Below are 116,599 nucleotides of genomic sequence, written 5' to 3'. Positions count from 1 at the left end.
CTGTTAATCTTCATACTGCTGCTCCTGAGATGGCCAGCTCTGATAAAAGAAAGCCAATTTTTGTATTTGACTCTGAGGAAAATTGATAACATACATTTTGCATGTGTCCATGCTGTGGGCTCATTTAACAGGTTTCTATTTTTAATGTATGTTCATTTGAAATAATCATTAAGCAGAGAATCACCATGGTTAAAAGGTTTTTAGGCCTATTATCTACCAAAGGGAAAAAGTAAAGAATGTTTTCTATCAGCCATGTCTCACATATAATCAGTAAATTTTTTTTTGTAATAATACATACAACAAACTTGTTTTGAATCTGTTAATCTTAGTGACTTTATATTGATAAAAATGTTGAAGATTCAACGAGACCAAGTGCACACAGCCATTTTAACAGCTCTGTCAGGCTGCATATAGTGGTGCTTTGAGCTAAATACCAACGCCAGTATGCTAACATGTTCAAGTTAACGTGTTTCAGTAAGTAAAGCTGAGGCTGATGGTAATTACTGCTGTTTGGTCATCGCCCAAAATAATGACAAAATTCAAACCTTGTGCTAATGGTGGCGGTAGATAAGCAAAACTCTGAATCACCAAAGTGATTTAAGCTCATTCTGCAGCGAATGTGATTGTCTGTACCACATTTCATGGTAATCACTCTCCCAGGAATAAAGACATTGCACTTAAAAGCAAAACCCATGGTGATGTTAGAGGAAGATCAAATCAGAGGATCATCAAAGTCGTAGGTGTTCTTCTCTGAAGAAAATGAATATTAGCTTAAAAAAAAACATACATTTTGCCATGATATTCCAGTCAGGACAAAAGTACCCTTACCTAGAACACCACTGGTAGCACTGGACTCCTCTCATCAATATCTTGGTGATACTGTCTTATTCTTAAATTTGTTTTTAATACAAGCCCTAAGAAAAGTTTATCTCAGATTAATGACGTGTTCTTATGTTGATGAATCCTGTTGTCCTTGTTGAAAGCGTGTTCTAGTTGTTCAGGGGGAAATGTGTGATGTGAACTGTTGTGTCTGTGCTTAGCAATTTCAAAAGACCATAATGCTTTGTAAAATAATAGAAATACAACTGTAGAATTGACAAAAATGCACTAACCAGTTATTTTAAACAAATATGTTGACACTCAAGTGTGATTAAGAGTGCATTTTAGTGTGAATAGATTTTGTTCTTATCTAAGAACAAATCCCAAATAATACGACATTGTAAAAACTGTGTGAGGGGGTTTTAAAAAGAAATATCTTCTTAAGAGTGGTTGGTAAATGAAACCTAATGTTTTCCAGTAACAACTTTAATGTGTCTTTAATGTATCGGAAGATAACAGGTTTCTTAGTCTGACTCATCTCAAGTTAGTGTCATCAGTCCATCTGAACTTTCTGGAAAGTTGGCAGAAGAAAAAGAAAAAATTATCGATGTCTCAAATCGCAACTGTTATGTGAATATTAGGTATCCTGAAGGTATTACATAAGGAGAGAGTGCACTGTCTGAATTTACTAAACCAGTTTCCTTTGCAGTTTCTTGCACTTTTTGCTGATGCATCAACTTTTTTTTTATCTCTGCCAAATGTAGGAAGTCTTTTGTGTTGTTACAACTTTTTTTTTCTTTCAAATTTGTGTTCTTTCTACTCAGGTTTTCTTTTATGTTCAAATTAAAAATGCATTTGAACAAGTGAATGAGAGCACACAAATGTCAAAATGATCCAGTTCTGACAAACAGTTTAATCTATCTTAAGATAATTATGCTCAACGCCAGTTGATCTCTTGGCAACATTTTACAATGTGGTAATGATTGTGAGGTAACACACCTAAAGATATTAGTAGCCATAATTAACCTCAACTTCTGTAGTGCTTAGCATGTGAATTATGTGGTTTTAACTGAATTGGTTTTTATTTCAGTCACACTGTTCTGTATTAAAAGGACAGCAACTTTCTGAGCAGCCGTCCTCTGGGAAAACATTTGCAACAAGGTAATTTGTACAACACTACACTGGACTACCCACGTGCCCACGTTGCTCTTAACAGGCAGACATTAAGGATTTTCTGAACATTACAAATGAATTGGTCTTGTTAATTGCACTATTCAAACACACTTCCCTCAGAACTTTCTGATTTCATTGCTGTTGTGATTGCTTTGTACACATATATTCTGTATTTAAACAAATTTCTCCACTGCTTCTAAATGCATTGTGGTTATTGGTCTCAGCTTTCATTCTAATTATTAAATAACTTAATGAAAAGACAAACATACAGTAGCTGACACTATGACCTAACAGTGACTAAATTTATGTAATACACATCTCATTAAGAGTGTTTGCATATGCATTGAGAGATTTATTAAAATGAATCTACATGCCAAGCACAGTTTCCCAGACCATCAAATCCATTGTTATTTGTACATTTGTGTCACTTGTGTTTATTCAGAGAGCCCACCTCATGGTTAAATAATTAAGTATCTGCTACTGTATTGGTTAGCAGAAATTTACAAGATTTTTAGCATGGTACTCTGCCCTGATGTATGGAATACATCAGAAAAAAGTGAGTGAGATGCTCAAGTGTTACTAACAATTACTAAATACTAATTTATCTATGAATATGTACTTTTTTTGAAAGACTCACAACATAAGTCAAAAATGTATTGTGTGGTGGAACAGAAGTGAACTTTACATTCTGTATATGATGAGCCAGAGGTGCCAAAACTAACGACTTCAGAAAACAGTTGTCAGAAACAGATGAATAAAACTAAGGGGCAAAATAAATAAAACTTCCAAAAAAAACAAGAAATGTTTACATGATAAAAAAAATTGGACTGAACACACAGGATGTCAGAAAACACTAAACTTGTGAAATTTGTGAGGGGGCACAGTAGAGGTAAACAGGCCCCGCCATGTGTCTCTAACAGAAATAAAATAATTTCAGTCATGTCAGTAGTTTAATTAACTGCCATGGTTTCAAGTGCTGCCAGAATGCATATTTAAATTTTTATGCACTGCCATACTTGACTGTTGATTCATTTATTCCCTTTGATAATACACTGCCATTGATCTTGAGAGCACTTACACTATTTGATAAAGATGAATCAAACTACGTTAAAAGTTCAATCAGCATTAAGAATGAAAAACATAGCAGCATCTACCACTTCAGAATTTCAGAATTGACATGCGATGTGTTTTGAAATTTTGAGTTTCCAGTAACATTACAGCATTGTGAAAAATGCGTGTTAATTTAAATCTTGTCCATCATCAAATCAAGGACCACGCTGCTGTGTGACAGCAATGTGACTGAGCCCCACCTGTGTTTTCTGATAATTAGTTTTACACTGCAGTTCTACCAAAGTGTAGTATCTGGAAATGCTATAGTTTAAGTAACTGAAAGTAACTGACCTGTGATGAGGTGGAACACGTTGTGAAATTCTTCATGTGAATTGTAAAGTAATACACATTTTGGAGTCATAAATGTTTTAATTGCAAAAAAAGAAAAGAAAAAAAGAGTTCAAAGCTAAAGTCATGTACACAGTTCTTTTAGAACCAAAAGACCCTTTGAAAAGAGATAATTCATTTTATTTATTGTTTCTAAACAATATTAAGGTAACACACTGGTTGTTTTAAGAATGTATTGTAACTATGTCTTTATGAGCTTTAAAAAATTAAACAATTTGTATATTTCTTTGTATATTTCTTGGTTGGTATCAACTAACATGCACAATGTTCAATTAACACACACATTTGGGATCATATGACAGCAGCTACAGAGAATGTGAACTTGACATCACATCGTGTTGAATTTTGCTTTATTTTGTGAGGATAGTGCTGCCTTCTACCACAGTTTGCAAGTCACCAGCTTGTGATTTAGCAAAACTTGCACCCAACCACTGAAAAACTGGTAATGAGCTCCTATGAATCTATAACTTTTAAACATCTCTTCCCTTCTTCAGTAGATTTGAAAGATTTAAGTCACATTTTAGCCTAACAAAACAAGTATGCAGGTAACCCACGGTAACTTCTGTATCACCACAGGTAAACAAGTAACAGACCTCACAATATGCTGCCTCAATACCCCAACACGGTTTGACATAGCTTCACATTTTCTATAGGTACATTTAATGACTAAACTGACTAATCTGACATTTGACTGATAGTAATTGGCGTAAACAGTAAAACTTTATTCATACTGTTACAGTGTTAAAAAAAAACGTTTTTGGAATCTGTTTCTCCTTTATTAAACATGAAGCCTGTATTTGAAATGTACTGTTATGCAGGCCTATCACTGTAAGCATTCATGAGTTGCTGGTGACATTAAAGAATGTTTTGATGTGTTTGTTAGGGGATATTAAATGTAATTATCATAAACTATGTATGCCTATAAATATGCCTCTATTCAGAAACAATTTAAATATTTCTTAAATATTAGTACAGCCAAGGTGCTCTGTGCCAGTAGTTTTACAGTGCTCCGATTGAAGTTTCAAACTTAATATTGAGATGGTAAATGGAAAGAAGGGATTTATCATGAAATGTTTGTTTACTTCTGCAAAACCGGTGTCTGTAGAGTGCTGGCAAAAGTTTCTAGTCTTGCCTCCCAACAGGGCTTATGTGGAGAATGCATTTCACATCCCGCTTTTTCAGGTTCGCTTGTCCTACTGCCAAGCTGCTAAGCTGGATGAAAATCTTTCATGTCATGTCTATCATTTATACAGAGTTGGCTAGTGGTGAGACTTTGGGATAGGTAGGGTTTTGGGGATTCAGCGCCCTTACTTGAAGCGGCATCGTTAAGATGTTTATATTACTAATAGATTTGTTAACTCTATGTAAAGGTGAACCTACAGGTATACCAATCCTGCAGATCCCCTGATCTCTATAGAGCTTTTTTGTGACTTTTAGCTCATTGTTTTGATTTTACAGGCCACAGCTTGTTCTCATTGGTTGCATCAACCTTATTTCAAGCTACACTAGGCACTTGCAAGTGAGAAAGCTCCAATATAGTCACTGTCTATATTATTACCTGCCCAGCAACAAACAGCAGGCATTTAGCAGCTAAACAAGAAAATATATCACATTCAATTTTTATTTGTCACACACACAACAAGACACACTATGATGTGCAGTGAAATGCTTATTACAACTATTGACATAAGAATTCACATAAAAAGACACCAGTTTCTTGGAAGTGGAAAGAGAAAAAATATTGGAAATTCTATAGTTTAAAGAAAATAAAAAATAATATAACTATTATCAGTTATCAATGAACTATGCAACATCAAACTGAGGTATTTGGATTGCCAACATTAGTATAATAAATGTTCTTAAATGTGGAGGAGCCCTACTGGTAGCTGTGATAAATTCAAATAAGCTAAGCTTAACTAACTGAAACTCAGTGCTAACCTGTTAAGAAGACAGATTTTCCAACTCTCTGTCAAACCTAAAAACAGTCCGAGAGGGTAAGAGTCAAAGATTAAATAGCCTACTGATTTGTATGTGTGGGCTTCCTGTAAATTTCGATGCACTGCACAATCCAAGAAGCCCAAGCAACACGTTGTCAACAACTCTTTTTTACACTGGTCGACAACACTGGTCCCTGAACTGGCTTAGGGAAAGGCTGCTTTTAATGAAAGGGCCTGCCTGAACCACTGCAGTATGTTGTTTTATTCGGACATGATAGAGGGTACTTAGTTGGAACAGATGAAAAGGCCCACTTCAGGTGGGAGTTGAAAATTTTCTTTTTAGCTTCTGCTTAGCCGCAAGAAGGGAGGAGAGATTCCATCAAGCGAAAACCTTTGGGGGCTGCGTTCAATTCAAAGAAGCTGGCGGTACAATACGTAACCAATGTTTTAGCTGGTTCTTACCAGGGTATTACTTATTATCATGTTATTACCTTGATAATACCCCACAATTAACTTGTTATTTCCAAAATATTCTACCCAATTATTACCCTATTATTACCAAGCTGTAATGTCCTACCCAAAATTGTAAGTAGATATGCTTAGTTACATTCTAAAACAGTTTAGAGTCTGTAGAATGTGTGATCCTGAGACTTTTCCATTTATAATGGAAGACCACTGAGACTGATGTGCATTGTAATAACATCATTTAACAGCATTTCTGTTATTGAAACTAGAGTCCTGGTGGTGAGGGCATGCAATTTATAGGGATATGAGGCTAGATATTTGTATAAAGATTAGAGGGTAAGGTATGGCTTACTTGACAGTTGATAAAGAGCAGCAAAAAGGTCCAGTGTTTGAAGAAGTCACCACTTTCACTGTCAGTGAGGTACAACTATTGAACCCTGGGATTAAAGCTGTCAAAGTGTGATGTTGCTTTACATTATGACAGTGCAGCTCTTCTGACAGCATGTCAGCGCCCTTAATGCGGAACAACATAAAGACACAAACATGTGCTCATGAATATGTATCACCTGGTTATACTTACCTTGGAAATAGAACTGCCTGTGGGCGAGCTGCATGCAAAAAGAAGAAACCACTCACTTTCTTACTTGAAAGTGTTAGGAACTGTTATCACAACCACTCTGAATTCACTTGCAAATTGAATATACTGGCATTTTAGAAGACTTAGAGATCCAGTATTCACAGTATTTCAGAGTATATTTTGTTTATATGGTGCATTTTACTAAATACATTTGTGTTCAGTCAAGTTATTTACAATACATACAGTATTCACAATGTAGATAGTGTAACAAAGAGGGTGTTACGAGAGGGGCCTACAACTCGTTGTTGCCTCCACTAGTTTCTAGGTTTATCACTTGGAAACTTGAGAGTTAAACCTGAAAAATTTGATACCATTATATTGTTTATTTAAAAAGAATCATAATAAAAATAACAATTTTTCATTAATAAAAAGTAACTGAACTTAGATGTAAGTGCTTCTGCATTCTGTGTTTATAGTGTTACGAGTTTACGGTGCAGATTGTTTGCTTGTGTTTCAAATGGTTACATAAACAGAACAAATTAAGATGTGAAACAGCGTGTCTCGCAAGACTCTGCTTCGAGATTTAGCTGGAGCAAATCAAGGAACTGTGGACTGTGGGTGAGCAGATGACTCCTACAAGGCTCTGCTTTATATTGTAGTCAAAGGTGAAGCAGTCTGTGTCTGAAGCCAAATCCAGACAGTCAAAGAGACTCAAGGATTTATGACACTTTTCATGACAAGCAGCCAACCAGGTATTTGTTTATGTACTTTGTTTAATGTTTTTTTTTTCGTGTACATGCTAGGTGCTGTGTAAATTACGAATGCACTGCGTACTGTTCACAAATACACATTAATAGCCAAGCAATAAACGCCTGTTTCAAAGAACCAACCTGTGTCTGTGTCGTGGAGAGAGCTACATTAGACATAGTATGCTTTGAGGTAAACAGCATGCTATTTATGGCAAACCGATTTAAAATATATAAGGATTCACATTACAGATATCTGTAACATATTTCTGACTAGTCAAAACTGTAATTGAAAGTAACCTCAACTACATTTTGACTAGTCACAATTACAATTAAAGATATCTGTAATTCCATTGTGACTAGTCAGAATGGCTCATTGACTTGAATGGGAAAACTAGTTTAAGATATTTACAATTACAAATGATTATAACTGTAGCCATCTCTGTGATTCAGTTGTTATTATTGTATTTGCTCAGTATGAATAATATATGAACCACTCCATAGAGTTACACAGAGTGGCAGATCACCTGCAGCTACATTGAACAACATATAGCTGGAGCCGATCCCAGCTGTCTGTTCACTGCCTTTCTGACTATATCTCTACTGAGTGATTGTTTTTAACCATAATGACAATCACAAGCAGAACAACTGGAGCACAGATACGACTACAGTCACAATCACCAGCTCCACTCCAGTCTACTGCATTATATGGGCTATACTATCAAGGTCGCTAAGAACCAGAGATAACGCAAAACTATTGCAAAGGAACGCAAGAGTAGCTCTTTTGCAGTAGCAGTCACTGTGCCAATTAATTCATTAGATATCTTAAACAATGTTGGTGACGTCAGTCACATGATTTATAGATTTAAGATATCTGCAACTACATTTTGACTAGTTGCAAGTCCAATAAAGATATCTATAATGGATTTTTGACTAGTAATATCTTAATTTGAGAGGTGAAATAGATTAAAATTATAATGAAACACAGTCATCATGTCAGTTTTCTATAAATGTAAAACATTAATTAGTCAATAGAAACCAGAGACATACATTTGATTATTGATCTGTCAGATATGTAGACCATCTAAACCGACCAGCTAAAACATCTGTACAGATGTGATTTTAGTAACCCAAAAGAAATTTGTCACTTAATTGTCTAGTTTAAGACTAAAATTATATTTCCTGATAAATTTCAATTATTTTATAAATGAATTGAATTAATAAACTGAGTAAATAAAATGGGAAACGTTTCTATAAAATGTCCTGTTGTTGTTGCTGTCCCAAAAAAACAGTCACTCACTCTAATATTTTGTTGGACCGCCTTTAGCTCTGATTACAGCACAAATTCACTGTGGCATCGTCTCGATAAGCTTCCGCAATGTCAGAACATTCATTCTTGTCTAGTGTTACATACATTTTTTATTAAGATCTAGTATTGATGATGGGACAGTGGGACATTCCAAAGATTCTCAAGGGGGTTAAGGTCTGGACTCTGATGTGGCCAATTGTGTCATGCTCCCTGAACCACTCTTTAAACAATTTGTCATCTTGGAATATGCCTGTGCCATCAGGGAAGAAAACATTCATTGATGTAATAACCTGGTGATCCAGTATATTCAGGGAGACAGCTGACCTCATTCTTTGGGCACACAACAAACTGTGAAACCCCAGATCATAGCACTGCCCCCACAGTACGGTAGGCACTAGTCATGATGTGTGTACACCTTCACCCACCTCTGACGTGCCCATCACTCTGGAACAGGGTAAATCTGGACTCATCAGACCACATGACCTTCTTACAGTTCTTCACAGTCCAATCGTTTTGCTCTCTAGCAAATTGAAGCCTTTTTTTCCAATTAGCCTCACTGACAAGAGGTTTTCATAGCTGTTTAGTCCCAATCTCTTGAGTTCCCTTCTCATTGTGCAAATGGTAATGCTCTTACTTTCACTTTTAAACATAGCTGTGAGTTCAACTGTTGTTTTTCTACAATTTGATTTTACCAAACATTTCAATGATCGCTGATCATGAACATTCAAGATTTCTTCCTCGAAGGTGATGTTTTCCTACCCAATTTTAGTTCTCCTGAGTTGTTTTCTCTGCTTGATGCATGTCAATAATTTGACCCTTCTGAAACAGATTAACTTCTTTTCCACAACCACAAGATGTATCTTCAGACATGGTTGTTTAAGAAATGAGAAGATACTCACTGCATCAGTTAAGATTAAATAATTCTTGCCAACTGGAACATAATCCTCCAGCAGTAATTATCTAATGTGAGGCTCTTACCTATTTGCTTAGTTAAATTCAGGTGGTGACTTTTTTTTTGGACGGGCAGTGTATTACTACAACTAACAGAGAATAGTAAATAGAAAACTGGACCACACAAATGGGCTTACTTTATTAGCCAGGAGAGGCTGAGGTTTTCCTCTGTAAGTCTTCCTTAGAGTCAAGAACAAGGGACTTAAAATTTGGACATGAAGTACAATATGATTGTCGAAGTGTGCTTTTCAGTCAGAACTTGATGAAGCCTTCTGAATGGAAGGTGAAATGTCTTCAAGAACTTCAAGTATGTCCAGTTGCCACTGAACAGCTTTTTTTGGTATGACCTTGATGCCAAAATATCCAATCTCTGCCTTGAAAATATCCAGTGTTGTAGTTCAAGATCTAGATACATCGCCAACGTTACTAAAGTTTCTTATGGTTGGGTTCAGGCACTTACAACACAGAGTTAAGGTCAGGGAAAGATTGTGGGCTACATTAATGGACACAATTTTAACAGTCACATACAAAATTTAAACTAAATATTTCTGTAACTAAACAAACCCATACTTATGCACGACTTTAGTCTTAAACTCAAAAAAAATTCTGTTCTCTTGTACTTGTGTTTTTTCTCCCTGACTTAGATTTTGTTTGCTTGACTTGTTCCTCACTTGTAAGTCGCTTTGGATAAAAGCATCTACTAAATGTAAATGTAAATGTAAATGTAAATGTAAATGTAAATGTAAATGTAAATGTAAATGTAAATATGCAGGCATTTAATACAAACCAGAATATGTGACAATACAGCTATCGCAATTTCTGAGGAAAACATAAATGTATGTAGCAAATTTCATAGCCTGCCATCCAGTTGTTCACAACATATGCTGAGTATTTCAGCCTGAACCAGAGTGCTGCTGAACAAACTTCATAGGAGACACAGTTTCTAAAATATATTATCTTTGGTATGTGTTTTTCTTTGTGAGTCAGTTCACATAGTTTGATATGATATACTTGTGACTGGCCAGTTATATAGTGATTTCCACTGGAAATCAACACTATCCGCACTGAAGTTAATGAAAAATCTCTGTGCAGTAGCTGTTCTGGGCATACCTTCCTGAGATTACATGCCCCTATTTAATGCCTTATGCAGGCAGGTTTCCTCAGCTTGGTTACTGCAACATGGGACACATAGGCACAGTTTTTATTATCTACACAGGATGTGTTCACACCATGTTTGCTTTGTTTGGACTCTTTTGTCTTTGCTTTTTATTTAGTATAAAATTGATTTCCAAGGGGGAAAAACAACAGAAAATTTGATTATTTTGTCCTGTGATTAGGATTTTGTATCTTTTTAAATGTATTGTATAATTTTTAAAAAAACATCTCTTTTTTTAAGCAAACCAGGACTGATAGTTTCACTTCAGTATGTAATCTGTCATACTGCCAGCTAGATTTGAATAATTTATTTTCCGTCTTGGCAGCAAGATGAGCCTGAATCAATTTCATTTCAGTGTCTGTAATGTTAGTGATAAGCTGTTGGTCTATATGTTTGTTGTTGCCAACAAATTCCATGAAAAGACCAAATTAACAATGTGTTAGTCCATCTTGCAGTAGCCTCCTGCTACTGAAGAGCTACATTTATAATTGTAGCTCACAGTTTCATTTTTAAAGAGGCTGGCCTCTGTTGTTCATCGTAAATGTTACCCAAAACAAGAGGAAATAGAGCATTTGTCACTAACTATTTTTAGTGGTGGATTAATCCACATTTTTTGCTCCATTGAGTTCTTCTAGCAGCAGGATGGTGCATGGAGCTAAAGTATAATACAATTTCTGTTCACACTTCACCATAATGAAGTTTTGTGGTACACAAAATACACAGTCCCCTCTCAGAATATTGTAATGAAAAAACTAACTTGCTGTAAGCCAAAGGTAGAGAGGTCAGAGTTTCAGTTTTTATATAATGCTATGTACACCTCAATACATTAAACAATAAACTATTAACAAGCAAGAAATTTTATCAAATGATGTAAATCTGCTTTTGCTCTAAATGAGCAAAAGGTGAGGGTGAAGTAGTCCTAAAAGATTTATAAGTAAAACCATAAGTTAGTTGTTTAACATTTTGAGGTGTAAATAGCATAAAATAAAAGCTGAAATAATGAATTTTATCCAGAATCCTATCCATATATGGAACCTAAAGCTAAATGTCTATGGTGTACAGTAAACGCAAACAACTTAGCCTTTGTATTCCAGTACTTCTCAAATTGAATTATGTATTATGTGTATTATGTGTTGAACATATTGATTTGATTATAAGATTATAACATGTGTTACAATGTTACGTAAAGTAACAGCTGAGATTTGGTTGAACCTCTTAATATTCTGATTTGGGGAGTTTTTAATTAGGGCATACATGAAAATACAAAAACAACTGTATCAAAGTCATCAAATTAATTACTTCAGATTTCACATTAAAATGTTTAACATAGATCTGTTGTATCTGTTTACTCACAGTTATATACTCTGTTAAACTAGTTCACATTTGAACAAATATACCCCAATACATCACTTAGCACTGACTGGAGCAACACTTAAGTCATCAACCTTTAGACTTCATTTGTCATTTGAACATATATAGTTTTGTGCAGAAAACTGTGTGCATGCTTATCGCTGTGCAGAGACTCCTCTACTACATCTTGTGCTGGAAAATGTGTGTACTTTTTAGAACCTCTCATGAACAGGTGGACCAACAGATTTCCAGTGGCAGAAAACAACAGACAAAACAGTTCCTAAATTACAGACATACAAACTCAAACATTGCTGTCAACCATGTAATAGACTAAGCTGAAGATTGAATACAGTATCCACATTAAACCGCTTTTATGATTGCTCCTTTAGAAGTTAAAAAGCTCCTGATGTTTTTACTACAGCAAACTACTTCATTCATTGTCCATAACTTTCACAGAAGTAGTTTCCCCCAAATATCTTGTTTTCTGTAAATCCTTTATTTCACAAGCACATAAAGACTCACTTGTCAATCACCTGTGTTTGTGAGACATATTGTCTGTGTGTGTATTTATGTTTAAACAGAAACATATTTGTATATGTGACTGTGGTGATCTGGTTTTAAGTTACTATATAAGATATTATTAAACGCATAGAGGTTAGACTGACACTACCATATTTCAATGTGCTGAAAACTGCCATAACTTCTTTCCTTAAGAGCCCACCACCCCCCATATCTGCACAGTTGGGGGTCTCAAGAGGATTCATGCACTTCACGGTCTGAGCTCATTCCCTCGTAAAAACAACTTGTAAGGCACCAATGAAGTGTGACGGTAGTGGAAACCTTATAGAACACAATGTCAAACACAATACTGCCAGTAGGAACACAGGAGAATCCATCTCACATGCCTGCCCTTAGGATGCTACAGGATTTTTGCTATAGTATTGTAACTTCTTGTTTGTCACATGAAAAGTACAGTAGCACTACAGATTCTGGATACTGGTCTATATTTGGCATTTAGGGGGTCAGATGGGTATAGGTGACAGGTGACATTTATAATCAAATGTAAAGCTGTGTGTGTGCAACTTCGTTAGCAATTTCCTGTTTGTAGAAACAGTCCCTGCACACACATTTGTAACATGGTTTGCACATGGTTTGATAAAGGAGACCTCAGGATTCAATAAAGGGCCAGATTAAGATTAATCATATCCAGTAAGCCAGAGCCTATCTTTGAACAGAAACAGGAACCATAAGCAGTCTAGGCTCAACCTAACCTACAGTGTGACGGCTCAGACATGAGACCTTGAAAAGGAGCTGTGCGTTGTGTTCTCCATAGCCCCACAGGGTTTGTTGTGCCTCCTGCTGAATCCCCGACTGCTGCTTGGATTTATTAAGAAGTACCCTCAGGAGCAGATCTTATTCCAGCACAAGCAAAGCAAGCTTTAATAGAATAAATGCTCCCAAAATTGAGTGATTTGAATGCTGGTGCTGGTTGAGACTGTTTGTGGATTAGAATAAGCTTTTGAGTGAAGGTTGAGTGAACTGTCAAGGGTGTAATTTAATTGGGAATGCAGGTGGGCGAAGCCCCCCATGCTTTAGAAAGTCTATGTGTGTCTCTCTTACTTAAATAGTCACATAATCATTTCCTCACAAAAGTCTCCAGACAAAGGAAAGTTCATAAAAATACTGAATAGTATCTGTGTCTTTTTGGCATCAGTGGCTCGTTTGCCTCCCAGGTTACAGCCTAGCCTTCTTAAACAAGTTTGTTAGCCTTGCTAGCCAGTCCACTTTTGCAATGAGAAATAAAAATCAGTAAAGAAGGAAATCGGCTCATTTGACATGAACAGTGACTCGCCTGAAAAGCAGACAAGTAGCAGCCAGTAGCTGCAGGGGGTAGTGACAATAAGCCACAGTTTCCAACAGCCTGCACCAGCTATGTAAGTCACAGCAGCACTCACGCTCTGTTGGCTCTGAGCTCCATTTAATAAAGTGTTACCACATAAATATATTCAGATTCTACTCTCTCCAACAACTGTTGTTTAGCGGTGTTCCTCTATATGACAGGAGACACTGCTATGGGAACAATCTGTGTCTATGGTTTAACTTTTATATTAGACATAAAGAACATAGCACTCACCAAGAGACAAAAAAGACAGAAGCCCTGGGAGCATTCAACCAAAGTTCATTTGAAAAAAAAAAAAGATAAAAGAGGTCGCACAGCCAAATCCGCAGGAATTTTCTTGCATTTATTTCAAGCTTCTGTGTCAGCACAGGGGTGAAAAGAAATTGCACACTGAAGAAGGTGAATTGCATGCCCGTTTGTGCTACCTCCCTCTGACACGGAAGCTTGAAATAAATGCAAGAAAATTCCTGCGGATTTGGTTGTGCGGAATCTTTAATCCTTTTTTGGAAAACGTCTATCTAAATTTTTACATGAAATTCAGACAGGCTAGTCATCTTAGTAGTTTCCTGCTGTGTATCATTGAGCTGACTGATCACTGACATAATAATACTGTTAGCCTCTGATAGGTCATGTTTACTCTATTAAAAGAATCTCTCTTTTATATTAGTTAAATCTAACCAGTAACTTCACATTAGTTTGCTAACTATCAGAACTGAATAGGAACCAGTCATTTCCTATCATGGTATAAGGTGGTGCAACAGGTAAAGACATACGTGACGCCTGGAACTGCAGCCGCCTGGATCCCATGAGATTATTGCTGCCAATGCTGAAGACAGGAGCATAGTGGGTCATGTACTTTGAGTATAGTACTTCCATTGTTTTATACAGGGAATCTTAGCATTTACTGAAAATATTCCATACAACCCTCATGGATATTCATGTTAACATGACTTCTAGTGGGGCGCTTTCATTTCAAATGTGTCAGGTACATATTTCAAGCTGCAATATTCAACTTAAGTTGTTGATAATAATATAATAACAATAATAATAATTATGTTGTTGTTGTATTGTTGACACCCCACCAGTCTATCACAGTGCTGCTATATTAATTCATTTTAGCATATTGACATACAAATGCCACTGTAGTAAACAGACAATTTTCATCTTTCTCTCTTTCTTTGTCTTTCTTTTTTCAATTTATTTAAATTAATTCAGTTTATTTATATAGCACTAAATCACAATAAAAGTAATCTCAAGGCACTTTACAGTGTAAGATTTAAGACCTTACAGAATATGACTATATAATAGAACTATATATAGAATTATGTAGAAAATAAGACAGTAGTTTGGCTAACCCAGTTGGTGATGCTCGCTTCGCATCATGTCATCCCTGTCCACTGAGTCTTCCACTCTCGGAGACTAAGCAGAGGAAAATGCAGACACTGCTCTGGGCTAAAAAAAAGCTACCAGCCCTTCTCTGACCTCTCTTAAAAGATGGATTTAATGTTTTGGGGGAAACATTTCATCTGTAGCTAAAATTACAGTGACAATATGCAATTAAAATCCCAATATTGGCTTAAAAAGATTATTGCCTATAATTATCAGACCTAATACATTTGCATAATATACTTTATAACTGACAATTATGTGTAATTATGTCAATTTTGTACCATTTAGTTCTGATATTAGACAGTTTTGATCGAAGAGTCCACGACTTCAGTGTGTCACAGACAGGGAAATATTTCACTGAGTCACATTTTGATTAATGGAGCTCTTTTATTTTTTCTTTTCTCTCTCACTGTTTCTCAACAAACTAAAATAAATAAGTAAAAACCAAATGCGGCACAAAATATAAAAACTTAACCAAACTCACTTGTCTATTTAGAATGTAACACATTGAAAAAGTTGTGATTATGTAAAGCACACAAAATCTTTGCATGGCATTTAGATCCAAAAATAAACTACCACATTCTAGTAAACCAACTGGACGAGGATAATGGACAGTCACTTGTATGGAGACATAAAAAGGCTATGTGTGATTATTTTTGTCTTCTTACTCCCACGCATTAGGTTGTTACTCTACATAATGCCTACTCCAAACTTTTTATTTCAACTACTTCTAGATTTGATTGACCAGAGTAACTGACTCATGAAGGGACATGCTGCAGGTCACTTTTTTCAAATGTTGCACACACCATATGTAAATTCACAATTATGCCTTTGTGCTTAGTGAAAATCTAAAAAAAACAACACTAATCTGTCTATCTGTGCATGTTTATATTTACTGTAGGCTTAATTCTGAAGCGGGTGAAAACATTAGAAGTTTTTTCCTCCAATGAGATCCAGCCTGTGGGACGGGTCCTGCAGTTTGAACGAGTAACGTGTCAGGCCTGAGGTCAGCAGCTGCTAAGGATTTATTCCCTCTTCTGGTTCAAGCTGGTCTACTGGTGAGTTCAAGTGCTGTTGGTAGTACTGAAATACTATGTGAATAACACTGAGACTATTCTCCTTATGTTGTCACAAATACAGATAAACTATTTGAGTGGAATACGGAATTAAAAATAGCTATTAAATATGCATTTGATAAATAATTGTGTTCAATGTTCAGTGTTTGTTTGAGGTTTGCACATTCTTATTTTTGTTCCACCTACAGGTACTTGTGTTCATTTATAATGGATAACCAGAATAAATATGTTCACAAATAAACTGAAAGTCATTATTTTCCCCCGAACTGAATTATAAAATAATAAAAAGTCATAGTGTCTGTTAAAATCCCACAGAATGCTGTTTGCTCTTAACAATTGCATAATTTGAGTTACATAAATTGTATATAAAAGTTTAGATCTCGCAAAAAGGCTAATCCATAACAAACTGTATAAGGAAAAAGTCTTCTCTTTATATTACTGTTTTTTACAGTTAAATTCCAGTATAAGCTTTATTATACTCATTTGCCTTTTAGGAAAAGTAAAACACATGAAATCAACTTATTATTAGGTTTATTATAGGTTATTATTAGAAAATACCACTAATGGTTGTATATGTCAGAATTCCTGGCACAGCTTTGTTTCAGTTTGTTTTCATTGTTTGTCATTTTTAAAGCAAATGTAAGAATATACTATCCAGCACTTTTTTGCAGTGTTTTGCAGATAGTATTAGTAGTAATAATAGTGCCCTTATGAAACATTGTTTTGTTCAAAATAGGAAACAATGAAATTTCCCTTGTATTTACAAGAGAAGGCTGCACCTTTTGTTGCATTTTCGGGCGGGGTTATAGTTTACAAAGAGTCCTTGAAAGCAGCATGACAGCGTATTGTTGACTCCAGCCCCTGGCGGCCTGGACTCCACTTCCTGCCTTCCATAACTTTACTGCAGTCAGGAGGACGCACTCACAGTAAGCGACTCACCTCACCTGATGAGCACAAAGCCGTAAGTGCTTCTGTGTATTACTCCTTATTCTTGAATAATACATGTGCTACCGTTGCTCAGCTAGCTTAGTGGTAATAGGCCTAACCTCTAACGCTACATACAAACACGAAAACTCTGTAGCCTCTACACCAGCTGTGCGTTTTCTTCCCGTATGTTACTATAATGAGCTGCTTAAGACCCAAGTATGGGTTGGCTGTCCTTTGTGGCCAGGCACTGTAATTAGCAGTGCAGTCCTAACCATGAATTGCCAATGAGAATTAGCATAATGTAGCATTTAGGAGGTTTCTGCCAGACTGAAGTTCTAACTGCAAGTGAAACAGTGTGTAGATAGTTGTTGTCGTCCTGACACTGAGGAGCGGCGCTAGCTGCAGTTAGCTTGATCAACAGAGAGAGAGCGAGCGGACCAGCCGTTAGTGGCACGTGCGGGTGAGCTGGATTAAAGGCGGTGTTACTGCGAGTTGACCGCACGAGCTGTCAAAGTGAGGGAGGAGGGGCTTCAGCGGCCGCGTCACTCAACGTAACGCTGCTGTGGCGGTACAGGTCAGCAGAGAGACCAGGAAGTGACGATTCAAATGACTACACAGCAGAGAAACCCAGCTAGTTTACTCACATATTAGCCTGTAGGGTGAAATGATGCTACCCAGTGCTTTTAATGTTAATAATAGATACAAGGAAAAGTTCTGCATAAGTAGAATAATTCTGAATGTTTTCAAGTTTCAAGAGTCTCTTCTTCTTGATGCTTCCATGGTGTGAGGCAAAACGAGCACATATTGGGCAGGAGGAATGTTGTGCTGGGGAGAAATGAGTCATCCAGGAAAACGGCCCATGCTGCCTGCGTTACATTTCCCCTATAATAATTGCTGTGGTGCCTCTTGGCTGCAGCAGTGTGAGGCCTCCTCCCTGCCATCCACACTCTCTGCTTCTGTGACTTGTCTTCACTCAGGTTTTCTCCTCCCAGTTACATCTCCTGAGGGCACACTGAGTTTCTGCACAAGCCATTTCTGGCCTTAATGCATTTGACAGAATTCCTGGAACTTTTCAGTTATCACATTCTTGAAGGAGACAGACACATTACAAAGAGAAAAATACATTTTTGCCAGTAAGTTGATCATTCAAATCTATACCTTAGGTTTCCAAACGTTTCCTTTTGTGACGTCTCCTAATGAAGCAGTCTCTGGAGTTCAGCAGCACAGATTTAACAAATGTCTGATAAACAACAAAGCCACATTTATGTTACCTGACTTACTAAATCTAAGACTTATCTAATGAGGCTCAGGCTGTGGCATAGGTCATATGCACTGGAATTAGTAAAAACAGTGTCTGTAACTCCAAGTCAGCTGCATAACTAATCATAAAAACTACATTTGGTTTTGAGTTTTCAGTTCTCAGCAGAGTGAGTTCTGCTTCACCATTTAGTCAACTTTTATGTTGAAATGAAATGATATTTCCCCCTTTTACATGTCACTTTTAACAACATATGTTCTGGCTCCACTGGTCTCTTAACAGTCCAGATCTTTTTTATGATTTTGGCTTATAGTATCTTATATTTCTTGTATAGTTTATCATGTATGAGTATGTGTAATTAAACTAGGATCATTTCATGTGAAGTCTCTTTTATCTTAAAGAAACTGAGCCATTTGTGTTGTGATAATCCTGCACTTTTGGTCTTGGGGATTTATTGCTCTGGAAACAGATACAGATACAAATCCAGACTATATTCTAATATGGACAACTTGGGTATCTGTGTATTAAGAACACCGCCCTGAGCTCACATTGAGTTGGAGTTATGGAGCTCTAGTTTTTACCGGCAGCACTAACTCTTTCCAGATACATTTCTTCTGTGACTGTAGTTGAGTTATTCTGTTTCTGGGACACAGATGGCATGTTAGTGTTTTATAAATTAGGTGAAGCTGACATTACTTTCATCAAGCTCAGCTCTTCTTTTACTTTAACAGTTAACAAGTATCTGGTCACATGTCAATGTGTAACAAATGTTGATAGTTTTGTCGGCAGCAGGAGGGAAGAGTTACTGTGTTTTCACTAACCAAGTGTTCGTCCTGGAGTGGTTGTGCAAAGATATCTTTCTTAGCTTCTAATATACAACGTCTTGCCTTCAAATGCAAAATATGGTGCTTATTCTAAGCTACATCTTTGGCATCTTCAAGCCTTCAAAGATGTATTAGTGCTTTGACACACCAAGCCAAATTAAAGTACTAGAGAGAACCAAGAGTTTCATTGCCTCACGTTGCCTTTGTCTGGGCCAAAAAGTAGCACTAAAAAATTATTATTTATACCAGCTAGTGGCAGTAGTCTGTATTCATCATTTAAAAAGGGAAGGCATCAGTCACCACAGATGGTCTTCATATAAGTATCTGAAAACTATGTCGAATAAGAAGTTGTAAATGACAATGAATCTTGTGCACAGATTTCATAAGGGGCAGCCAATCAATGTGGTCTTTCTCAGAAACACAGGGAAACTGGTGTAGACATACTACAAAAGCTAGGCCAAGATGTTTACTGATTGCCCATGTGTCACATCCCTCAAAGGGAACTGGAGGCTGGATAGTAGCATGGTGGCTAGGTCACTTTAATGAAATTTGTTTTGTGGCACCTAAAAAAATGTTTTTCTGGATAGAGTGTGCATCACACAATGGGTGGATTTCCCTCATTCTTTCCTTTCATCTGTATCCCTCCCTAAAGGTACAGTGATGAAAGGAAAGCATGTGAGGAGAGAGCAACCAAGGAAACAGTTAGACACATGAGACAACCTTTTTCTCATCTGTTATCTGTGGATTAGCTGCCAGTCAAACTTTAGAGTTGGTCTAATTTAAAAAAAAAAAAGTTTCCTTTGTTGGATTGGATTGACAAGCATGTATTTATTGTTTGCATCACAGTTATTGCTATTCGGTTTGTAGATTCATTATTCCAGGTTATGGTTATACGGATTTGTACAAATGCATTATTAGCCCAAATAATTTAGGAAATATAGATTATGTAAATATATGTAAATATGACTATATTTATAACAAATTCATATTCTGCTGTCTCAGTGATGATGTTATTATTATGAAAAAAACTGCACACGATGAACAGAAAAATGTTTCTGTTGCATGAAGAAAGTCTTTCACAACTCTTTGTCACTGAGACCTAAAGATCCAGATGATGGATCTAAAAAACAGTTTTATATTGGTTTCATTTTAATGTTATCAGGCTACTTTAGTCTAAAGCTTTGCTGGTGTTGCAATGCTCCAATAGAGGCTCAGATAACTGTAGTGGTAAATGTGTCCTTTCTTCTGACCTATTGCTGTCCCCTTTTTTTCTGAAATATAACTTCATTAACAAGTGTGCAGGACACATTTCATCTGTTAGCATATCATTAAATTTGGCACCCCAAAGTAGATTTTGGATTGTTTGTGCAGGCAAATAAAAACTAATTTTTGTACTGTTTTTGAGAAGAGCATATTTAAGCAGCACCACATTAACCTCCAGATGACTCCACAGTGAAGACTTTACCTCATTAAATCTCAGACTGTGAGAATTTAACGGCTGATAAATATTAATATTGCACTCTCTGATTAATTAGATGCCCAACTTGAGTAATTAATGTGAAGTGTGCAGGTTACAACATGTTCATGCACAACCTAACAGCATTTTAACTAATAATCATTTAGCTTGACTTGTATAATTTCACTTGCGTTTACCTAAAGCACATTTTACACTTATTTGCAAACAGTCTATGTTGGAGTGCTACATGGTGGCATACAGTACAGTGCTTGTGTGGCAAACTGCCGTGGTTATGTTTTGTTGTGAATATTAATGAACTTCGTGAAATGTCAGCAGGTATGCAGAAAACTGTTTGTTAGGTTTATTTGCTGATTTCCAATTTTACTGCTGGTCTTATTTTCAGGCCTGGGACTAGTCATGACACAGCAGGAGCTGCAGGAGTTCTCGGAGAACCTGGACACGGCCCTCTCCTGGATGCAGGCCATTCAGGAGAGACTGAAGGCCAATGACAACACCCAGGGGCCCCGTGATGCCTTGGAGGCCCGACTCAGGGAGACTGAAGTCAGTTGCCTCACTTACTGCTTGATTCATCACCCACTGCTACTTACAGTCGTTCTCTCCAGAGCATAGACAGCAGCAGTTTCTGGCCTTTAAGCAGGGGATAGTTTCTGAGGATTCTTTATTCTGACCAGTACTTAATGACATTTCAGAAATAAATAAAAATAAATAATTGATTAAGTTGCGAAAAAGATACATATATAAGATATAGAACTGCAGTAAAAATGCAGTTCCTTAAGAGACCAGGTCTCAAAAGTTTGAAAGTAATAATAATAATAATGACATGTAATTGGTCTTATATTATTGTTTTGAATTTGCTGTCACCAGGGAGCTGCTATTAATATATGACTGACATTTGGAGAAAAGTGGGTTGTCAGCAACAGGGTCACAAATGGGTTAGCATGTTTTGCAGTTCCACAAGACAAAACAGAAATGTAGATATGTGTGTCATGGTCATGGTCTTGGTTTCAGAGCTGTTACACGGACGTCCTTATGTTAGATAATACTTAGTTAAGAGAGATTTAAAGAATAAAGGGTAATAAGGATGTTATTTTAGCGTAGTTTATAGTTTTGTGGTTAAACTTGTGTACATTGTTTGCTTTAAATCAGATTTACAGAAATATATTGTATGTTGTTAGAATGAAGCATGACATTAATCATATACTGATTGTGCATAATGATTCACTATATACTTCTCTACCATGTCCTCCTTAATGATCCAGAGACAGTTCAGCATTTTTTTAATTTTTTGCCTTTAATTGAGTTCTCAGACGTTTTGCATGTAACCTTTCAAGTGGAATTTCTCATACATCAATTATTGAGACTTTCATGTAGTTTTCAGGGTCATTGTTACAGCATCCACTTCAAGGACTGTCTGTTCATTGTCTTCTGTCAGAGATGGTAGGCAGGTAGCAGCACAAAAACTTTAATAGGATAAAAGCAAATGTGTTGATTTTGAGATTTTTTAACATTGATTCATGGTGTTGGAGAAAGTTACTGTTGGTCATGTCAAATTTGTTTTAATTACTCTAATTACACGCTTAGTCAGTATAGGCACATGTTGTGAATGCCTGATTTCCAGGTACAGTGTGTACACTTCTTCTGAGTACTAAAACGGATGTCCCTGTGCTCTGTTCAATTGCAGAAAATACATCAGTCTGAACATGAAGGTCGTGTGAAAATGGATATGGCATTGGTGGCAGCAGAGAACCTTCTTCAGAGTGCAGACGAAGAGCTGAGGAACCAGACCCATGCAAAGCTCAAAGATCTGAAGAGTCAGTGGGAGGAGACTTGCACCTACATCATTCACTGTCACAGGTACTGCTCATTACATACTGACTTGTAGTGTAGGTCACTTCAGCTGTACAGTGCGTGTACTCTTAGTTTATGGTGTTCCACATGTCTAGTTCCTAATGTCTAGTTTGGCCTAATGTCAGCTTTGGCTACAATCACTGTTCAGTGTGTAATTCTTCTGAAAAACTAATTTCAGTTACACCATGTATTTCTGACTTACCCTCAATATTATCCTGAACATTGTTGGCTCTTTCCGTTCTCACCTTCATGGCAGGGTCTTGCTCAGGTCCAATTTTGCAAACCCACACCCACACAGCTCAGTACCAGAATGGAACTGTTGCTCACACCAGTCTCTAAATCAAATCCACATATGATCTGACCTGTTAATACAAGGCCCACTACCCAAACCATACCCTTAGACTGATCTTACTTAAACACATGGGCTATTCTCACTTACTGTAAAACTCATCAAGGTTAATTGTAGATGTGCTAATTGACCTGTCTGAGACAGTTCTCCTAGGTTTGCAGTTGTTGTTGGTGTACTGCAAAGTGACACAGAGATTAAAGGATAAATTCTTCCTCGTTTTGTCTCACCTCACACCCAGTCGCATCGAGTGGGTGTGGCTTCACTGGAGTGAGTACCTGAAGGCTTATGAGGAGTTTGAGCTGTGGCTGATGAAGCAACAGCGCAGCCTAGACACTGGGGTGGAGTTGCAACTTGGGGTGAAGGAGAAGCTTTGGCAGGTGGACCAGCAAAGAGTGATGGTGAGTGATGTCCATGGCCAAGCAACACTGTTGGAGAGGCTGCTGGATGAAGCTGCTGCGCTGCACAACAGAACCCAGGACCCCAGTGTGGACTCCCAAGCACAAGAGAGGCTGCGAGAAGCCTATAACAATGTGAGGGACAGAGCTGAGGTGAGATGCTTACTTGCATTGTTTGACTCTGAGATGATTTGACTATAGTCTGTAGATAAATAAATTTAAACTTTGTACATACAGTACTTGTTTAGAAAGTGCAAATATGCTCAGAGTCACAAGGGCTGTGTAAAAGGTGCAGCGATGACATTGTATCCTTAAATCTTCCATCTGGCAGTTTTCTAAAATTTGAGAGGTCTTTGAATAGTTTTGTTTTGTTTAACACTCCATAACCCATAACATAACATATTCAAATCTGAGAATGATCCTTTTTTTCTGATATTTTAATTATAACATAACATTATATAATATTATTAATAATTATATAATAATTTCTGATAGTATTCTGTAGAAAAACATTTTTTAATTATCTACTTGCAGTTTTTATGCAAGGTGAATCCATCTATTTAGATGTCGCCATAAATAAAACTCATGAGAGCAAAATGTCATGAATCTTTTTTTTTTTCTTTCTTTTTTCCCCAAAAGCTTTGAGCATGGATAACAGCTGTAATACTCAAGTACCTCACAGCTTAGCTTAAACTTATGAGCCATTTACAGTGCACATGTTTGGACAGAGCCACGCTTTCATCCTGTAACTCTTCCTCTATGCTAATACAACAGTTTGTGGCTTTTGTTAGCATGCAAACAGGTCAGCTGGTGGAATGCACATAGAAAAATGTTTTAGAAACCAAAAGCAGAGGGGCAGAGAAGTCAAGGAAATAAGAAGAACTAAAGAAATAGAGAAAGAAAATGAAATTAAACTGTTAAATGGATGTAGCATGCATCTTCTTGAGTAAAACCAAAAAGGATTATTTTGTTTGAATGAGGAACCACTTCTATGTAACAGGAAGCACAGTAAGAAACCACCAAAGTCACACGCGCTGATACACACATTTACACCCCTGCACACATGTATACGGTAAATACTGTTGGCAAAGCTGTAGAGTATGTTTTGTAGAGGATCAAAGGGAACAGAAATTGGGGCCTTGTGGTCAAATTGCTGAACTGATTTTGCAGGGGAGATGGAGTGTGTGTGTTTGTGTGTGGGGGGCTATCATTGTGAGGACCAAGATAACCTTTGGAGTGAGGACATTTGTGCAAAGTGAGGACATTTTAGCTGATCCTGACAATGAAAAGGGGCTTTAAAGAGCAATTGTGAGCTTAGGACTAGGTTTTAGGGTTAGGGTTAGTATAAAGTTTAGGGTGGGGCAGTTAGTTGTGATGGTTAGGGTAAGATGGTACATTGTGATTCATTAAAAATTGATACAGAGTAGATGGCCTAGGGGGAACTGGGAATGCGTTTTGTCAATGAGTGTCCTCACAATGACTGCCATACAAAAATATGTGTCTGGGTCTCTGATTGTCTGTGTGTCTATAACTGAACTGTCGGTTTGTGTGAATGTGTCCACAAATCAGTGAGCCCTTAATTAGTATTATAAACAATAAGAAGCTTTTCTAACTTGAATCCTTGTTTGTTTTTTACTCAGTTTTTTTGAGAAAGCCCCTCAGCCACACAAGGTAGAAGGAAAATGTGCTGATATTTATTCTCTGTATTCATAATCAGATCCTGATACTGAGAAGTAGGAAAATGGTTGCCTGTGTTTTTCAGACTTCTGAGACTTTTCATTATTTACATGTGGTGTGGAGACACTGCTGGATTAGTCAACGTTAACAAATGCTCATAGGCTGCTTTTCTCCTGCATGAGCGGCACAGTGAGGCTTCTCTTCCTCTTCCCTTTTCAGACGTCACTTCTATTTAACCGCACACCCACGTAAGGTTTTACCTACATCATGCTTGCGCATAATCAAACCAGCCTGCTGGCAAAGATGTATTTGCGATTCCAAATTGTAAAGTTTTGATTTAAATAATGCTGAGTGGTTTAATATTTCCTCAAAAGTGCCTCCTATCAGTTTGGTAGTCTCTGTTTTCCTTTTGTGTAAACTTTCAACATGTAGTTCAAGTAACAGGAAGCACAGGAAGAGTTTCACCTGAGAATTTACATTCACATTCAGGCTCCTTGCTCAGAAACCCAAATGTGCAGTCTGTGATGTGTGCTGGAAGATCTTGATTCATTTTGAGCAGCGCGATGCTAAAAATTACCACGAGGTATGTCTCCTGCTGTGCTAGGAGCGTCTGACGCTGCTTCAGAAGATTGCTGAGGAGCACCAGATGTACCAAGGCTGCGTTCAGAAATTCCAGTCCTGGCTGCTGACAAAAACCAAGGAGCTAACTGATCTGATGGAGAAGGAGGATACAGGCGAGAACAAGCTCAAAGCCTTACAAGTGAGACTCACTGGAAGAGAATTAAGTAACTGCTGTTCATATTGCCAATCTTGAAAGCTGCTTTTGTTCTTTTCAGCAGTGGAAAAGGTAGAGGCCAAGTTAAATATTCTCTACTGTTTTACATGTAACATACTTTTTGTTATCTGAACCTAAAATTAATATAGTTATTCTAATTATTCTTCTCATTGGTAAATTGTGGAACTAATTAGTAAAAAACATTAATTGTATTAAAAAGAGAAAGTGAGAACAGCAGAAGGAAAGTATGCACTGAGCACAACTCGAGCTGTGGAACTTACAGTAAATTGAATGCACTAAACATAAAAACTGTATATTGTTGTAACTTTAACTTGTAAGCAATTGTACTACAGGTAATTAATCTTCTCACTGTTTTCACCTGACTTTTATAAGTGACTGACATGTGTAAGACTTTCAGAAGTCATATGTATAGTGTATAATATACCTCAAGCTGTACCTTTCTAACCCAAGTTAAGGTGTTGTTTGTGCTTGTGTTCCTGCATCAGGCTCTAGATGACAGTGTAGCCAGTGAGGAAAAGACCCTCCAGCATATCGAGGGTGTGGTAGAGGCGCTAAGGGGCAACACCTCCCCTGCGGGGGCAGAGGTGGTGGTGGAGGAGGCCGAGGAGCTGAGGCTGGGCTGGCACAGGCTGAGACAGGGCCTGTGTGAGGCAGAGGATGGCCTCCGTGTCAGCCTGAACTCTCACAGTCAGTATGTGACTAGGTGCCAGCAGCTGGAAGAAGACATTGGGCGCCTCAGGGTGCTGCTGCAGGGGCTCGACCAGGAACTGGAGACTAGCCACACGGCTGGGGACCCCACAGGCTGCACTGAGGAGCAGATGGTGGGCCAGTGGAGGAAATACAGGGTAGGTTTTCTTTAAACACAACAGCAGTTATTGTTAATATTATTAATAAATGCAGTAATGACCGCATAATGTGGTCCTTGATGGTTATTCTGAATTGTTACAACGCAACACAGCAACAACACAATTAATATATTGCCAGTGTTTACCTTAAGATAGTCATGACCAAAGATAAAGCAGCTGCCGGTGTGGTAGCCTTACAGATTTCCTCATTGTTCTCATTGATCTCTATGGTATCTCTTTGGCATCTGTTAAACTATAAATGCATACTATAAATCTGTCCACTTTCATTTTGAATTAAGTCATTTCATTGGATTTTACAGAGTTGCATTTTCCACCAGTGCAGCCCTGTTTATTGTCCTCAAGGCATGGAACAGTGTAAAGTGCCACCTACCATTCTATACTTATATCCTAGACAGTGTGGTTGGAGAAAAGAAACAAAAGTGAAAAAATTCACTGATTCAAGATTCACTGACAGCTTTCTAGTGTGTCAGATAGGTTGTAAAATATACTTTGATGGAAGTAAATGATCTGGTGGATACTCATCATATCAGGACAGATAGGACAGAAGGGATGAGTTTTATGTAAAGAGGAAGAGTATGAGAGAAAACATAGAAATGACAACAAAGGAATACAAAATGAAGGTGTGTAGCCAGACAAGAGTAGAAGGAGCTGGGTAGGACAGCTGGAGTGCAAAAGAGTGGATTTTGCAATGCAGAAGCAAAAAGGATTTAAAAATATGACTTGAGTTAAAGTCTCAATCTTTTTTTCAGTACCCTCAGGTACTAAATCTAACGTCAACTTTCTGGTCTGTTGTGTAATCTCGCATCACACTTTAAGAAGCACAATTTGTTCTTTTCTGTCATCATTCCTTCGTTCATTCTTGGGATGACCACATGGTCTAATAATTAGGTTACACAGCTATTTAGTCCCAATCCTTTGAGTTCCCTTCACATTGTGCATGTAAGAAAAGCTATTTTCAATATTGAACATAGCTGTAAGTTCGGCTGTTATTTTTCTATGATTTGATTTCACTAAACGTTTAATTGATGACGACCACATTTCATCCTTGAAGATGTTGGTTCTTAACTATCCTTCCAGTCTTTAAAAATGCATTGCACAGTTCTTAACCCAATTTTAGTAGGCTCATAACCTTAGATGTTTTCTTGTTACTAGTTCGTACCTGGAAATTCAGTGCTATGGCCACTTTTGAGACTAAGTCATTTTAAATACTTTTTGCTTTTGCATTGCAAAATCCACTCAAGTCCTCTCCAGCATACCAAAATCCTTTGCACTCCAGCTGTCCTACCCAGCACCTTCGACTGTTATCTGTTGCTCTCTAAGGCTACACACCTTCATTTTGTATTCCTTTGTTGTCATTTTTATGTCATCTCTCATACTCTTCTTCTTTACGTAAAACTCATCCCTTCTGTCCTATCTGTCCTGATATGATGAGTATCCACCAGATCATTTATTTCCATCACAGTATATTTTACAACCTAACACACTAGAAACCTGTCAGTGAATCAGCTTTTTTCACTTTTGTGGATCCACTGAATACCTCAGTTAGGTGTGGTACAGTCTCAACAAGATGATTATTTCTATCCAGGCGCCTCACATTGTGACATATACCAGGTTCATCTGCTTCTTTTTTTGGCAAGTCACCTCTGGCTGTGGATTGACTAGCAGTTCCATTCCATCAGGTGGCAGAAAAGTGGGAATAAATGTGACAAGTTTTGCCTCAGCTTTCATAAGTTTTCTGTACATGTTTCCAGCATGTGACAGATAGGTGGAAGAACCAGCAAGACACTGTTCACAGAGAATCTTACAGAGGAGCTTTCTACCTGTGGAATTGCCTCTGTTGGGTGTGACTGGAATGCAGAATGTGGTGGAGTCTGGTGGACTCATCTGGCTGTCATCTGCTGCAATCTAGACAGGCTGTCACCTCACTGTTTTCATTTTGAGTTTAAGGTGTAAAATGGATTGTGATCTACTCGATCTGCATTGCAGAAATGCCAATGTAACTGTTTTTTTAACTATTCAAAATATACTTGGACAGACTCTGGACAGAAATACTAGAAAAGCATGCCCCACTAATGACTTAAATATTAAGTAACACACCATTGTGTGGTCTGATTAAATACGTGTTGAGTTGCTGAGTTGTTTAAATATGTGTTAAGTTTTACCATATAACTACAAGGGTACATTGTAATTTGTGGATTAAGTGAATGATATGTACTGTAGTTTGCCTTACTTGTCTTTAGGACACGTACTGATATACCCTACATTCTAAGGAGTCAAACCGATGGTATGAAGAAGCCGAAAGTCAACTGGATTTTGGAAACTTGCTGGTGACTGATTCAATGTTCAATGGCACCGATGACTCACAGATCAGAGCTGGGACTGGATTGAACTAATGTTATATAATGTTATATATATAATATTTCCATTATTGCATAATACCATAGAAAAAAAGTCTTTGAAAAAGTACAGAAAAACCTGTGTCGCTTTATGAGTAGTTAGAATTATTAATAATGTTGACCTGATTAGTTTCATTTACTCCAACTCTGCTTTTAAATGGACTACTTTCACAGATCTTACAGCTGCACCTGCTAAGAGTAAATATGGCTACATTTGATGTTGCCATGCCAATGTCAGGCATGAAGTTTCCATTGTTACAATAAATGTGCAAATACTTACTTGCCCTGCTTACTGTAGAGTCCAAAAATGTGTGATATTTTTATGTAAATCTGGAAATAATCAGGAAGTTTGACGTACAATACTTAGTTGTTTTCTTGTTTGCATGTTTCAGGATGTAAGGAATACACTGGCAGGGGAGGAGTCCCAAGTGGATTTTCTGAAAACTCAGCTGAAAGAGCTCTTCAGGTTCTCAGAGGACTCACGCCACCTTTCTGATGATGTCCTAGCTCTTGTCAAAGAGCATCAGAGGTATGTGACAAGGCACTGGTTACAAACCATAAAAAAACAATGCCTTGTAGGTCAAACATAGGTGATATATATAAATAATATTAAAACTTAACCGGCACCTCTAAATCTTTGGATTTGCCTCAGTAAGATTTTGCTTCATCTTATTAGGCTCTCAGTTACTTAGAACCATCATTTCTTGACTCAGTTTATTTATATAGCACCAAATCACAACAAAAATTATCTTAAGGCACTTTACAGTGTAAGGTTTAAGACCTTACTAAAATATAACTGCATACCGAATTATATTGAAAACCCAACAATTACACTTCACAAGCACTAGGCACTGTGGAAAGGAAAAACTTCCTTCTGTAGGACCAGGCTCAGGGTGGGTGGCCATCTGCCACAACCGGTTGAGCTGAGAAGTTATATAAACTTAAGTTACTGTCATTGTCTCACTCGAGACTATCAAATGTGAAAGTAGAGATTTAACATTTGACTGCATTTATTTGGGATTACAGTAGCTGGGTGTTAGATATGGCTCTTGATACATGTGAATATTGAAACATTACAAACAGTTTAAATTTGTGTTTAAACTAATATATTCTTTCAGTTAGTCCTTACACATTGGACAAGAAAATACTGAATACTTTATCTGTGCCATTTGCTAATACTTTACACAGTTACACAGGCAAAACAAAGAAAAGTAAGTATATCACTCCATGAATTATATTCTTTCCTCTCAAGGTTATTTTACTAAAGAAAACAAATAGGTTTTTCTTCATTGATTTTAGTGTAGACTAGACTTTCAACATGGCACAGAGTTTTTCATTCTATAATAGAAAAAGTTAGGAATGTTTTATTCTCTTTTTTCAACATTGGTCCAACTCAGCATATGTGTAAATAATATTGATAAAATACAGAAAATAAATATAAGAAACCAAGTAATGCCAGTGAAAAATATCCCTCCCCCAAAAAAAATCCAAATACTCAAAATGTAACATTTAGTCCATTTAATTTAATATTTGCAAACTGCAACAGAGGTTTCATCTGACTGACTGCTGATTGAAGAATGTCAATGCCCCTGCCCGCAGTTTCTTTATTTCATAAAGTAAAATTAAAAAATAAAAGTTGTGTGGCAGCCTGTGTCACAGGGCAGTTTTCATGGATAGAAGAGAGAGTAAAATAAAGTTCTGTGTGATGTCCTGCAGTCAGCCAAGATAGCCATGCTAGTTATCAAACTTAACTAAACTAAACTAAAAGAGACCATAACATGACAATGGACCCACACCAACCTCAAACAATCACCATAAACAGAAAGAGATACAAAGTGAAGTTTTTGGAAAGGCCACCACAGTCCTCTGACCTGAACATCAGTAAAAATCTGTGGGAATGTGTGTGTGCAAGACAATGAACTGCGGGCAAAAGAGAGTGACAAGAGGAAATAATATTTTTTTTTAAATATTGACTTAATAGGGTGCTTAAAATGTTGCATATGCCAGGTTTTTTATTTACTTACTTCATGAAAATAATAAGTTATATGATGCAACTCTTAAAGGTTTCTCTACAGAGTTCTTTAGTGTAAATCCTTTGTGTGCTAATGTTCCAGCGTGAAATGCAGAGTGACCAGGCTGTGTTCAGAGTCAGAGTCAGGGCTGAGAAACATCCTCCAGGACCCACTACTGGTCTACGCCCAGTGGAGCCACATGGTCTCCCAGGTGTTGGAGGCTTCTGCTAAGGTCACAGACTTCTCCCACATTGCCATGTTAGTCCAGAACATAGAGGTAATTATTGTATTTTCTAGGTCCAAACAAACAAATGAACATATTTTGCCTAGCCACACCTATTTTAACTAGAGATTACAGTAGGGCCAGCTGATCCCATTGTTATGTGGAACAAGAAAATATCAGAAAGATTTATAACTCTCCAATTAAAGTCTGCAGCAAAAGAAATTTCAAAGTCAAAGCTTATGTAAGAGTTTCATCACCATCACTGCACTGCACTGCACTGTAGTATAGTCATAAAAATTCTGTGTGAAGTGCTGCATGATATTCTGTATTCATGTGTTGCTAAGTATGTGGATTTGATCATGAAGTTGTATTAGCATTGATATTAGTGTAGGTCCCTAACACAGGTGTGGAGCATTTAGAAACTAGGGATTGAAAGTAAAGAGTAACAGACTTGATGTGTTTTTCATTTTTGTTCTCTGTGTTAGCATCTGCTAAAGGACAGTATCCAGATGCAGGAGCGTTTCAGGCTTCTGCAGGTGAAAAGAGAACTGCTGGACTCTGTGTTTGGTCCTGAGAGGTCAGATGGTCTGCAGGGTGAGCTAACTGCTGCCATCAGGAACCGGGAGCTGCTGCACACTCAGCTATTGCAGAGGAAGAGCAGACTACAGGTACCACCATGTTACTGTCACTCCCGGCATCGAAAATTGAATGTTAATTCTATAACAACGCTATAGCAAAGCTACTGGCTTGGACAAGTAACCTAACAACCTTATGCAGACTTTATTGCCCAATGTGTAGCCCACGTAATGAATCTGTCTATTGAGTGTCTTCAGATTTTAAAAGTGCTGTTCCTCCTAGTTAATCATAGGGAATTTTAGGCCTATTTCAGTTTCAGTGTAGTGTCAAAAGTCCTCAAAGGCATTATTCATGAGCAGATTGGTATTTCAGAGGAGGTAGACAGATGGCAATGTGGGTATTCTTCAGCTAAGGATGGTGTAAAGTTTCTCTGTTACTGAGAGTGTACTGGTTTGCATTTCCAAACTGCATGAAAGTAGTCATTTATGTTCCCCGAAGTACATTGTGAACAATTGTTGTTTCTGGCAAATCCCATTTTGAACATTAAACATGAAGTCCAAGTTGCAAACTGCTCGAAATAAGTTGATTAGAGTCATTTGTACGGCACACTTTCAAAATATCAAATTCCTCATGGTAAAGAAAAGAATTATCCAAAATAACTAAACTAAATAAAGTAAAACTATAACTTGTAAAGTTATAACAAATACATATACATGTATTTTAGCTTGACAAGTGATCATAATTATACATCAAAAGGTAGCTCCATGGGTTTATTCACTGCAGCAGTTCTCTGGAACAGTGGAGAGGGGTTTAATTTCTTGTTAAAAGCATCCAGGAGGTACCATGGGAAAAAAAACTAAATTAAGTGCATGTATTACCAAACTTTGTGCATAGATGACTAAATTGGGAGTACAAAATAAGCAATAATAATAAGCAATAAAATAAAAAATGATGATTTGTATGAAGCTATTTGTGACAATGAAATCAAATATTAGACCATGATTATCAGTTTCACAAACAGCCAAGCAGCTTGTTCTTGGCATGGTCAGTATTTTTCCCAATGCGCAGATGATACATGTCAATACAAATGAATGACAGTGGAGTTTTAGGCTGTCAGCCAAGCAAGATATAGTCTAAAAATAACACCACAACCTCTCTGGTTTATCACCATATTACATTTGTCTTTGTCATCTCCCTGCAGAGGAGATTACAAAGAGCACAGTCACAGATTCATAATTACATCCTGCTAATCATTAGGCCTGTCAGTCAAAGCTATGAATTGAAATGTAAAATTCAAGTAAAAATAGAATTTGAAAGATGTGATAAAGCACGACAGTTTTAAAGGTCAGGTCTCAAGATCCTTCTGCAGAGCTCATTTCATTAGAGAGGTGAAAACAGACCGCATACTCTGGCTTCAACTAACTGTCAATGACTGGCATTGTAATTACACATTTTTCCTCTTTAGGGATTAATCTCAAGAACCAAGGACTTTGGTGATGCCTATAAGTTGATTCGCTCTAAGCTGACTGATCTCAAAGACCGATTGGTGGCAATAGACAGCCTCCAGCCTGACATCCTGGCCAAGAAAAGCCAGGTAGACCAATTCAGGGTAAGTTTAATTCCTGGCTGGAGACAAAATGTTTGCTGGAACAATATTGGCTCTATTACTAAAATAAGCATAACGTGGGTGTGTGAATGTTGTAATCAATATTAATGTGGATAATAATAATAATTTCATCAATAATAGAAATATTTCATATTAGGATAAAGGTTCTCTCTCAGAACTTATTTTAATTAGCAGTGAGTACAAATGTACTCGAACGATGCCAGCAAAATAGCCCCAGCAAGATGACATAGTCACTGGATCGTCCCATTAGGGGTTGGACATTTGGACATTTTATTTAGTTAATTCCTGTTGTCCTGTATAGTGGGAGCATTGGTAAATCGTCAGAGCAAGTGGCTGATTTCTTGTAATATTTTCCCTGTTTCCCCTACCTTTAGGCAGCCACTGTTTTCAGTTCATTTCAGTTCACGTAAAGAATCAGATTGTACAGCTTCGAAAATTAATCACTGTGAACACTGTAGCTGTGGAGGGCTGTGGAACTATGGTATTATCTAGGACCCAAAGATTCAATATTTGTTAAATTATGTTTCTGAATCAGTTGTTACTCAGCCAAACCGAGAGTCTACACCAAACCACAGTTGTGTGTTTTTTCACATTGCCTGTTGTGAAACTGTGTGTCCTCAGGTGATCCAGAAGGACCTGGAGGACTGTGAAGCCCACATTACAGCACTGGAAAGTCTGGTCTTCTCCAGTCAGAGCAACAAGACGCAGTTTGAGAGGCTTAAAGCTGAGTGGAACCATCTGCACAAAGCAGTGAAGGTAAGACAGAAGAGAACTTAAAAATAGATGAAGTCCTGAATCTGTTTTTACTCCTCACTTTGTTTTTACAGCCCACTGCGTTGGCCCACATCCTTCTGTTTTTCATGGTCTCATTTATCTCATTTCAGCAGCAGAATGTAATTTTATAAGGTGATAATATTTCAGTCTTGTGGTCAAAAATCACTTGGCACTTACACCAAATAACCACCCAGTGGATTTAATGCTATGGCTCCACAGAACTGCACCCCTTTAATACTGTTGAACATCATAAGGTACCTGCATTACCTACAGTACAACTCAACCAGCAGCAGTTCAGCTTAGGGTTCAGGTGTGTTATGCTATTAGCAGCTAATCTAGCTTTTAGTCAGTCTAAAGCAAAGATGAGCAGCAAGCTAGAGAGATCTGGTACGTTCACTTCATCTAATTCCTTGCCCCGAGATTTTTTTGATTTTTAACTGATGGTGAGTCATGGTAATGGTTTAATCTTAAACTTTATTTATTCAGGGTAGTTCACCAACATCCTGATCACATACACATTGAATACTTTGCTTCATACGTGTGCAGCAGTACAAAGTGTAAAAGGACTGGATGAAATGGAATTTAAATCAGAGGGTGTGGTGGTAAATACATTCTGTGCCTGTCACCTCACTGGTTTCATCACTCTGAAAGCTGAGCCAATCTCAGTGGTGTATGTCAACAACAACTCAACAAACACTTCTTCAAAAAATCATTTTGCTGTCTGGATGATGCCGAGTTGCACAGCACTATATATGTTGTTTTTAGTAGTTAATTAGTACAGTATAAAATAATAAATATATATATATATATATTATATTATAAATATATATATATATATATATTAATATTATATATAATCTAATATCTATATAATAATATAGATATATATATCTATCTAGTATAATATATTATATCTATATTTTTTTTTTTTTGTTTAGTAATTATATCTAGTTCAAATATATATATATATGATAATAATATCGGTGAACTAGTTCATATGATCACATCAACCCAATGATTTTTCAGTCACATGTATTAACATAATAATAACAAAAACAAAGAAACGGCTGTGGATCTGAGACGTTTATTCTTGATTCTCAGAGCCAGTTTCACAGTCTGGTAATTATCTTACAGCATGTTATCCTGACTTTTATTCATGTAAAAAAAAATAGATTCACATAAATTCACCAAATTGTCACTCAACATAGAGTCCCGTTTCCCCTGTGTTTTTAGCTATGCTCAGAAGCTATAGTGACAAAAAAAAAAACATTGTCAACATTGTCATTTTGGCAAAAACAGTGCATGTGAACAGAGCTTGATAAATTGGGCTTTTTTGGATACTGTAATCCATTTGGTAAAACCGCTATTGCCCATCATGTTTTATACATGTCGCCCTCTCTAACAAGATGAGACTTTCTTGTTCTCAGGCTGCTGTCTGATATGATATGGTGCTGAGAGCAAACACAGGCTGAACACAGAGGAAGGTTATATTAATAGACACAGCGTAGACAAGCTTATTAAACACAGACTGTGAACCTCACATAGTCTTCATTAAGGCCAAAGATAATAAAAACATCAATGTACTTGATGCATCAATGTACTTGAATGTACTACATCAATTCATTTAATGGCAGTCTCTGTAGATGGAGTTGGTTGAATCTGGGAGTGCACAGCTCACAGCAGACTATAATAAAACTACCACATTTTTATAACAAAATTTTAAATATATGGCTACGAACCAGTCACATTGTTGACCAACTGCAGAAGGCAATGTAGTGGAGGAAGCGTGTGTGAAAATTCCAACGACTCTTATTGTGGTAATAAAGTCAAAAAGCCTGAAAACTGTGAAGTGAAAACTGACCATGTTTTTATGATCTTATCTGGAGGAGGCTGCCTGCAAAAATCCGAGTGCTGTTACTGACTTTTTAAGGAAAAAAAACATGATGCTAACTTTGCATCACCTAACTAAAATCTTAAATTTTCATGTTTTTTCCCTTGCAATTTATTGCTATTTTTTTGTTTTGTTTGCAGGTGAAAGTGCATGAGAGTGAAGAGAGTATCGAAGAGCATGAGAGCTTCCATGACAGCCTGCTGAACATGGAGAAATGGCTGATGATCATGAAGCAAAAGTTGGAGTCTTTCCACAGTCCTTCAGGAGAGTGGAGCATAGAGGGTCGCCAGCATGAAGCTGAGGTTGGTTTGCATCTGTGTGTTGCCTTGGGTGAACACGCACTGAAAAACTTATGTGGAACCAGTATATTGTTGATCGACTGCAGAAGGCAGTCAAGTGCATGGTGTTTACTGAGGAAGCCTGTCTGAAAATTTCAACAGTTGCCTTTGTTTTGCCAATTGGAAAAAATCTTCATTAATGTGTACAAAGCAACAAGTGTTCCTACAACATAATGTTAAACAAAATCTCTACTTGAATCTTAAACAAGTCAAAATAGGAAGCACATTCTGCCAAACACTGCTGTGTTTAAGGTTTGTATATCTGCAGCCCCAGGTTAGCACTAGGCACTAGCTTTTGTTTATTCTTTTTGAATGATGAATACAGAATACACCACCTGCTGGTGTAGAGAGTTATTTCCTAGTGCCACTTTTTGGCCCAGATGAAGGCAACATGAGGTGACACAGCAGTCGGTCTCAGTTGTATCTAGTTCTTTGATGTTGGCTTGGTCTTACCATCACTTCCTCCAAACAGCCTTTGGTGATAAAGTCTTTTTATCTGAGGTGAATCAGCTTTTCAGAGAGGGATTTTTTCATCTGCCAACATCTGCGACAAAAGGCAAAATTTAAAAATATAGGCTGAAACCAATGCCATGCTCCCCTTATCAGCACTTATCAGCACTTGCTTATCATGGTTTCAATTTTGTGCCCATGTTGCTTTTTTACTAATGAGATAAGAAGCACTGTTAGTTGAGATAATTTTATTAAAGATTAAGAAATCAATCTTCTGGCTAAATTTAAACTTTGCATGAAAAATGACAGGAGCATATTAGCCTATTAACAATTGTTATAGTAGCATGGATTTTCTCTAAGAAATGAGCTTTTTTGCATAGTGCTTTAAGTTATCTTCCTATAGGTCATTCAAAGATGATTCAAAATTTCAACGTGATATAGATGTGACAAATTCGTTTGCTGCTTGCTGCCAATGGACTCATCAAAGTCATCACTTCATTCAAACTATTTCAACTGCTGTCAAATTATTATCACTGACGTGATTGCTTCTATCAACTGGCTTTGTAAAAGAACTGATGGCCTGAAGAACTGACCATAAGTGGTGGCACGAATTTTAATGATAAAGCCAAGGAGACTGTTACTCTGACCCCCTGCCAGAGATTTTTCACCTCATTCTTCATTAACTCACAGAATTGTTAAATGTAACTGTAACACTGCTGCACTATTTAATACAGTGGATATTAAATATATGTAGCAGTGTACAGTAACATTTAGAATATTCTCTTTTTATTTATATTGCATACATTTCATCACAGTCAGGAAGAGCTTGACAGAAAAATTAATACTTCTTATTCTGAAGCAGGTAAGTCATTGACCCTGTTTACACCTGGTATTAGGATGCGTTACAACAACACTAAATACAGATGTAAATGGTCACCAAGACACCAAGATTGTGATCCGATCACTCAAACCTCTTGCTGAGGGGGTAGTTTTTTGTAGTGTAAACACTAATGCATTCTCATATATTCCCAACAAGGGCATTACAGGAAAAGACGTCAGCCATGCATGACATGGTGATTGTTTTTGGTGAGATTGTGCCAATGCTCAAAACAAAAAAAGAAATAAAGAAAAAAGCATGGAGATAAAAATGTGTGTGGTGCCAGGGAAGCAAGAAACCTAAATTCCCCTTTGGGCAGAGGAGCCTATTCAAACGTAACCTGATGCTTGCTATTGTGACTGGCCATTTTTAAGAATGTAGCTAAATATATAGCCTTTAATCTTACAATGAAAATGAGGCAGCAATAACAAAATCTGGACACCTTGGAAAGACCCACTTCAAAGCCTGAAACTACAGTTGTTGAAATTAATTTTGGGGATGGCTAAAAACATTCTGCTGCACTAAGCATTCAGAAAACCACAGTGTTCTCCATAAAGTTAGGCACAACTACAACTAAAAAGCTGGTCGCCTGACCAAACTGAGGGATTGATGGAGAAGGGCCTTAATAAGAGAGATGACCAAAAACTCGATGGTCACTCTAACTGAGCTACAGAATTCCTGTGTGGAGAAGTTCCAGATGTATAAACATCAAATAACTCCCTAAAACAAGTGGAAGACATTCATTTTATGGAGGCTTTAATGTTGACACACAAAATTGCTGCATGATAAAAACAGTCTGACTGTGAAGCCTCCATAACTTTTAGCCTTCTCCATCTCACGTGTATTGCCCTGTCTACAGAGAGCTCTGGGAGAGTTTCCAGAGAAGGAGCTTCAGCTGGAGCAGATGGAAGCCCAGGGTCAGGGGGTTCTGAAGAAGACTGCAGAGGAGGGGCGTGTCCACATTTCGCGGGACATGAAGCGCCTACAAGAGTCCTGGTTGGCACTTTCCAACATAAATGTCACTCTCCTCAGGTACCTGGAAAATGTTTGTACCTAAAATAAAGTTTGCGTTTTGTTTGTTTGTTTTTATTAAATGAGACAGCTGACACACACAACATCTGGTTCTGATGACAGAATTCTGGTGTAGTCATCCTCATTTCCTTTTTCTTTTATATTCTTCAATGTTATCCACATTGATAAGGTATCTGAAGCATGACATGATAGGAAGCTGAGTTAAAAGGCTAAAGCATAAAGCTCAGTGCATTAGAATAATGCACTGAATAATAATTTTCTGAATTGTAAACATGATGTATCCTGCAAATCAATACCTGATTATCAACAAAAGTGATGTTGTCTCAAATTGTCATTGGCCCACCCTTGTATTTATAATATTAGACTGTTAGAGTTACTGTTACAAGCCATTTTAAGCTGAGAGTGAAACTGCTGTTTTAATGATAAACATTCAAGCTCAGCTACTTCAATCCTGATGAGTTAAAAAAAACCCTCTGTCTTTCTTTCTTTGTCTTTCAGGCTGCTGGACAGCTCCACAGAACATGCAGAGTCTGACTCATGGAGGATTGGAGGCCTATCTGTAGAAAGCACATCCCCAGTAAAAGAGCTCAGTCTGGCTAAGCAGGACAGTCAGGTCAGAGTGGAAGGCTCCAGGAGCCAGAGAGGCCAACAGCAGGACCAGTCAGCAGAGGTGTATGGAGCCTTGTCATGTGGGAGGGGACGAAGCCTGGATGGAACAGCAGGGGAGGGGATGTTGACTGGTCACCTCAAGGACAGTGGTCGCTCTTTTAACAGGGATGAAATAGATTCCTCAGCTTTGAGTATACATGGCATAGTAGGCCAGAGAGTTTCCAAAGACTCCGCTACTGACGGAAGGCCTGGCAGTGATAAATCAGCAGGGGGTGACAACAGCATCTTGGCTGGAGACAGAGGGGGGGCATTAACCGCAACGATCAACTACAGTGAGGGGGCAGGAATCAATTCTGGCGAAGGCAGCGTGGAGCTAGGGGAAGGTCTAAGCCCAGGAGGAGGGGCATTCCTGCCGTTCAGAAGAGATCCAACCAGGAAGCTATCAACAACGCCAACTCAACACACAATGGTAAAGAAGTGTGGATACTTTCTGCCCTCTGGTTAACTTTGAAGAGTAGCAAACTGGGTCCAGACAGCAGTTGAGTTATTTTGTGTCAGTTCAAGATTTGATTTTACCTTCAGTTATAAACCACACAGTTCTTCACTTAGAATCACAGTGGGCTTCTGGGTAATTTAACTATATAGAATAAATCAGTGTTTTCCAGAGCAGTATTGATTATTGAACAGGATGAATTTTCTGTTAGAAGCAGAAAAGTTCTGACAACTAGACACATGAAATCTACTATAAGTAAAGTGAAACTAACATTTGACATGAAGTGCCACTTTAGTTCAGTCAGTTTACAAAGCTTCTTTTCACTTATTTATCATCATTCTTCTTCTGCTTTGACTGAAACAAATATAATTAGAGCCAATGGAGAGACTTTTTAATGAATTCACTTTTTTAGATATTGATTCAGCTGTGTTGTATACTGTATGTAGTCAGTAAAGAGAGATGGTGAAGTTGTTGTCCATAGCCCTCAGTCACAGTTACTTCAGGGTTTACCCTTCATACCTGTGATGGATGCAGTGAGGCATCAGCCTCAAGATGGTTATTCTGTCATCTTTTGAGTTGTAGTTGCATACCACTGGAAAACTTTGAATAGGTCTTATCAGTTTCACACCCATTTTGCACTTGTCTGGCAGTACAATTGTGTTTTGAAATGAAACATCAGTAGAAACAAAGAAACATGTTTACAGATGATTGCTGTGCTGTGGTTGACATTTTCTGCTGATGGATTTAACAGTTCACACACAAGCCCCTGCAATTGTCACTCCAAATTAAACAATAATATTAAATGACTGTTGACTTGTTGACAGGTCCGGTGCTGTGCGATCATCAGTTGCATGAGTTGTGATAGTTGTTGGTATTTTGCAGGAAAACACTGGATACACATCCAGGATAAGGGAGTTTGAGGCCTGGTTATGCAAAGAGAATGAAATCCTCTCAGGAATCCTCCGCACCAAGGGAGTGAGACTTGATGCCAAACAACAGGACACACTCAAAGTGAGTTTTAGTTAAGATATTAAACATGCAAGATATTTGTGTATAAACCAGTTAGTACTACATTTCCAAAATTCTAATAAGCTTGAGTTGGTTTCCTTTAAAGACTTATAGCTGAAAAGCACATCTGGATGATATCATTTAGGAAGCTAGTTAAAAGTTAGTAAAGTTACATTATTGCTGACTACTTGCTAAAGTAAGTAGTCATTTCTGCATGTGTTTTCTCAACTATGAAGCAGCCGGTGTTATCAGGGCAGATCAGTGCATTATGGCAGGTAACTGGCGGCTTGACAGTTGTTTGAGTTAAGTAGACCTTGAGAGGGAATGTCAGTACTTCACATCATCTCTTTTACTTGTGTAAGCTATTTTCTATCAAAACTTGCTACTAGCATACACAAATGGTACGAATGCCTGAGTAGTGTAGGGAGAGTTTATGAACTACTAATATTTCTATTCATTCAAGCATGTAACTGTTTGAAGTCATTTAAATGCCTCTAGCCATCATGCACCAAGAGCAATACTGTATGTGTGTTCCATGTGTAATCTCTGCTCTGTATGCATTTAAGTACGGGCACATTTAAGTACATCAGTGGGTAAAATTATCATCGTCACAGTGCAGAAGTCCTTTATTACATACAAGTACAAGTCCTGCATTAAAACTATTTGAATGTAAATGTATTTTAAGCACTAAGTGCAGAATGATATACACATACATACACTGCTCTCCAAACGTATTGGAACAGTAAGGCCAGTTCCTTTATTTTTGCTGTTGACTGAGAACATTTGGGTATGACATCAAAACATGAATATGTGACAAAAGATCAACATTTCAGTCTTAATTTCTAGGTGTTTACATCTTGATCGACAACTTAACTTTTGTTGAAGTGAGCCATTGGAACACGTGACTGATGGTGTTTATATTTGCCCAGGTGTTTTCTATTACACTGATTTCTTTCTCTTTTTTTTTTCTCTCTCTCTTATGAATAGCACTGAATGTCTACACTCAGTTTCAGATTTGGGTTTTGCCTGATGCAGGCTCAAGCTTGATGCAGTCATTGCAAGCAAGGGTTTTGTAGCTAAATATTAAGTCTTATTTAATTAAATCTCTTTTAAGTCTATCTGTTCCAATACTTTTGCTCACATAAAAAATTGGTAAGTTCAAACAAAAGGTGCTGTCTTCTAAGTTGTTTATCGGATCCAGATGTGAACACCTGGAACTAATCTTTAGTTTCATATTCATGTTTTGATGTCAGACCCAAATTATTTCATGATCTCAATCTGCAGCAAAATAAGGGAACTGGCCTGATTGTTCCAGTACTTTTGAAGGGGAGTGTATATAACATTATTGAATTATAATTATTGGTGCATTGATGTGTAAACATCACTGGTGTTGCAGCAGATAAAAATGGAGCTGATTTAGACTATTTACAGCAAGAAAAAGTAAGTAAGTAAGTATCTATGGTTTTCTTTGTTAATTTGTCAAAAAAATCTTTATCTTGTCTTTTTGCACATCTTCATCAAGAGTATTGACAAATATAATGTGCCTAAAATAATAACACAAAAAGATTCTAATCTGAAAACAAAAGTATGTGAACTCTTAGAGTTAATTACTAGTATCTTCCCCTCAATCACTGCCCTGATGCTTTAAAGCAGGCTCAAATCATGAGGTTTCCTCTACCATACTTTACAGTTACGATGATGATGATATGCAGTGACCTTTTTACACCAGATGTAGTACTGTATGTTCTTTTCAAAAAGTTCAATCTTAGTTTCATCCGTCCACAAAACATTTTGCCAATACTGCTGCGCAGTGTCAATGTGTTCTTTGGCAAACCTCAGACATGCAGCAGTGATCTTTTTAGTAACCAGCAGTTTCTTTCGTGGTGTCCTGCCATAAACACCCTGCTTGTTCAATGTTTTACATACTGTAGACTCATGAACACAAATGTTAACCAGTTTCAATGATGCCTTCAAATCTTTGGCTGTCACTCTGGGTTGTTTATGTACCTCATTAATGAATGGTGTGCTTTTAGGGTCATTTTGACTTCTTATTAGAGTACCCACAGTCCCAAAGTGTCTCCATTTGTAATATGTTTTCCTAACTGTAGACTGGTGAATTTCTAAAGTCTTTGACATCACTTTGTAACCCTTTCCAGCTTTATGAAAATCAACAATTCTTGATCGTAGATCCTGTGAAAGCTCTTTTTGGCGAGGCATTTCTCATATAAACATATTATTCTTGTACAGAACTGGTCAGTGAAAGTAGCTGTAGTCCACACCTCCAAACAAATTTTCTTTCAGGTATGCTAACACCTGACTCCAATTACCTTTTTGGAGGTTATTATTACAAGGGTGGACATACTTTTTCCACTAGCACGAGGATTTAATAGTTGTTCTCAAGAAAGACATGAAAGATCAGAATTTCCTTTGTATTATTATTTTAGACATACTATTTGTTAATAGTCTTGACTTAGATGAAGGTCACATCACATTTTATGACAAGTTAATGATGAAAACCATGAAATTCCAAAAGGCTCCCATACTTTTTCGTGCCACTGTATGTTCTGACCATAATAATCCATATACATAAAAATACATCATCATCATATTCTGTTTAGGAATCTACATCTGGTGCAACAAGTACCAAAAGATGTCAGATAAAATTCAGTGGAGTGAAAAGTACAATATTTTCCTCTGAATTGTTGTGGAGTGTAAAGCTTGAAGTGTAAAGTTCAGTGTAAAGTTCACCATCATCAACCCACTGGCCCAGCAGCTCTACACCATGATGAACATGGAACTGTTTCTACTCTTTTTCACAACACCCAAGGTTCACCTATTTGTTTTATATATATATATATATAGGAAAAAATTTCAAACCCTTGGGAAATGCAGTGTTTAAAAATATGCATGAGTCCCCAATATATAAAAAACATCTGAATTATATTTGACCTATTGGAAGTTTGTTGGATATATCCTTAATTTTACAGTTCACATCCAGCTAGGGTGACTTTCATTTAAGCTTATTCAGTTCTCATCTTGTCCATCACTTATTTAAGAAGCATACAAATTAATTAATGAATTTTTTTTTTCAATTAATACTGTGCAGGCATGTCTTTATAGGTATAGATTGTGCATAAGATTAGTCTTAAAGATTATTGGGATCGGTCAAAACCTTTTTGAAATAGGCAGGTACATGAATGTACCCATGTACCTGTAACAGTTGTGAAACACTTGCTTCCAATGTGGTGCTGACTTTAACATCAGATTCCACTGCTATTAAAATAAAATAATCCTTGGGGTGGTACAAATCCCCAAATCCACACCTCTTCATACCTCTTGTGTCCTATTCTAAAACAAGAGGGCGGGCTTTTTGTAGCAGTATCTGCCTCAGTTTCAGAGCGTTTAAACCGCTAATAATACATAATGAGTGTTGAATGAGTGTTCCTTAGTTAAATCAAAGAGTATCCTGATAATGTTAAGTATCGCTTTCTGTAAGGATGCAATTTGTGCCCACCTGCTACAGCTCCGCTCCCTTTTTTGCATATATGTATCCATGTACCTTATTAGCTTCCTTTACATGTCCAGTGTACCTGAAACACTCAGCTGTGTCCTGCTGCAGGCTCTGAAGGCAGAAGTGGGCTGGGGTCAGGAACAGTTCCAGCTGTTGCTCCAGGAAAGTCAGAGCATTGAAGATGGTTCCAGACCAGCAGAGGATATGGGTCTAGAGGAGCTTCGCTACCACTGGATGCTCTACAAGTCTAAACTTAAGAATGTAGGAGAAATCAGGGCCAGAACCAGTGCTAAGGTGAGAAGAACCATCAATCGCCATTAAAACTCATTATCATCAGTTAAAACTACCTGAATTTAAATTCAGAATTCATTTTTAAGGCTTTTGGAATATGTAGTATGGTAGTACTATCCACCCTAAAAGGGTCAGAATAACCTCATGCTTAGCTGGCTACATTCCAGCTTTATTTGTATACCACACTAAACTTAGCAGATTAGCATATTGCCTTCCCTGAGTGGTTCATTAGTGCTTTTAGGAAGCTCTGTCACTGAATGTCAAAAGAACTGAGAGATTAATCTGGATGTCTAATGAACAACAGTCTTTGACAACAGGAAGCCAGAGTTCTACATTACCTGCTGTGTGAATATACTATAATGTGTTATGTGAATCTCACTGCGAATGCACCTGTGTTTTTACCACAAGGTGGCAGTGTAACATAATTCACAACAGAACACAAAAGCATCCCTGTCACCAACCCTGTTTCTTTTACTCTAGACTCAGTTCTAATTGTACAGTAATAATATATACAAAGTGAAAATCAGTCTTTTAACAAACTCACATGACATCTAAGAACAAACTATTTGACTGTGCAAAATGGCAGTTATAAATAGGTAGGCTGTCAGTTCAGTAGTGTTTTTCTGCATGAACTATTTAGAAGTTTTGAAGTGTTGTTATTGTCAACATTGTGATGTGAATGAAATATTTTGTCTCTCTGCAGAGAGTCCAAGCAAAACAAGAGGAGCCAGTCATCACAGCGAAGGTTCAGAAGGTAAAATCAGCCTATTTAGAATTGACTTCAGGATTACCATGATCGTTTCTTCCTTCAGACTTATTTGTTAAAAAAATGGAATGACTCAAGTCGAATGCAGTGAATGTTAAAGTTTTTTACAGGATTACAGTTCATTTTTCTATAAGGTGTGCTTAAATTAGTGCATAATCTATTTATTTTTTTTTTTTTTTTTTTAAGATTTGCAAATAATTTTAATTCTGTTTCTATTTACATAACCGATATTTGATGAGCAGGGCAAAGGCAAGGAAACATATCAAATGTTGAAATCGGAGACTTAGTGCAGTTTTTGAAAATATTTGCTCTTTTTAATTTTAATACCAGTAACAGTTTTCAAATAAGTTTGGGCATGTTTACCAATGTGTTGCATCACCTCTTCTTTGAACTACGCTGTGCATTGTAAGTGTTTGGGAACTGAACTCAATCCTGTTAGAGGGCTAGTAGAGGTTGACGTTCCGCAGATGAAACAAACACTGTATTGAACTTATTTGGTATATAGACCACAACCCAAGCAAACCATTCATTCAAGCAGCATGTGGTAAGCAGATAAAAGTACACCATGGCCCATGGCAACTCCTGTTGACCCCCTCAGATGTCCAGTAATTCCTGTCTTTTTTTTCTCAGTCTTTACAGGCTGACTGGTCTGTTCCTACTTGCTTTCATTAGCTTTTATCATGAGAGAGGTGTAGGTGTCAGATTGTTTTATTGACCTTTTTCTTTTCTATTGGCGCAAAACATTTCACAGCTACTTACCAGAAAACTTAAGGAGGTGGAAAGCATGTAAGCATTTTATAAATCTTTAAGTCAAAATAGTGTTTACACATATTGGAATGACAGTCATCTACAGGTACATCACAGTGTACAGTGTACATCTTGTTGGCTTTACTTTAGCTAGGCTCCATGTTTATGTGCACCCATTAGTGTCACCTGTTACATACATCAGCTTGTCTGAATATGAAAAATAAATTAGTCAGTAAATACAAAAGTAAATGTAGTACGAAACAAATTTCACAAAATCTGCAGGATGTTTTAAGTGACTTCACAGTGATCCAGAAATGTGGAAATGTACATTGATGTGAATATAAGTTCTCAATCATTAGAGTAAAGGTAGTTCTAACTCATTATTTAGTGTTAGCAAGCATATGTTTTAGAGGTAGATCAAATCAATGACATTCAACAGTCTTATGAACAAGTATCTGAAATTATAGTTCTACAGTATTTGTTTGTCATGATTCATGGTAGGTTGAGGTTGTGTGCTGATTAAAGGAAACACACACATACCTTTGCCCTGTCGCACAGCGTAGTTCAAAGAAGAGGTGATGCAACACAGTGGTGGTATACCTGTGTGGTTAGCTAGTTTCACTTCCTTCCTCATAAATCATTAATCTTTATATACCCAGACCAACACACCCTGCATATTAAAATGGAGATAATCAGATTTTGTCAGGACTGACTCTCATACTGTAGGACTCCAACAGTATGAGCCTTAGCACAGTAAAACAGAACTAATACACATAAATTGTGGGGTGGCTGTGGCTCAATAGGTAGAGCAGTTGACTGCCAATCATAGGATTGGTGGTTCGATTCCCGGCTGCCACGTCACATGCCAAAGTGTCCTTGGGCAAGATACTGAACCCCTAGTTGCCCCCGGTGAGTCAGGTCAGCTGCATAGCAGCTCTGCCATCGGTGTGTGAATGTGTGTGTGCTTGTGCGTGTGAATGGGTGAATGAGATGCAGTGTAAAGCGCTTTGAGTGCCTGCTAGGTAGAAAAGCGCTATATAAGTGCGGACCATTTACCATTTACCATTTAATACAGATCATACAAACCCCATTTTCCGAAAGGTTGTGACTTCTTCTAAATTGCAAAAAAAAAATCACATTTACATATACAGTATACGCACATATAGGTAATTTGAACGTTTATTTATCTGAAACTGTATGTGTCACAAAAGTGCAAAGTATAGAGTTTTTGAAAGCACATATGAGCATTTGTTGTAAGAGCGCCTCCACATGCGGAGATGGGCATCGCTTGCAGTTGCACCCATTTTGTTTTCATGTGTCAAAATGGTAACTGGCATCTCTTACAAAATGGCTGTAACAATTATTTCTGCCCTAAACGGTCAAAAAGGGCTGGAAACTTTGCAAACCGTGCCAACAAAGCAATTTGGATGGGGTTAGGCACATACACACCTGGTTCATGGTTGGGGTTAGTGAAAATGTGAAATATTTGCCATAAAATGAATGAAAGCTTCCTTAACTTCACATGATTTTTGCCACGTGGCAAACATGTATGTAACTAGTCACATTTGTCACATCGTTGGTTACAATAACAGGAACAGACAATTGTTTTATGTTGAACTCCAGTCGCCTGTGGAAGAGTCTTGTTAAAGTTTTGTAAATAGTTGGTAACCACTTACCTATACACTGCTGTCGCTAGACATCACCAAATGGCAAGTACAGTAGCATGAATTTAGATGCCATTAAAGCAGGACATGACAAATTCAGTATATGCAGAGATGAAGAGCTTGATAGCTAAAGGCTCTGCATCCCATTCTACATTCGGAAACTCTAGGAACCACAAATAGACCTGCAGTCTGAGAACGAAGAGTTCTGCTAGGAAAATACAGAACTATGAAGTCTTTAAGATAAGATGGAGCTTGATTATGTTAGGAGAAGAATTTTAAATTCAATTCTGGATTTTACAGGGAGCCAATGGAGAGAAGCTAATGTAGGAGAAATATGATTTCTCTTGCTAATTCCAGTCAGAACTCTGGCTGCAGCATTTTGGATTAACTGGAGGCTTTTTAATGAGTTATTGGGACATCCTATTAATAATGAATTACAATAGTCTAGTCTGGAAGTAACAAATGCATGGACTAGACAGGATGCCTGTAATTTTAACAATATTCCTCAAGAGGAAAAAGGCAGTTCTAGAGATTTCTTTTATGTATAAGTAAAGGAGATATCCTGGTCAAAGCTAACGCAGAGATTTCCTACAGTGTTATTTGAGGCCAATACTAAGTCATAGAGAATAAGAATGTGATTAGACATAGTGTCTCTGAGAATTTTAGGACCAAACTAAATAACCTCTGTCTTGTCTGGATTTAGATGAAGGACATTGGAGGACATCCAGACCTTTATGTCTTTTAATCATATTTGAAGTTAGATCGATTGATTAGTTTCATCAGGTTTCATAGATAAAATAGCTGGGTATCATCTGCATAGCAATGGAAATTGGAGTGTTTCCTCAGTGAATTAAAGAAGCACTCTATATTAAAATATGTTTTGGAGTAGGACTGGGTTATATGACAAAATAATTATCATTGTAATATTTTTTCATATCAGTCGATATTGATTTCCATCGCTATACAAGTCAAATCACTATTTCTGTCAAGCTTACAACTTCCTTTTTACTGGAAACTGGACACCATCAGGTCTATTGTCGCATTTCCATTACACTGGTTGTTTTATGGGAACCACCAGCACTTGCTTGGGTCTGGGATTTTAAAGTTTTGTATTGTGCATGCTCTAAAGGATGATACTACTTCATGTGAATGGTAAAAATCTTAATGGTAAAAAAGATTGTTGGCATGACTTATCTTTGTGAGAACATGCTTTTGACACATTTTGCAGTGCATGCCCCTCTGCGCCAAATAATAACAGTTATCTCAAGGCACTTCACAAAATTGGGCTGTGGTGAATTTTTTGGATACGTCTTTATTGGTGTTACAGTGATGCTCAGAAATATTGTCTGCCACCCATTGTACTACTGTCAGACGCTGGGCTTCAGTGATTTTTACCTTACAACTTGGGCAGCAATGTTACCACTGCGCTATCTAGCTAGCGTTAATGTGAAGTTGTGTCCAGTGAGGCTGGGTGACAGAAGGTGAAAAGGTAATATGGTGAATGTAGGCAGCAAAAATGGTTCACAACATAACAGGTCTGAGACAAATGGGAAAGAGTGTAGAGGTCTGTGCTGAATCAGTTTACTGTGGTACATGATGTTTCTGACTGTGTGGGCGGCCTGTTTCTGCTTTCATCTTGTGATTGCTCAGATTTCCTATTCCTACCATGTTTTCTCACTGTACATCTGCCAGTGTTAACAAGAAAAAGGCCCCTTTTTAAAACATTTGTCCTGTTTTACACTTGAATACTGTAATCAAAATCATCACATTATTGTTTTTGGGCTTGCTGAATCTCACAGATATTGAGAAACTGTCACAATTTAAGGAGGGGGACGAGGCAGGAATTAACTGAAACAGGATTTATTACTGAAAAGTACAAAAACAAGGGAAACTAAGGGGGGTGTCAACAGACACTACAAAACAGGCAGGGAAACACGGATACAAAGTGACAACGTAAAACAACCAAAATGGCGAAAAACAAAGTAACAAATCAAGAAACCAAAGTACAAAACAAAACCACTGCTTGAAGGCAGGAAAACACTCACTGAAAAAAGGGTAACAAAGTCCAAAGAGTCCAGGGGTGAAGCAGACAGGGCTGAGCAGGATGACCAGGAGCTGGCAACAGGTGGGGGAACGACAATAATCTGACAGAGGAGAAAGGGCTGAGGAGAGCTCATGTAGTCTGAGGGGAACACAGGTGAGTCCAATATGCAGCTGATTGCTGGGAGCAGAGTGAGAGAAGTGGCTGGTGGGCGGAGTCCAGAGGGAAATCGAGAGGAAAATCCAAGACCGGCCGGGGCCAGGCCAAAACCATGACAGAAACAGAAACAAACAAAGCATGTGGACAATTTGCAGCAAAGGCTCGCTTCACTGAAAACTGGGTGCAGTCTTAAAAAGCAAGTATCAAAGAAAGAAATTGTGGCTGTGGCTCAGGAGGTAGAGCAGTCATTTACTGAACCCCAAGTTGCCCCCGGTGAGTCAGGTATGGTGAGAGTGTATGTGCACTTGCGTGCGTGAAATGGGGAATGAGACACAGTGTAAAGCACATTGAGTACCAATATGATAGAAAAGCACTATATAAATGCAGACCATTTACCATTTATTAATGCCAAGGAGACTGTGCCTTGTCCATCTGTCTCCTTCTTGTGAATGTGATATCAAACAAATCCATGTGGGAACTTCTTGAAATTTAGCCCAAGTTTCCACTTGAACTCAAGGATCAGTGGATTTCATATATCTTATAAATTTCAACACATCTGAACACACAAACACTCACAACTCCAGCACTGTAATTTTAAGTCACGCTGTTTTTGAACAAATATTTTTCAAAAAACAATAAAACTTTCAGTTCAGTATTAACTGATCTGGAAATCATCACCTTGTGGCTGGATAGTGTAGTGGTAAGATCACTGCTCTCCATGTTGGAGAGTAAGGTGGGCCCAGATGTGGCCTAAGCTAGTAAGGATCCTTAGGCAAGACCTCCTTACACTAAACCTGCATACCCATAAACCTTGTATCTCACCTGTAAGTTGCCTTGGATGAAAGCGTCTGTCAAATGACTAAATGTAAATGCTTTGTGTAGTAATGTACACGGGACACACACGGGTCATTCAACATCAAATCGGGTATTATATCTATTCTCTATTATATATATATATATATATATATATATTATATCATTTTTATTTTTCAGTGGGTCAGAATTTTCCAATTTGAAAAGCTACATCCTGCATGACATACTGTATGTGCACTGTTGCTGTTGTTGCAGAAGCCTAGGTTGCTGCAGCGGGTGTGTCGGGTGGCTCTTCTTCTGTGGCTTTTGCTCCTGGCTCTGCTGCTCCTGGCCCTCCTCCTGCCCTTTATGGATGAAGGCAACTGTTCTCTTTCCAACAACTTTGCCCGGTCCTTCAACATCATGCTCCGCTACGATGGACCTCCACCCACATAGGAAACTGTCAAGATACAGTAACCTCTGATCACACTCCTATAATGGCCCATAGCTTATGCAACTATAACACAAACAAGACTTCAAAACATTTAGTTCAGTCTAAAAACTGTGCTGCTTTAAAGCTTAAATGTTCATGTGCAACAAATCTTAAACACTTAAACTACTCATCATCATATCATCATATGATCATCTTGCTAAGAATAATAGTCATTTAGAGACATATTTGTTTTATATAATCTCTGCTAAGATGGAAACCACAGTTCAACCTTCTGTCTCCATTGTTAAATCAATAATTGCAAATTATTCATTTATATAATCTGAGCAGATTATTTTCTTATGGTGGCACCAACCATTTTCATAAGTCAGTATATATCTTCCTAAATTCTATTTGGTAGAACCACACTCAAAATGTTTACTATTTAGTAAGAATTTTAAGAATCCTGCCTACAAACCTCTGTTAGTCCTCATCAATTGACTGGAATTGATTCTCCCCTGGCTGTCCCTTGATTTTCATCACACTGTAGATATTTAGGCTGGGATAAAGCTAGTCATTCATATATTCATATAATATAAAAGCAGAACCAAACCAAAGACAGCAGCATAAGCACCAAACATAGTATTGATGCAAGCACTGCATTTCTATCAGAGTCAGACTCATATATTCTAAGCAGCAAACTATAGCCTAGTTGTAATTACACTCATCAAGTGTTCCAATGGCTCTGCTTAGAAAATGCTGTGTAATCTTCAGCTAAAAATAGTATTGTAGCAACATTGAATATAGTAGCTAGTTTGCAAAGAACTACAAGAGCAGGTTTATATTTTAAAATTGTTCTTATTTTAGTATTTAAATTTAAAAAGAAAACATGTTCTTAGTATTAGAAACCTTTTTGTTGTTGAGAGCTGCTTGGCTAATTCTTATCCTTCAGCTCTGTGAGCAGGAAGAGTAAGAAAGGCCTCAACAGAGAATCCTTTCTTTGTATTGCTGGAATGTTGACTTATGAATTTACAGGTGTTATTTCACAATAATCACCTGTCAGCCTCTGGGAAATGGTGTTCTTATTGTTATTTAGTTTGAAATTCCCCCCCACCCGTCTACAAAAATCTAAGGGATTGCACAAGGCACTCTTGAGCAGTGCTATTTTTAGAAATATGCAGAAAAAATGTCATGACTTAAAATGAGATTTTCTTACTTGTGGAACAGAGCCTAGAAAGTCCAGTTGGTTGACTTATGCTTTCTGTCTGGGATTAAGATTTTAGAAAAGCAGTACACAGTATCACAAACAAAGAGTCAGAGAGCAAATGAGAGAAATTTCTCAATAAATGGAATTTGAAAAATGTACACCAAAAAACACAAATCCAATTCAAGACAAGATTCTTTGTTTTGTTGGAGCCTGCTGGGAGTGGAAGTATTTTCATATCAAAGTTATTAAATGGTGATCATGTTGCAAACAGTGTGGACACACACTGACTTCAGACTTTAGCAAAGTCAAAGCAATACACATGAAGAAACCTAAGGAAACAGTCTTTACTCTTTGGATGTAGAAGGATATTGATGATGTCTACTCAGATACTCATTACCTCATGGAAACCACATTCACTGCTCTGAATGACAATTGAGAATGATGGTTAAAATGTTTGTTGAACTTTTGCAGAGTCTACCAAAATGCCTCCTTTTTTTTTTTTTTTCACGATGTTGTGACAGCTATTCTGCTACTGTTTAATGTTGGTGTCCATGATTTTCATACTGTAAGGCAGTCGGGTTAACATCGCTTGTCTTTTTTCATCTCATGAGAGCGGGTACTTTTCTGAAGGTGCTAGTTTGGCTCATGCGCAGTCATTGATCTTTTCACAGCCCACCACCAGTGAAAACAATCAGAAAGCCATAGAGCTGTGGCCCCTGACATATTCTTGGACCACCGTGTGCTCTTGATGCCAGTGCCTGAGCTGTAAAACTTGGCAATCACCTTTTTAGTGCAAACCCAAAATAGCCTGCAGCCGCTTTTTAAACCACATTTAACCCACATTCTCACTCTTTTCACACCATACACAGAGCTCTAAAAATACACCCACACCCTATCACATGCACAGTTACTTTCCTTTTTTGGCTGGGTTTATGTGTATTATTGATCATGTTGCTATGGCAACAGTGACCAAACTAAGTTGCACTAATAAGTCCATACTGAGTCAAAAGAGTCTATGTTTCCTGCCACTTCTCAATCACGGCAGCATGATTCTAATGCCAGATTATTTTGGTTTATCAGTCAGTTGTCACCTGTTTAGAAATAATAGCAAAACACCAATAAAGACATGAGTCCTGCTGCCTGGTTTGTTTGCCACCAAAGAAATATTGTGGATTTTCTTATGGTCCAAAACAGAAAGACGCTCTCCTCTTTCCTGTGCACACTATCACAGAAAAATAGCTTAAGGTTTATCTGCGAACTGTATCATCTTTTCAATGAAGCTGCAAGTTACAAAATACTTGACGAGTCTCAGTAGTACTGAGGCAGCCACTGTCTCAGACGCGTTAATTTGAAGACCAACACAGATGCTGTCCACAAAGCAAAGTACTAGAGTATGATGCAGAACATCTAATTCACCCCACCTGGGTGAAAAGCTAACAGATTACTTTGGATTCGTGGTGATGGTAACCTTCTTCTTCAGCTATGGTAACTATGTTACCATTTATGTGTGTTTTGTGTCTTATCAGCCTGCTGAGACAGCAGTAGCTTCATTCATTTTCTGCTTATTAACCCTCGAGGCACCTTTAAAATTAACCTACACTTTTTACCTTCGGGACCCCAAACGGGCCCTCTCATAAAAGTGAAATAAAAATGCGATATATCAATATTTTTTTTCACTTTCACCACATCAGATCTCTTCAACAGCTTCAGACCTATCCATATATATAAAGGTTTTTATTATTTTTATATGTTTTTTAGGTTTTTATGCCCTTTTTGTCATGAGAACCCCCGATTTTTCCAACAGGCAAAAACGCAAAACATGCAGTATTTACCAAAAATAAGATACAAAGTGAAATATTCCAAATGAGGGTATTAGAGCCTTGACTAAGTGAATATTTGATAACAACTTTGATTTTGATGCATTATTATTTTTGGAGCAATATGAGTTTATTCAAAAAACTTACACCTTTTAACTTCGGGACCCGAAACGGGCCCTCTCATAAAAGTGAAATAAAAATGTGATATATCAATATTTTTTTTCACTTTCACCACATCAGATCTCTTCAACAGCTTCAGACCTATCCATATATATAAGGTTTTTATGATTTTTATATGTTCTTTTAGGTTTTTATGCCCTTTTTATCATGAGAACCCCCGATTTTTCAACAGGCAAAAACACAAAACATGCAGTATTTACTAAAAATAAGATGCAAAGTGAAATATTCGAAATGAGGTTATTAGAGCCTTGACTAAGACAATATTTGATAACAACTTTGATTTTGATGCATTATTATTTTTAGAGCAATATGAGTTTATTCAAAAAACTTACACCTTTTAACTTCGGGACCCCAAACGGGCCCTCTCATAAAAGTGAAATAAAAATGTTATGTATCAATATTTTTTTTCACTTTCACCACATCAGATCTCTTCAACAGCTTCAGACCTATCCATATATATAAAGTTTTTTATTATTTTTATATGTTTTTTAGGTTTTTATGCCTTTTTTGTAATGAGAACCCCCGATTTTTCAACAGGCAAAAACACAAAACATGCAGTATTTACCAAAAATAAGATGCAAAGTTAAATATTCGAAATGAGGGTATTAGAGCCTTGACTAAGACAATATTTGATAACAACTTTGCTTTTGATGCATTATTATTTTTGGAGCAATATGAGTTTATTCAAAAAACTTACACCTATTTAACTTCGGGACCCCAAACGGGCCCTCTCATAAAAGTGAAATAAAAATGTGATATATCAATATTTTTTTTCACTTTCACCACATCAGATCTCTTCAACAGCTTCAGACCTATCCATATATATAAGGTTTTTATGATTTTTTATATGTTCTTTTAGGTTTTTATGCCCTTTTTGTCATGAGAACCCCCAATTTTTCAAAAGGCAAAAACACAAAACATGCAGTATTTACCAAAAATAAGATGCAAAGTGAAATATTCAGGATGAGGGTACTAGAGCCTTGACTATGTCAATAATTGATAACAACTTTGATTTTGATGCATTATTATTTTTGCAGCAATAAGAGTTTATGTACAAAATTTAGACCTTTTATCTCCGGGTCCAAAATGGGCACTCTCATAAAACTGAAATAAAAGTGTTATTTAGAAATATTTTTTTTTTCAGTTTTACCACATTAGATCTCTTCAACAGCTTCAGACTTATCCATATATATAAGGTTTTTATCAGTTTTATATGTTTTTTTTTGTGTTATCCCCTTTTTGTCATAAGCACAGGAGAGAAAAACTCCTATGCAATATTTACCAATTTGTTATTTTCTGTCAAAAGATGTTTTGTTTTGTCATGTGTGTCTGTGTGTTTGCAATGCATGTTGATGCATAAACCACAGATCCCTGTGAGGTGAATTTAGCATGCATGCATTCCACGTTTGGTGCACTGGTTCCACACCCTTCTGCACTGTGGGCACAACACACACTGCTTCTGCTTTCTTGAGGTCCCTGGCTGTAGCTTCTCCTCCTCCTCTTCTTTCTCCACATGACCATGGTCCTGGCACCAGGCTTGTCAGACCAGTCTGTCTGCAGACAGTCCTCTGTGCAAATGCCTCCTCTTTGCCATGGCCGGGGCAATGAGAGCTCTGTCAACCGACTCTAAGAAGAGATGCCAGCTGCAGCACTTCATGCTGTTCCAGCATGGGTCCACAGAAGTGAGCAGGACATAGGCATTGTAACATGACATGTCCATCATGTCATATTCCTAGATATACTTGAAACCTGCACGCATATGAGGTCTGCATGCAGGCAGACAACATCTTCAGCCCATAATATCTTCAGACAACCTCTTCAACCCATAATTTCCAGGTTTGGAGGGCACATACTCTCAAATGCAGTCTCAGGGCCGCTGATCCTGACAAATGCAAAGTATAAGTCCATCCTGGGGTCAAGATGGGAGGGGGAAAGAATGTCAGGGGCTCTTCATGTGTGGCAGACCAAAGGATTTCCCCTTTTTTTGATCTCTATTGAGATATTACCACTTTCTCTTCCTCCTCCCCAGAGTTGAAGGTCACCTAGTTGCCTAGCAGGAGTTCCACCTCTCATCTCTCCTGACTCTCGGTTGACTTTTCACTGCTGGTAACTTGCTCCTCACTCTCCTCAGAGGACTGCAAGTCTGCAGCAGGGGCCTCGCCTAGTTTCATTCTTCCCCTGATGGCTGTCTTCAGGACATATGACCAGCCAGACAAGGCTGCAAACTATTCTCCCTGCATGTTTATGCAGGTGCATGTCTGTGTTTACTACACATCCAATAGGAGAGACGAGGCTCTCTCTTGATAAAGTAACGACAAAGCCCAATTGGCCTTTGATGACACACACACACACACACACACACAAACACACACACACACACACACACAAAATGTATTCTCAATCACTTTCACTCTGTTTTATAAACTGAGCCCATTGGGCCTTTGATGACTGAAATTTCACATGCGGACACAGTAACTCTCTCTCACACACACACACACACTCACACACACACACATAAAAAATAAATTTTCACCCACATTCACACTACTCTTTTACATCAGTCCCACACACCAAGACCATTTTTGTGGTGCTCAGATTTCTTATTGCCATGCATTTTGGTAACGTAAGAGAACCAGTCCTCGATCGAAACCTTATGTGATAAAACCCTGCTGACCCTGGTGGTTTTGGGGGGATCATGAACCGTAAAACCTTTTTTCCCTGTATTTTGAAGGTAGAGGCTTAGATTTATTTGGTATTAATGGGAAAAGAATGATAATAGGTCAGGATTACAGTATATCAAAAATATGTCGTTATAATGGAAGTCAATGGGACCAAAACGGGTCCCGAGGGTAAAGAGTGTATGCATTTTGCATATCTCCTATTCTATACACCTTGTAATAGAGGGGAATTGGAATTTTAAAATTTAGAATAAAAGAAAAATCCTGGGGAAATTTCATACAGATAGCCTTTGAATTGACTGAGATATTGAAAAATGAAAAACCAAAATCAGCAGAATGTACACGTTTGGTACCCCAAGGTGCCTCGAGGGTTAAGAACAGACAGAATACAAGGTGCATTCCATTGCGCTTGATTGCTATGACCTGTGCCTACTAAACAACCAGTCATAATAATTTAGCTGAAATATGGTCTGTAGGTGCCTTAAATCCAAGCAGAGAGCAGCTACAGATTCTGTCCCACTGACTTAGAAGAGGTTTCATGGCCCAGTAATCCACCTACCATCTCCACAGTTTGCTGAACACCCTCAGGCACAGTGCCAGTTTTTCTGCTATCATGTGAACACATCAAGAGCAGGAACTTTTCTGTCTGCTGGTTTTACATTTGTACACTGACCATCACAGACAATTATTTATCCTTACTTATCCACTGAGAGTGGTTGGCAGTGTCTCAGACCTATATCTGGTCAATGTTGTGGCTGAAGAAGATGGTGACAACACCACATGTCAAGTGTTCCACAGGTTCTGGTGTGGGGATTCTAACCACATCTTTTTTTTTATGACATAAAACCATCATGTTCATATGAAATGAGTTGATATCACAACACTGGTGTATTAGAATTCCATTCATGAAGACTTCTAATGTGTAAATATGCTAGATGTACCATGTGTTATTGAAGGCACACATGTGTAATGGCCTTAAAGCTTTATATGTACCATCCAGTTAATCATCTGTACTTGGTGCCATAACCACATGTTTTGAATCTGTATGTAACTTTATGAACTACAACTACTTCTCTATAACATAGGGGTGTCCAATCCCAGTCCTCGAGGGCCACTATCTTGCTAGTTTTCCTACTATCTCTTCCCTACCCACTGCTGATTACCTGGATCAGGTGTGTTCAGCCAATCCGAAGCTGGAAGAGGAGGGCTGGTTGCAAAACAAGCAGCACAGTGGCCCTTGAGGACCAGGAGTGGACACCCCTGCTATAACATTTGTATACCCAAGGTATACATGAGTTACAATCCTGTCTTGCGTGTTGATACTGTATTCCTCATCCCTCCATTAGGCTTTATGGTACTCTTTGTTATTGCACTGCTCTGTCTTCTATTATGCATGTCCCTTCATTGAAGAATATGCAATGCCCAGCTTAAGTCTGACATTATTACTGTATATATCCAACAATATCTTATGCAACATATAAAATGACTTGAATCTCCTGAGCACAACATGTCCTGTGTGTGACGGACACAGAAAAGAAGATGTCCAATTAGTTGGAGCACGCTTGTTATGCAGAGATGTCCTAAATGCCAGTGTCTGCTGACAGATAGAGGTATTCATTATGGAAATGTAAGAGCTTTTTTTTTTTTTTTTTTTATGAAATCATACAACTCTATTTTATTAAAGTTTTGAAACTGCGTAGAAATGCTTCATTTTATTCAAAAATCTTCTATTTAACCAATGTTGTTTTTGTATTATGATGAAATAAATATGCAATTTAATTCAGAGCTTGAATCTGTTGTCTGCGTGTTTTGTTTTAAGACCTAAAGAATATGGTCATTTAAAAAAAAAAAATCCATAAACAACAACTTAACAAAGAATGGCTTTTCTGTCATTGGACATGTCACCAGTCTATCACACAGCCAGAAAACTACTGTCCTAACTAGCATGTCTTTGGGCTGTGGGAGAAAGCCAGAGTACCTGGAGAGAACCCATGGTTCACTGACGGGCAGTGTTTATTTGTTATATGACAGTAATGGTAATTTTCTTTGGAAATATTTTTATGACTTGCAGTGGGCTGCTAAAACGTCATTTCAGTATACTTTCATAAATAATATGTTTTAGATGAGATGTTCCTTCTGCCTTTAAAACAGTACTAGTTCCTAAAGTTTTTCCAGATACTTGGCCATTGGAGTTGTTCTAAGAACTTCATCACAGCTCTGTGAATTTAGGCCATCACAGTGTCTCTTCATGTGATCCGTGATGTTGATCTGTGGACTTGTTCTATCTGAAGAAAAATTATTCTAACTTGCAAAGTACAAATCTGCAGTGTCCACAATCAAATGAATACAGAACATGTGGCTTATACTGAGGAAATGTGTATTTCCAGTACACAGACTGTTCCTTTAAAGAGAAAAGAGATGCAAATACTTTAAATGTATATAACAATGAAGATGCACAATCTACCAGTGTTTCAAGGTGTGATGCAAAAATTATAATATTATAGCTGAATACTGTGTACTCTCCCTAGTGCTTTTTTAGAACAGTTAGAACCTCTCTCAGTGTTTGATCAGTATTTATTGTCTCTATGCAATCATGAAGCTGAAACAGTATGTCCATCAGTCAGTGTTTTTACCTTGTGCCACTACATCCACTTTCTCCAGAGTCATTGTTACATTGTCATGTGAGCTACAAGCCTACGTCTGTGCTTGTCAAGTGTGCTTTGGAGTGTTTGTGCTTTGATTCAATGAGTATGTGCGTGTGCAGCCTCCCACACTGCCCTCACCTCGGCCTGCCAGCCAGGCCCACCGAGCTGTGCTGCAATCTGGAGCTCACACTCTGCCAAATTCATGGAGCTAAATTAGCAGGGCGGACTCTTTTCGAAATGAGCAGCATTTTGACAGAACAGTCTTTATTCTAACTCACAAAGTGAAACGATTTGCACCCAGTTAATAAAAGCATTTTGCATTTGTGTTCTAAAATAGCCTGATCACTCCTTTAGTACCAAACTAGCTCCAACTAGTTGGTTGTTCCTATTTCTATCCTCTCACAATAACAAAACTGGACAATGAATATGTAGAGTCTATACCTACTGAGGCTTTATTATTTTCTTAATTGAAGTGAAGTGAATGTGTCCACTACATTTTGTCTTAATGAGTTAGAAGGACACCGTTTAATCCTAATTATCTTTACTCTGTGGACTGGGCCTCTTCTTTCTTCGAAGGAGTGTCTCATGTTCTTCAAATGCAGATAGAATTCTAAATCTGATATCTGTCCTCTGTCCTATGAAGCATTGAATCTTTAGCTTTTATTAGGGAATAGTCAAATCAAATCAATGACCTTAGTACCCAACTAAGAAGTCCTGGGAACCTGACAGATTTTTACCACCTGTTCAAGGGCTTTTACATCCTCCTTAGGGATTTGTGGAACTGGGGGTTGGACATCAGAACTGCAGCATCTTCTAAAGCTAGTGTAAGAGTATCACTACATTAATTTCTGTAGTTCATACTGTAGGAACTCCCACACCTCTACACCTCTTGAAGAAGTCCCAGGGGAAATTATTTTGTGAGTAGGAACTGCCTGAAAAATGTCACTTATATGAATTCTAAAGATGATATATTACCTGGAAATCCTTAAAGATATGTTCCCTGTGGTTCATGGATCCACTTGTTTTGCTGTTACCACTTTTTGACCAGGCAGTAGCACTGGGAGGGTGCTAGTTCCAGTTTGGAACTGGTTTAACTTGTGAAACTTCAAAGAACCAGTTTTCTTTTCTACGGGCCAGAGAACCACCATTAAGCCATGTCAATATGTTACTGTGTATCTCTATAAATGTCTGGTTTCCGAGCATTCTAGCACAGCAAGACCAATAGAAGACTACATCATCACTTAATATGTGTTGCTTTTGACTTTGTAAACATACCCCGGTATCCAAAACTGTTGTGGATGGCAAAAGTCTTCTCTAGGTTGTATGTGTTGGATGGATATCTAGGAAATATGCATGAGCTCTAATATATTCATATTTGTTAAAGGCCTAAGTGGAAGGGAAACAAAATGACCATCTCTTGCTGTCCTGTTGAACAATACTTGATTATTTACCGAGCTAACCAAATGCTGAACTGGCTCATGACATTTCTCAGACATTGGCTGTGAGCAATCGGTTAAGTGAGCAAAAATTGCTTTACTTTAAAACTGAACCTCTGGCAAGTGCCAGACACAGTGCAAGGACACACTGGGTCTTCTCCATAGACCTCTCCTACTGTCATGACTTTGACACTTTGTATTCTTCTTGTTGACTCAGCAGATGCTTTTCTAAGTCTGTTTCTTAAATGGTAGTCACAAAATTTTGGTTGGTCTTGTTGGTCGTGAATAATCCTGTCCCCAGTCATTGCTGGTTCTTAGTTCTAGACCAGCCAAGAGTTGGTGCTACTGTGAAACCAGCTTTCCTGGTCCAGAGCCTGTTCTCTGGCTGTCACAACATGAAGAACTGGTTTAAAAGTAGGCACTGGCTCCAAACCAGCCCTTAAACAGGCTTGGTGAAAAGAGGTATGAGCAACGTGCCTTCAAAGAGCTTTTGGAAAAAAAAGGTTCAAAATGTGTGAAACTTATCAAAGAGTAAAAATGTGTAATAATACCATAGTGTAAGACAACCCCTTCATTATCACTCCACAGATACAAATATCATGTTATTATCAAATTCTGCAAAGATTGTACTATGCTGTACTCAGTATAGTGGAATAGTGTGCTGACACTGAGCCTACAACAATAGTTGTAGTAGAGATAAAAAAATGTATCATGGAGCTGAATACTTGGTATATTTCCATTATCATTGACTAAACAGGCTGAACAAGTGCAGGCACCAGAAAAAAGGCAGCTGTCACTGTCACGGTAACGTTTGAGTTTGAAACGGGCATTCAGGGACAGCAGTGATTATTTGAGCAGAACAGAGTACCGGACGAGGAGCTGTGGTTAGCGCTCAGATTGATTTGTGTTGGACAGGAGCCTGGGGGAGTGACATTGATTAGACAGAGAGCTTTCAAACGCCTCAGTGCTGCAGACAGCAGAACAAAGCTAGATAAATTACAGTAAGTACCATTATGAAGGATTACAAGAACACTACTGTTGATTCAGTATAAAAAAAGTAAAAGCTTTCTTGATAAGGGAAATATTCATGTTCTAGCAATTCAAAAGATAGCCCGTTCATTTAGAGGCGTTGCTGGGTTCCTGGGGGTTTCATGTAGTAAGACAACACTCAATACATTTGGTACTAAAGAAATAAATATAGTACATATAGTATATATGTAACGTTATGTTTGTTTAGACACAGCCCATGCAAGTTAATATTTTCTAGGATAGTGACATAAATGTAAACCTGAATTGTGTTGCTAGGTATCCTAGTATTATTATATTAAAATATAATTTGGTTGCACTCTGGTCAGGTTGCTGTTCTGTCACGAGTGACACACAGGCAACTATTCACAGTGACATTCACACCTATGGACAATTTAGATCAACAAGATAACTGACAAGAGTAGCTGGAGGAAATGCACGCAGACATGAAGACAACATGCAAACTTCACACAGAAAGGGCCCAGCAAGCTTTCACACTCGAATCTGGGACCTCTTGCAGGAGTGCTAATGCCGTCATGCTGTTCCTGTTTAGTACAGTCTAATTATAAAGATTTGATAGTAAACCAGGCACATGACTCTAATCTTTAGTGTTAAAGAACACAAATCATTTTATTTTGAGTGGTACATTTTTAGCCCCCGCACAAAAGAGGGATTGCTTTTTAAGAAGTTATTTTAAATGTCAAAACACAATTGTCCACACCTAGAATAAGAAAAACATGTTTTCATATCCGACACCTCCATTTTCATATTTGTCTTTAAGGCTTTTTGTGTTACAGATCCTGTGTAGCCCGTAGCTGCATCTCATGGCCAAACCGCACCACTGGATTTGGCATCTGAACAGAGACGTCAATGTTTCTGCAGGGACTGTGTCCACATGAGTAAGTGGAGCAATGTCTTCAAGCACTTGTTGACTCATGTAGTATCATTGCAAAGGATTAGATATACATGTAGCAAGCTCCTGGCAAAGCTGATGGGAAAGCCTACATGCATCATATGTTATTATCAACCTCCAGTCACACAGAGTATGCCATAGAAAATGGCTTCAGGACAGGCACAGTAGGTCATTCTGCAAGCAGGTACAGGGCAGATGAATCTTTCTCCAGCTTATTCATTCAAGGACTTGATCAGCCCATGAGACGCTGCTTTAGCCCTCACAGCCCTCTGATGCCAGAGCTGATATTGCTCTATGTCAAATCTAATTAAACACACGTATTCTGTGGGCTGCTGCGGATTTGAAAGTGAAATGAGTGTTCTGAGAAATAAGGTCATCTGCATTATGCAAAATTAAACAAAGGTTACAGGAAGAGAGCATCTAATAATAATCTTTACAGTAACATGCTTGATCATAGTTTTACTGATCCTGCTGATTGTAATTTAGGAAAAACAATTGTTGTTGATTTGTAAGCCTCCTACCCATTCCACCCCACAATACAAGGTCTCTGTTCCAAACTGATGCACTTACTGAGCAAACTGTGATACTCATTGGGATTTGACTGTAGTTAGCTGCATGATAAGACAAACTGAATCAACTTTGTGTTTGTGCAGTCGATTAGTAAGTTGACCTTCCTCGAACTGCATGTATTCTCAGTGCATGGGAATGAATGAAACTAATGATGACTGTAGAGTGTGTGTTTGGTTCAGTGTGCATGTTCTCTGGCTGCCTCCAGCATTCTGCATCCAGACAGTCACACAACAGATGGACAGCGAGGTGAACACTGTGACTGTGATAGGGAGATAAGGAATGTGTGTTTATGACCTTATGTTGATATGTGTGTTGTAGAGAAGAGGGTAAGGAAGTGTGTTCTATTACGTTGACCTGTTTCTATACTTTGTCTTTTTTGAACCTATATTTAAAAAGTGCATTGTAAACAATTACTTCTATGTAAATGTTATATTCTATGACATATAACACAACTCTAGTTGCACAGTGAGTGTAGATGTCTGTCTCCAACACATAAAGGTGTGTTTGTAGCAGTTTTGTACATTAGATGTTAAAGCCTGTATGGTTACGCAGAGACTTTAATTAATGTGGGTACAAGTTGATATTTCCAGTTTTATATTTCCTGTATGTTTTTCATATTTTTTCTCAGATATCTTGAATATGTTTTATGGGAATAAATTCAATTCAATTCTAATAGTTTCATGCAAAGATTGAGAAACCTTATTGTTTTATTTATTTATTGAACTTTACTTTCTTTTTTATGTATATGCACAACACGGAACTACAACTTCAGTACTACCTGTTATCTTCAATGTTGTGGTGGGCAGGGATCAGCTTGGGTTAATTGCCTGTCAATAATGGTCAGCATTGTTGTTTTTCATGCTCTCCCCTGTCCACCATGACATTAAAAAAACCCTACCCTGCATCTTAAACATTGCTATCTTAACCCCAACAAATGTGCTTAAGCTAATGCGCAAACTTAATCATGTATGCAATAATCATGTACATTTTTTGAACAGCTATACTTACTACTGTACTGTAGTAAGACTGCTAATGAACACTAAGTAACAAGGAGGAGGTTGGTGAGCATGGAGGACGTATTGTGTTCTGTTCATTTAAACAACTGGCTAAACTGTCCCTGACCGAACTGGCTTGTGTTGAACCGTACAAAGAGACTGAATCTTGCTGAGTTGTAACGTACTGTATAAAAATGGACAGGGAGGGTCAGATCGTGTGGACTTGCCTTTGAACAGCACAGTTGAAAAAACGAGGACGTATAATATGTGACTATACGCAAAATCGAATCAGTTCATCCCTAAGAAGTAATTTCTTAAAGGCATTCCTGTAAAATCACTTTCACAAGAATAGACACAGATTTGAGTTCACAGTGACCTTGACCTTTGACTAACTAATCATATCATCACCAAATCCAGGTGGACAGTTCTGCCAAATTTAAAGAAATTCACTCTGGTCATTTCTGAGATCTCCTTTACAAGAATGGGACAGACCGACCGACTGACTGACAGACTGAAAACATAGTGATTCTATTCGAACAGTCTTAAGAGATGGGATCAGCACTACAGGCCTAAACCCAACCATTGAGTCAAAAGGAGAACGACTAGCCTTGTCTCTGGGTTCTGCTGAAAATGAAAATGGAAAATGCTGTGATGACAAACATCAACGTCACAGTGTGGAGGCATTAATGCAGCTGGGAGCCTGAGTCACAGCTGGAGGGTAAACAGCACCTCTGCTGTGCTTGACCATTCATATACTGGCAAATATATATCTATCTATCTATCTATCTATCTATCTATCTATCTATCTTTCTATCTATCTTTCTATCTATCTATCTATCTATCTATCTATCTATCTATCTGCAATCAGAATGCTTTAGGCAGAATATATTAAACACACTGAGCAATTTGAAACCCTGATTAGAGAAAGATCAGAGTTAAAGCTCATTTCCTGTTTATTGCTTCACTCTCAAATGTTCTGCAATACATGGCATGATGTTCCTGACTACAGATGCGAAAAACGTAAAACCATTCACTGAAAGAAAGTGATACGTTTATTCTGAAACGTGACTCAGAGAGTTCAGAGGGTTGTGTCCTGCCCACTAAAATACACATCACAACACACAGTGCCTAGAAAAACACTTTTATCTGTATTTTATACAACATCTTGGGTAATTCAGTTGGTCTTATTTTAAAACAGTCAACTTAGAAAGAAGCAGTTTCATGTACATTTCAAGTAAAATCAATCTCTAAAGAGCAGATGTTACACGTGCAAAAATAACTTAAAGTCTAAGACATTTTAAATGCTGTGGAGAAAAAAAAAAGAGGACGTCCAACTTTTTGCACGGTTGGAAAAAAAAGAAAAACAACATGGTGACCTCTGCTTTGCAGTAATATGTAGGTACAGCAGGACTTCGAAGAGCATGAGGAATTGAGTCTTTACTGAACATTCATGTTTTGTTGATAGTCTTGACAGAACTGTCAGTGAACTGTACTAGTACTAGTTTCTTTCCTGCTTTGACTGTGTGTTTGGAGAATCCATCCTGCTACTACGTGAATATTTTGAAATTATGCAAAAATATGGAAACATCCATGTGTACAGGAAACACGGCTGCTCCTCAAACCTTTATTATCAGTAGGGTTTTGGAAACCTGTAGTGACACGTTGAGCTTCAATCAACTGTACAGTGGTGACTATTGCTACAGTTGTTTTCTAAAGCTTGTAAAGACATGAGAAACCTTTTGTTCCAATGATAAACTGTATAAATAATCAAACAGTCAGTAACTTTTATGAAGGCTGTGGACTATTAGCAGATGTTGGCAGACAGCACGTGGAGCAAAGGTGTAGTGAGCAGGAATAAATAATGAGGAGAAATAAAAAGTCTGACTGTCTGAGTGTGATGAACGGTTTGGTAAACTGGGTCCAAGTGCATCAGGGACTGCTGAATTCTCAATAGTCCACAAACATTTAACATTGAAAAATGTGAAATGGGTGAATATTGTTAAACACTGAGCTGTGAAATAACAAACTAAGTAAGAATACTCTAAAAAGTACAGATAACAGATTGCTAATTTAGGCACTTTATTGTTTAGTGTTCCTAAATTATATATTATATAATTACAATGTTTAACAAAACAGCAAGTGTTTGCAACAAAAGCATCATCTTGTTGTTGCCATCAAAAAATAATTCAAATGATGTGTGCAAGTGTCCACCCAGTCTGTAAGGGGACGACTTTATGATGTCGGAAAGCCATCTGTGAGGGTGCTCCTTTCCAGAGCACACAATCTGGCATACTTGCAGTGGGCCACAGAAAACCATAGGTGGACACTGAATATGTGGGTTTAGTTCTCTTCACAGATGAGTCCCGGTTATGTGTGAACTTCCTAGACAGGCATAGGAGGGTCTGGTTTCACCCCAAGTAGAGAAATCTGCCACAAAATGTTGGGCATCTCAAGGATGGAGTGGCCAGCCCAGTCATCCCACTGAACACATTTGGGAGCAGCTACAGTAAAGAGTGCAAGCACACCAGGTCCCTTGAGGAACCTGTGTGGAGCAAACAGCATTGCTGGAGGAATGGCAAGCCATCCCTGAGCAGTGTATCCCAAACCTCATCTCAAGCTCTGCACACTGACACTCCACACAGAGTGACTACAGTACAGTACAGCATCCAGTGCTTCACCATTGTGACCATTGTGCTGGATCCTTGAGGCCCTCAAAAGGCACTACACTGCTGCACTGCAGACAATAATGTTTAAGAGGCAGTTCCAGTCCATTGTAGCTTCAGGTGAATCACAGAATTACTGAACAACCAACAGTTTTTTGGTGCATTCTTTCACACTTGTGACAAACAATCATGTCTGAGCACAGTCAGAAATGATGAGGTATGAAATTGGCTTTTTCAGCTGTTCCTGTTTGGGTCTGGCCACTGTACCCTATCACAAGGAATGTTTTCTTTGGCCAAATAGCAGGAGGCGTACAGTCTAGAATAATGTTTTCATCCCTGACATGCTCCCACACAGTCCTCCTCGATCGCCCATAGAAGGGGTTTCCGTTGGATACAGATTAGCGTGGACCTTCTGCCCAGCTTCCCTGAAAGACAACCTATGGTTAATCGCATAGTCAGCCAAAGCGTCCTGGACCTTATTTCTACTTTGTTGCTTGTTCTTCTCCTCATCATCTTCCTCTCTCTCCAATATTGACCTCCACTGTTCTTGCCTTAAGCGCAAAGTGCTGTAAATTCAGTTTGGTCAAAACTGAGTTAAAACTGGAATTAGACTTTGTAACAGACCAGTATTCATGGTTCTTATCCATGAACTTATCCAAGACATTACATAAATGTACTACCACAAATGTAGCTATGACCTACCAAACATTTTGTGCACACAAACACATGCACATATCCTGTCTTACATCTAGTAAATTGTGTTGGTCATTCTTAATAACTAGCTAATAAACAGGGCTTTGTTTTGTGGAGCTGTGCACATCTGTAGCCCATAAGTGGTTTGTCAGAAAGAAGAATGACTTTTGACATTTTGCTGTGGATGAACCAAATGTTAAGGTTTGATGATATACTGTAATTAGCAGAAATTTAGCACCAAATACTCGACCTGTGTTTGACGGACACAACAACTCATTTGAGATCAGCATGTGACATTTTTTTAAGTGTGCACCTGATTTAGTAAAAACAACAACTTTAGTAAATCAGGCTCTATGTTTATGTCTTGGGGATTTAAAAGTTTAGCCACAAGGGGGCAAATTATAACCTAATCGTCCCTGACCAACAGAATGTCTTCCTTGTGAACCGCCTTTGCACAACATTAACAGAAGCCAATGCTGACAGATTAATGACAAAACGACAGGGAAAATGACAGCAACACCATAAATGTCAGCTATTTAGATGCAGGTAGTTTCTCAAAAGCTCAGACATTAGGAGCAGACTGGTAACCTAATGTCGCATGCCATGTAACTGTCAAGTCCCTGGTTTTAATGCAGCTTGGGACCTTTATTAAATTGAAGAAATCAAATCAGTATTTATTCATTGCTGTTACAGTGAAGTGAAGTGAAGTGTATTTTATTTAACATAGAAAACATAAAACAGTCAAAGTCAAACATCAAATGTTTAAACTGAGAAAATGGACCATTTCCAGAACATAACAGGGTAATTTTAAAATTAGTTTCAGCAACTTGGGAGACAATCAACAAAAGGCTGGATAAGTAAGTGTTACTAACAAAGAAGAGTTGGCAAAACATTTAGCAACTAGTTAGGGTAACTGACAACAGACAGAGTCAAAGTCTCTCAGAAGTAAAGATGGGAGGTCATCAATCATGTACCATGCCAGGCCAAAAACAAAAAACTGAACCACTCTGAAATAGAATTAACACTCCTATTTGTGGCCAGTTTCTCCCATTCTTCTTGCCAGTATCTCTCAAGCTCCATCAGGTTGGATGGGGAGCGTGATTGAAACAAAACATTATATCACATTTTAACATTTAAACTTCAGGTTAAGAACTTTCTGGATCTTACTAGCTGCTTGTACATTGCAGAAGTCATTCTCCATATAGTCATCCCTTCTCAGCCAAGACTTGAGTCTTTGTGCAGAACTTCTCTCATCTGGGACACTCTCCATAAAAGTTTACAAGGCTGATGCACTTACACACAGAAGCCACACACACCAACTTGGGTCTATAAGGAGAATGACAAGCATGTGATTACATCTGAGACTGATCCACATCAGAGAGACCACAGTGGAATAATTTGCAGAACAATTTAGCAATGTAATGAGATGTGTTGTGTGTTTATTGCTTTACTATAATTATAAGAAATAGATTGTTCTGTTGAAAGTATTACTGTGTGCTTTGATTATTTGTTGAAGACAGCAGGCCACAGTGAAATGTGCCAGATGGCTTTTAAACAGATTACTCCTGATGATATCAGCTGGTGGCTTGCTGATTTGAACTCACCAAAGATAAGGATCTACGTTAAGAATGATACATTTGACTTCAGTTTCTCATAAACATGTTTTTGTCAGTAGGAGGATCAGTTTGCTCTCTGAAATGGTTAGGTAACATCTGCCTCTGCTTTGTGTGGGCTGAGGTGCACCGACTCTTTTATTTAAAAGATAGCATTAGAGAAAAAGAAAATAGCCTCCTAACTGTGGCACTGGACAAATGTGGGTCAGCGTGCAAATTTGCTCCCTCTGCCCGATCTCATCTCGGTTTATTTATAGAATTCCCATGACTTAGCCTGTGTGGACGTCTACAGGCAACTACTGACAGTAAAAATACTCTCAGCATTAAAATAAATGCTTTAGAAAACGCAATTGAACGTCATGGACGGTAAATTCTTAAAACAGTCATGCTAAGCTAACAGCACCTTAGACCCTATCACATATCTAGTTGATATTAATAATTCTAAATCACAAGTCTAAAATCTGTACCTGTACCAAGTCCAACAACTTATCTTGTAGCAATCGTCGTGGAAGTCCGGTACTCAAATCTTTTACTTAGTACACTCACTAATATCATGAGTGAATTCACACATTACTAAACACTGTTTATCATCAGAATATAAGATTAAACCCAAATACTAAGTTATAACTTTAAGGAGGTTGTAGTACAGTAGTAGTTCACTAGGGTTAGGGTTAGGGTTAGAGAAACACTTGCTTAGAAAGCTTAGTCAAAGACAGATCCAATGAAGGTGGAGTAAACTGGAAAAACAATAAATAAATCAAATAATACTAAATTTAAAAAGTGTTTTTATGGGAGCCCTTATTGGGCTGTTTCTGTATCATTCTTCATATATCTAAATAGCTCAGAAGAAAAAGATATGCCATTGCTAACTTTTTTCACTTCTATTGTAATCTGCATACACCCACACCTCTTAAGCCTTGTAGCACCACTGTAAACTGAAAAGCTGTGTGTATAAACATGTTTCACTAATGCGACCTCATATCCTGCATTGTGACAGTGTACAGAGACCAGACACAGCTTCGGTCTGGACTTAATGACTGCAGCACAGGAAGAGATGCATTGCAATTATTCAGCTGCACATTCACTTTGAAGCCTTGTTCAGCTTCTGTTTATGTACAAAAAAAGTGCTGAACCAGTGTACTACAGAAAATAATGACCTGTTTTCAGATAATCCAATTAGTTTGTTTTAAACCAGCAAAACAAACACTTTTTTTTTAAAATGTCTAACAAAATATACATTTTTGTTGTCTTTTGATGACCATTATATTTTAATGCTTCTGTGCCAACAATAGCCATGGCTGGAGGCATCCTGTTTTCTGCTTGTCCTTTTGTCTGTACATACTCATCCATCCACTGTCCATCTCAGTCTTTTGGTATGGACTAAAGGACAAACTGAATAGATTTTGGTGGTCAAAGGTCAAGGTTACTGTGACCTCATGTGTGTCCCATTGTTGTGCTAAATCTCACAAACAACTTTGTTTACATATGGTGTAATGCAAGGTGTGCAATTATTGTGTTGCAGTGTGTCATTTACAAATCATTTAATGAAGGACAATACAAGGTAATGTCCATACGTCGTATCAATTCAGTCAGTGGCACTTGTGAAATCAGCGGCTGCACATTAATAAACAAACTATATTATTCTTGCTTCCTTCAGATGGCTAGTGTCCCCTTTTTTTAATTTAATGTGCACATGTTGAAGAGTTTATGATCATTATGTATTCATGACATTATGAATCTTGCCTAGCCCGGAAACACAGTTTAATAATATATAAAAATGCTCTCCTTAAAGCTAGAACTACATTCTATTCATCATTAATAGAAGCATCGTTTCAGTACTGTAGCCAGGCTGACAAAGAATCATAGCTCTGCCTAGTGCTCTGCCTCGAGCCTAGTGTCCTTTTAACACTTAGCAGCAATAACTTTATTAATTTCTTTACAAATACAATAATAAGTATTAACGAAACAATTGATCAGATTCTCCCTGCAAACGGCATGGATGGTCTTGTATGTAGAACAGTTCTAGATTCATTTGTAAGACCACACTCATACTTAGACTGCTTCTAACTTTCTAAATTCATTTTAGCAATGAATTAATTTAAACCATCAACATGTCTCTTGGACTCTATCCCGACTAGACTGCTCAAAGATGTCTTACCTTTGATCAGCACGTCCATATTAGATCAGGTCAATCTATTTTATCAATCTATAACAGGCTTCGTACCACGGCCTTTTAAGGTTGCTGTAGTTAAACTTCTACTTAAAAAGCCTTAGTGCTGCATTTGACACTAAAGATCAAAACATTTTATTACACAGACTGGAACATGTCATTGGGATTAAAAGAACAGCACTAGAGTGGTTTAAATCATATCTATCAGATAGATTTCAGTTTGTACATGTTAATGATGAATCTTCCATGCACACAAAAGTTAGTTATGGAGTTCCACAGGTTTCTGTGCTTGGAGTGATTATTTTTACTCTATATACTGTATGTCGCCCTTAGGCAATATTATTAGAAATGCAGATGATATCCATCTATTTTTTTATCTATGAAACCAGAAGAAACTAATCAATTAGTCAGATTTTGCATGCTTGCAAGCATACATAAAATACATAAAGGCCTGGATGTCCTCCAATTCCCTTCTCTTAAATTCAGACAAGACAGACTTTATTTAGTTTGGTCCTCAAAATCTCAGAGACACTATGTCTAATCACATTCTCACCCTTGATGACTTAGTATTGGCCTCAAGTAACACTGTGAGAAATCTCTGAGTTATCTTTGACCAGGATATCTCCTTCACTTCATACATAAAAGAAATCTCTAGAACTGCCTTTTTTCACCTGAGAAACATTGTTAAAATTAGGACCATCCTGGCCCAAAGTAATGCTGAATTATTTACATATATATACATATTTCTCCTACGTTAGCTTCTCTCCATTGGCTCCCTGTAAAATCCAGAATATAATTTAAAATTCTTCCCCTCACTTATAAATCACTTAATAATCGGGCTCCATTTTATCTTAAAGAACGCATAGTTCCATATTTTCCCTGCAGAACTCTTCGTGCTTACAGTGCAGGTCTACTTATGGTTCCCAGAGAGAGAACCAGCTCCTAGTTCAGGTTCAGGAGGCAGACACCCTCTCTACAATTGAAACTAGTCTTAAAACTTTCCTTTTTTTTTATAAAGCTTATAGTTAGAGATGGATCAGGTGACTCTGAAACATCTCTTAGTTATGCTGCTATAGGTTAGTCTGCTGGGGAACTTCTGATACACTGAGCTCCTCTCCTCTCTCTATTCAAATGCCACCATTGCATGTCATTATCTTTGTGTCTTCTCTCTCCCATAGTTATGCTTCCTCTTCTCTGTCTCCCTCTTCTGTACTTTTCTGCAGGCATCTTTGGCCTTGTGTATTTCCAGAGTGCAGTTACTGGGTCTACCGACCTGCCCAATGTTTTTGCTGCTTATTGTTGTAGTTTTTTGCTGCCTGCTGTTCTTTTCTCTCTTCTCTTTCCATTCACCCCAACCGATCGAGGCCGATGGCTGCCCACCCTGAGCCTTGGTCTGCTGGAGGTTTCTTCCTCTAAAGGGAGTTTTTCCTCTCCACTGTTGCCTAAAACTTGCTCAAATGGGATTGTTGGGTTTTCTGTATCATTTTTTTGTATAATTATTCTCTGTAGGGTCTTAAACTTGGCTCTGTAAAGTGCCTTGAGATGACTTCTGTTGTGATTTGGCGCTTAACAAATAAAACTGAATTGAATTGAATTTATTCCACAGGTAATTATAAATGCTGTGCTTTGGGTGTTTCTTCAGTCAAGCTGTCAGAGTGCTACTGGATGTTGTCACAAAAATAGGGCATTTGGTGCTCTAGTAAGTATTTGGGGCAGCAGGACAGTGTATGTGGGATTGAGTCATGTCTCCCAGTGCTACAATTTCAAAATTAGAGAAATGTAGAATATCACCAAATAATATAATTCCTCTTTCACAGAGCCCAGAGGTTGAAGGTAATTGACCAGGAGTTTGAGGATGTACAAAAAAATGAGCTCCATTCATAAAATGTTAAACCAAAAATTGAATTAAGAATGTCTCCTTTGTGACATGTTGTGACTTCAAAATAAAGTATAGACAAACACCAACCTTATCCTTTCATTTAATTGATGGACACGTTTCAGCTTTTGATCAGTAATTGTTGTTGTTGTAATTATTATGATAATGTTTTTCAGTCTTTTGCTGAAACAGGACAGAGCCATGATCAGACCATCACATGGACTCACTTGGTCCAATGTGACATTCGGTGATGAAGATTTGTATCAAAGTTTGTACAGCTCTACACAAACTAACGAAGTGATCAAACAAATTCACGACTCAGTCTTAGAAAATTATTTATTGGATAGATTCAGTTTTATTTAAGTTTCAGAAAATAACATACAAAATGACATAAACTCACAGGAACCCAGACTCATTTCTACTAAAAGGAAAACGATGTGAAACTAATCAAATAAAGTGTTGGTGATATAAATAAAATAAAAAATAAAATAAAAAAGTGTTGGTGACATCTGTGTTCTTATGAGTTAAAAGATGGTGTGAAAACATTTCAAATAGTTTTGGACTCGTGGTGTTTACTGCTTCTCTACTGAGCTATCAGTGTGTGTGTGTGTGTGTGTGTGTGTGTATGAGAGAGAGAGAGAGAGAGAGAGAGAGAGAGAGGTGGGCGGGCACTGGATCAGCTCCATCCCACCTCGGAAATACCAACCAGGTGCTGCAGCTCCTTCCTTCCCGACTCTTCAGTCCCCGGAATTTCCCCGCGGAGCTCCATCGTTTGCACCGCGGCGCAGTGACGGGAAGAACCCGCAGTAACCAGCAGCGATGTCCTCCCAGTGACTGAGCCCTCCCTCCCCCCAGTTCCGAGCCCCACGTCCCTGCCTGCATGGCTCCCGGTCGTCCGGCCGGACAATAGACGGTCCTGCTGCTGCAGCGTGTCGTCCTCCAGCCGGGGCAGCTCTCGGAGTTACTGCCCGGGATCCGTGCAGCTCTCTCCGCGGCAGCAGATGGCTGGACACGAGTGGGAGGACTGGTTCGAGCGGGAGGAACTCATCGGACAGATCAGCGACATCCGAGTGCAGAACCTGCAAGGTAGGAGCATCCCGAGGTGTCCGAGAACAACACAGAGAGAGCAGGGAAGGCTCAGCGTGGCCTGGCCACGCATGCACACAGCAAACCGTGTGTGTGTGTGTGTGTGTGTGTGTGTGTGTGTGTGTGTGTGTGTGTGTGTGTGTGTGTGTGTGTGTGTGTGTGCGCGGGTGACTTTCAATAGACTTTGCAAACTTTGGATACTGTTTGTTTGGCTCTCTGCAATCACTGCAGCTGATTGCATGGTGCAACTCTTCAGTCAGCATTGAAGCACAGATCCTCAGCTGTTTACTTTTACATTTAGTTATTTAGCAGAAGCAAGTAAGGTGAGAAACAAAGCAAACAAAGATCTGAGCCGAGGAGGCGAACAGTGAAGTAGTAAAGAAAGTTCTGAGTCTGTGCATATGTGTGACATGCACATGTCATAGACAGGTGGATCAACATCACTCATCAGTGTCTGGTCAACAGCTCACATTCATAGATGTTATTAAGTGAAGACTTTCTCTGGCTCCACCTGCTTCAGTGTGAGGAACTGCTGGGTTTATCTTTATGTTAGGAAGCAGAGTAACAGCTTCGGATTTCCCTCCTCCAGCTCCTGTTATTCCAGAGGAATCCAGAGTTCAGCTCTGAGTTTCTAATGTCTGGATTTTAAGTAATTGTTAGTTAGTGTCATCCTCAGTAATCATCATTACATTATATTGTTTTGTCTTGTGATCAAAGTGGTTCATGGTGCCACTATACTTTATTAGAAGTGCTATCTCCCACCATATCACTCCACCCCTCACATTTCTGATGCTTCTGATTTCTTCAGCCAACATTCACACCGTCATCGGTCTCTTGCCTGAAGTGAGCAGCTAACTCTGTCCGTCTCTCTCCGTATGCTCCTCTATTATGTTATTCACGTGCACCAGGGCACGTCGGTACGTATCGGTATGTCAGCTGTTCCTGTGTGGAGTGTTGCACAGTCACAGTTTCTATAAGAAAAATCTAAGTGACGGATCAGTTTAAACTTCTGAATTTAGATCATTCTTAGGACTAGATGGATGTGCAACAAAAACACGCACATAAGTACATTAGAGGCCGAGCTATCCTGACTTTGAGTCCCCGCTATGGGTTCAACTCTAAAAACACAAGAGCAGCAAAGCAACTACACGTTAGACCATTCCTTCAACATGAACAGTGTTATTGGTAAATATGGGTAAGAGAACACAAATACTGGCTCACAGTCAGTGTCGGCTTTAAATCATCTCTATATTTGTGCATCTGATTATACTACATTCTAATTCAGTGTCTTTTAATATGTTGAGACAACTTTAAAGGAGAAATGAACATCTTTACCATCTCTTCACCAAAACATCCTCTAAAGCAGGGGGCTCCCAACTGTGGTCCTCAGGGACCCCTGCCCGGCTGCTTATTCAGCTACCTTACCCACTGCTGGTTTCCATGATCAGGTGCATCTAGACAGCTAGAGGCTGAAGATACAAATTCATCAAGACTTTTGATGGTTTTTGATGAGATCAGTGAAATATTTTCAGAAATTCCACTTTAGCTGCTGGAAGTTTCTGGAATGATTTGTCAGACAGAAGATCCAAAGTCAAGTATTCTCATCCATATAGGCTGCCCATGCTGGAAGTCAAAAATGTAGGCCACATTTAAGGTCAAGGGTCTAACTGGGGACCCTCAGGTCTGTGAAGCAGTGGGGAGACGTGTTGTCTGTATTTGAAAATACAGAGGTTTCTCTGTTAAAGATGTAACATAGTGTTTTCTGTGTGTTGGTTAACCATAAAAGACACAAGACTACAAGGTACAGTGTAAATGTGTTGTTATTACAGTGCAGGGGATATTAGCCTATGTGTTGAAGAAGCAGGATAAAACCATAATGTACATTACTTTATTAAGAAATCATCAGACACACAATAAGAGAGTGTCCAACAGCACACCAGATTAAGCATTATATAAGATCCTATCTTCTCTCCCACCAGCTTTTCAATTCTAAAAGTTAGCATCAGTTACAGGATAAAGTTCTGTATGTGTCTGGTAAAACTACACATTTCACTCATTGGGTAGCTTTCATGGATTTAATTGCATGTTTATCCTCTTTTGGAAAGCAGTAAAATTAACAGTTAAAATAAAAAAAATAATTAAATTAAAATGAGTGGTGTATTTTTTATAGATACATATTTTTGTATAAAACACAAGTGATGGACCAGTCTCATCTGCTCACAGGTCCTCACAATTGATGGCAACAGTTGGAGATGACACAGAATAACCCAGTAATGTGCTACTGCACATTTCCAACTCTGCTCTGCTGATTGAACTGGAGTGAACCTGTAAATCATGTGGGAATTTTAATATCATGTAAGTGTGGTCAGTTTGCCAACAAGGCTTTACTGAGATTAAAGGAGCGGACTAACAACAATTGCTCTTTAACGTGGAAGTAATTGATTTAATGAGTGTGGTAAGAAAGAAAGCTTTGTTCATTTCTAACCCAGTTCATCGCAAAGCCTGTCACAGGCAAGAATGGACATCTCCTGATGTGCTCAAACCCTCCTTTCATATTCAGGTTTTGGCAGTGAATACTAGAAGAGTAGAGTAACAGTGTCCTGATGTGGAGCAATAAAGTCAAAGCTGCTAGTCAGAGGTCCTGACCTGTCCTACACCCATCAACAGAAACCAAACTAATGATGCTGGTTTTGCTACAGATTGCAAAGCCAGACATGTTTATTTTTGTCTTTAGAGCAACTCTAAACTAGTCTAAAGTTAGGCAAACTATCTACAGATGGAGACTTAACCAAGAAGTGGGCGGCTAGTCAAAATGACCCCAAGAGCACAACAAACACTCATCAGTGAGGTAAATAAATACCCAGAGAGACAGCCAATGATTTGAAGGCATCATTTGAACTGGCTCACATCTGTGTTCATGAGTCTACAGTAGGTAAAACATTGAAAAAGCAGGGTGTTTATGGCAGGGCACCATGAAGGAAGCTGCTGCTTACTAAAAAGAACATTGTTGAAGTTTGCCAAAGAGCACATTGTCACGCCACAGGATTATTGGCAAAATGCTTTGTGGACTGATGAAACTATATTAATTTGGAAAGAACACATAAACCCTCAATCTGGCATAAAAAGGGCCCTGAATATCATCATGAAAACATCATCCCAATTGTAAAGCATGGCAGAGGAAACAACATGATTTGGGCCTGCTTTGCTGCATCGGGGCTTGGCCAGCTTGCAGTGATTGGGGTGAGAAGATAAATTCCCAAGTGTATCAAAAAAATTCTTCAGGATAATGTGAGAATGTTTGTACGCCAGCTGACATTCTGTAGAAGTTGGGTGATGCAACATGACAATGAACAAAAACAAAATCTGCCTTTTGGAGTGGCCAAGTAAGAACCCAGACCACAACTCAAAAGAAATGCTATGGAACTACTTGATGAGAACCACACACGTAAGACGTGAAAGGGAGAAAATGACAGGGTTAAAACAGTTCTGCGGGAAGAATGGGCGAAAATAGCTCTTGAACATTGTGCAGGTCTGATCCACAGCTACAGGAAGCGCCTGATTGAAGTTATTGCTGCCGGGAGGAAATATTTTAGCAACATTATACTTGTTAATACTCTTGACTAAGATGAAGATCAGATCATATTTTATGACAAATTAATGCAGAAAACCATGAAATTCCAAAAGGTTCACATACTTTTCTTGCCACTGTATGAAGTTGGCCGGCCCCCTCTGTACCAGAGACAACACACACAAGAGGATTCCAGTCAACTTCCGTTTCTTATTGCAGTTGGTGAGCAACTGTTACCTTGGAAACGCACAACTGTGAGTCACAGCCACTTTGTCAAGACAACACATAGAAGATAAAAATCCATGGGATGTGCTACTAGTAATTCTAATGTTCTCTTTTATCTAAAAATGAATTTTTTGTTCTATTACTGGTCAAATGTTTGTAAAACAATTGGAGGCTAATCAAATCTGTCCAGTTTAAAGGATAATCCTGCTTTATGTGTCCCTTTTTGCCAATTTATCCAGCATTTGTGCACCAGTAGAAATCCTAAGTGACGAGAGTAAATCATGTTTTTAGCCACTTTATGTAGAATTAAAAACTGAAGCATGTGCAGAAAGGAAAAGGGCCTGAATCCTTTCTGAAGCAGTGAGTTGACTGGAGATTCTCAGTACACGTTGGCTGCAGGAGGGCTTCAGCCCTGCATGTGATTCTGGGTACTAAACAGAGCATTTTCTTAGATCATCTCATTCCAACCTCTTGAAAAGATGCTGAAGTTCAGTGTTTTTTGTTTTGTTTTCTCTGCCACGCTCACAGACGAGCTTGAGACATCTGATGAGTGGCTGTGATTCTCTGCATGAGAAGCTGGAGGAGCAGCTAGCACTTTAAAACAATGGCCTGGAGGCTGTTACATAACACATCAGACCCTGCATTACAGCGCTGGAGTCCCTGAATATTCCCACATCACACATACCGTGCAGCGCTCTGTCTCTCTCGCCTTCCTCCCCCCATCTGTCTCTCTCACACACACATGCGCACACAGACATTCAAACCCACGCATAAACAGAACCACACTCCCTCCCACCTCATTGGGAAGCAGGTTTCTCTCCGAGTGCAGTTAACATTACTGGTGTGAGCTCAAGTACTGTGCTAGTTCAGTACTGCATTCTACTATTTTTATATAGCATTACTGTAAACCATAGCAACCAACATTGAAATTGATGTAATAGTCACATAGTGACTCTAATGACATCATCAGAACAAACTCACCTTGGTCCTGAGCTGGCTTTACAATTGAGGGTATGGAGTTAAGATTTGGATCTTTACCAGGATGAAATGCTCTAAGAAAAGTTGCAGGATTGATCATAGAGTACTACAGATCATGTGGCATTATGGGCAATGTAGGATCCAGCCCCTCCAGAATTTCCCAGGTCTCTCATTAGCATATCAGTTTCTTATCTGCACATTTATTTCAGTGCAGTTCCTTATTAAATGTTATGCATGATTTGTTTTTGTTTTTTTTAATGTGATTTTTCAAACCATAGTTATTTCATTTGAGACTTTTATGCTGTCATTTAAACAAGTTTCCAAGGTTACACTGCTTATTTAATCTTGGCAAATTCAGGCTTTCTGTGGAGGGTGCAGGAATGCCCTGCACTTCCCAGTCATGTCATATAAGCCTTGCCCTTGCGTGTGCCTTTTGATTTTTGAATGTCTGTGTTGCATGTGCGACACCATGTTGGTGATTGGCTCATTGGTTGGAGGAACCGCAACCCAAACACTTACTTCTCAAAAAATACTGGGTCAATTTTTAGCAGTTCACGTGTAGATTTGTTGCAGACAGTGGTTCCTTTTGTGTTGTAGATGTTTTGATTACATTAAAAAGTCAACTTTCAAAGTCTCATTTTGCATATGATGGTGTGTTTTTATACTTAAGTTCTTTCTTCTTCTTTATTAGTTAGTTTTCCTAAATTAGATCATTAGATCATCACATGTATTGTATTGCTGGATTCTTACAATACACAACCAGCTATATGTTTGGCTTCGCCTGCTTTCTTCTTTTACAGCAGGATGTCTATTGTGTAGGCTGGTCTATGGCTCCCCAGGCACACTCTGTTTTACAGTATAAATGTGTTTTCATCAATGTCTGTTCCATCAAATCTTTGGACACACTTTGATTTAGAACATCATTTAGTACAATTGCCTTGTACAGTCTTAAGAAGTCTTAAGAAGTAACCTTTGCAGACATTCCACCTCCTCTTTTATATTTTTTCCATTGTTAGCGACTCTCCGATGACCACAAACCACCCAGTAATAATATCTTTCCTGTTTTCTTGCTGTAAGTGCACCTATTATTTGCCTTTGTGCACATTTCACATTTTATTAGGTGTGATACATTTAGAGAAAGTCCAAAGTTTAGGTCAGATTTGTGGACATTGAACAAAATTGTAAGGCTGAATTGGCTGAATTTGCAGAATCAGTTGTTGAGATTACACAACCCTGGTGGAGGATCCAGCATTTTTTAATGCTTGTCCCATAATGTGTGCTTGACATCAGCCAACCTCTGTGCCTCTTCAAATTGAGTCTTTAATGGAAGATATATGAAATACATTAGGAAATGAAAGCAGGTAAAGAAATGATCGAGATGGACATTTCACCAAAATAGTTCAGGATAAACTTGGAACCTGTTTTGGCTGTTGCTAGGCTACAGTGTGTCCCCCCTGTTTGAGGACCAAAGTAACGTTTATCCCAAGGCTGACAAAGACAGCTCCAGTACAAAGTTTCTATTCAAAAGTTCTTCTACTGCATTATGAGACAAAACACGTTCAGTCCTGGGAATGTTGTCAGGTGTTGAGTATTGATAACATTAAGCCTTACAGTGTACCGCCCTGTTGACCCTATGCTTCAAATACCTCAAGTGAACGTAGTGTACGTCATCTAAAATGCACATTCGGGGGGTTTTCTTGGTCCCAGTCTTTGCCGCTGTCTCCCTCACTGAATTGTCTTGTCATTTCTTCATTCCTCTCTTAGGCATTACATCTATAGTATGTCTTAATTAAAAATGAGCATGTGAAGCAGTATTTCAAGCACACAAGCACATATTTTTAGATTGCATTTGACATTATACTTGATAGTGAATTATACAATACTGTGCAAAAGTCTTAGGCACCATTTGCTTTGTTCTTTTATGAACGATGACCAGTATTTATTTCTTTCTCTTTTTTTTTATTTTTACATTAGAAACACAAAAAGTGGTTTCTTGGCTTTTGCCTTTCCACAAAAACATTTCTGGTCAAGCATCTTTAGGCTGCGGAAGAACCAACTTGGCTTCAACATGAAGCTACCAGATGCTGAACGAGGTCCTTGCTGGACTTTTGATCTCTCAAAGAAGAAATTCTGGGAAACTTCTCATCAGATCTTCCACTTCTGTTTTTGTCCTTGACCTTTTTCCAGATTCCTCTACAGAGGTTCCACTAATTATTTGTCACTTTAGCCACATAACGTTAGAACGAACATGTTTATTCTGATATTTTTGTGTTTTTTATCACTGTGAACATATTTCCTATGTGCACTAGCTGTATTCTAATCAAGTGACTACAATATCAATAAATATAGGTATATAGGTATAATAGCACTGCCTTTTGCACAGTACTATATATTACACAAAAAATATTTTATTTAAGCAAAGAAAAGCCTATTCTGTGCTCTGTGCAAATACATTTATTTGCATGTTTGCTACTTGTTTGTGTGTATGTTGGCATTCTGGTTTGTGTGGATGCATCCAGTCCAGTGCAGTAAAGAAGTCGATCTGTTTCTAGGCAGTAACATGCGTTACGGATTTCCCAAAAACCATGGAGCAGAAAATCAAACTACGACGTGTCAGAGTTCAGACGAGCTAAACAAAGAGGCTTCTTTCACAGTCCTGTTGAGACTCCACTATCTGAGTTTGACTGTCTGCAAACAGCAGTGACAGCACAACCTCTGCTCACATTGTAATGAATGTGACTTCTCCTGCTCCTGGGCGCAGAGGAACGTGTGCCGAGTCCCTCAGCATCCTGGAGCAGTGTGGGTGGCACACAGCCTCAGTTATGCTAGTGGAGATCAGAGAGGGTGGTGACAACAGTCTGTTCTTATGAGGTAGCCCACCCATTCCTTCTGGATTTGCCCATCCATCCTATGAGTTACTCCTGCTCCAAAGAGAGTTTCAGATGTCTGCTTCACAGCAGATAAACTCTCTCTGCACAAACCATCACGCTGATAATTACTGACTAACAACAGGATTTATGGGGCAGCACATGTTGCACATGGGACTATGACAAACAACTGTAAATGATATAGCATTGAAGAGCTGTTTCCAAAATTCACTAATTGTTAGAGATGCTCCTCAGTGTCCCACTAGTGTTAACCCAAAACTTCACTAGCCTGTCCCGTGTTTGGTATTGGTTGATGTAAGCAGTAAGCAGCAGTAAGCAAAGTCAAAAGGTCAGAACAACAGAGGAGCTGTGTGGACTCGGTTAACATGATGCAGTTCAGCAATTCTTCTGAACAGGTCAAATACATTTTCATTTTTATTTAATTACAATCTTAATTCATTGACTTTTTTGATGATGCATTGTTATATCAAGAGCTCAAAGAGTGATACTCAGCAAAGGCTGCTGATTCTCGATTACTAGGTCACTCCCTCATCCCCACAGACTCTGTATTATTTTCAACAGATTTAAACTTTTAGAGTGTAGTAGTCACCAGAGTGCAGCTGTTTTTAGGATTAGCTGTGCTAATGGTGACCGGCCTGTCAGTTTACTTTGGCACAGACTGACATATCTTAACAGATACCAGATGGATTTTCTTGAAATTTAGTGCAGACAGACATTCACATACCCATGTACAGAGATAAACTACTATCACTTTAATTCCTTGATGTTTTTCTATCATGAGGTCAAAATTAAAGTGCATGCAGAAGGTCAGAATTACACATTCCTAGTCATGTCCAGTGATGAATGTATGATTGATATAACATTCTCCTCACTCTGTATAAGGAAATATAAATTACATCACACATATTATTTAGCTGACTGTTATGAGCTTTACCCCAAAAACAAGGTGAAACGAATGGAAGTCAACAGATTCAACACCGTATGTTGTATACTTTGGAAACACTTTTAAGATGTATTCAGATTTTATATAACTCTAGTGGGAAATGGAAATGGTTTGATGTTTCCTAGTGTAGGTGTGTTGAAGTGCAGGCTGACAGGCCACATGATGAATAAACACCTACCTTAAGTGGAGGTGGTGATGAGAGATCAGTGGTATTATTCAGTTGGAGGGGGCTATGCTAAAGAGTTTCTGCTGAAGACATAAAGATATAATGTCTTTCTTTATTGCAGCTGAAAACACAGAGATATTCATCTCCTGCAGTGCTACCAAGCTGACAGTCAGCCAACATTGGGCCATCAGTGGTCTGTTGCCCGACTTTGCACTACAGATACCAAAAAAACAGGGATTGATACCAGTTTCATTTGCAACTTATCAGAGACATCACTGATTTAGAAGGAGCTAGAAAGCATCTGTGGTGAGTGAGAGAAATATGAAAAGCAAAGCAAGTTTGTATATCTTTCAGTCTTTCAATGACAAATACAGACTACCACCACTGACTTTATTTGTGCATGTGCAAAACCAGCACATTCTCATCCCACTTTGCGCTTTGCACTTATTGTCTCAATACAGTACATGTTATCGCTACTACAAGGTTTTGGTGTCTTGTTCAAGGATACCTCAGCATGTAGCTAGGAGGAACCAGAAATCAAATCACTGACACTGGGGTTTGTGGATGACTGCTGAACCAACTGAGCTATGGCCACCCCTGTCATTATGTGACACTCGGATAAGAATCAGAACATACACGCTAGCTGGTTCTAGTCTTTGTGGCATGTTCAAATGGCTTTTAGCCCAGATGAAGGCGATGTGAGGTGTTGCAGCAGTTGGCCTCCATCACCTCTTGGCTTGGTGTGACTCTGCACTTAGGTTACAGATTGTAACTTTGACAAAATACAAGCTCTTACTAACTTTCATTTGATTTCCCAATTGTTGTAGTTGATTTCTGTAGTGTAATTGAACGTAGAGGATGGCAAAATAAGAAACGAAATGTCAAACATCCACATACTGTACAACTGAAGAATCTTTCAACATCGGTGAAAGCTAAGCAGAGCTGTAAAGGATCCAAATGAACGACATTAGCAGTTACAACTGTCCTGTGAAATGTTGAACCCTTTTGTAGTCTGCCCTAAAAGGTGCACAAGATGTGAATAAAACAAGACCAGCAGTACCTGGAGTAGTTGGATCTGCAAAATCAATCCACTTTGACTGTACAAACTTAAAAACCTGCATTTAACTTAACAAGTTAGGTTTAATGGATTTAGTGATTGAATTAATATTTCCAAATAGTCATGTTGTTTGAAAGGAAAAGTTATTCCTGTTGTTGCTCATCTATTTAAATTAGATTTTGTTTTATGGTAAATTAGTTTTGCCCAGTGTACTGGGCTTTAACTTTTACGACGTCAGTCTTTACCAATCAGTTACCTGAATTCCTACAGCATGGTAGAGCAGAGTGCTTCTTTTATAAAGCCATACTCATTTCCCTCTCTAAAAATACCTTGACTCCTTTTAGAAGGTCAGTTTTTCTATTGCGAGATAAACCTTTACCAGTGTGTGATGTAAGCCTGGGTTAGCTCACTCTTTATTTCCAGTTTATGATTGGTCTGGAAGGCTGGTATTTATGAGTTGCAGGTGGTTTCACTGCTGGAGCAGAGAACTGGGCTGATGCACACAGACACACTGAAGCAGAACTGCTTTTAAGGCAATGATGACAGTAAGCTGAGTGTCTCATCATGCATTGTTGATGATGCACTCATGTTGACCTGCATTGCCTGGGGGCGTTCACTGAAGAGGCAAATACTACAAAAAACAAGAAAAACAAAACAAAAACAAACAAAAAAACAATCCCACCAGAGATTGCTTTTCAGTTTTCTAGTGGTATGACCTAAACCCCTGTAAATCCATAACCTGATGTTTCCCTTTGTTTTCCTTCTGAAGTCAGAAAAGAATTGATGCCATCTTTGTTTACGTGCATGTAAAATGCTCAGTTTACCTTTAAGCACCTAATAAAACCATCATTTGACTTTACTAAAAAAAAATCACTACAATAGACGTTTGTCTGAAAATACTGTTGACAAATTTAAGGAACTGATTATTTTATTTTAGAGCCATGTAAAAGAGTACAGTCATCTTAACTTTACTCCAGTACAAGTCGATTATCTTGTGATAATGTTGATAAAATGCAGCCTCACTTAGAACAAGACCTCCCTTGTACCTGGACTGCTTCTTCCCCAAAGATCATGCTAATTTAATTTAAAAAAATTAATTAATCTAAACCATCAACTTGTCTCTTAGACACCATCCGGATTAGACTGCTCAAAGATGTTTTATCTTCAATCAGCTTGTTCTTATTAAATCAGATCAATCTATTATTACTAACAGGTTATGTACCACAGGCTTTTAAGGTTGCTGTAGTCAAACCTCTACTCAAAAAGCCTACTCTTGACTCAGATATTTTAGTAAATTATAGACCAATATCTAATCTGCCCTTTATCTTAAAATTCAATAACCTGAATGAAGATTTCCAGTCAGGATTTAGAGTATATCATGTTACAGAAACAGAACTGGTAAAGGTCACTAACGATCTTCTATTAGCATCAGACAGCACACTTCTTTCTGTATTTGTCTTGTTACAGTTCAGTGCTGCATTTGATAGTATAGATCACAACATTACACAGATTAGAACATGTCATGGGGATTAAAAAAGTTTGAAAGCAGACAATTCAATGACAATGCGCCTTATACTCCGGAGCGCCCTATAGCGCGGAAAATACGGTACTGGATGAGGAAGTTCATGTAGGCTGGTGCTGTTGAGTTGACCATTTTGTAGGCAAGGGTCAAGGCTTTTAACCTGATGCGGGCAGCTACAGGAAGCCATTGCAGTAGTCCTGACAAGATATGACCAGAGTCTGCAAAGTGATAGCAGAGGCTGAAGCAGAGACAATGATCAATTGGGCCACTTTTCACCCACTGATGAAAGATACTGAAGTTTATGCAGTATCTGTAGCTATTACTGTATTGAACTACTATCGGGCTAATTTTACTGTTTTGTCAGCAGGATTTCAGCTGCAGTTCTATCTTATTTCAAATGTGCAGTGACGTACCTTATATTTCCCAATTGGCAACATAGCAGGCGGCATGATGGACGACGACATGGAGGAGTTGGTTTCAGCGTCTGTAATAGTTAGAGGACTCCACGTTAGTGAATCAGCCACAGCTACACAGCCAGCGAGTACAAGGCCAAAAAAAACAAAACTCTAGAGATGGAGACTTGGAAAAAGCACTGTGTATGACAGGACAGGGATGAGCTGAATGAGATTTCTGATGCAGTGATGTTAAGGATAGCTGTAAAAACTAGATACTATGATCTGCACTACGAGATACCCAGCTACATATTCTTCCAACATGGCCATTCCACTGCAGTAGTCCGAATGCTGTGACAAGATTCAATTGTAAAGTTCAGTAACTTGCAAAATAGAATTAAAATCCAACATGAAATTGAATTGTGATAAAACCTTGAATTGTGATACTGCTTTAAAAAAATCATGACATGATTTTTTTGGTATATTGGCCCCTCCTAACCCAGTGTTCTTTTTACACACCTCTGCAATCCTAGTATTAAAGAAGAGGTGTAACATACACAACTGATGTGCAAACATAATTCTGAAAGGTTTTCTAATAATAAATTGGCCTTTTGAAATTATTAACTTGCATTGATAAACACAAAATATCTGTTTTTGATTACATCATTATGAATCATGACCGAGCCTTTGTTCTCATGGAACAGAACATCTACATTTTCAGGTTTATCTGTGTGGTTATTACTATGTCACCCAGTCACTCAGCTCTGAACATGCTTTGTGTAAATACACTTATCAACATACAAGTTATGAATAGAACTAGAAAAAGACAACACCCCTCTGGTCTTCTTTATGCAGAATTGCCTAGGTGTGGCATATAAACATGTTACAGTGGATATGCCCTATATAGTGTGGTTAAGAGGAACTAACACATTATATATGCATATTCTTTAAGTTTAAGTTTCAGTCCAGCCACACTAATAGACTGCATTAAAGCATCACATTACGTCTCATCAAACACACAGTGAAGTGAAGTGAATGATAATTGTGCTGTAACAGAAGATTTTATCTAATGTTGTACTCACAGATTCATCATTTAGTCAAGGCCTTGTGTCTACTGATCTTATAAACAATGAAACAATATGGTTTTTGTGTGCACATAGTTTGTAGATTTTTAATTTAGGTGTTTATCATCCTGTTTAAAGACACTTGATCAGGGTTTATAGCACTGCTGTTCCAAACCACTTTTAACATAGTGACTCTATAAAACACAAGACACATTCCACATTTTAATAGTGACATTGTGCTAAGGAGGCAGTGTGTGGTCTAAGGGCAATGACACAGGAAGAGCACTTGCCGCTGACCTTTGACTAGTGATTACATAAACATGCTGAGTAGATTATAGAAAGAGGTTGTGTTTCTGTTGTGCAACTAAAACAAGATGACTCAGAATAAGGAAGATGATGATTGCATCATCACAGATAACATCGCACTCCTCTACATATATCAGATCACTTCTTCATTCGACCCAGTCTCTCTCCCAAACTTTACATACTCGCACTCCACTTGTCATCTTCCACTGGAATCCTGAGCAGTTTTCTTCCCTAGTCTCTGCTACCCTACCCCCACCACAGGTCCTCTCTACCCTGACACAGCCACTGACTAATTATCAACCACACTTTAAACTTGTCTGGATAGTTTCTGCCCTCTCTCTTCAAGGCTTACCCATACATCAGCTCCTAATTCATTGCTCACTGACCAGATCCATGAACAAAGCACTATGCTCAGGAGTGCTGAGAGGAAGTGGCCTAAGTCCAAGGCTCCATCTGCTCTAGCGGAATATCAGAGCCTGCTGATGTAATTTTCTCACAGCATCACAAGGCAAAAACCAGGACAAACTCAGCAACACCATTTACACCAGGAAGCTTTTCTCCACTTTTAAGTCACTCCTCTATCCCCCTCCACCTCTCTCAATGCAGATGACTTTGCTATTTTCTTTACCAATGAGTTAGCAGACACTTGCTTCCAGGTCTCTTTTTCAAACAGAAACATACTACCAACCTCACCTAACAGCATATCCCTCACCTTGTCTGCTACTCTGACTGAGGACGATGCATCAACCCTTCTGCTATCACACCAACCTACCACCTGTTCTCTTGATCCTATCCTGTCCACTCTTCTTCAAACAATTGCACCCAAACTGATTCCAGCCATTACACAAAACATTAACTCATCTTGGGCACCTTTTACACCCTCATTTAGCAGACCCAGATGGCCCCACCCTTTTGGAGAATTAGAGACCTGGAGACCTGTCTCTCATCTTCTATTCCTGGACAAGATCCTTGAACAACCAGTCACAGCCATCAGCTGAGTGACGTCCTTTCTAGAAATGACCTCCTAGATGTCAACCAGTCTGGCTTTAAGAGTGGTCACTCCACAGAAAGGGCACTCCTGGTCATGGAATCCCTGCGTGTTTCAAAAACTGCAGCTCAATCTTCTGTCTTAATTCTACTTGATGTATCTGCATCCTTTTACACAGTCAACCACCAGATCCTCCTTTCTGCACTTTTTGATTTGGACATCACTGGGACAGCTCTGGCCTGGCTTAAGTCCTGCTTGTCTGGACATACCTTCCAGGTATCTTGGTATCCAACTCTGAATGCCTCCGACCTTCACTGGTGTGCCGCAAGGCTCAGTTCTTGGTCCTCTACTCTTTTCCATCTTTACTACATCCATAGATTTCTTCACCCAGTCGCATGGTGTTTCCTATCATTGCTATACTGACAACACACAGCTCTTGTCAATTTCACTGGATGACATAGGGTTCACAGTGACAGAAACCTGTGGGTGGTTGATGATCAACAGCTTTACTGACCACATCTCCTCTGTCTCAAGGGCATTCAGATTTGCCCTTTTCAACCTTGGACTTCAACACAACTCATTGTGTGGTCTCTGGTCTTATGTTGGCTTGACTTATGTTACACCACTTTTCAGATCTCTGCACTGGCTTCCTGTTGCTGCCTGCATTTGATTCAAAGCCCTGCTACCAGGAAATTATAAGTTCCAGGATATTCAGACTAAAACAAGCAAAAGTTTAAACGTTGATCAGAAGTTTGTAATATTATGTGAGAGTATTTTACAACACAAAAATTGAACTGTGAAGTTGCTGTGTGGTGTAGCCCGTTGTGTTAAATTATTTTAATGCTAAAATAATTATGATTTATGATTTATGATTTGACTTGGAGATTCTAGTGGGTGAAAATCACTGGGAAAGAAAAACCTTCTCCTTACAACAGCAGAGTCACTGGGACAGTGGAAGTTGTACCTGCTCATTATCCAAGTTTGTCATTTAAGCAGAAAAATAAAACTCATACTTTTCTTACTTCATGACTTATTAACCCTTAACAACACATCAGCTTAATGAGTAACCTCAGCTGAGCTGCACAGATGGTGATTGGTGTGTATTTTATCTTTTAGTAGACATGTCCAATAGGTAAACATGATGTTAATCATGTGACAGCATGAATGGACAAGCACAAAATATGGCTCAAGGTAAACACATTTCTTGTTTTACATTTATACTGAAAACATTCATGTGACTTCACTTCTCATAACACTCTGCCAGCAAACGGTGCTCAAATCAGTGTCTTTTCACAATGTTTTTCACATGTCGTGAAACAAAATATGAAATTGATTGATTTTATATTTAAAATGATACAAAAATGTAGATAGTTTACATGCTGCGTGTGACAAAAACAGTAATTCCTGCAACACACAGTGTAGTTCCCACAAAGCATTGAGCTCAAAAATAATGGACTCATCCTAGGATTACATATGAGGAGAGACAGGACAGATTAGATCCACAGGAAAATTACATATGAGGAGATAAAGGAAAGATTAGATCCACAGGAAAATTCTGAGATCTTTAAGAAATTTAAAGAACAACTGGCCTATGAAGTACACTACCATTCAGAAGTTTGGGCTAACTCAGAAATGTAAAAAAACATTTCTATAAAATATTCATGAAATGCCAGTTTGCTCTTTTCTGTGAAGGAAAAGGTATACAGTGTCTTCATGGAATAACCTTCATTTCTCATAGCAAGAACAGCCTGGTGTGTTTTAAAAGATATTGTTTAGTTTTAGGTTTTGTTGAGTCTGTAATTACATTCATAGTTGCTTGCTCCAGACCCTCAACTTGCTAAAATAAAGCCAGTTTTACTGCTTCTTTAATCAACCGTTTTCAGCTGTGCTAACATAATTGCGGAAGGGTTTTCTAAACCACTAATTAGCCTGTTAAACTGATAGATGTGTATTAACAAACACAATGTGCCACTGGAACACAGGACTAATGTTTGCTTAAGACAAGATATAATAAGATAAGATTGTATTTATCCCCCAAAGTACAGATTCATGTGTCACAGCATAAAACATTAAAAACAATACAACAAAATAACAATATAACAAAACAATATAGTACCATACTAAAAAAACAGAATATGTAGATATACAATTAAAGGGGTGAGAAACAGTAGATAACAAATTGAGTGAGCACATAACGGCACTGAATTGACAGGTGTATTTAAGCTGAGAAATTAGGTAGATCAGTTTGAGGTTATATAGATCACTTGAGTTTGATGGAAACAAGAGATTGAGAAGTCTGATAGGGTCTAGTTTGCCGATTTATCCATGTCAGCAGGGCTAATAGCAGGCTAGCTGTTGCCATGTGAAAAAAACAATGCTGTATCTATATGGTATGGTAACTTGTGCCTCCTGAAAAAGTCACATAAGGATATAAGTAAGTATCAGTAATATATGATATTTTATGAAATTATTTAATGAATAAGTTGAATTAAAAGAAAAATTTAGACTTTGCTGTGATACATTTATGTATTGGTGTTGTTTCATGTAAAATACTAATTTCAAAGACTAAACTAGACATTTAGTTTGTGAGTAAATAGTGTTAACTGGTAAGAGATAGATCTGAAATAATGATACCAACTAGGGAAACTGATGATTCAGTCCAAGACACAAGGGCAGAAACAGCCTGTATGTGAACTCTGCAGTTATGTAATATCTCTGGCTGATGTAGCACTGCAGTCTAAAGGGATGCCCCTGTCATAGCTGCTGGATGAATATTTCAGTAGGAGAGCTCTCCTGTCATTTTTCATACTTTGGCTATTACCTTGGGTTGCAGTCACAATCCCATCTGATTATGATGTACAATGGCACATAAAAAATAGAACAGCAACCATTAAAAGAAATATTTCTGAGAGAAGATCTATCACTTTGTGGTGTTTTTTATATTCCCGAGCCTGTGTTCAAAGTGAATTTGGGATTTGCATAGGTGGTTCTAGAACATATGTAGGCGTTCCTTTTTACTGTTTTACTGTCAGAGGGAAAAAGTCTTCTTGTTGCCTCTAATTGGCATCCAGGTGTGAATTAAGTGTTGTTAATCTCTCAAATTTGAGTGTAATAAGGCATAATTTCCCTAATCAAGTTTCAAGAAAATTGCTGTAAAACTAAAATGCTTTTTAATGGATAATACATTTAATTTAAATTAAAATCAATCTCATTTAAAAAGTTTAATTTAAATTACAAACCATAAAGCATGTTATCTAACATTAATGTTAATGTTGAGCAAAGACTGACAAATTGATGCCAGCTAAGTGTACTCGGGTCGTCCTATTCTTATTGTCTGTTGGGTTATTAGGTGGTGTTCTAAAACATCTGCTTAAGAAATGCCTCTGCTAATCATGCTACTTTAGGTCCCTGAAATACAAGTTGGCAGTACTATTTATTTGAACTCATCATACCTATAATTTAGGGTTGTCCTTAGGTCAGGAATCCATATCATCTGATTTGTTACATCAAACTAATTAGTACCTTGATGCAAAATCAGAGCATTAAATACAGATTTCAGTAGTCACGTCCTGGTTTTTTTTGAGTAAAGACATATTTCACCATTGTAGCACAGCAGCCAAAATGGCCAAAATACAAATACAAATACTAATACTAATGCAAACACAGTATTAATTAGTGATATTCCAATACAGATTTTTTGGTCCCAGTCCAAGAATGCTGCTCTGTACAGTCTGCTGTGAGGGAGAACAGTGCTACAACACCAGCAGGTTCTGATGGACAGACCTCACAGTAAAGAACAGATCATAATTTCATTGGCTATATTTTAGTTATTAATTTATAATACATAGTTTATTTGAATTCCTGATGTTGTTTGTAGAGGCTGCATTTAGTACTTATATATGAGCGGCTGGATAGTGTAGTGGTAACATCACTGCCTCCCATGTGGGAGACTGGGCTTCAAATCCCACCTGTGGCCTACCTACCTTAGGCAAGACCTCCTCACCCTGCCTACCCTTGTACTTGTAAGTCGCTTTGGATAAAATGTAAATGTGAATATATAGTATATCAGTTGGATACCATTGGACGCTAATTTAATAAGCCTTTAGGTAAACTGTGTCTGCCTTCTTGGCTAAAAATAAAAAAAAAAACTCATGAGTTGGTGGTGGAATTGTTTTTTAGCCCGTAGTTACTGGCAAATTGAAAGATAAACATAAACACAACATAAGAGATTCTGATTGGATAATGTATTTGAATTGAATTCTACTGTGTACTGTGATTCTGGTTATTCCTGCTCCAAACCAAAACCAGTTTTAACCTGTGTTTTACCACAGGACGAACTTAAATCTCCTATGTTTTTTTTTTTTTTATCAATTTTTTTTTTTTATTAAAATCATTAAATATACCAAATAAGTGTGTACTACAAATAAATGCGGTGGCAAAACTGTTGCTGCTTAACTTAACTCCTGCATCTAAAAGGTTGGGAAGTCTTGAACAATAGGTGCTAACTCTGCCAGACTACCTGGCTCACTGACAGCTGTAATGTTTACTTGTATGTGTAGTGGTTGCCATAGTTGCCATTAAGCTTGTTTGTCTGACTTTCCTTTTTTTTTTTTCTGAAAGTTTATCATCCTACGCCTGGTGGAGATGGAGCTTGGGCCATTCACCATGGGAGAGAAAGAAATGGCTTTATTTGTCATTTGTCACATTTTACATGTTACAGATAAAAAAAAATTGGTCCTCTGCATTTAACCCATCCCCCCGGGGGAGCAGTGGGCAGGTACACACAGCGCCCGGGGAGCTAGCGTGGAGTGTCTTGCTCAAGGACACACCTGGTGTCTGTGACGGTGTTTAAACCCCGAACCTTCTGTATCTCAGGCCAATGATCTACTCATTGAGCCACCAGGCCACCATGTTATAAGGTGTAACGGGTTCTTTTCATCTGTGTAAATATGGTTTAAAATATGTAGTGGAAAAAAATGCATGCTGTAGTATGTGTGGGTCTCATCACCATTAATCCTCCCTGTGGGGCAATAAAAGACAATAAACCTGTGTACTTTGGTTGGGATTCACAAAGCAAAGAAACACTCGTTGCTAGTCTAGTTATTTTAGGAACATGTGATCATTTTTAGTTTGCATAGAGCTACAGTAAATGCTGATCATATTTGCTTGTTCCCTCTGTGCTCTTCCTCCTCCTCTCTAATGACCAGATACATGTATGCAGCAAAGGGATGGTCACATTAAACACATCAGTCATGCTCCAGTCAAAAGGCTGCTGTACTCCTCTGGTATTGGTACATCAGCTGTGCCTCCTCTGTTTGCATGGCAAGCAAATGAGACCAAGCAGGGTGTATGAAAGCTAGAGAACATTTAGACGAAGTGAATTCACACAAAAATGAAAGAGAGCAATTGGTAATATTCCATGTGTGGTAACGAAGCCCCGAGCACTCCCAACTGGTGAAGTCCACCCTAAAGTAAAAGATTTTCTATTTTCTGAGGCTGCAGCAGAAAGAAAGGTACACGTATCAGCATAGCCACCCCCCTGCTAGATACAGGGCCAAAGCAGCAGCAGTTCAGTTATGTAAATGGTCTGCACTTATATAGCAATTTCCTACTGAACTGGTACTTTTACACTGCTTCTCATTCACCCACTCGCACACACAGGAACACACCGATGGCAGAGCTGCTTTGCAGCTAACCTGACTCACCGGGGGGCAACTTGGGGTTCAGTATCTTGCTCAAGAACACTTCGACATGTGACAGGAGAGGCCAGGAATCAAACCAATCCCGCGATTGGTAGAAAACTTTCCAAGGCAGAAGGTAGAACCCTTCACTCTAGTTCTTTCCTGCCAAGCCACACTGCTACACACAATGTTTGGCGTTTGCCAAAAAACTGTCAATGACAATCACTAGAGCCCCCTATGAAGAGTAGATTTTGAATTAATAAAACGTATTATTGGTAGCCAGAAGAGGGTGGGGAGGAAATAAAAAAAGGCTCCCTGAAAGGTCTGAGTTTCTATGCATACACACACAATAGCATTAGTGGCTGCTATTTAAACCTCCGGAGTCTCTTGCTGAAATCCAGAGTAGGCTGTAGAGCACTCAGGTGCCAAGACCTGTTTCACACAAACATGTGTTACCAGTATGTTCAATAATCTAATTTATATACTGTAACAGTCTCGACTGATGGACTGTCAACATCTTGCACATATCACATGGCACAACAACACACCTTTGTTCTAATGAGGGAAAGTAAATCATGCTCTGTGTAGGACAATCAGTCACCTCAAGATTTATGTTTTTAAATGAAATAGAAATTTGAACAAATGTAATACAATATGTTTTATTGTGACAGGAGTAGAGTGTGCAATGTTGAGAAATGTTTGTTAAGTTTGAATCTTGGCAAAATATCAATTTTTCTCAACTTCTCAAATTGGCACAATGTCTTCTCTGATTTAGTCACTGACAGTGTTTGTTGTTTTCCTTTTAAGGCACTTGGTTGGTTGGTTAGTGTGGTTTTGTGCAGGTACACTGGCTGGTGTGGTGCTTGAATCACATTTGGAAACAAATTATCATCTTGTCTTTTCAGAGCCAAACCAGCTCCATGCAGATGATCCACACTGTGCAATTAACTGACTGCAAGGATACTGCTGTCTGTATTTTGTCTTCTGGTGCTATTTCTTTCATTTTTAACTTCAGCCTTGCATTTTTGGGCAGCTCCACCATCTTAATTTGTGGCGGTGTGACTAACCCACACTAGCACACTGCATGCACTCTTCACTGTACATATGCAGTATTCTGCATGATGCACTACATGATGCACTGAATGTGTGTTTTTGTTTGCTTTTTACCTACTCTATACTACTGAACAACAATTTCAAGTCTTCATTTGGATTCTGTTACAACTGTTGCTGGTAACCTGTGATATAGGTGTGACATCTGATTTATATTATTTTGACGTCTCTGCCAGTTGCTGAGGAAACTTGGGAGTAGAGCTGAAACTATTCATCCACTAACAGATGAACTAATAGCACACCTGAACCATTGAATGTCAAGTTGCACCCTGGGTAATGTAGGCTCCAGGTTTTACAAGAAGAAAGAATGTATGCAAACAGAGGTCTATGGTTCTGCTGCGTTGTTTAAACCCCCAAACCCTTATGTCAACCTGGCTATCTGCTGCATGTTTGACTTTGACTGCAGCAGGCATAATAAAGTACATCACAGGTGTTATCCAGTGACATTCTTTCAAGCTTACACACACATTTGTACAAAGCACCAAACTAACAAGGCAGTACATACAAGGATATCATTAGGCCTCTTGCCTTCATGTTGCTCTATGACTCAGAATCAAATTGAAATGCTAACACTCATATTTACAGGCTACCAGGCTGTTCACAGTTTGTCAAACTCAAGCCGTGATGATCACAGAATCTTTGCAGTACCTATAAGCATTTTGTTTTTGCAAAGATGCCATCTTCCTTATTATAGACCATAGATTGTCATCTATTTTTGAGAAGGTATATAATTGGTATCCACCAGCCACACACATAGACGCATTCACTTAATCTAGCCACACACTTTAACAGTTTAACAGTTACCTTGCCTTGCCCTACTCTACCTTACCCTACCCCTAACCTACCTGTCCTGTCAGAAATCAATTAGATTATATAACAATATGTCACCAATAGTTGTTCATAAACAGTAAACACTTTTTTAAAACTGTGATCATGATACAGCAGGACATTATACAGTGCAAAGGTCAACTCATCCATACACTCTGATGGACATTTTCTGTAAGTAATCTCACAGATAAAGTGTTAACCTATTTGTTTTTCAGAGACAGTCTTCACTTTTTTCTTGAGGTCTTTATTTTTTTCACCCATTCCACCAATATTTTGTCTGTATTGAACTTACATCAGTGGATAGCTAATTCCAACAATTGGCTGGATTTTATTTTGGTTGGTTTTGGAGATTGTTTCCTCCTGTTCTTTTGTGTGTTTTCCATTTATCTTCCATCTTACACATCTACTTCCCCCACCCCCCACCCCCCGTCATCTCTTCTTTTTGTCATCCTCTTTCTATTTCTTCCCCCTCTGCCACCTCCCAGTGTCTGCTCTGACATAGATTCATGCATTAAAGCCTCGGCTACGCCTCTTGAATATCAACCCAACTCCAGCATTCTCTGAGAACAGTGGGGGACAGTAGACTGGACAGGCTGCTGTTCAGTTGATGGAGAACATAGACAAATGTTTGACTCTGCCCTTCACACACCACTGCACTTAAACTGGTAGCCCCCGAACTCTGATATGTATGCACTATTTAGCCACAGCATTCAGTGCACAACATTGATGCAGTGGATAGGGGTCAGTATGGTTTATTTGACTGGTCTGGTGTTGTCTGTGTTGTAATGAACTGTGTGTTCTGACATGTCCAACATAAAATTTTGCCCACTAAACTACTGACCACTCTGTACTCCTGTCTAGTGGCTGATAAATATTTAGCTCAATCAAATTGTATTTATTGCACAGGTGAAGGAACTAATCAATATCATTACTGCAACCAAAGCTTTTATTACTCATGGTGTGTTCAGTGCAGGGTTAGCCTCTGTGCCTACAGTGAGCCATACTAGACATGAACATAAATAACAGCTGACTTTGCTACCATAGCTACCCCTCCAAAACCCCGCCCATGCTCTTTATCTTCTACCATCCTCCCATTTTCACTCGGAGTGTTTACCTTCTGGAAGATGATTTCAGTGTGTGAAGTGCTGACTTACTCATTTTAAAAATGTATTTGTGCCTCCTCTGTTGTCCTGCTAAATAATAGGATTATAGCAGGACTCTATATGTTACAGTCTTTAGGACACTGCTGTATTTAATAAGCTACTCAATATGTTGTTTTGACTAAGCATTGTTTTCAAGTCGCAGTCACTGGTGAAACAACAGGTTCAGATTGATTCTTTTGACACGTTGCCATAGAAACTTTTGATTTATACACTTTATTGGAGTTTGGGGAAATAAACATTTATAAAGTTTAAAAAGAAAAGTTTCATTTTTTTTGTTGAAATCATCATCAGACATCTTGACACTTTATAATTTTGTGTGACTTAAATTTATTAATGATTTCAGCAAATATTCACTTTAAATTTAAGTAGTATGAACCTGGTGAAGGGCTTTATACAGGACAGACAGCATTTTTATAGGGTTTCTTTGCATACAGTTTACATAAGATTTGTCTGACGCTGTAATCTCAGAAGTGAAACCAACCCAGACCAGTCAGAGACAAAATCTGATTGACACCACTGTGTATGGGTGTGTGTGTATATATATGTGTGTGTGTATCTTGGTTTGATGACCAAGCTTGACCATCTAGGTACTGGCTTAGCCTTCAGCTATGTTAATGCCGCACCATTAGATTTGTCAGCATACTGCAGCTCCACCCAGCCTGAACCAGAGTATATGGAAACACATGTGGGTGTAGACAAGATTAAATGTTAACCACAAATGGTTTTGTAGAAAGCTCATTGTAGTTCAATCACCTTCTGCCTTCTGTTAATAATGACAAAATATGATGTTAAGATGTCTGTATATGTTGAATATTGTACAAAACTCATTGTTAATATCTGAGACTGTTAGAATGGTTAAAGATAAGGAGTGTGTGTGTGTGTTTGTGTGCGCGCGTTCGTGTGTGTAGGTGGGTGCTGATTGTTCCTGTGCTGTTGCTTTGCTATGGTGATATGCCTTTGGCAACAGGTGATTCATGCTCACTTGCTTCTTCAGACTCCCTCATTAGTTCTGTGACCATGGCTTCATTTACCTTGTGTTTTCACTCTTTATTTCTTCTCCATCTGTGTTGCAGTTGAAAGAGAAGTTGTTCAGAAGAGGACTTTTACCCGATGGATGAACCTACATTTAGAAAAGGTTTGTTGATTGCTTCATGAAATGATTGCTGCAGAAAATATATAAAGGTGAGAAACTGTAATCATAGTTTCCACACTCACAGGCATCACACTACCCCAAAAGATCCAGCCAGGGTAGCTCTACATTTACCCTAGACTCAATCATGAATCTCTTTCAATTATACATGTGGCTTTATGGATAGCACTGTGTGCAACATTAAAATTCAGTTTGCTGTAAAGTGTTAATCTGAGAAAACTGTGGTGCAGTTACACCTTAAGCTTCCTGAAGTAGATATTTTACTCGCCACACCACCCAGCTCCGGTAGTTGCTGTGTGCAAATAGTGGCTGGGTGAATGAGAAGCCCTCTCCTCTGCTGCTTTTGCTTTGGGCAAAAAGATGAGAAGTTCTCTGTGGTAACCAATGAGAATCCATTGTGTAAAGATACTGTATAGTGGTTAGAAACAAATAACAGTGAAACATTTTTAGAATTTAAAATGACGTGTATTTATTACAAATTAATACAAATTAATCTAAATATACATAAATAATGTGGAGATGGAGCCTAGTCTCTATGAAGTCATTTCTACCACACCACAGGTGGGGAAAAAATCATCAAAATGTTCCAAAATTCAGACTTTCATCAACCATCTATCCATTAGCTAGATCACTTTTCCTAGAAAAGTTTGCAGCCAAGCTCAGCCGACATAGGGTAGAAGGTGGGGGCCACCCCAGACACATCACTAGCTTATTACAGGTATGACACATAGAGACGGACAACAATTCACTCTCAAACCTACAGGCAATTTTGGAGTCACCTATTAACCTGTGCATACCTGTATTGTGGAAGGAAACTGGAGTACATGGAGGTAACCCAAGCAGGCACAGGGAGCACATGCGAACTACACACAGGCAGGCTCCGTATAGCAGGTCTAAGCCACAACCTTTATGTTGTAAAGTGTCTGCACTAGTTGGCACAGTGGTGCATATATGATACACATATCTATAGATTCTTTGTGACTTATACATTCTGTGTGTGATCCAAATTCAGTTTAGGATGGGCCCATAGTGCTGTAAACCAAGTCCATAGATATTACTAAAAGTCATTAAAAGTTTTAGTTTCTGTTTCCTGGACACATTTACATAATTAGTAGAAAATAAAAAATCTGCAAAAGACTTGAAATGTTTTGATATTATTTATTCATTTACTGCTTCATTTATAAATTTATGAATTGAGTGTTAAAAAAGTGACTAAATATCTAAAGTCCTGCAGGATGCATTTAAAGTCCTGTGAAGCAGAAGAATAGTTGATGCCATCAAATAAAATGAAAGTGTTGCCTGTTTGTTTTTCTCTGTAGTTTAACTCCTCAGTTTTTCTTTCGTTTCTGTTTTCAGTCTTGAATAATGGGTGAGTCAGGGTGAGCTGAGAATCTGAACGTCTGATCAACTCTTTTGTTTTCTCTCACACAATGAGCCTCTCTTGTCTTACTCACTGTTTGGCCCCACATCAAATCTCTGACCCACTAAATGACAATCATACATTTGTCTGTTCTCATTATGGAAAGTTCCAGTCACTTTACCCCCCCCCCCCCCCCCCCCCACCACCACCACACTCCTGCCAACACAGGAGACAAGTTCACAAAATACCAGTAAATGACTTGTTGTGATAATGGGGCTAAATCTTGTTACTGACAGAGTTTTATCTGCATAGGTTCCACTTGTGTCATCATTGTATTCCAAATTCAACAGCATGAACACCTCCATATACCGTATGCTCTTATAGTTACTGAAGGTGGATGGCAGTTAGTGTGAGTGCTGTTTTCTGCAGCCTTATTAAAAACGCACGAGCACGCAATTTTACATGTGAACCAAATTTGGAAGTAATGTGCATCATGTGTGATAAAAGAAAAATAACTATTTAAAATATGACTGCTTTGTAGCAGGTATTCAAAATAGGCCAGAGCAGTCCATTGCCACCAAGTAGTCAAAGGTGTGTTTTACAAGGCATTGGAAAGGCTTTGATTTCTAACATTGCTTAGATTCTCAGCTGATAGGATTAACTGGCGTTATTACATAAACTTTGCGTTTCCTCACTTCATGCCACCTGAATGCCTGGATGAATACCTCAGGTCCTCCCATCAGCAGTTTGTTCATCGCTAACGTTTTTTCAGTTAGTAGAAGTTGTTCTTACTCGACCTGTCAGTGTTTTCCTATTTTATTTATTATTATATTTATCCTAAACAACAGATGCAGAACTACTCTTTTGCACTTTATTAGCTGTTTACTTACAGTAACTAACATAAAAACATGGATTAATTTATGAACTTTGAGCAAGACAAAAGTTCTGTCACCCACACAGACCATTCAGTAATTGAACTATTCAACAAGCAATTTATGAACACAATTCAGAGTTTGGACTTCATGCTGACTCTAATGCTCCTAAATTGCATTATCACTATTGCATCTGGTATAAAAGGGCTTTATGCTTACCTCTGTTTAGGCTGGTGGCTCAGTGGTAATCCTGCTTGGACAGAGGTGGGGTTCAACCCATACAGACACCAGTGTGTCAGCAAGAATCCACGCTGTCCCGAGGCTGTTGTGTCACTGCTTTGAATGAGGAATTGTCTGTAACATGCAAATTGACAATGACAACCTTTCATTTTTTCCTCACTGTCCCACAGACATATCTTCAGTTGTCTCTTTGAGAATTCCACCTTCCAATTTTTCCCCTTCCCACTTTATTTCAGTGTAACCCACCAATTGAGGTCCATGACCTTTTCCGGGATATCCAGGGATGTATCACATCCTCATGGCCTTACTGGAGGAGCTCTCCGGCTGCAAGCTGGTCAGATACAACACTGTTTTCTTTAGCCAGATATTTTTGCATGTACCAGAGTTATATTAATCAAGCTAGTAGCTTGCAAAGCCTGGATAACGTGATTAGAAAGTTATTCTTAATCGTCTTCCAGCTTCATGGGTTCAAGAAGTCCTCCCATCGTATTTTCAGACTCAATAACATCGCCAAGGTCTTGTCTTTCCTCGAAGAGAGAAATGTGAGTACCATAGCCAATCAGCTGTTTCACTGCTTAATGAATGACGGAGCTGTTCATGATTGTGGAATGATTGTGTTTTTAGGTAAAGCTGGTCAGCATTGATGCAGCTGATGTTGCTGATGGTAACCCTTCCATCGTCCTTGGTCTAATCTGGAACATCATCCTCTTCTTCCAGGTAATGCTGTCTTCTTTGCCTCCATTGTCCCCTATCCTTTCTCTTGTGACTAAAAATGAGGTCAAGTGTAAGAATAAAGTGTCTTCTTGACCTCTTACACACTTTACATTCCAAAAGCCTGTCAAAATGCACTGACTTTATGTCATCCACACAGTTCAATCCCCGAGACACACACCATAAAGAAACCATTATCACACTTGCACAGTTCACACCAGTCTCTTATTCTGGAGTCATCCCCTGCCTGCCAGAATGTACTACAGTAGCTATTGGAAGCTGTGCCACTTCCATCCTTTTCACTTCAGAGCTGCCATTTACTCTCTCAGGCAGACCATGTCTGAATAAAAGTGGAGTTCCTAATGACAAATATACTTTGACCATGAAAGTAACTTCATGGAAACAGTTGATTAGTAGTGGAGATCACCACCTCAAGTGAGTCAAGCTTATGTCATTTTACACTTTGGTGTGTTCAGGCCTTAAGACTTTTAAAATGTCAGTATTTTGTATGACTTTTAGAAATGTGAAAGAGGCAACAGAGGGATACAAAATGTTAAAGCTGTGCAAAAGTATCATCTGCTAAGGTTTTGATTTCAGAGCTACCTTTCTTTCATATCTCTGTTGCATAGCTGTGATGTGTTGCTGGTGACACCAGATTAACCACTATAGGCTAATAAGTCTACCTGAATTGGTTTTTACATATATTTTGTGCCTGTAGTTCATGCTTCTAAATGTTTTTTATGTTATATTGTCTTTATTCAAATAATTATAAGAATACAAATAGAAAGTTATAGAGTCATATTATGCTTCTTCATGTTTTTGGTTGTATTTAACTGTTCAACTGAGCAGACTGACAACTGACACACGTTTTACAAAAATGAAATTCGAGTCCATAAACAGAACTCCATTATGGAGACAAAATGGAGCAAACATCCCCAGTTTGCTCTGTTGGCTTCCAAGTATATATTCACAAGTACACAAGTCTGACACCACAGAGGGTTATTTTCCCAGATGGTAGAAAGCTCCTCCAAAGCCACTGCAGACATTAGTTTCAGTAAAAAAGCAATGAGGTAACTGATCTCTGGTCTAACAACGGCTTCAGCACTGGACAAATCCTCTGGCTGTTTTTAGGGCTTTGATTGTGACGTAGCTCTGTCTGTCATCTGTTGTAATATTTACATCATGTATCATAGTTGCATGGTAACCATTATGTAATGTTGTTATTTAGAAGGTGTTTTACTGGTTTGTTCAAATTATTTTGAACCTGAACAAATCCTACCTTGGATAGATCAACATAATGTTCATGTCCAAAGTCGGTCTTAAACTTTGTTTTATATTTCTGAGCCTATCCCCAGACTGTTTGTTGTGGAGCAGATGTAGAAGATGAAAATAAACTACTAAGCTGCCTTGGGTTTGCTGATAGCTAATTTATTATCATCTGTATTCAGCAAATTAAATATTGTAGTATCAGCATAAATAGTTTGCTGGAGCCATATGGGTGAATTTGATACTTAACCTCTGAATTGACCAGCAATACAGTGACTAAAGGGGGAAATGTGCCAACTCTCTGTCTCCCTCTAGATTAAGGAGCTCACTGGAAACATCAGGAGCCAGTTTCCCTCCTCCTCTAGCCTGTCATCCATCCCCACCAGCTCTGACTCTGACACGTCCTACTGCAGCACCCCATCGGATGAGAGGCAGTCGGCATCCACAGCCATGCGAGAACACAGCAAAGCCATCAAGAAGCTGCTGCAGTGGGTACAGAAGCGAACACGCAAGTGAGTGTGATCTGTCAAATACGATTATCAGTCTTGGAAGTTTGATACAGCTGATATAGGCACTAATATAATACTTAAGGATTCAATTGTCATGACATCCAAGTGACTCGCTGCATCTCAGCTCCATCTCTCACACATCTCACAGTCTCACACAACAGTGGAAACAACATCTTCTGCTTTCAGACACTTTCTCACACTAAACCAAACCAATAAAAAATGTGCCTTTTGGCCATAAAACAGCCGGAGATTCATTTGACACAGACTGTGTGCAATTTATGCATGTGGCACAGCAGCAGTAATGGTGTTATCTGTCTTCTGAGGTGGCATTGGGATCTTATGTTAGCCCAAATACTTTTCTGCACAGCACACAGTGAACTGTTGAACATAGATTACTAGTTTATGATGAAGTCACTGCAAACAAAGTGACCATGTTATATTTGCGATTGTGTCTTCTTGTCATAGGTATGGTGTGGCAATTCAGGACTTCGGAAAGAGCTGGACAAGTGGTCTGGCTTTCCTGGCTGTCATCAAGTCCATTGACTCGAGCCTAGTAGACATGAGGAAGGCCCTGCTAAGAAGCCCAAGAGAGAATATGGAGGATGCCTTCAGGATAGCCCACTACAGCCTGGGCATCCCACGCCTCCTGGACCCTGAGGGTAACAAGACAATAGCTATTTTTATAATTCAGCCAAATCTGGTTATTTTCTATATATCTGTTGCTATTCTCATAGTAAGATAATTAGCTTAACCAGGTCATTCTAGCCCACTTACACAACCAAAATGTTGTTGCTGCAGGATGTGCATGGAAATTATACATACGTATTATCACCCTACATATTCCTGTGCAGTCTTTGTTTAAGGTGCAACATGCCCTTCTGTTACTGTAGCAAGATTAAATTCAGACTTGTGCAATGATAAAGGTGTTCACGAAAAAAGCTAGGATCATCCTAGTAAGATTGGTGATGGTCTAAGTCAGACATGAGGCCTACATGTAAAAATACCAGAACATTTGTGTAAAAAAAAAGAAGTCTGATAGGGACTAATGACAGTTCAATTAACATGGTATTCTTTATGTAAAATGCCACTGTGTTCCTTGTTATCTGTCTAGATGTGACTATCAATGCACCAGATCAACAGTGTATCATAACTTATGTGTCACAGTTCTTGGAGCACTTCCCTGGCCTAGAGGAGGTAAGATTACCTCTTGACAGTGCATGGATAATTTGCTTCCTTCATCAAATTGTTGACATTGTCCACCTAACAAACACATTGTTTCTGCCAACATCTGTTTCTATCTCAGCCAGAGGAGCCATCCCAAATCATTGAACGAAGTGTCTCTATGGGCCGACTCAACTTCCGTGATAGTGACTATCACATGAAGAATGGTGCTCACCAAAGTAGAGTAAAGGAGAGGTCGTATATTTTCCAGAGGGATTATACCCACCCTCCACCCAAAATCTTAATTTCCTCAGTGTCAGAGGACAGGGGCGCAATGTCACCTCCATTTAGGCCTGCAGCAGCTCGTTCATGGTCCAGTGAAGACTTCTTAGCAGATTCCCCCCACGTGGAAGACATCTACAATAGGGTGGTTGAAGACCCCAAGGAACCTGTCAGTGAGGTCTTAACAAACTCAACTTCTAACTCCACTCCACAACTGTCTCATATCCACTCACCTACTGGCTCTTCAGTGCCTGATTCAGTAACCGAAGACTCTGCAATCAACTCACCAGACTCTTGGGTGGAAAGTGAGTTTGGAGTGATTCCAGAGAAGTTTTGTGAGAGCAGAAGTGACAGCTCTTTGTGTGACAGTGGAACAGCCTGGGATGTGTACCGTGCCACCCCTGTGGAGGTTACTACTCTTGATGAAGGATTTGTCCCATCTATGGAGGATAAATCCACTGATCAGCATTTCATTTCCGAATCGTCTATAGATGAAGCTATTTGTTCACTGAGCTCTTTGGAGAGCACTCAGGAACAAATCCAAGAGCAGCCTGAGAAAAATGTGGAAGTGGTGAAAGAGGAAGGGGAAAACCGTGAGAACTACAACCAGGACAATACCGTAGAACAGGTACCTGATCAGAGTAAAACTGAGGTTACAAAAGAAGTAGATGCAAATCCGATGAATATGAGTATACTTGAAAAAGATGAAGTAGCCAGACAGCAAGAACCTTCTAGACTATCTGAAACTCTGTATGTAGAAGTACTGGCAAACTCCGGTGTTGAAGAACACCTTGACACTGACAGCACTAACCAGCCCCAACACAGCCCCAAAAATGAACTACCGAGCCTCGACCATTCTGAAGAACTCATCAAGCAAACAAGTCTTGAGAAGAGCACTGACCAGGAACTTGAAAGTTTAAAGGACATGGCGGACATTACTGGAGATGGACAAGGCCATGAAGGAAAAAGTAATGGTCAAGTGGGTCTAAATGAGAGAAATAACTCAAAGGACACCGAGTTTAAAAATGAATATCAGAAAGGAGATTCTCCTTTAGAGGACAAAAGAGAGGACCCAACTGTTAAGTTGCAATTTTTAAAGAAAAGGGATGAAGGGGTTGTGGAAACACCAGAAAAATCTGAAGGTGTTTTAATTGACTGCAGAGACGAACAACAAAGCATTAAAACAGAGAATAGTGATGCTTTAGCAAACACACCTCCAACCAACCACGAGGAAGCATGTCAAGCAAGTTTGGAACAAAGCATAGGAAAGAATATTCCTCTAATCTCCATTTCCAGTGAACCAGAAGAGCAAAACGAAGAGGGAACATGTGACCTAGGAGGACAAGCTCATGCTGGGGATGAAGAGGTGCAGCAGACAGAGATAACTGGAAATAATGGTACTGACACAGATGTCAACAGCCCTCAAAAACCAGATGAATTGAAATGTGACTCAAGTGACAATGATGACAAAAGTCCTGTTGAGGTTCCTTCCTGTCTATCAGGAAATGTTAAAACAGGTGCTTCAGAACAAAACAGGGACATAAAAAATGGACAGTTGGAAGATACAGATGAACGTGATACCAGGAATTGTTCAAATGTAGACACAAAAGATCCATACACAACAGATCACATGGAAATAAGTGAAGGCAATCGTGAGTTTCCTCATGATAACACTCTGACAGATAACATTGACAAGGGCCTCACTGCTCAGACTTCTAAAGAGATTAAAACTGAGCAGAAGAAACCTAATGAGACCTGTCCTCAAATTGAGACAGCCAGTACACATCAAAGCACATTAAATCCACTCAACTCAGAGTCAAGTGGTAAGACAGGGATTTTGTGTTATGAACCAGCTAGTGTGTCCCGAAACATGGACTCGTTTTATGCAGACTTTGATCGAAGTTCTCCTATCGAGGATCTAGTTGGCCACCCTATTGAACCCATGGATCTGTTTTACCCTGACAAAGAGGAGCCCATGTTTACAGAGCCACTTGATACTGAAATGCAAAGTTGGCCATCTGTTTTGAGTGTATCTGCACTCGAGCCAGCACCAGCTTCAGAGGCTCTAGTGGATGACAAACCACTCAACCTGCTGATGGAAGACTTGAGGGATGGGGTGGATGTGATGCAAGAGAATGACAAGGTAAATGTGAGTTTATTTAGCAGTGCAACAATCCAACAATTACAGTTTCAATGTGTGTATGTATATATATATATATCAGTACTGTGCAAATGCCTTAGGCACCATTACATTTTTCTTTGGTTTGGCAGTGCTATTATAATTATAAACCTATTTATATTGTAGTCACTTGATTAAAATATAGTGTGCATAGAAAATATGTTCACAGTGATAAAAAACACAAAAATATCAGAATAAACATGTTTGTTTTAACATTATGTAGGCTAAAGTGAAGTAAGTAAAGTGAGTAAAGTGTAACCTCTGTAGAGGAATCTGGGGTCAAGGACAAAAACAGAAGATCTGATGAGGTTTCTTTCTACATATATATATTTATATTTTTATATATATACATATGTTTATATATATATATATTTATATATACTCAAAGAGTTAGTGTTTTTTATCAGTTAAAGTAGTTCTAGTCCACACATCCAAATTAATTTTCTTAAGTTATGCTAACACCTGACTCCAATTAGCTTTTTTTGAGGTCATTATTCAAAGGGTTCACATACTTTACCAATTGTGAGGTTTGTATGGGTCAATAAAGACATAAAAGATCTGAATTTAGGCACAATATATTTCTTAATGCTTAGATGAAGACCAGATCACATTTTGATCTGTCTCTTCAAACCTAAAACTAAACTTTAGCTATTAGCTAGCTTATTAGCTCAACTTTATCAATCACACTGCAGTTAGACCAGCCTAATAAATGATATGTTTATCATTGCAACAAAGCTGTAGTTCACCTTGTTGGTCATGATAATCTAGCCCTCAGCCCTCATGATATTTTATACGTGGCATCACAGAAAACACAGCCTGTGATGGTTCAACTACCTAAACAGGAACATGAAGCAACGTGACATTTCACACTTAATCACAACATTACACCCAACAAACACATGACCCGCTGACGTTCGCCATCCACAGTCACATCATTCTGTTCCACCGATGCTCTTTGAGACATCAGGCCTAGTCAGTGTGAGTGTTCATACTGTTCTGTGTCATTATGAATTATTTATTGGTTAACTGGTCAGAGAGTCAAACAGTCAATACTATAAAAACTGTGGTTGTGACTATATTAAACCGCATACTTCCTGTGTCTGTGGTTAGCACTGCAATAGATTGTGATAAAATAACTTCTTCTTTTTAATTTAGATATGTGAACCATAATTTTATACTAAAAATACTAGATAATTATTATTTTATAGCATCAGCATCATCAGCATCATTTTATAGCATCAGCAAGAGGATGACATAATATTTTTTTAGCTGAATGCATACATCAAGATTTAGCAATGATTGACAATATGACTTGTCTTTGTATTTTAAGTAGCATGAATGTGCTCAGTAACTTTGAAGGCAAGCAATTAAGTTTTGGTCTAAAGATTGTGCTAAATAAAAGGTCCATCAGAAGTTGGGATTCATCCTCTGCTATTCAACCTCTCTCCTCTAGGCAATTGCCAACCAGGAGACAGAGAAAACATCTGAGTCCCAGGAGCAGTGTTTGTTGTTTGAGGAGAAGACGGGAGGACTCTGGGGCCATGATGTTCCAGCAGATGGTTGTGATCTCAGCAAGGCTGAGCAACAGAGCCCAGGCTCTACCAGTGAAAACATGGAGCCTGTGAGGTAGGCTTTCTATTCTTAGCAAGCTCCGTGATACAGTGAGAAACACGCTTTACCCAGGGGGAAACCAGTGTTATGGCAATGAATGGGAGTGGTGTGACCCGCTCAGAAATATCCCTAAATGTACTGAAGGCTGGTGATGGAAAAGCAGACGGGCCTTATGGGGGGATGATGATTACAGACAAAAATGTGGCAGAACTTGATTCTGTTCATGTTCAACTGTGCAATAAAGTTATGATCATTAAATCTACCAATAACCAATTTTAATAGTATTATTAATAATAGAGCTTTTTTCAGCAATCGCCGACATGTATTTCCATTCATTACATAATGGGTTTTATTAACTTTTTCCATGCGGTATTCTAACTGCAAACAAAGGAAATGATGTAAACATGTGGACACATAGATTTCAGACAATATTTCATGATGTGTTCAATATTTTATTTCATAATATACAGTATTACATTGCTTTTCTCAGGTCGTTGATGAGGTTATAATGGTGTTTTTGTCATATTTCTTACAGCTCATAGTAACAATGCAAACCCTAAACAGAATTAACAAAAAAGGAAAAGATAAATCTTCACTTTATATAGCACATCCTCTTAGTCTGTCATGTTTTGGTTTCATACTTGCGTTATTTCAGTGATTAAAGAGGTGTGAAGATGTTCAGGAACACATACTGGATTTCCCCCTCCATTTCCTGCTCTCTGCTCTCTCCTGTTAAGACCCAGACTAATGGATTTCTTCTTTTCAACTTCCAGCAGACAGGATGAAAGTGACATCCCTCCAGTTCTCCGTCACAGAAAGGGGCCTCGCTTTGCAGAGTCCATGGTTAGTTTGACACTCCATTTCCCTTCTCCATTTCCTCTTTATGGAGATATAACTAGCCTTGAATAAATAATGTCTCTGATGGTGTACACTGTGTCTGGTGTTTCCTCTCTCACAGGACAGTCCCAGAGCTGTGACTACAGGGACCAGGAAAGCTGACTCTGATTTGTGGTAAGATCTTTCCCTTTTGCTTTGGATACATACCAGTGCTACTAATACATGGTCTACACTCTGCTGAACATTCTGCTGTTTCCTACACTGTGCCCTTCACATCAAATTGAGCTAGAATACATGAAGTAGTGAGGTCTTTGTTCATAAAGATTTTTCCACCTCCTTGTTCCCATCGTACCATTAGCCCTCAACACTGATCTATAAACACTTCCCTTTAATTTGAATGGCAGAGTGTGCGTACTGCATCTGGTTCAGCTTTGTCTGCAATACAACATGATGTCAGGTGACAAGGTGCTGTGTTGACCAGTCACTTGCATATAATTATGTCGGATAACCTCCTATTGCATTTCTGACATACGTGTCCTGTGGTGCACTTCTCTGATTGAATACACTACCCCACTGAAATGAAGGAAGGACTGCATTTTTTCATTCAGGTGAAACCGCCTGGTTGTTGATGTGGAGTTAATCAAGGTCAGGCATCAACAATAGGAATGCAGACTTTCAAGTACTGCCTTCTGCCCTAAAAAGACAACACAGAACTAATCCTCATATCAAGTCCAAACCCTTTTCTGACCTGACCTAACCTAACCTGCAGGAGGCAAAGCTCTTCTCTGCAAATGTTACCTATTTATTAGTTGCTGCTTGTGTATTTTATGTCTATTTATTGGTTTGTACAGCACTTGGTTCGCTGTGGTTGTTTTAAAGTGCTTTATAAATAAAGTTGGATTGGAACCTCTACTGTTCACAACTTAAAAACACATCCTCCTCTCTTACAAGTGATTTTTCTCTATCATCTGACCCAGTCTAGCTCTTAGCATACATGGGCTGTGGGCGAGTAGCTGTAATTAGAAAAAATGACTCAAGTGCTCTATTCTCTTGTTTTCCGGCTGTTTTCAGCTTTAGATTAGTTGATAGATAGAATATGGACAATTTCTCCCTACTTGTGTACAGATATTACATTTATCCTGTTGCTCCAAAACATATTATACATAACATATTCTAATTCCCTGAGATTTCAGAAGCTATTGTAGGCTTTGAAGCTATTGTAGGTTTTGCATACCAAGCTGTGACTTGCAATTTATTAAATCTAGTTGAATCATTTGGTCTCCAACAAGCTGCCAGTGGCCCAGCACGTTGAACATCACAGTGGTTCTATCCTACAGTCCCCACTCCACCGGCTACAACATAGTGTAACCAATAGTTTGACCTGCGGTGACCTTCCACCAGTGACATCATATCAACCAGTAAATACAGCTGTCAGCACTAGTTAAACATGAGAAAACTGCTAGCTGAATGTTTTGTGTTTGCCAATATCACAGAGTCTGTACTCACAAAGAAGCACATCATAAACCCTTATTGGCAGAAATATAGGCCGTAACAATCTTTTAGTGTCCTGTTTACATTAAAACAACTTCCAGGCTGCAAACAAGAACAAACTATGGAGCATGTCAAACATACATTTTTACTAAATTTATACATTGCCTGGGCTGGGACTGACAAATGATTATTGTGAAATGTTAGTGGGACAGTGAGGGCTTAATATGTGGCACACTTACTAATGAGGGTGATGTTGGTTTCTGTGTTTTCTTTACTTATACTTTGTGCCTTGTCCTGACCTCTGTGTGTGTGTGTGTGTGTGTGCGTGTGTGTGTGTGTGTGTGCGTGTGTGTGTGTGTGTTTGTGTGTGTATAGTGAGAACTGCGAGCTGTATCTGCTGCTGCTGCTGTGGCTGCTGCTCTACTGTTTCTGGGTGCTGCCACAGATGGACCTGAGGACACTGCCCAGCCTGCTGCTGAACTTCAACCACTAAAACACACACGTAGACACACACATACACAGGCAGGAGGATTTGACTGGTTACAAATACACATACATTTTAAGCAAACATATAAACATATAAACAGACACATATAGCTTGACTGCCACTGTCCTTCCCATTAAGAACACAACTGTACTCTCGATCAAGTGAAGGGATTTAGAATGTATATTTTAAACTACAAAACTATGGCTTTTTTGGGGGGAGGGGTTGCTTTTTAGCTTTTGGTGTGGCTTAAAGTGATGTATGTAACAGGATATAAGAACCACTGGTGGGGAAAATAACCTCCAAGATAAAGTCATAGTGCTGTAAAAAAACAAAACATTAAAATTAAAAATTTGTTAAAATTAAAAACAAATTTAATTTTGAGAAAACAAATCATAAAAGATTATTGTAAAAAATCAGATTATAATTAAACCTTTATTCTCCTAATATTATTCTTACATCATATTACTGCATTTATTCATGCAGCATTAAAGCTTTTTATAAAAATTCCAACTTCCTTCCTATGTATTTTATATATTTATTTTCGGGTCTCACTGAGATCATGTCTTTTTTTTAAAGAGACACATGGGAACAAGACACATTCGTAATCATGAGAGCACAATAAGCAGCAGTTATATTCTGATATACAGTATATTCTACCAGTGGTCCTTATAACCCTATTGCCAATCTGCTTCTATTTTAAACACACTGTAGATGTCTGTGGTTTACTGCTGTGCAAAGCAAACCAAGCCCACCTTGTAAGGCTACATGACTGTACAGCACACGCTGATTTGTATAGAGATACATGCTGTGGATGTACAGATGCACACTTGTCTATCTTAATAGCCATTTAACTTAAATGAAGATATGAACAGTAAAACTGCTCGAGGCTTATTGTTTGAGTTTGTTGAGCTGAAGCTAAAGATGAAAACGAGGATATACAGTGGCTTCAGAAAGCATTTCGAGCCTGTGGCTAAAATTGCAGATCTGCTAGAAATGGAAACAAACAAACGGTTCGGGGCCTCAGCAAAGTACTGACTTGAGTGTCTGAATACTTTCATTAAGACAGATTACAAGTTTAGATTGTTCATAAGTTTGTCCAATTTTCTTAGTACATGTTCACTTGATGCTTACTTGTTATTGAGTGTAGAAAAAGACAGTTGAATCCTTTTAAAATTGAGTGTGCAAAAAGTGAAGAGAGGCCCATACTTTCTGAAGCCAGTGTATAATCAAGTCAGGCTTTTGTGATTCAGTGCCCGTACTACATTTATAAGAACTTATCAGTCTTAATGAAGCTAAGGTTTAAAGCATATGACATACAAACTGCCAAAGATAGTGTTGGAGGTGCTGTACAAACTCACCACAACTCACCACAAGATGTTGTTTTTAATGCATAAAAAGTGTAGTCTAACCCAAACTATATTGTATATTAGTTTAGACAGATATTGTCTTTGTAACAGTTTATGGCTCATAAGACGTATGAATGGATTTTTAAGATGTTTTATGATAAAGAAATATTTTGTGTGACAGAGCTATGCTTTAGCTTGTCCAAGCCTGTCAATGGAAAGAGAATGCTTTACAATGAATTATCTTTCTATATGTTATTTTTGAACAATGTCTGTAATGAAGCACTATGGCAAAGTGATACTAAATACTATTCATTCAGTCGTCATAGTCATCAGTCATTCATCAATGAGCTCTAACCAGTGATTGAAGTGTTTGCTCTGAAGAAAAATACTGCAAAAAATATATATATATTCCAGATCAGTACAAACTGGGCTGTCACTATAGCACAATGTATCATAATCACATCTTAAGTGTGTCCTTGTACTTCTATCCTTGTGGGAACTAGAGCTGTGCCCGATTTATTACCTGCATACAGTGTGGACTGTGTGCTAGCCATCAACTACACTGTTGTACCAGTTACTACTTCATACAGGAAATCAGTGTCCCTTATCTTTTTATACAAGCCTGTTCAGCCAGTTCTACAACAATGAAAAGTCTCATAATAGTGAGAGACATCAAATATTTAACAGGACAACTCCTGCAACAATCAACGTTTCACAGTTTTCACAGTTTCTCTTTCTATTATACATTTTTAAACTTTTAGAGCTGTAAAGCTTTCAGGCCTTGAAAGGTAACTGTAATGTTTTTGATGGCGCCACATTATAAAGTCTATGGAGTGAGCAGGGGTGTGCTGACAGGGCCATAGCAGACACACTAGTGCAAAAGCACCAGATAAAACCTTTTCTTGACTCATGTGCAGGATGGGCCCCTGTTTTAAGTCTAGTATCCAGTTCTCATGATACATCCAGAACATCACAGAACAGTCACTTCGTAAAGATTTGTTTACCTATATTCTACTAATCCGTCAAATTAATTCAATGATCTTCTGTTTGATTACATTTTGCATCTAATTAGTTATTAAAATTTGATAATGAGGAACATAGTGGAGCAAGAGTCCAAAAATAAAAATAAAGTATATACTGATACTGTAATATTACTCAAATTGAAAATTAAAATAATAATTAGAAATAGCAATGAAGATCCAGACCAGTCGGGGAACAATGTCGTTAGAAGTTCATCTACATTGTACTGCATCATGGTGTGCTGTTCTTACCCCAACAGAGAGAACAATATGACAGTATGTAGGCCGCATCATCAAAGTCATCTGTCAGGAAATAGACAATTAAGAGAGGCAGTCATCCACCTATTGTGGCGCCGGTGTTTCAATTCAGTGCCATCCCTGCCATCAATGGGTGAGTGTGTGTGATTGTGTGGCAATGGGTAAATAGGAAACGGGGTAAAGTTCTTTAAGTACCTATAAAGCAATAAAGTACTATATACTGGCCAGACCAATTACCATAAATTATTTTAGTTTTGACTTGAAGTTAAGGGTACTTAATGTTATGGACAATTATAAACAAACACAATAGGCTGCAGTGAAAATCAACTTCACCCTCAGTGCACTTTACCTGTGATCACTGCTGCAAAATCAGCTGCATCTGTGATGTTTACTTTAGGTCAATGGCATGAGCAAGGTAAAAAAAAAGAATCAATCTGCACTTTTAATCTGGGTTAATGCATTTGCTCTAACTCACAAAGTTATAAACATGGGCGAATAAACAAAATCACAGTTACTAGTTAGTGGTTTGGAGGAATAGGAAGAAGCAATAACGGCAGAAGCAGTGGTCAAATGGTAAAAATATACACAGTCTTCCATTTAAAAAGTGTTCTGATCTGGCGCAAACATTATCTTTGTGTCAGTGACTGATCAGACAGTGTGAAGAACAGTACATGGAGCTGAAGAAGAAAACCACTGCTGAAAACACAAAACAAAATTAACCCTTAATTGGCCAGCGAACCATATTTTGTCATTTCTGTGTCACCAAATGGGGTCACCAGAGCAGTCTGCTGTTTGAAGAGTACAGCTGCAGTATGATGTCTGAAACTGATTATTCTAGGCATATTAAAAAAAAAGGTTTCAAATTTGTTTTAGGTTAACTATGATGATGCGTATGCAGTGTGTGATGTTTGTGTGTGATTTGTTACCAGTATCAGTACCTCAAGGAAAAACATATTAATAAAAATATTCTACTAAAGTCACAAAAATAAATATCCTCCAATATTGGTCTAGAGTTCAAATGTTTAAATTCCAACAGTCTTAATGAGTGCCCTATAAAGGGTTAAACCTCACGGAGCACAGTAGGACCATAATCTTTTTAGCTTTTTTCTCAAAAAACATTTCCTCTGTGATAAGATTAAATGTCATTTGGGTAACATCACTTTTCTGTCTAGTTACTGCCATATTTGAGAAACAGTACGCAGCAGTCTGCATATTCACTTATTTGGACAGACATAATCTCGTTGATAATCCCCTGATAATGATCATTACATATGAATATAGAAAAGAAAACACTGATTTGTTTTTCCAAAAGTAACAATTAATTGCTCCACTTTATTGTAATTGCATCAGTAAAGGCAAATTCAGTTACTATATTAAAATTATGGAAACAAAAAATTAAGTTTGTTCACATACTCATATGAACACATATTCAGACTTTTGAAGTGATATTTTAGCTTTAAGTACATTTAAATGGGTGTATTAGGTTTTTGTAAGGTTGTCTCTAGTATGTTCTTCATCTAATGTCTTTTATTCAATGTTAATAAATTGTTATTTAGTTATAATTATAGTTTTTTGCTTTAACCTAAACTTAAATATTAGTTAATGTTCATGGGCTGTCTCAGCCTTCCAGCTTTGTTTAAATAGATGGTTCATATATTTGGGTTGCAAAACTATCTGTCTTCATATTGTGGATAATCCTATCCACCCACTGCTATTACAGTTTAGTCCCGGATTTCCCAAGATTCACTGGGTGAGGTTAGCAGCTGACTGAGCCTCAAACTATTGTGGAAGCGCTTCAGTCTGTTAAAGAAAGAGTAGTTTGTGTGTGTGTGTGTGTGTGTGTGTGTGTGTGTGTGTGTGTGTGTGTGTGTGTTTGTCTTCGGTAGCCATAGTGACCATACCAGCCACCCCCACCCCATCACCATCAACATGACAAAACCCAC

The 116,599-nt window shown here is 38.3% G+C and overlaps 2 protein-coding genes and 1 long non-coding RNA gene across 4 annotated transcripts; all 3 read left to right on the top strand.

Annotated features, from left to right (window-relative positions):
* Positions 1–17,150: 17,150 nt before the first annotated feature.
* On the top strand, positions 17,151–54,311 carry syne3 (spectrin repeat containing, nuclear envelope family member 3). The gene is made up of 18 exons (XM_026354347.1): positions 17,151–17,267; positions 21,175–21,332; positions 22,474–22,646; positions 23,228–23,537; positions 25,666–25,821; positions 26,343–26,702; positions 29,512–29,648; positions 31,234–31,408; positions 31,840–32,022; positions 33,396–33,539; positions 34,179–34,313; positions 36,363–36,524; positions 38,747–38,919; positions 39,418–39,997; positions 40,904–41,032; positions 44,649–44,834; positions 45,535–45,585; positions 51,277–54,311. Exons 2-18 carry the CDS (start codon positions 21,189–21,191, stop codon positions 51,454–51,456), a joined length of 3,378 nt encoding a protein of 1,125 aa, XP_026210132.1. The 5' UTR covers positions 17,151–17,267; positions 21,175–21,188; the 3' UTR covers positions 51,457–54,311.
* Positions 54,312–62,241: 7,930 nt separating this feature from the next.
* On the top strand, positions 62,242–64,583 carry LOC113158056. Of its 2 annotated transcripts, none has more exons than XR_003298550.1 (2): positions 62,242–62,394; positions 63,217–64,583. It is a non-coding gene; the product is annotated as an uncharacterized LOC113158056 (long non-coding RNA). The 2 variants fall into 2 exon arrangements; XR_003298551.1 differs by having other exon boundaries at positions 63,201–64,583.
* A 9,998-nt stretch (positions 64,584–74,581) lies between these two features.
* Positions 74,582–113,700, top strand: clmn (calmin). The gene is given in 14 exon segments (XM_026354774.1): positions 74,582–74,998; positions 98,951–99,012; positions 101,736–101,783; positions 101,786–101,833; positions 101,958–102,041; positions 102,124–102,216; positions 103,792–103,988; positions 104,451–104,644; positions 105,097–105,179; positions 105,289–107,571; positions 109,061–109,233; positions 109,992–110,061; positions 110,177–110,229; positions 111,922–113,700. Coding segments are annotated over 14 exon segments (3,591 nt in total). The 5' UTR covers positions 74,582–74,913; the 3' UTR covers positions 112,040–113,700.
* The last annotated feature ends 2,899 nt before the right edge of the window (positions 113,701–116,599 follow it).

This window comes from Anabas testudineus, chromosome 12, assembly GCF_900324465.2.
Source record: "Anabas testudineus chromosome 12, fAnaTes1.2, whole genome shotgun sequence".
Classification (NCBI taxonomy): domain Eukaryota; kingdom Metazoa; phylum Chordata; class Actinopteri; order Anabantiformes; family Anabantidae; genus Anabas; species Anabas testudineus.
The sequence above is the reverse complement of the archived record's forward strand: the minus strand, read 5'-3'. Positions and strand labels throughout refer to the sequence as shown.

What these genes read in the sequence shown, in the direction of transcription:
- syne3 (XM_026354347.1), top strand. Translation starts at nt 21,189, where the DNA reads ATGACACAGCAGGAGCTGCAGGAGTTCTCGGAGAACCTGGACACGGCC. An exon ending in CCCGACTCAGGGAGACTGAA is followed by an intron (nt 21,333 to 22,473) that starts GTCAGTTGCCTC and finishes GTTCAATTGCAG; the next exon opens with AAAATACATCAGTCTGAACA. An exon ending in TGTTAGTCCAGAACATAGAG is followed by an intron (nt 31,409 to 31,839) that starts GTAATTATTGTA and finishes TCTCTGTGTTAG; the next exon opens with CATCTGCTAAAGGACAGTAT.